The 144179-nt window shown below is 44.0% G+C and overlaps 1 protein-coding gene across 6 annotated transcripts; it reads left to right on the forward strand.

The window, feature by feature from the left end:
• The first annotated feature begins 7962 nt into the window (after positions 1-7962).
• NFATC1 (nuclear factor of activated T cells 1) lies at positions 7963-119157 on the forward strand. Of its 6 annotated transcripts, XM_064666238.1 has the most exons (11): positions 7968-8428; positions 17304-18402; positions 27549-27708; positions 52558-52760; positions 55896-56068; positions 58041-58181; positions 72538-72593; positions 73838-73970; positions 87333-87712; positions 87824-88019; positions 117218-119157. In XM_064666238.1, the coding sequence occupies exons 1-11, from the start codon at positions 8296-8298 to the stop codon at positions 117265-117267; spliced, it is 2724 nt and encodes a 907-aa protein (XP_064522308.1). In that variant the 5' UTR covers positions 7968-8295; the 3' UTR covers positions 117268-119157. The 6 variants fall into 6 exon arrangements, with proteins under 6 accessions (XP_064522329.1, XP_064522319.1, XP_064522336.1 ...); XM_064666259.1 differs by lacking the exon at positions 87824-88019 and having other exon boundaries at positions 7963-8428; XM_064666249.1 differs by lacking the exon at positions 117218-119157 and having other exon boundaries at positions 7963-8428; positions 87789-87958.
• The last annotated feature ends 25022 nt before the right edge of the window (positions 119158-144179 follow it).

Here is a 144179-nt window from a genome sequence, read left to right on the forward strand (position 1 = left end):
TTCTGTGAGAAACAAGCATTAGCTGGGGTCCCTGGACATCCAGAGCAGGCAAAATAGCACAAAGTTGGGCTCAGAGTTAGGATCAAATTCAGCCCACTACAAGGTGCTCCCAACTCCGCAGCTGGTGTAGCTCAGCTGTGACCTTGGTACCACTGAACACTGGCCATTGCTGCTGAAGTAGTGCCCTGCAGGCACCTAGAGACATCTGCATCACCATCTCCATCATAACCCTTCATCTCCAATAGCAAGCAGTTTCCTATAAATTCATTTTTTAGGTTGAAAAGCTCAAAGTTTCATCCCTGTCCAAGGCCACTGTCTTTGGAAAGGCTGAGCAGCTCAATGTTTGGTGAAAGTAATAGCAAAAGAGAGCATATTGCTTTAAGCCATTGGGCTGTAGTTCATAATTACCTACTTTACATCAAATGTATAGGATGCTCCTCAATCAGGCATAGCCACAAGTGAGGGAATAAAACCTTGGCACCTCATTTCATCACCTGGAAAATATTTCCTTTCTCCCTCAATACCTCTCATCCCCTGGGTCATCCTGTCATGCTGCAAGAACATGCTGCAGGGACTGGTGTTTGTAAGCGTCTGGCACAAGGGGCCATAGTCAAAATTGCTGCTAGAGTAGTCCAAATCCTATTCATAAAGTTTATGAAGGTGAGCCCAGAAAACTTAAAGCAATGATTTTGTATTTGCTGGAGTTTAACAAGGTCACTGACTCTGCATCAGAAAATGAGATCAGTAAAATGTATACAAGTATTGGAGTATCAATATTGGAAGGATAAACTTGGGTTAGAGAAGAGAGAAGTGCAATAAATAGCACCATGCACAAGAAGAGAGCTTACAGGCCAGATGTCCTGGGGCTCAGCGCCGGGACTTGTTCTGTTTAAGAGTTTTGTACAAATGAGCCTGAGGTTGGTGCGATATCCCAGGTGTCCAGATGCAGATGACATCATGATAGGAGGGGAAGCTGATAAATTTCAGGAACGCACCAGACTACAGGAGGATTTGGAGACGCTGGGGGAACAGGGTAATACAAAGGAATTCAGTATTACACAATGGAAGGTTATTCATTTAGGGAGAACCAATAGCATATTTAAATGCAAGTTTAATAGACTAGAGCAGGAGGAAACTAATGAAGGCAAAGACTCAGCTGGTGCTGGGGAGCAATAGGGATAGCAGCAGTCTGACATGTAAATAATAGCACAGCTGAGATATTGGAAAAGAGGGCTCATGCTGCAGCCAGAGAGCCCAGGACTTCATACTGGGTTGCTCATTTCATGTAGCAATGAAGGTGCTCTTGGCACTGAACTTGAAACAGGCCAGTCCCCAGCTACAGAGAAGAGGAAGGCTACAAAGGGTACTTACTTCACTGCTTGCCCTGTTCTGTGCATTGGGGTGCGGAGCTTTGGGTCTAAAAGGAGATGCTTCCATATGCACGGAAATGAAGGCAGCTAAGGACATGTTTGGGCTCCTCAGGGTGCTGGGCCGTGACCACAGCTCAACAACGCATGCTGCCTTTGCTGTAAATCAGCTCAGTCTAGGTCTCCTCTGGCTAGGGGTGGGGAAATGTTCTTGGGGACCAACTACCAGCAGAGGGTAGAGAATGAGATGGAGTTACAGGGGCCTGTTGCTAAAAGCAGACTTTCCAGGGGATGAAGAGCTTATTGGCAAGAGAAAAGGGGGCCCCTTTTGCAGTGGAAGAGCATGCACAACCTTTCCTGACTCCTGACCATCCCAGGCTCAGCCACTGGCCCCTGGACTACTGGGTGAAGCAGCACTGCTGCACATGCAGCCAGCCCAGGCCTTGCATACATCCTTCTGGGTCACCACTTCCACAAAGCCTATTGCAGCAACCCCACTCCTTCAGATGAAACATAGACATCTGGAAAAAACTGCTTTGCACTGCCTGAAAATGAAGGTGTGATCCTGCACCTTGGAGGATGGATGAGGTGGAAGCTGCCATCCCCACAGTGTGCAGGAACCGATACCTACCACAAGTCTCTGCCACAGACATCATAAATCTGATGTTTCCCTTCCCCAGAAGAAGGGTCTGCTCTGCTGCCAACTTGAGTCCCTGTGTACCCAACCAGCCTTTCTTTTATTAAGTGCTTTTGAATGAGTAAAAAAACTTGTTACCACCCTCTGTACCAGCACCTGGAGAATTCTGAAACTTCAGATATTTCCAGAGCTAAAACACATTGTCTGGCACAAAACCTTGTCACTGTTTCTTTGCAAGTCTGTCAATACTGTACAAGTACAAATAGAGTGGTAGGCATGCTCTTATTTTTTAACCACCCACTGTATTGCACATTCCATTGGCATTGTCCAGGGAAAAATGCAGAGTATCAGTGTTTTCATTGTTGATGGTTGTTTTGCCATGTGAAGGGAGTTCCTGAATTGCCGTGGTGGGACCCTAGGGTCACGCAACAGAGACGGAATTCATCCCACTGCTGGTACCCACCTCAACCTGACCAGCTGCGGAGGGGAGATGCTGCACAGCGACCCCTGACAGCAGCGAGGGTTCCACCCTGTACCTGCCCACAGTTTGGGTTTGCACAAGAGACAAACGCAAAAGAAAACAAAATGGCACTGACGCAGCGAGTATCGTTATGAAATTATTTCTCTGAACTAATGTCTCAGTTCAATTCAGTTGCAGCTTTCTGTATATGGGTCTGGTGTGGCTGTCTGACGTCTTGATTTTAAAAAGTCAATGTCTAAACAAATGACTGTAGCTCCAAAAAGGTTTAAGGTCCTTTGCCTGCAGTCGCTGGCTGCATTCCTAAACTGTCGTTTAAAAAGAGTCCACTAAATCAAAAGCCAGGTAAATCAACAGAGCACTCAACGTCGTAATGATACCAGTTACAAAGTAAATTACAACATTATTCAAGCACACAAAACTCCTCTGGCATTTGTCCTGCTAAGTGCAATGCACCTTAAAAGTGATGAAATGATTTCTGGCAGCCTGTGAAAGAGGCTGTCTGGGGGATGAGCCCAGCCTCTGCTTTTGCACCAGCTTCTAACTCTGGGGGGGCTTCAGACAGCAGCTGGCCACCACTCAGGTGTGCTCCCTGCCTTGCTTGAAAGGTTCATGGATGTGTTTTCGAAATGGTGCCTTACCAGCCATAAACACTGACCATGTGTTGTCTCAGTTTCCAGCAAATCTTGTTACAATTTTCAAAGCAAGGGATTAGAAAGACTTTAATTAAGGACTTGGTTAGGGAGGCTTGAGACTTATAAATCTTTTGTTACAATGAATGAAATTCTGAACAGATGCTGGTGCTTTTGAAGCTGCCAAGACCCAAAAGATGGGTGTGCAAACCCTAAGAAGATGGCCACTATTACAAATGTTAGATATAAAAGGCTGTAAGGATATAAGGGCAAGAAGCCCAAAACAGAACAAAATTTCCATGCAGAGCAATGGGTGGCTTTTTCTGATCCACATCTTGGATTGTGGGATTCTGTGCATTTACTGTAAGAAAATGTTTGACACTGGTAAACATTGCAGAGAGAGGTTCCCACCACTCTGTTTTCAAAACACTTTTGTGTAGACAAAGCTGCAAGTTTTCATTTTACAGAACACGGTGCAAAGAAACAATTTGCCCCAAGTCTTACAAGCAGCTCAGGGTGCAGGTCAGGCACAGCCTGTTGTGCTGTGCTACTAACCTATATCCTCTGCTGAGGCGAGAACAAAGGCATTTGGGTTGAATTAAAGCTTCCCTGAGAAATACTGTAGCTACTGTGTACGCAGATCCATGCAAACTGTCCGTCCCAGACTGCCAAGCCCCAACAAAAAGGAGAGAAAAGGGAAATGCGGAAGGGAATACACACACGCACACAACTTCACATAATATGAAACTAATCTTGTGAACATGAATCAGACTCTTCAGTTATTAAAACATCCTGTATAAATATTCTGCAGTATTTTTTTTAACATATAACATTAAATGCAAGAGCTGAGGATGGGGGGGAAATTTATTGCTTGCAAAGATGAGCAGAAGGGGTAAATAGTACCCATCCAAGCCTGCATCATTTGGCTCCTTGCTGCAGCAAAGGAGCAGTGTGTGAGGTTCAGAGGAAGCGTGTGTCATACGGCCAAGCTGCACAGGGAATGCCAGCATGGGCTCTGGGGTCCACAGACAGCTCCAGCTCTGGAGGGGTACAGCCCAGCAATCACTGGCAGTGGGAACGACTGCGATGGTGAGGCAGTATTACTCACACACCCTATATCTGGGTGGGAAGAAGGAGGGGAGGCTCCTTTCCTACTCCTACCCTCCTTCCTTCTACAATATACAGATTTTTTAATTCTCGTGATTTCTCCAGTACAAACTGATTGCTGTCAGGGCAGGGGAAGATAGGTGGGAACCCAAAAACGCTATATGCCCTAAAGCAGAAGCTCTGTGGCCTGCTATGTTCCCCTTCTTACCAAACTCTCTCCCCAGTCCAGCTGCTTCCCCACCACTCTGCACTGCCTTCCACAAATATCACCTCGACATGCAGCCACACAGACAAGTTTCTCAGCCTGACCTGGGCCACACAAGCCACTGCACACTCAGTCTCAGCAAAGGAGGAAACGTAGAGTTGGGCAGCAGAGCAGGGCAGCTGAACTCTCCCTGGCAATTAACCTAATTACTGGCTAAGTGCAGAAAATGCTTTTTTTTTGAAGCACAGCATCTTCTGTGGAGGGGAAGGGAAGCACCACCTCATGCTTCCTTCTTGCTATGGGACACATGGATGGAGAAGGGCTGCCCAGGGAGCCCACACAACTCTCTCCTGGCGGAGATGGGCTGTGAGAAAAGACAGGCCAGCAGAATCATTCTCATGATAAACTGGAGAAGGCTGACTGCCTTCATGGCAGTGATGGGGGGCAAGACACGGCCTGGCACAGCACTGATGACAAGGGAGGGTTTCTTGCTGAGGTGCACATCTGCACAGTCCTGTGTATCCAGTGGAGCAGAGCCTGCTGAGGTCTCACCAGCTCTGCTGTGATTTACTCGCGAGGGATTAGGACCGGTCAGTGAGGAACTGGCCTGGGACAGGGGGAGTCCCGTGTCTGTTCTTGGTGCCTGAACTGCCATGCAGTGATTCCCACACAGGGAGAAGGGTGAGGGGGAGTGAGGCAGCAGCAGCAGCAGTCACATCTCCCTGTTGTCCACTGCCAACCTCTCCCACATGCGAGCTGTAGTGGGCAGTGCCGTCATGCTGCGGCCCAGGGGGCTGCTTGGGATGAGGCTGAACGTGGAGATCTCTTTCATCTTCCCGGGGAGGCGAAGAAGACTAGCCCTGCCTCGAAAGGCAAGGGGAATGCAGATACTGGTCCCTGCTAACCCAGCGCTTGAGTTCACTGTAAAGCGGCTCCTAATACTCCCACGACTTTTATCTATCTATCTATCTATCTATTTATTTATGTATTTATTTATTCCTCTGTTTTTTCTTCTGTTTAAAGAACATGTCGTAAAGTCCAAATTAATGAAGGGCAGCAATGGCCGTAGCAGTTACGGGTAGGGTTTGGGCAGGAGAAGTAGGTAAGGGAAGCAAACAGGGCAGGGGCCAGCCGGTGTGCAAGTCTCGGCGGCAGCACAGGAGAAGGGACCTGGCATCGAGGACGTGGCTTTTAGAAACGGCGGGGGCGCGTTTGCTACAATGAAACAACAGCCGTCTAAAAATAAGGTTGTTTTCTGTACTAAGCTCCTTTTAACTTCGTTAGTCATCACCCGCTCCCAAAATAAGCTCCGTGTAACAGTCTCTCCTAGTAGCGGCTGTAAACAAACTCGGAAAGGCGGGCGGGAGGCGTAGGGCAGAGGGAAGTGGAGCGGCAGGCGGAGGCGGGGCGGCCCCGGGAGGCGGCGAGGGCGGCGGGGCCGCGGCCGGGACCGGGAGCGGGGCGGCGGGGCCGGGGCAGGGGCCGGGGGGCGGCAGCGGGCCCCGCGTTGCGCCGGCACCGCCGGCTGCCCGCGCCGGCTGGCGGGACCTTGGAGCGGAGCCACGGTGGTCCGGGCAACGGCATTAAACAGGAGGAAACAGACGGGGGATTCCGTCATTTCGGCGGGGAGCGGGGCGGGGAGCGGGGGGAGGGCAGGAAAGGAGAGTCCCGCCGAGAGCAGCGCGGCTCCCGCCCCCGCCCCGGCCTCCAGAGAAGGTGCCGGGATCTCCTCTGCGTCCCACACCCACGCCGGGCAGCTCCGGTGGGCGCGGGGCCGGGGCACACGGGATCGGGGCACCAGGATAGGGACCCACGGACCGGGCTACAAGGGACCGGGGCACACAGGATCGGCCCACACGGACCCGGGCACACGGGATCGGGGCACACGGGGCCGGAGCACTCGGATGGGCACACACGCACCGGGGCACAGGGGACCGGGGCACACGGGATCGGGACACACGGGATCGGGACACACAGGATCGGGACACCCGGACCGGGGCACAGGGGACCGGGGCACACGGACCGGGGCACAGGGGACCGGGACACCCGGACCGGGGCACAGGGGACCGGGACACCCGGACCGGGGCACAGGGGATCGCGGCGTCCGGAACCCCCGAGCGCCGCCCTGGGGCCGCCCCGTCGGGCGGTGGCGCTGCGGCCGCTCCGCCCCCGGCGCCCCCTGGCGGCGCCCCGGGGGCCGCTCCGCTCCCCCGCTCCCTGAGCGCCACGTCGGGGCCGCCCGCCCCGGGGGCCCGAGGGGAGGTGGGAGGGTTGAGACGGTGCTGCTGCGGGGCTGAGGGCTGAGGGCTTTTCCCCTCTGTTCTCCCATTCAGTTTTCCTTGAAAGAAAAGCGTCGCCCTTTTGGGTTTGTGTTTCCCCCGCCCGACGGGACGGCGGGATTCGCGGGGGTGGCTGTGCTCCTCGCCGGGCGCCCTCTTAGGCGGGCATCGTCTTCCAACACGGTTTAGTGGAAAAGCTCGCCCCGAATAACCGGCCGCGGGCTCCTGTTCCCCGGGAGCTGACAGGATTTCGTTTGTATTGGGTTTATTTCCAACCACACATGGGTCACAGGCACTAGATTTATGATTTTTTTTTTCCTTCTTTTTCACACACCAGATATGCTCAGAAGCACCCCAACTCCCCTCGCGCCGCCGTCCAATTCCAACAGGAAAGTATGGTCCCCTTTTGCAAGTTGTGGAGGCAGAGGGAGGACGAACCGGGAACGGGGGGCGAGGGGAAAGGGGCTGGAAGCGGCAGCAGCGGGGGCGGCGAGGCCCCTCTCTCCGCTCCCGCCCAGGAGACTCCTGCCTGGGCCGGGGTGTCACGGCCGCATCGGGGGCCCAGACGGGGCATCCCGAAGATGGGAGGTGGGAGGAGGAGTCGCTGTGGGCTGGAAATCTCTCCTTCCCCCCGCTACGAAGTGATGAGACACAACTGTGTTGCTGAGATATTTACAGAATAATAACAAATAAAATAATAATAAATCTGAACCGACTGAAACCGAGTCCGCCGGGTCTGTTAGTAATTTAGCAGAATGGGATTTTCCTTTCTCTCGCCTGCCAATTGATGCTCTTTTCCAAATTTCCACAGCGGGGGAAGCCTGCGATTTTTTACATAATGATTTCAGCATGCGAGGCTGCCTCGCTTTTTTTTTTTTTTTTCCCTCTCCCTGCCTGCCTCCTTCGGTCTCTCGTCTCCCTTCTCTCCCCACCTTCACTTCGCGACCCCGGCGCGCCGCCCGTTCCCCCGCAGGAGGGCACCCGGCTCCCGCAGGCTGAGGGGACCCCGCGGGCGCCGGCGGCGGGGCCAGGGCTGGGCGGGCCGGGGGCTGGGCGGCCGCTGCGCCCCGCGGAGGGGCGGGCAGGCGGCCGGGGCCCGTCGATGCCCGCCGGTGCCCGCCTCCCGCTGGCCGCCCGCCGGCGGCGGGGCCGGAGCCCGGCTGACATCACGGGGCCGGGGCGGGGAGAGGGGCCGGGAGGGGAAGGGAGGTGGGGGGGTGTTTTCCAGCTTTAAAAAGGCGGCGCCGGGCGCGCAGCCCTGCGTCAGAGCGAGACTTCCACGCTCCGCACACTCACTGTCCCCGTCCCCCGCCCGCTGCTCCCGGCGGGAGGCAGCGTCCGCCGCCCCGTCCCGCCGCGCAGCGCGGGCAGTGCCTCCGAAGTCCCCACGCACACCCGCCCTCCCCTCCATGCCCCGGCCCCGGGGGGGCGGCGGCGGCGAGCTCCTGTGCCTCCGCGGGCGCGGCCACCACGCCGGGGGCGGCGCGACCCCGGTCGCCGGGTCGTGAAGGCGGGCGGGGGGCGCGGGACAAGGCGGGACAGGCGACAGGCCCAGGGCGCTGTGCCGGGCTCCGCCGCCCCGCCGGGTGGATGCCAAGTGCTGCCCCGCCGGCCGCCGCCGCGCCGCCGTCGCGGGACCCATCCAGCGGGAGACAGAGGCCGGCGGCGGCCCCGCAGGACGGCGCCCGCCCGCTCGGCAGCACCATGAAGGCGGCGGAGGAAGGTAACGGGCGGTGCTGCGGGGGGCGGAGGGCGGGCGGCGGTGTCCCCCGGTGTTTCCCCGCGGCGGCCCCTTGCCAATAGGTGTCTCCTTCGCCTCTCGCAAGGCGCCGCCGCTGCTCCCGGCCGCCTCCCGGCGGCCCTGGGCTCGGGCCCGCTCCCGCTGACGGCCCGGCGGGGCTGCGAGAGCGCCTGGGGTCCGGCCAGGGGGATACGCTGCGGGGCGGCTTGGGGATTCCCTCCCCAGCCCCAGGCTTCGTTTTAGAGGAGGTCATTGCAGCCATCCCATGCTCCTGGAGAAAGGAAGGAGTCTCCTCAAATTGCGGGTCCCGGGCAGTGCCAGGCGCCATAGCGGCGCTCCCGCACATCGAGACAGGCGGGAACGCCGTGTCCGGCTGCGGGGCTCAGCTGCCCCGCATGCCCCACGCCCCCGCCGGGGGGCGAGAGCCCTGCCGCCGCCGGCCTGGCTCCGGGGCAGCGCTTGCCTCGCTATCCCAGCTCTCTATCGCGTCTTCTTTCGCTGCCCCTGCAAAGACGAGTGCCCTGAAAAGACAGCGGCAAAGTTTCTAGAGGGGAAAAATGGTGGGCGCGGGGCTCAGGAAGGGCTCTACCCCTCGGAGCTGAACTTGGCCCTGCCAGGGGCAGCGTCTGGCTGGAGCCGGGACCGGCTTCAGCCTCTCCTCTGCCAGTCGGGACATTGTTCTCCCCCTGGAGCATCGTTACCCAGCACCGCTCTTGCCCACCGGCTAAAGTTTCGCACCTCGCTTTCCCTACGGCACCTTTCGGCCTCGCCGCGCCGCCTCCCCCGGCAGCGGGACCCCGCAGGCATCCCCGCCGGGCATCACCTCCGCGCCGCGGCAGGTGCGGGGCAGCTCCTGACTCCCCGTTGCAGGCCCGGTGGCTGCCCTCTGCCGTGCTCCCCCCCTGCCCCTCTCTCCTGGCTGCTCCAAAGTTTCTTCCCTATCCAGTGGTGCCGCCGCTTCTGCTGCTGGTGCAGCGAGCCCGCGCGTCCCGGGCAGAGAAAGTTGTGAGGATGTGGAGCGGGGGGGCCGTCCATGTCCGCTGTGTTTATTCCGCAACGTGTGACAACGTGACTCCATTCCCCAGGCTTGTCCGGAAAGCTGGAAGGGCGCTCAGGACTAATTTTATTTATTTGTGTATTTATTTATTTATTTATTTATTTATTAACACAGCAGTTTTCACCCCAAGGGTTCGTTTCAGTTGTGAGGATCCTGCCAGTGCGAAAGCTACAAGCGCGGCTGTGACTGTGGCTCCGCTTGTGAAGTATGGAGCACCTTTTGGGATGGAAGTTAATTACGCTGTATTTAGTAGCAGCGGCTGGCGTGCCTCTCGCACGCTCGGACATCCGCCTGCTGCACACACGGCTCTTCCAGTGCTCTGGGCTCCAAGGGCACTGCATACACCCACTTGTAAAAATTACACCCAGAGGCAGCTGACACAAAAAGCGTTCTGCAGCCTCTTGAAAAGGAAAAAAAAATCCCCCTTCCTTCATTTCTGTGGCATTTCTGATGCCTGTGTTGAAATGCATCAACCCTTGTCGATAGTTCTCTTCCCTGTTGATGTAGTTTGTAAGGGACTAAGAAAATGAGTCCAGCCAGAAAGCGTGACCCAATCCAGGAAACACGTAGGGGAGCCCTGCGTGTCAGGATTGCTGCCTGCAAATTAAGGTGCCACTTGATTGCCAAACTATGACAATCCAAGAAAATACTTTATTTCTTGCTAAGTCTGGGAAGAAACTTGCAAAGAGTCCTAGTGGGAGGACCCTGCCTTTTTTTTTTTTTTTTTTTTTTTTTTGAGTGGTAGCAAGGTATGGAGTCCTTTGACTCTAAGAATGCCAGTGGTTATACCAGGTTTAATGCTGCGTACAAGTTAAATTCTCCTTCAGGCTGGGGGGCTGCATCTGGAGCAGCCTGCCTGCTGCGTCCCTTGTCGAACTTGCATTGTGGAGTTGGAACAGCTCCCGTTCACTCCAGGGAGAGGCTAAGTGGGCAGCAGCTGAGCTGGTGGGTTGGTCCATGGGTCACTCAAGTGCCATTGGCAGCACGGGAATGGCCTCGCTGGGCTGCATCGCCTCCCCATCGCTCATTTCGCTCTCCCCAGTTTAATGGCAGTGGTTTAAACTGGACTATTAACTGGAGCACCGCTGTAATTCTGTCCCCACATGTGGTATCACTTCGGTTCTAGCTTTTCCATAGCACATCTCTCCTCTTTCTCCAAGGGAAGGGTGCCAATTGAAATATTTCATTGACAGGACTCATATTTATGGCACCGACAAATCAAGCCGTCTGTAAATAGTCTGGGACAATTCACCCACCTTAAAGGTGCCACTTGTGGGAGAGGCAAAGGATCAAGAGCAGCTTGGGAGCTTCTCCTCGCGTCCCTGCCGGGGTGCCCCAAGAGATGGACATCCGGCGCGGACAGGCGGCAGGGAGTGACACCAGGGAAACCGAGAGCCTGGGGGCCAGGATGAGGCGGCTCTCCTACCTTTAGTCCCTGGGCAGGGGATGAGAGGAGAGGCCCCTGTCTCCGGCTAGGGCGGGCCACCCCCGGCCTGCTCCGGCATCCCGAGGCGAGCACGGTCCTGGCAAGCTGGCAGATACAGGCGGAGGGGTTCCGCTGCAGCCAAGGCCTTTAGCACACTCGGGTGACTCAGCCGGGGGCTGCGAGCGATTGCGAGCACCGAGGGCAGCCCCACAGAGGCTGCCTCACCGCCGCCCCCGAGCAGACCCGTCCCCTCCGGGGCAAAGCTCAGCTGGGCTCCTGCGAGAACCCAGCCTGCAGCGCGGCTATCCCGGCGAGGAGGGGAAAAAGCATAATGGGCTCAGATGGAAAAAAATTGTGTTTTCCTGGCACTTTGTAACGGAGATTTCAGCCGTAAGCCTGGAAAATGGTATTCCCTGAGTTTAAAAGGGAATACTATTTCCATAACTGCTTTAAATAACTGTTCCTTTTGAAACCCGGCCCGAAGCTCCGGGAACTGAGGAGCGGAGCCGAGCCGAGCCGAGCTTATCGGGCGGGCCCTTCTTTGCCTGGCGGGGACCTTCAGACGGGCTGGTGTAACCTGACAGAATTGAACTTAGAAACAGAAAAAAAGTCTTAGTTTACTTTTCCCCTAGTTGATATCTCTCCCGTACGAGCGGGAAGGGCGGCAGGTCGGGGCAGCGCCGTGCCTGCCCCGCATCGTCACCTTTGCAGGCGCTCCCCCGGTGCGCGGCGGCTGCCCGGGGACCTTTCCCTCCCTCCCTGGCGCACAGAGGCTGCCGGCAGCGTTCCGAGTCCCGCTTTACTGCGCTTTTTATAGCAGCTGGCACTAGTGGGTGCTGCGACTAAGTGAAATAAATAATGAATAAATGAAAGCGGAGCCTCCTGGCTCGCAGATGCGGCGTGGTGGGCACCCACGGAAGAAACCTTAGCAGTCCTCGGTGAAGAGGGGACACGCCGGTGTTCCCTTGAGTGGGCTGAGCAACCCTCCCCACTGCCCCCTCGCCGAGCGCGGAAGGAGCCGCTCCTGCTCCGCGCTGTTACCGCCGGTCGGGAGCAGGTGAAGTCCCGTTGCCCGCCTACCCCGGGCTCCCCATCCTGGCCCTGGGGAGCCGGCGAGCCGCCGGCGGTCTGGAGTCCTGCCCCCCCCCCGGTGCCGGGTCCCTCGAGCCGGGGGGGGCTGCCCGCGGTGCACAAGCTGTGCTGCAGGGGCAGAGCCCCGGGGGAGGGGGTAGGAGGGGGGCCGGGCATCGCGGCTGTTTGCATCGACCCGGAAACATCAACAGCGGGCGGGAGGGCGGATCGGAGGCGGCGGCAGCGAGACAGGCCGCCCGTCGGGGCCGGGGTCACGTTACCGAGCTCAGCAGCGGCCGCCGTCCCACGCCGTGCCGGGGCTCCGCACAGCCCGGCCCGCCGGCAGCAGGTGTCCGAGCGCGACGGGGCGAGCCCGACGGGGCGGGTCGGGGCTGCGCCGTCGCCGCTGCCTGGGTGCCGGAGCGTGGCGGGGGTCGCGACGGGAGCCATGACGGGCGTGGAGACCGAACAGGAGTTCGACTTCGATTTCCTCTTCGAGTTCAAGCACAGTGATGAGGGAGGAGGTGGGTCGCGGCGGGGAGGCCGGGGTACCTCCGGGGGTGCTGGCGGCGGGATGCTGCGGGGAGCCCTCCCTGCGCTGACCGCTTCGGGAGGGGAAAGGCTACCCCCGACCGCGGGGAGCGGGGCGGGGAAGCCGGCAGTCCCGCCCGGACAGGTCGGCCCGGCCCCGGGCAGCGCGTGTCGCCTCCGCTGCGCCGGGAAGCGGCGAGCGGGGCCGCGGCGGCCGGGAGCGGGTCCTGCCCGGGCGGTCGGCGCTCTTCTCGCGGGGTCCTTGCTGCAGCCGGACGAGCCTGCAAGGGAAGACGACCCGAGTAGCCGAGTTTTCATAACTTCTTTGGTGTTGTTTGAGCTCTGCAGACTCCCGCGTTGGCCCCCGCCTGCAGGCAGCCCGGGACCGGCCAGGCTGAGGACGTGAGGTTCTGGGTCTTGCCCGTTACAGAGATGGGCCGGTTAAAAACGCACTTCAGCCCCCTTCCCCATACCCCTTGAGCCGGAGTTAGGCTCAGGGTTTAGCTTGAAGGTCATCTGCAAATAAAAATAACGGGCGCGAATGTGTCACGGGTCTCAACTGTTCCCAACTCTGGTGTCTCGGTCTTGCTGTCTGTTTTTATGACTTCTAACAATACTTGAGGTGGAAATGAGGTGAACAAGCCTGGAATTGGCAGAGAGGAAAAGTTGCCTCTTCCTGGTACGGGGCTGACTTGCAGTGGTGTTGGCGGTAGCGGGTCACTGTAAAATGCTCTCTTCGAAGTAGGTGACTTAGCCCTGCCTCAAAGGAGAGCTGTGTCTGTGCTTTATTTTTTGCCTATAAATTGAAGCAGGTTCCAAAATCCTTGCCTGCTTATTGCAATTTGCCAGGATGTGGGTAAAGACGTTTGTGCCTTCCCAGCGCTCCCCAATTGCCCAGCTCTCTGCTGCGTTATCAGTGTCCAAATCGTTGTTATGAGCTTCTAGTTTTTAGAAAAAGGCAGTTTTAAGAGTTTCACACCAAGCTTATCAGATGAGTGTCCTCGTAATTAGACACCTCAGTGTCTAAAGTGGAGGGGCAAATTGAGTTTCAAAGTCCTAGTGAGAAAAGTACCTAGCTCCATTAGGCAATTTTGAAAGCATGAGTTTAAACATAGACTTAGATGGGGCTTCATCTTTAGAAATGTAAAACAGCCCTCATCTTCTCTGAAGCCCCTTTGAGCTGCAGGTGTTCTGCATTCCTATTTAAGGTATGTAAATAAAAACCAGTGGTGTCCAGTGCCTTGCGGGATCAGCCCGTTAATGACAGAAAGGAATAAAACCTTTGTGCTGTGAAATTGGCTAGAGAAAAAAAAATTTTATACTGCTACAAAGTGAAACGTAATATGTGGGGGTATGCTCACAAATCCAGAGGTCCAATTTCTTGTCCTAGTTACACCTAGCGTAAGTGTGGATTTGTTGGAGCAGAACTGTTGCAAACCTCCACTGGTCTATTCTGTAATGGGATATTAAAATACACTATTAGAAGTGTATTGGTAGTTAGTGCACTGGTCCCGGCAGCCTCTATGGATCACGGTTGTAACAGTGACACCATGTTAAGCCTTTTGTCTCTACCAGGACTGTAAAAATACTCTACACAGTTATATTATGTGGTGCAGCATTTTATTTCTACCTGTCTAATTCACCCCAGTGAGGAAAATGTCAGCGTGTTATAAATGCTGAATAGGAATATGCATTTAATGAATTTTGTAAATACAGAAATTTTGGAGAAGAATGTCTTTTTTCAGAAGTTGTAGCTGGTAGGTTTTAGCTCACAAAGGGCTCAGTCCTGCTCCTAGTTCTGGGTTTGGGGGTTTTATATTTGGTGGACATACTTTTTACACGCTGCCTGTAATTTTAAGATACATAAATATGTTTGGAAAGCTTTGGATCTTGCATCTTTCAATTTTGAATATTATTGTGTGAGTTGTATGACATTATTTTTTCTGGCCCTTTAAAAGCTGGCTTTAACAAAACATGCATAATAGTTCTAAAAGTGGCTATTTCTTTGCCATGTGAATTAGGGAACTTGTTGCTTGTAGCACTTGAGCCTGTCTTTTAATTAATTTTTTTTAAACTGGATTACAGAGGCTCATTTGAACTTTTATATTGCCTGTTCAGCCTGGGCCACAGATCTCCACCAGACTGCAGTTTTTGAACTTCACACTAGTCATGCATTAGATTTTAAGTGAACTGTGGGTTCCACAATGATTTTCTTGCAGGTAGTAGTCATTCCTGTTATTTTGTTTGTTTACCTATATATTTTTAATACAAGATCCAAAGGCACAGATTCTGCAGTCAGCAGAGGCAAAGCCCACCTAGTGGGTGCAGAGCTGGGGCAGCCTCCTGAGCCCTCCTGGGCTGTCCGACTGCGTAGTGGGAACCAGCTGGAAGAGGTGCCATGCCACCAGTGCTATCCATCTACATGCCCAACCAGGAGACTGTGGAAGGGTATATGGAAGAAGAGCCTAACCAGTGTCCTGGCAGCAGTGTGGTGCCACAGACATCACCTTCCTTTGGAGGTGGAGGAGGCAGTGAAGAGGTTGAAGCTGCCTTGAAGGCACTACTCTCGATGCTTTCTCTGAGCTAATTTCTGAGACAGGGAAGATCTTACCACTATTGTACCACTTCAGAGGTTTTTTTCCATGAAGAATGAGAGGGAAGTTATGGCAGATGTGGTGACAGAGCGGTGTGGCAGGGCAGCAACAAAAGGGGACTGATTTTGGAAGGAGGAGATTCTGATCCCCCAGACAGATCTGCACCTCGCTGCATCGCTGCAGTTGGATTGTCTTGTCAAGTGTTACTTCTTTCTCTATATTTCCTGCCTGTGTGGTTGTTCGAATAGAGCACGAAGCTGCGGCATGTTTTGAATAATCCGGTTTTATTTGTGGCACACTGCAGTGTAATTTAATGACCCTTCCTTAGCAAATGGCCGATCTCTGAAGGCAGACTAGAGAGTGAGTTCAAAAGGTGTTGTTGCTCATTGTTCCTGACTGTTACCTGCCATGACATACATCAGCTGGAACATCGTGGAGTTGCTGTGAAGCTGCCACAGCACATTAATTTTTCCTAAGTACCGTTTGCCTTGGAGTTGTTGCCAGCAAGAAAGGTGAGTGCGGGATCGCAGGAGGATGACACCAGAGAGGGCTGAGCTGATAAACAAGAGAAAGAGAATAGCTGGCTATGCTGGTTACCAGCTTGGAGGCTCCTTTGCATTTGCAGCACTCCCGGGAGCAGGTTGCCTCAGGAATAGCAGCTGCAGTAATTAACACAGCTTTTCCTTATCTCCCTAGGGAAGGTAGGCAAGGATGACTTCTAAGGGAAATTGCCTCCTGGGAGGAAAAGGGACAGGTTCCCTATGTAGACTGGCTGTGGCCAGCGGAGGACATAGAATTTCCCTCTGTCCTGCAGGAAAGTGTTGCTGCTGCCATAATAAACCTCAGGGAAGACTGATGTACTTCTTGGGGCTGGAGCTGGTTGCATTTCCAGACTGCTTAGAAGAGCCTGCACAACAGCATTACCCAAGTCAGCAATCATTGTCCCTGACGGAAAGACTTTTCTGTCTTTTCCCAGTAAAGCAAAAGGTACTGGTATTAGGCCCCTGGCTCACATGTGCTGATGACACAGAGCCTCTGTGTATAAGAAAGAATGGGGAGGTTGATTCCTCATCCCACCACCGCTCAGAGCACCGAGTCATGTTATCCTTGGCTGAGGGCTGCCCATCTCCCCATGTGCAGCCCGCCAGCATCTCTGGGTAGCAGAGAGAGTCACATATGCATCCCTGAGGTGAGGGAAGCAGAACTGAAGGAGTCCCTTCAGCAGGCAGACAGTGAGGCTAGGCAGGGATGATCTCTTGTAGACCAGCTTTGAGAGGCTGGTCCCTGTAGCGCAACAGGGATGGAGGCACGCAAAAGGCAGGTTTTTTCACTGTGCTGAGTCAGGGACCCCATTGGCACAAGACAGTGGTGTGATCTGTCACTGTCCGGGTTTTCCACAGTGGCTGTGCAGCTCTGCTGTTGCTTTTACACACCCAGAGCTGTTAAATGGTTAGAGTGCTGGCCCAGAGAAAGTGCTGCTGGCAGCACTTGATGTGGCGTGCGCAATAACCAGCAATTTCAATGGAATTTCAGCTGTCGTTGAGTAGTGAGACATCCATATTTTTCCTTTACCTGGCCTCTGCCAGTTGGGCTGGAGGATAAGTGGTCCCAGAAACCACAGCAGGTCAATACATCCATCTTGTTCCAAAATCCTAGTTAACTGGAACCAGTCGGAAACTTGCTGTAATGGAAATTTTGGTTGTGTATGATTTTTTTTAACAGAACGCAGTTGATCGTGTTCTTTGCTTTAGTCTGCCTCCACTTTTGGGTTTTTGTCCTGTGTTTTTTCTGTATTCCAACTTTTCAGGGAGGGAGTTAGGCTCGCTTACATAAAAACAGATCTCTTGAGCAGTGCTGCAGTTTTTCAATGCTGAAGCGACATTATGTAAAGTTTTTTTGCTTTGAAGGTTCACGTAAGAAGCATGTCCTCAAGACAAACTCTGTGTACATCTGCCTCCTGAAATATCTTGTCCTGTGCTGTTCAGTTAGTGACATTTTCAGTGATGCTAGTCTGCAGCCTCTCCCACAGCGTGGCATGCCTGTGGGCTGGGTTGTTAAGGAGAACTGTGCTTTTGTGTGTTGTGCCATGTCCCTCCATTTCAGCTAGGTATGTTGCTAAGTGAGTATATTTGTGCAGCACCTCATGTCATTCTTTGTTGTTTGTTTGTTTTCTTCCAGAACACTATAATTATGCATCTTCAAATGTAAATACTGGCTTGCCTCTAAATGTGGCACATTCCTCATTGTCAACTCCATGTCATGGCCTGCAGACATCAAATCCCGTCATTTCAGTTGTCCCATCGACAAACCATCCTTCTGGATATGGAGGACACATTGACAGCGGGGCCTCTGAGTACTACTTGCCACCAAACATGAGACCTAATGGAGCTCCAGCGCTGGAGAGCCCTAGAATTGAAATCACCTCATACATGGGACTGCATCATAACAACAACCAGTTTTTCCATGATGAGGTTGAGGAGGCCATCCCAAACCCCAAGCGCTCACCTTCCACTGCCACTTTGAACTTACCGAACATTGAAGCATACAGAGACCCATCCTGCCTGAGTCCAGCGAGTAGCTTGTCTTCCAGAAGCTGCAACTCTGAAGCGTCTTCCTATGAGTCCAACTACTCATATCCATACACTTCACCTCAGACCTCTCCGTGGCAGTCCCCGTGTGTCTCTCCGAAGACCACCGACACAGAGGAGGGCTACCAGCGCAGCATGGTGGCCTGTACTTTGCTCAGTTCTCCAAGGCACTCTCCATCAACCTCTCCCAGAACAAGCATCACAGAGGAGAACTGGCTGGGGGCTCGCAACTCCAGGCCTCCGTCTCCCTGCAACAAGAGGAAGTACAGCCTCAACGGCCGGCAGACCTCCTACTCCCCACACCACTCCCCCACACCTTCTCCACAAAATTCACCCCGGGTGAGTGTCACAGACGAGACGTGGCTGGGGAACACCAACCAGTACACCAGCTCTGCCATCGTCGCTGCCATCAATGCCCTCACCACTGACAGCACCATAGATATGAACGATGGGATTCCCATCAAGTCGAGGAAGACCGCCATTGATCACACCCCATCCATGACTCTCAAAACTGAACCAGCTGGCGAGGATCATGGGACCGTATCGCCAACTGCCGATTTGTCACCAGAAGACTTCTCCAGCTTTCAGCACATCAGGAAAGGAAACTTCTGTGAGCAGTACCTGTCTGTGCCACAGCATCCCTACCAGTGGGCCAAACCAAAGTCTCTGTCTCCAACATCCTACATGAGGTAAGGAACCCTGACTTAGAGGACAAACCTGGTAATATCTTCATTGCATGCCTTTTTTTCCTCCTTCCCCTTCCTGTCTCTGCTTCCTGCCAAATCTGCCCATCCACTCACTCCGCTTAACCGTTATCTTGTGATGCTGCCTCTGTTGTTGGTTTGGTGTGACCACAAGTAAAGCCCTGAAGGGTAAAAGAAGTTGGCCATGCATAGCTTGTAACTGGTTATCAGCTTCTCAGGGGATGAGCCCCAGGCTAGTCAGTCCTGAAAGGGGGTATTTGGAAGCTTGTCAGGCAGCAGGACAATTTGGTGCCGTCAAACCTCTGGCTTTAGTTAATAAAGTTCACCATGTCTCAGTATGTTTATATTGCAGGACAAGGAGATGTTCTCATTATGGTGGCTGTTATAGACCCTTTTACATGTATGCTTTATACACAGTGAATACAAATAGAGTAAGAATGTGGTTCTTTTGTGAATTATTTCAGTTCATCTGAAATTATTGCAGTTGATCTGAAGGCTATCTATCAATTTTTTCCTGTCTATGTTGGACAGTGATTCTCTTTTTTCCCCTCTTCACTGCTATTTTTATATTTAAAGAAATAAACCTAATTTGTTCAGCTCGTAAGAGTCAATACACTAGTCACATTTATTTATCACAAGAAGACTCTGGGAAGGAAGCAGCACAGAATAGCCAGAATTTGAGTTACATCTCTTGCATTCTCTTTCCGTCTCAATTACAGGCTTTATTTTGGAGTCTTCTGAAGGCTGTATATGCAGAAGCATGTGGTGCTGGAAAATATTTAGGCTTTCCAAAGGTTTGCAGGCTGTTCCCAGTCCCTGGTGGTGATGGTCACCTTTCCTCTTCCTCCCCAAGCACACCTGGCTTCTTGCTTTTGACAGCGAAGCTGCCTTTCTCAAAATGAAAGCAGTAAGCACATAGCTGAAATGTTTTAATTAGCAATGCATTCCCTAGCTCTCAAACTTGTCAGTCTCACTTTTCACAAGCCAGCACCTCTCTGCCATGTGCCATCTCCCAAAACTGAGGTGGAACAGTCTGTGGCCTTTTGTGTTACAGTACATTCCTCTTCCTCTTCGTTCTCCTTCTTCCTCCTTTCTGCATTTCCCAAGGTCCTTTCAAGATCCTGTCTCACTTCAGTGCTGGAAATGCAGCAACTCCTTTGGGTCTGGTTGAGCCACCCAGAGTTAGGCACTCACTGCTTTTCAGAGCAGAGATGGAGACTTTTAACACCAGGCAAATTCTTCAGAGCCTTCTCATCTACTTAAAAAAAGCCTTTTATTTTCTCCCACTGCCATGCCAAGTAGCCCACGTTCATCAGAGAGGCCGGCCGTTGGCTGCTGCATTGGGAGCAGCTTTTTGCCGATGACTTCAAGGGCAGGAGTAGGACAGTTTTCCCAAACAGGCTTTTATCTTTCCGTTCCAGTGAGCGGCCGTAGGCCGTCAGGAGGTACCCGGTGTGCCTGTGCGCTAACACAAACAAGAAAGGTGAAGTGTACAAAACGAAGCCCCACTATGTTGTGTATTTAACGTTTTTTTTCCACTGTTTTGGTCTTGTATAAAATATGTTTCCTGGTTCGCAATATGTTTCCATGTGATCTCATTAACTTGTGCTCTAGGGCAGTTGGAAGTTACTGTTGAAATGTGATTTTAAGTTATTTTACCAATCAGATACACTGGCTGTGCTTCCTTCCACCAAAAATACCTCTCATTTTATGTATGTGAAAGTGCTGGGCAACTGAGCACGGACGTCAACAGGATCACAGCCTACGCAACAGAAACTGTTATTTTAAATCTTTCCAAAAAATTGGTTAAGAATTTGTCACAACAGAGCTGGATTTTTTTCCTGTTATGTTACACATCTGTTCTATTTCAAACACGAGGGCTGAAGGGGTGGATTCCAGCAAACAACTTGGGCTCCAAAATCTACCCGGTCATAATGATTTTGAGATAACCAGATTTGATTACCTCCTCTGTCTCTTCCTGAATATACAGTACAGTTTTCATCAAAAGCCAGCATGCCTTGGAAAATCACTGATGCCTTTCCCTCCCTCTCGTGCATTCCCATCTCTTTGGGGGCAGAAGGGAGCAGGCTCAGGCAGACCATCGGCCCAGGTGCTGTCTCCTTTCCCAGGGTATTATGGTGGGCACCAGTTTAAAAGGGAAACTGCTTTTTGGTATTGTTTCTAAAATTGATGATGTTTTTAATTTGTCATAGTCGAAGTTCACTCTGTTTTAGGCTTTTCGGGTCCTGGAGCAGGGCAATAGTAAGAGTATATAATGAGAGTATAAGTATAATAATGTGTGCCTTAACAGAAATAGAGTCTTTATTTGTTTCGTGCTTTCTTTAGTTGCTTACAAGGACTGTGAGCTTGGATGCTCAGCCCAGTCCCCAGGCTGTGGGCTCTTTGGTTCAGATCTGGGCTCACACATCCCCCTCAAAAACTATAAACATACCTGCATGGGACTTGGCACACATGTTCACAGGAGCACAAGACAGGATGGGAGGGTAGAGCCTGACCCTGCAGCCAAGGCAAAAACTGCACAGGTAAACCCAGGGCTGCTGGGGATTTGCCCACGGTCCATTGGTTGCAGCCCAGGGCCTCACACCAAATCATGGGATGTAGAAAATACTTAGAGACCAAGCAGAGATTTCAGAAAAGGCTTTGCAACAAACCCTGAGGTAGTGATGAGAATTATACCTTTTCTAGACTAAAATGAGTTACCTGAATATACCAATCTGCCTCAAAAAATCCTGGAGGTAAATCATGATGCAGAGAGTCAAGAGATGGTCTTTTTGAAATTTTTTTGTAGCTTTTATCTCCAAGGCCTTTCTCTGTTTCAGTGTTTATACATTGTGCTGTCTCACTCAAATGCAAGAAGTTTCCGTCTCTTAGAGTTAACGTAGCAAATAGATTTAAAAGAAGCACTCTACTAGGCAGTTATTGTATGAGCAGGTGATGCTCTGTGTTTCTCCAGCCCTTGCTGTCTCAGTGATGTTCCTTCTGCACCATTTTTCCATCACTCCTGAGTGCTGTGTAATACAGAATCTCTCACGGGCAAAAATTTCAAACCCAAAATGGAGTATAGGACTGGACTTCTGCCCGCGGCTATGGCTGCACTGTTAGTGACTATTTCCAAACTAAAATCCTATTTGTTTATTCTTTGCCCACTCATTATCAGGTCCTAAATCACCCTATATCACAACAGAGAGTATAGGCACTCACCAAAGTGCCATGTTTCTGAGTATCTTACACATTTCACATGACCTCTTCATCACCTGTTGTATTTGACTAAACACAACCTGAAATTTTCTGGAGGCAGTTTCTTACTCGTTGAAAAGTAATGCACTGTAGTTATTTCAAGTGTCGTCAGATTAATCCAAGAAGTGTGTTGGTCTTTAACACTTCAGTTTGCACTAAATGTTGTGTTTTTCAGGGGGAAGGGGAACAGAAATGGTTGGGTTTGTTGGTTGGGCGTATGGCACATATGAGGTCTACCACACCAAAAGGAGCTTCCAGGAATAGACAGGTGGCTTATAAAAGCTCTCTACTGTATTTTCTTGAGCAGTTTATTTTTTTTAACCGTCGAAAGCTGCATTTTCTTTAGCTGCAGTCTCTTTTTCAACCTCAAAAATATACATGTATGTTCTTGTCCTCACAGACGCATGGTCGTGTAATTTTACATATGGAGACGGAAGTTTGCACCTAGAGAATGTATGGCTGGATACCTGTCTGCGAGTTGCAAAAGCACATTTAACTTCATCTGCATCAATGGGCTTGTTCATTTGTTTGTGTATTTTTTGCATTCCACTTTTGGGACTGTGACAGTATTAAACTGAAGCAAGCAAAAATTGAGACCCAAACCATATGGTTTCCTTACAAACCATGATTTTAAAATGTTGCAGACCTTTTAGTTCTTTCTTTTGGTTTGTGGACCTTTCAGATGCTTTTGATTTTGCCTTTTTATTTATTTTTTTTTAATAGATGTTTTGTTCCAGATCATGAGATAGAGGACAACTTTACTTGGGAGAAGTTAAGTTTCACAAGAAGCTGGGAGTTTCTGAAGGTGGAAAAAAGCAATCTTAAGATGAGATAGTCACCGGTGTAGCAGCACCGGATTTGCTGACCTGTGCATTTATCACGAACTTGCGTGTTTATGGCAAGTGAGAGGAAGTTCCTCAGACAAAGCAAAGGCAGGGCTGTCTGGGCAAGACTCAGTGAAGTGGAGACTTGTGTGGTGGTGACCATCTCCTGGGACTCGTTAGTGTTAATTGAGGGGCCGGGGCTGGGAGTGGACAGGGAAGAGCCTGAAATGCCTCTAACGTTTTTCTCTTTCCTGCTATATTCCTGCTGGACGGGGATATTTGGATGCTTCAACAAGTTTGGTTTGCCACCATGTAGCAGCGGCTTTCAGTTACGTTTTGTTGCTGTACCATAAGGCTGAAGACTACTTGGAAGCCTGTCTCAGTAAACTGATATATTTTTGTTTGTTTGTTTGATTGATTTAATCCTCCCCACGGTTTCTCCTGACTGTTTTTCAGTTCATTCAAACTCCCATGTGAGCATCTTATGAATGGCCCTCCTTCACCAACTCATTTTAGCACCTTGTGATTCTAAATTCAGAATGAGCAGACATGCGATGCCAGCCACTTGTTACCTCCATTCCCACAGCGATAGTTTCTTGTTCTTTCTCTAGGACAACAAATGCAAAACTTCCCATGCAAATCAATCTGAATGTGAATTTTTAGGACAGTAGTGTGAAGTATTGTTTGGGAGTATGACAACAACGACTCATGTTTTCAGACTTCAGCCTGAGGAATTCCAGTGCGATGCATGCACTTCACGGAGGAGCTACTTGGTTCACATGTCAGCAAAATACAACCGAGTATCTATTTTAACAGCTCGCAGCCAGATTGCTCAATTGTCAGACAGGAAATGCAAAAAAGGAGAGAGCAAAATCTACTCACGTTAATTCATAGGTGAAATATAAAGCAGGTGTATTATTCTGACCATCATTCTGTCCATCAAGTTGATGGACACATACCCATCATTGTTGTTTTCTTACTCTTTCAAAATCACACACAGGGATCTTTCACAGGCACGCACTTTGATGTGAGACCCAGGTAATGAATAATAAATGGTAACCATATTTGCATTTGGTGCACAGTTGGAACAGATTCAAGCTAGTAGCCTGGCAAAACTTTCAGCAGCCCTATGGTTTCTCTAGTTTGTGTTTTTGTTTCTAAAGGAAAACTCTTTCTCAGAAAAAATAAGTTTAGCATAGGATACCCAGTCTCAGCCACACTCCTTCTAAGTCACTTACTTTAGTTTGAATGCTGAAAGAGACTTACCATCCTCCTTTCCCAGGCTTATGCCACTGTCAGACAGCTGTCTGGGGTAGATGGCTTCGTGCTGTGGTACTTGGGCGAGGAGCAGGATTAGTCCCAGTGCGAGGTTGGCGGTTGTTCTGATACCTTCTCTGCACAGCAGCTTAGTTTGGGACAAAAATGTTTACAAATCTCTATTTCAAGCAACCTTGGGCATCTAGTGGCTTAGAAAGCATAATGGTAATTTAATTCCCAAATGCATAGCAGTCATGTGAAAATGGAGCTTAAACCCCTCTTCAAAGTTTAGCGTAAGTTTTTGGCTTTGTTTCCCCCCCCTCTATATTCAGTGTGCTGCTTAGTATATTTTTTTTTCTTTTTTTTTTTTTTTTTTTTTTTTTGGTAACTTGATAAATCTTTCTGCTAAAGGCAGAAGTCAGCCAGACTGGATAATCTGTTTTTGATTTAATCATATTGTGTATCTGGTGTATGCAAAATAAATCACTATTCATCTGGTTTTTAATCTGATTTATGTAGCACAGAGTTATACTGAGCCAGTTTTCTACAGCCTAGCACCAGGTTTTGTGACCCACCTTGAAGCAACTATACCTCATTACAGCATTTAGGAGGACTAGAGTGAAATTTATTAGGGCATAGAAAGGAATGGGACATATTTTCAGCTGGTAGAAAATGCGACCTGAGGGAAGTACACTGATGTATATTTGATAGGAAGGCTGTGTGAAGACCTTTTATTTCTCTTCGTGACTCCTGTGGAGGAACTCTTCTCTCCCCCATGTGATGCCAGCTAGATGAGGTAGTTTGGGCCTTTTCAAATTGATAATGCTTATTTGCAGCAACCAGATTTGATTTTACCACTGCACCATTTGCTTGGTGGCTTTTTCCTTTAACCACATTTAGCTGCAGGAAATTAAGTGCATGATGAAGATAACCTAACATAGGAAATAGCTCTGACAGCCCTAGTCTGTGACACTGGTAAATGCATCACTCTGCTTCCTTTATCAGGAAAACTCCCATTAATTGTCAATTTATAATCAGACAGGTAGCATATTGGAATTTTGATGGTAGGTTTCAGGCTAACAATAAACTGTATTTTTATTTTCAGGCTTTACTTGAAAACATGAATTTTACAACTTAGTTATACTGACATTTTCAGGTGCTGATTTGAAAGGGGTTTTTTTGTGCATTTTTTCTTTTGTTCTTTTTTTTTTTTTAAGAGCTGTATTTAATTATGAAACTAATGCTTGCTTCCATGTATCTTAAAAGAAACCCAACGCTCTTCACTGGAGATCTACATGCTGCCGGTCAAAGTTGTCCTTTTTAATTAAGTGCTAAAAGTTTCTAGTCTGATAGATGTCGTGTCCTCAGAAGAAAGAAGATCCATCAAGTGAGAATTTACTTAAAACCAGAAAAATCTGTTTAAAAATGTGTGCTGATCATCACCAGGAGAGACACAGCTGTTTTGCTCTGCTCTTTGTCATTTATCATTAGTCAAATATGGTTTATCGAGAATTTTTTTTGAGATTTTTTCAGACTGAAGTATGTGTACCTAAAGTACTGGGCAAAGAGTAGTGGCTACATACCATGGCCAATCGACTGTAAGTTTTTGCTATTTGCTCTTTGTATGAGTATCTAGTAGCAGAAGAGCTTCCTGTCACCCTCAGGGTGGGTCTTGGCCATTTTGGGGGAAAGGTTTGCACGGGAACTAAGAAGGTGTAACATCCTGCCTGTAGCCGAGACTGGGGTTTCCATGTGTGGAGGGGTGGTAGCCAAATTCAGGGTTTGTCCCTGGCAGGATCTTGCCACTGTGAGAGAGTGACCAGCTGGCTTCTGCTGTATCCAGATGTTCATGGCAGGTGGAGGCCTGCACAGAGGCAATGTCTTTCTTTTGGATGAGCTCCCATTTAGGCAGAGCTGGGAGCTATGTGGTTGCTTTCTTCTCTCCTCCTCTGTTGTTAGGCTGCATGTCCTGAGGGCTGGAGAGCAGAAGAGGTGGGAATTTGGAGCCTGCAGCTTGTCAGCAAACAGTCCTGGGGTTGCAGGGGGTGCCCAGGGAGAGCAAGATGGTTGTGGTCCTCTCCCAGGGCTGGGACTTGGCAGCTCCAGCTGACCCCTGTAATGTGTGTAGTGTGTGTTCATAGGCCTGCAAGTCACATAGCTCAGATTTATAAGCGATGAAGAAAGATAACATAGAGAAACTTAGCACCACCTGAAGTCTCATAAGTGCATAGGCACATGTGCACTAGTGGGTGCAGGTTAAATATGCTGGTGATACAGGGCTGGATAAGTACCCCAAAAAACCTAAAAGGCAAAGCAGAAAAAATTCTGATGCTAGTGGTCAAAGTCCCTGTCCTGCCGTGGGAGACAACAGGGGTGCACTGGAGAACGTGAGAGCTGTAATGCCTGAGAAGTCATAAGTGCACTGAAGTGTGGATCACTGGGATGGTAACATGGAGTATTCAGTCTCTAGCTGAACATGTGCTTGTAGTATACACATCCAGTGTGGAAGCTCTTGTGCATCCTTTCCCTCTCAGGGAGCTTGTTTCAGCTGTGATTCACGCAGCTCATACTGTCCTTGCACCCCAGCAGTGAGGCGAGAGACCAGTAAATCCCCAGTGTCCAGCCTTCTCCCAGGCTGGGGACAGCTAATAAGCCCTTCAGCTTCCTCACCTGTGTGCTGTGGTGGGACAAGTCCTCTGTGGCAGGGAGCCTACAGAGGGTTGAGGACCATGATTTTCTTCTTACTGGTCACCTTCTCTGTGCTGATGGGAGAAATAGTAAAGTTTAATGTAAGGGGGCAGGGTAGTATGTTGCACTTGTGCCATTTAACTGCTCATAAAGACTTTTGAAGGACACCCAGTGAAGAGAATTCAACAAAGAAAAGAACATAGAGTTGACATGAAATTAGTGATTTAATTGTGAAGCTTTCTGCTTCTATTTTAACATTGATAAGTTTGTCTCAGGCCTGCTGTTTCTACGGTGCTTTTTTGTTTCTTTTCTTTCAACCCAAAGCATCAACTTGGCATTTCTTACAGGTCTCCTGGCTGTTTTCAAGTGTGGTTTTATACTGGAAGAGGATTTCTAAGAATGACACTTTCCCACCATCACATGCTCTTGGGCCTGCTTGCTTTTGTGATGGTAATGAGTCCTTAGTATTTTAGTTAATTGCAGAGTCAATACAGAGCCAGAAGAGTGAGCTGCATTTTCTTCAGACTTGAACATCACCATCAGGATTCATAAGCAAGTTCTGACTTCAGAGCTTACTCCCCTGCAGTGCATTAACCCCAAAGAGATCAGCTTTGCTTTGAGGCTCTAGGATGTGTTTTGTGTTGGGAAGGAAGCAGGGAAATGATTTTTTCTTCTTTCTGCCCTGTGTAAACTGAACAGATTTGTTGAAATCCATTAGATTTGTTAAATGACAGGCTGGTTTGGCATTCACTTTCACAGCAGAAAGCCTCTTCATCTGTGTTTTTCTGCCTACCTTTCTTCTTTTGGTTCAAGAGTCAATATAATAAGATATTTGTAAGCTGTGTCTTAAAATTTTTCCATTTTGGTTACAAATCAGATACCATCTGGACCGTCACATATGCTTGACCCATAAATCTTCATAAAATAATTATTACCTTCTAAATTACTTATGTCATGGCATTATCCTTATTGATGAAATTTTAAATGTAATATGGTGAAGGATGAACTGCAAAACACGGTCTCTAAAGTAATAGTGCTGGATGCTTGTGGTTTGTGCTAGTGCCCTTGATGTTAATTTTTAATCCATTTTCCTTTCCATTTTAGCCCATCCCTCCCTGCCCTTGATTGGCAGCTGCCATCTCACTCAGGACCTTATGAACTACGTATTGAAGTGCAGCCGAAATCCCACCACCGAGCCCATTACGAGACGGAAGGGAGTCGAGGGGCTGTGAAGGCATCTGCAGGGGGCCACCCTATTGTGCAGGTATCAAATTGTGTAATGAGCAGCACAGGTTGTCTATCTCAGTGCTCTGTGGTGAACACCCTTTCTTCTCTAAAACCAAAAAGCGATGGGAGATTTTTCCTGTCCTCAAAGTGTGCCTTAGAGCGTATTTTAAACTGGGTGGACCAAGCCTTTGGTAAAAACAAGGCAAGAGCATCCATTTGCTCTTAGCAATGTGAATGCAGAGCAAGAGGATTGCTACTCTGTCTGTGTAGGACTCAGTGAGTGTTCAGCTGGCAAGCAGTGACCACGAACCTATCTATGCAGTCAGATTCCAGACACACAGTTTATACTGAGATCAGCTGGGGATGTGCCTCGGTACATTTAGTCCTTAACTTGCAGTTGGATCTAATCAGAACTGTGAACACATGTTGGAGTGCAGAGCTGTAGCAGTGATGTAGAAGTATGTCACTGGTTTGGATGTTGCAGTGAGTTCTGAGCAAAGGGAGGCACTTAAAGTTTGTTCTTTTCAGTTCCTAAACCCCTTCCAGCTGCTCTGGAAAGCATCTGAGGTCTGAATCTGGTCTTATGAATTGTATCAAGCTCTTCGGTTACTGTGTATAAAGCATTTAATTTAATAACACTCTAAACTGACCTTTAATTCATTTATATGACTAGTCTCATTCATTTTTAAAGGACTTTGCTCAGGAGTGGGAAAAACAAGATTTAGTTGTTTAAAACAAAAAAAGAAAAAGTAGTGGGAGAGTGTGGGACAGAATGCCTGTCCGTCTTCAGCTGCTGCTTTCTCACCCAGCAGTTAAACTTCCAGTGTTGTCTGTCAGGGTTGTGACCCTCTGTGCAGCGGAGCCCAGTTTTTGTCACTGCCCAGACATCACAGGATCCATGGGTGCCAGGGCACTGCTGCCGTGCTCACACTGCTTGGGTCTGTGCCACAAACCTTCTTGTAGGAGCAGTGGCTTGTTGAAAGCCCGGACGGCTCGAGATGATGTACGGACTACACGTGCAGGGCTCGTGCGTGTTTGCTTATTTGGTGTAAAAGCTTGTTAGGAAACACATCATTAGAAGGAAGGATGGGAGGCTGAGATGACACTGGTCAGAGAATGCTGCTGCAGAATGTGTGTGCTGCTGTAGCAGCTGGAAAAGGAAAGTGAGGAGAGTTGTCAGCAGCAAACACAGTTCACTCTTTAGCTCTGCCAGAACTCGTCAGTGACATAGGATTATGGAAGTCGTCTGCTGGAAGTTGAAAGGTTTTAGCAGAACATTTGTCAACGATATTAAAGAGGGGCTTGTGGCAGACGTGCGTGATGACAATTAATGCCTACTATTAATGTTTGTGGCTTCATGCAAGGAAATGCAAATGGGGAGGCAATCAATTTGCAATGGCCAGCCTGGCGTTTAAAGTTTCTGATGTGCTTTTTGGAAAGACTGAATGTGATGCCAGCATTTAATTGGACTAAATGTGTCCAGACATTTCCCCTCTCATTCCCTGTCCCCGTCTGTCAGGAGTGAGCATACTGCTTCCAAGCACAAACAAGTACTTGTCAGAAAAGAGGAGAGGAAACTATGGAAGGGCATGAAGGGAGAGGGGAGGAAGCAGGCAGTCCTAGCCCTGTCAATTTGCTCTACTGGTTTAATAAGGATTAATGTATTTTTCAGTCTTTTTATTATGACTTGGACATCCTTTTCTCCAGAAAGAACAGAAACATAAAGGGGGCCAGAAAAAGCTGCTCCATGCTGATGTTACCGTCATGGCCAGTTATCTGAGGAAATACATAAAAGCTTCTGACTTAGACCAAAGATGGATTGATGTATTAAAAGTACTTCCAAAAAGAGAGGAAGTACTTATAAATAATTTTTAGAAGAGAAATAGTAAGTACTTATAAATAAAGAAGTACCCAAAAAACAAAAGTGTGTATAAATAAATGTAGGAGGAGGAAATCTAGGGACTAACTTCTGATAAATTAGTGACTGACAAAACCTGTAAAATGCATCTCTGAATCAACATATTTCCAGATGTAGTGGCTGTTTGGATTGGGTTTGATTCATCCCCCTGTGTTATACAGAAAGGAGCCTAAGTTTTTGAAGTTCAAACCCAGAGGTAAGCTCAAACAGAATCTGAGTGTCTTCAGGTGAGAGATTTTGCATCAGGCTTTCCCCTCTAATATTTCTGGTGTTTTCCATTGTGTTAACTCAAGGAAACCTCTCATAAAACTGCTCTGGCCTCTTGCACTACCCTTTTGTGTTATATTTTTTTTGCCATGTGGACAGTCTTTCTTATGTTGGTACTTTGGGGAAACTGGCTTTAATTCTGCTGTGTGTGTTATAAAGCTCTTTCCCTTTATCTTCGACAAGAAGAGAATGTGGAAGAGGTCTTTCTCTTTTCTCTCTTTTTCTCTTCAAACTCTCTCTTGCTGGCGTCTTGCTTCCCAAACCAGGAGATGTTCTCACACTAATACCTCCACAGATCTGTAGGGCATGCTAAGGCAGAGGAGAAGTAAATCCAAAAAGAATCCGCTGTTTATGGTATGGTTCCCAAGGGAAACTGCCAGGAGGTTGCTCTCTCTGCAGCCAGAACGTGTTTATCTATTTTTCTCCAGGCACCATTAGCTTCCTTGCTGCTGCTCCATCTCTTCTCTTCTTGTGGGAGATGGAATGTCTAAGAATCAAAGTTTTCTGAGGGAAATGTACTGGATGAGGAGAGTGGTGGTGTAGGAGGGCAGGAGTCTCTTGTGGATGTGGGTGTGACATGAGGCTCAGGGTTGGAGACCAATTTTTTCCTTTGCTCTACTGGCTCCTCCAGGCTGGTGACTTTTCTGTGGAGCTGGAGAGGGCCACATATAAAGCTGAAGACCTGGCACTGTGTGGAATGCCACCGGTGTATGAGATTGCCTTTCTCTCCCAAACCTGAGCATGGCAAGCTGGCGGGTGCTGGTGGCTGCCTGTGGCAGCAGAGTCTTGTCCTAACACAGTGCTGGAAGGCCCCACTTGCTCCTTATCATCTCTGCATTGTCTTCATAGGACTTGCTCAGTGGAAGCTCTTGCGAGCCATCTCCCAGGTATATTTCGTGCCAGCAGGATTTCTTGTGGATTTCCTTCTGTGGAATGGCTGCACCCTCCCTTCTGCACTTAGGAATGATATGGTTTGCAGAGCTTCAAGTTGCCTGTGAAGGCTCATGAGCCCCGTAATGCAATATTCCTCTCTCACATTTCACCTTTGCCTGTTTGGGTGTTTGGCTGCCATGGCAGCTCCAAGCTATCGCTGTTCCCGATTGCTAAACGTTTGGAGAGTGGGATGAACCGGCGCACCTAGTGAGCTAAAAATGCCTCAGAAGATTGGCAAGCGAGTGGTGCTGGGGAGCGGTGCTGGTGAGCTCACGGCTGGCACTGACTTTCTCATCCCTTGGCTCAGGGAAGTATTTTGCGAGTTGCCGTTGCCTTTGGTGATTTCAGACAAGAGTACTCCCATCTCTGAGTCAAAACAGGGATGGTGCCCTAGCTGGCATCAGGCATTGTGAAGCTGCAGGCTGTGTCAGGTGAGGCTTAAACCAGGGACCACTTTGGGGAGTGAAATCCTGCCAGTATGCATCCTGTTGGCATCTCTCCCTTCACAAGAGTTCATGGGTAGTGGGAGGATTCTTTTGAATGAAGCAAGATGAAGTGAATAGGGGCCTTAGGAAACCCACAGCATTAGATGGCTACAGCCATATTTTAAGCAAGGTGAGCTTAATTCAAGGGGGTTACATCCAGAACATCTTAAAAATGTCCTCTGTTTGGACCTATCTCCCATTCTTCATTTTGAGAGTGGTGGTAAGGAGTTACACAAGATGGGGATTGCATTCCAGGCAGTGATGGCTCTGTTTCAGCTGCAGGTAAGTAATACAGCAGATAAATTTTGGGCTCCCTGGGGAGGGATGGCACCAGATTATAAATATATGGTCTGTAGATATTCTAATTAATAACTCATCTTTGGAGTAAGTCAAGCACTTTGACTGCTTGAGATGGAATTTTTACAAGCAGGGTGCGGTGTATCTGTGAGATAAAATCCAAATACTCAGGAATGTTTAATTAAAGGGTATGATGTACTCCCATAGGAGATTGTACTCAATGGTGAAAGAAAATATTCAAATGCACAGAGCAGCCTAGTAAGCACTTTCAAAGGCCATGGTTATTATTAAGTTTTTTGACACAAAATATGCCAGGAATTCTCCTCAAGATTGCTCTTGTCATAGATAAATTGGTTAGAAGAAGGGAAGAAAAGGAGTTGCAGGGGTTGTCCTTTTTTATCTAGGTAACCAATACTATCCAGAATTTGTTTTCCTCTTTGAAAATTAAGTTAACATTGAAGATAGAGTGGATGCTGCCTTGCCTTTCACTGTATCACTTTGCAGTGAGGTGGTAGAGGTTGTGTATGGCTCCTGTGCTCCAATACGAAATTTGATCTGAGCCTGTTAACAGCTGAATAGTCTGAACTCCCTTGTTGTACAGGCAAAACACAACAATTTGTCTGCTGATTTACATAGTGAAAATGTTGTCTGTGCCAGGAGATTTGTTTGCAAGAGTCATCTGTGTCATTTCTTGACAAGATCTCAAGTAGGCACTTTGGGCCTGATTTTCAAAGGCCTTGAGGCATATGTTGGGATTTTTAAATCCCCTTATGACTAACAAGTGTCAGACTCCTCTCTAAAGCAATTGTTGCCTCGGTATTTTTTGTACATCTCCACATCACCATAATTAGGCACTAGCATGCCCCTGAGCTGTTTGTGCACCTCAGTAACACATGGAGCACGTTATTGTTTGCTTCTCATGGATCAGTTGGTTTTTTTGCTGTTGGATAGCAAGCTCAAGGTCCTGGTCCAGGTGCTGGCCACTGCAGATATCCGTCAGTCCTTTCATTTTCAGACCCATGAACAATGAATACCTTTTGCAAACCCCTCAGGGAATAGAAAGCCTCATTCATCAAAGCACTGTAACTTCAGAGGGCATCACAGTCTGATACAGAACTTCTCATGCACCCAGTTTCACTAATACTTAACAGCATGAGGTAAGAGGGTTGTGCAATAACCAGAGGACAAGATGAGAAGAAGAGAGAAATTGAAGAGCTAAAGACTGGAAAGAGGTGTTCACCATTGATGACAGGAAGAAGATGAAGGTATAAGGAAGCCCAGAGGAAGGCTTTTCCAGACAGATATGGGCAAGTCCTTTGCAGCAATGCTGTGATGCTGCAGAGTAAGAGTGACCCCATGGTTACGTTTTTAGTGTATTGTAAGGGACTTCTCATATACGTGCATTGTGTGCATACATGCTTTTCTTGGTAGGGGTCTCCCAGTGCTGCAAGTTTGTTTTAAGCAACAGAGCTGCCACCATTGCTGGGTGAGTCAAGGGGAAGGAAAAAACAGTCCCTCGTGGGTCCAGCTCATGGCCATCTGACACCTAACCAAGAAGAGTGGATGTGGAAAAAAATCATGTTAGCTGCTTTCCCCTTCCCTCTCCGAGTCTATCAGAGCAGAGTAGGGGGCATGTTCTTGTTAGTAAGCAGTGATTCAACTTGTCATGCCACAGTGGACTTCCTCTCTGTGCTGTTCTTAACTTCTTTTTAGAAGGCAGCATCACCCTTTTGTTCAGATGAAAATATAATCCTTTCTTATGGTGGGCTTATAAAGACATTGGCAAGCACCTGTTAGCCAGGTCGCAAGTAATAGCACAAAGCCATGCAATCAGACAACAAACCAGACAGGGAGCCTACACCTTATAGCCTTGTTTTAGACAGCCGGTACTTCTTAAAAATAAATCTAACCTGAATGGCTTTCTCACTTCTTGCATCTGTATAGTTAAAGCTAAACCTCAAACTAGCAGACACATAATCAAAACTGAAAAGTACAATGATTTGGCAGATGTTTTAAGGCTGCTATTGCTTCTATAAATCCAGAAAATGGAAGAACGCACATTGAAAGCTTTTCATCACTTTTTTTTTTTTTTTTGTTAGGAGAGCATATTTTGGGAAGAGGGGAGTTTCTCTTTTTGGTGTTTTGTGTGAAGTTGGTCCCACAGAGTAGCTCCACAAGCACAACTGTATCATTAGCTTATGGCCTCGCCAAGGAGGGGTAAGTCCAGAAGGGAGCCATCCTGGAAAGTGTGCTGCTGTCAGGCAGAAAAGATTTCATGACCCTGAAAATGCAACTTCAACTCTGATTTATGAGCCATCCTGGGAACAGGCTTCTTCTGTTTGGTGCAACAGCCCTTTCCAAATGAAAAACGAAGTTTCCATCAGCTCTGCTCTCTGCTGTTAAAAATGATACCTCGCCCACGCTCAGTATGATGGACATTGCAGTACATATCCCGGCTGTTAGGAGGCTGAGATATTCAGTCTGGCTTTCCAGCCTGAAGGCTTTAGCCCCAGGATTGCCTTCAGTTTGGACTCACTGGCCACAGGCAAAGCAGGAGTCGGTGATGGCCTTGAGGGAGGAGGAGATGGAAAGCATTCCTCCACTGGTGCTGTCTCCATTCTGTTGTGAAAGGGTATGATATAACAGCTCTTGACTTTCCTCTTCCTTGGCCTCTCCAGGTTTACTTTCTTCCTTGTTCTTTGAGACAAGGGAGTCAGTGGCATTGCTCTCGCTGTGTGGGGTATCTTCTAGCTGTCCTCTGTTGGCAGTTGATTAGGCAAAGACCTTCTAGGTTAGGGAGGAAGCAGAGAAGTCGTCTTTATCTCCAGCACTGCTCACAGAGCCATCAGGTTGTTTTTGGTTACCAGCAGCATACGCACCCTGAGTGTCTAGAAACAACGTGATGGAAGTCTGTGCAAGGTCAAAAAAGAACAGTCTTTAGTAGTCTTCTCTGATTCCTTGTTTACTTTTTCTAAGGTCTCATGATGCCTCCTTTTACTTGGTGAACTGCTTGCATTGTGGACAGTTTATTCTGCAGAGTTTTTCTTTGTCTAAAAGGGCAATTCATCATTATTTTGGAAGTATACCTCCAAAATGTGTATTGCTGCTCTCCAGGGAGGAATCAGGACTCATCCTTGACTGTTTGAGTGCAATGCTTTTTTTTGCCCCTTCCATCCTTTTTGCCCTGGGCTTAATATTGCATTACTCCTGCTAAAAGTTGTAGATGTGGTGTCTCTTGCTCTGTTTCTGAATTTTCTTTCTAGAAGTTTCCATTCCCCTTTCCCACAAGTGATCAGGTAGGTCCCAATCAAGATAAGAATTCCCCTTGCCTTGTTTTTTCTACGTACCTGAATAGAGTTTGTGTCTATAGGCCTGATCAGTATCTGTCATTGGGTGGTGTTCAATGAAGATGGAAACAAAAAGATTAATATACTCAGCAGCTGAAATAGGTGATTTCTTTGCAGTGGTGTACTAGGAAAATACCTGCACAAGCCACAGCAGCCTGGCAAAAGACATTCGTGATACTGCTAGGGAGTCTGCTATGAATGTGCTTCCGGAGCTAAATATTCCCAGTTCCTTTCCTCTGTCAACATCTGTAGAGCTCAGGAGCCTGTAGTATGATCTGTTGTCTCATATATTTCTTTTTAGAAAAAGTATTAGAAAGAAACAGTTCAGCTTAAGTGGTACAAGAAGAGAAAAAAACATCAGCCAGTGACATTTTTGAGGGTTTGGGCACATTTGAAAGCTTAAAATGTGGTCATCGTGTAAAACCCAAAAACTGGCAATTGCATAATTTGTGCTCTAATACATCTTTGTCTTTTGGAAACATTTTTCCGATGTCTGAGCTATTCATGTTAAAAAATGCATAGTGATGGTGACGATGGTGGTGGGGGTGGTGTTGATGGGGATTCCCAGTAAATTCATGGTAGAAGCACCCGTACACTGAAAATGCATGCATCAGGGGGAACACCTAGAATTTATGAGAGTCACAGGATCAGAAGGCAGAGAAGAAGCTGCAGATGCTTCTGGTTGGCCAAAAGAGGATACCAGTAGTGCTAGAAATGGGTACCCACTTTTCTAAGGAAAAATACAACATGGGTTGATCTTTTGCTTGCCTCAAATTACCAGACCTCAGTTAAAAAACCCCAAACAAACCAACAACAAAAAAACCAAACAAAACGCAAACAAACAAACCAGACCGAAACAAACAAAAAGACCACTAACCCAAAAACCCAGCCTCAAACCAAATTACATTCAAAGAAGTATTGGGGCACTCCTGCAGTCAGACAGCTTAGCCTGCTTAATTCAAGCACATGCTTAGGGGTTTGCTGACTCTTGGTTTAGCTGTTTTTAAGAAAATAAGAGTGTGGGTGGGTAAGATGTTGACGACTGGGTTTAAAATGGGAGCTTCAGGTGATATGCGGGGCTGTGGTGTGGGCGTGAACCACAGTTGTCACTTGACTTAGTTTTAGTTGCAGTTGAGAAGACCTACACCAAAGTTACCAACCAGCAAATCTTCTCCAGACTTGTCAGATTATTGCACATGTGCCCAAAAGCTGAAATGAAACACAGTTAAAATTAAAATGCAGCTTTACTAAAAACCAGATGCTTCATTATAATCTGGGCTAACCTACCTGCCAAATACTGCTAACCTGCATGAGGCAGGTGATTAATTTTTTACAAGTCTGCTTTAGCAACTAGACATCTGTCCTCTATTTCTAAAAGTAATATCTCAGGGCAAAGGGTTTTTTTTTCTTGGTACTCTGAATTACATAAAACACATATCATGAAAATTATATTGCCTGCATTCTGTATGAAGACATACTGGGGGCCAGTTCAAATTTCAGATCCCTTTCACACCAGCCTAACTCCATTGGAATTTCTGGTTTTATATTTTCTAATTTTTATATTCAAGACGAGTAAAAAATTACATCTGTAACATACCTTGTGATCTGGAATGTCAGTATGTGTGGTTATAATATAGATTTTCCATTTTAATTAGTCATTATTTCAGCTAACAGGCTGAATCAGTGGAAAATAAGATGTCAAATTACTCAGTTGCTCTCTTGAAGTATGTTGCAGCTTTCATTATGAGCAGAGTTTATAATTTCTTTCCTTGTGAAGAATAGCTCAAGATCTTCTTTGATACGTGCCGTGAAAGGGAGATGATCCATTACAGCATCTGCTATGTACATAAGTAAAATTTGTTGCAGACTGTTAGTGCAGTGAAATCACATAAACTTTCTCCTCCCTCCACATGTTCAAGAAATAATTTAGCAGGAGTTGCCTATTTTCACTGAAACAGTTTAAACATGCTAGTGATCAATTTACTTGCACGTGGTAAAAATAATATAGGTTACAGACAGATTTGTAATACAGTTTTTGAACACCTGTTTTTAATGTTTCAGTACCCAATAAAGTGGAGGAACTCCTGCTTTTGGTTTGCATGCAGACGTTATGTACATTGGGATTTAAAAGTCTGCTGCGTAGGTTTCAAATGCAGTCCTGTTCAAAGCAGTAAACACTTGCAGGCACAGCGTGGGTACGTTTTGGGGAGTTGGAGACACTGGAGTCCTCCTCAATGAGTTATGCTCTTTGGGGCACTGATAACATGGTGTTAGAACCAAATGTGAATCCTGGAGAAAACCAATAGTCCTCACCAGAAAGAGAACTGCTCCCTTGCCACTTGCAATCCTACTCATGTAAAAATATTGCTGGTCCCATTCTGTGTAATGTAAGGGAGAAAAAAGGTAAGAGATTGAGCAAAGCGATCTTCAGAGAAACAGAGCACTGAATCATAAAGTGGGATTAAATGTTGAATATGCGCTTAAGTTTTCTACCAAGTAAGAAGAATATGTTGATTAACTGGCAATTAATTGTGCAGTGTATTGTCACTCAGGTTACTTGGCTACAAAATCTGGATTAAAACACTTTCACTGCCTTGCACGGGTGTTACAAGAGATTGGGTGTCAGGTGTGAGCATGTGGGGCTGCCAGCTGCCTGAAAATAGCGTGATAAAGGGGAGCAAGTTGCAGTAGCTGCATTCTGTTCTTGCAGACCTCTGTGCTGCTTTTCAGGAGATCTACTAAGTTTTCCCTTTTAAAAATCTGATATATTGGGTATGTGTTGCAGGTTCCCCATATGTTGCCGCTTCCTTCTGATGGTTTTCAGTTGAATGCTACTAACTGGGCTCTCCTTTTCCTCTGCCTCTGTCTTTGGTCCCTTTGATTTTGGGATCCCTTAGGATGAATGCATATTCTTTTGTTCTGCCACCCTTGTGCCTGTCCCCATCTAATGGCTGTGAAGTCTCTGTCTCTGACACTTTTACTGGATGTCTTGATTTTACTGGATGTCTTGATACCAGGTCAGGCATGATGATACTGGAGCCAAGCTTTCCATCCTTGTCCAAGATCTTCCCTTACTTTCCTCTGTCTTTGGGCAAACTGTACCTTTCTTCATGTCATTTAGGTCTATAATTTAGACTGTTCACTGAAGTCTTCTATAGTTAGCCGATTCCTGTCCCTGTGCCCGCATCAAAACAGCAGTATCAGCATATCGTGCATGTTCTGCACAGGACATGGATGCCCATACTTGCTGTACTTAATAAGACTCACGTTTCTGTTCCCTCAGCTCTCTACCCGTGAAAGGACAGTGGCTAGTTTTCAGGAAGCCTGCAGCATATCGTGACTGCACAAATAAATAGCTAGAAGGGAGCAGGTTGGGAGAGAGATCACGTTTCGTTTCTGGAGAGCTGCTCAGAGCTGAGCTGTGCATGAATCCTGAGTGCAGCTCAGGCACAGAGAGTTAGTCCCAAGTTTTCATCCCCGTCTTAGCGTCTTCACCTGAGGCAGCTGCTTCGTTTAGCACTGCAAGGAGAGAGAGACCTGAGCCTGAGATGGTTGCGGCGTGTCAGGATTAAGAAGCTCGAGCAGGGCTTGCACAATGTTGCCTGTGCTTGCCGGCGGCCAGGACTACCAGCGCCTTGGCTCTCCTGCGTGTGTACGCGGGGATATAACGCTTCGCTTCTGTGTGAGGGGCAGAGAAGGGATGCAGGTGCCTATTTTGGATGAGCTGGACTGTTGCCAAAGTGAGCTCCCATGCACAGGGTGGCATGCTGGATGCGGCCATGGGGCGAAGGGATGGACACTGTGTGGGTGCTGCCGGCAGCGTGCCTGGGGCAGCACACAGCTTTGGGGCCAGTGAGGGGCTGAGCTCCTGCTGCCACCCCCCTTCCCTGCATATCCTGGCCTGACGTGTTGTTGTTATGATTGCTATGGAAATAATTTCAATATGTTTTGTACTTCTTAGATGCTGTGTCTATCATTGTTTGGCTGGAAAGCTGCTTGACTGGTTTTGGAGGGTGGCTGTAAATGCACAAACACGAGCTGATTTTTTTTGTGTGTGTGTTGGAAAGTAGGAGATTCATAGCATGGTTTTAATTAGAATTGCTCATTTAGTCTTTCACTGCAGTGTGTTTTTTAGTTGAAAGATAATTTAATTTTCTTTGTTTTGGAAGATTTTCGTGCTTGTCTGTGTGAAATGTCTGTATTTACTGTGCCTCGTTGTGCTTTGTGCATAGCTTTGATTATGAGGAGAGTCAAAAACAAAACTTCCCTGGGCTGTATTGTTTTCTACCTGCTTAGCTTTTAATACAGTCTTGCTGGTATATATGTACCAAGTGCCTGCATATCTAGGACAAAAACACCGGAGAAAATTGGCAAAGCATGCAGGGTTAGATTTAGCCATAAAATTCTCATTGACTTGAACAGGAGTAGCATGACTTAAAGTTGAGAAGTGCTGAGGAAGTGTGACTGGTACGGGTCAGCTTGCTTTTTGTCTTGGGAGAAGTCCACAGAAGATACTACCTGTTGAAAAAAAGGCAAATCCCCCCCAAAATCTTGCCACTTCTTTCAGAACTCTGTATTAAGATCTTGTAACAGCTCCTGTACTATGGGAGAGTATTTGATCTGGTTGAAACACAATGCAGCATGGAGCAGTCTGGCTAATATGTACAATATTATTTAGATAGTGCCTGTCATATCAGGATAAAAAAAAAGCTACATAAAATATATAAATTTCTCTCCATAGTTAAAGGAATTCATAAAATGGCTTGGAATGTGATATATATAAAAAAATATTATAGATTGTGTTTATTAATCAATCATCCTTAATAATCCTGCAATAATTTTGTAAATGGCTTTCAAATTAATTTCCAACCTCTTGTTTTGCAATGATGTTTTCATTTTGTGGGCCTTATGTATTGTAGCTCTTATTCTGCAACAATAGAATATTCTTCAATATAGACTTGACTATTACTACTGAATGTAGGTTATAGAGTATTATTGACCACAAAATGGCATACAGTTGTAGAATTTGACACAAACTCCACCCAGCTGCAAACATGAGCTTCCAGGGACAAACAAATTTAGACCACAACTTGCCAGCACATGTGCTAGTATCTAGGTGCACAAGCAGTCTCAAGCACATGTCCGGAATACATCAAAGCCTCATTTCCTAATCCCTCCAAGTTGTGAGGAAAACCTTAAAATGTGTGAACTGACATAGCCCCACTGTTGGCTGCAAGAGCCCTAGTTGAGGTGGAGGCAGCTTGGAGAGGTTTTGCAAAGAACAAGGCAGTGCAGTGGCGATGGCGCTGGGCTATGGCTCTGCTGTTTTGCTAGCATAAATTAAACCCCTGAAACTCTTAGCCCAGATAGATTTTACAGGGGAAGTCGCTCTAATCACAGGGCAGCATTAACCAAGAAGCCTAGCTGTAATAGCAGATGTTTGTAGGAAAATGGCCTGGTGAGAAAAGCATTCTTCTTCCTCCAGTTTTAGTAAAAATAGAGAAAAATATGATGAAATTTGGCCTTTAGTTCCTCCAGTTATTAGCAAATTCTCTTTTCCATTTTTGTAGTAAAAAGAGGTATGTAATACGTTTGAATTTAATATAAAAATGGTCATTAGGAGGAATAGGGCTCAGGGTTGTATTTTTATTATGATTTTAATGTGCAGTCCAATTTTGAAACAGTGGAAACAGCAAGACCACTGAAACTGCACGTGGTGCTTCTCCAGAATTTCCTGTGTGCTCCAGAACAGAGGTCAAGAGCACTGCTGGGGTTAGGGGCGCTGCTACAGCCTTTGCAGGGAAATGAGCTGCTCCTTTGTGCCTCCCTTCTTCTGAGGGAGGGAGGGGTGATTATTCCCATCAAAGGCACAGGGAGAGAGGCTGTGAAGGGAGCTGATGAAGTGTCTGTCTCCCAACTGTCTGTCTCCCCACGTTCTGCCCACCCAATGTTGAGGCCGACGCTAGGACCAGAGTACAGCAGATCCCCAATGTCAGGGTGGAGAAACCAAAGCACAGAATTTAAGCTGTGGTGGAGCCGACTTTACCTTTCCTTCTGGGAGGGAAAAGAGCTGCAGAGTACCACCATTCAAGTCAATGATCTCTGTGTGACTGCCCAAACCAAAACTCCTCATGAAGTGCAGAGCATTGTGTCTGCAGTGGGCTCTGCCACTGCAGGGGGCTTCTCACAAGAGCTCTGTTCCGTGTCTCTTTGGGAGAAGCACAGTGTGCCTCTCTTGCAGCACTGCCCTGGGTTTGTGGGACACTCATGCTTTGAACTGCGGTCTGGGCAGGTGGCAGGGGCAAGTCTACATTTTAGGGTTTATTAGATGTCTGCACCTGATTTAATTGCCTTAGTTTCTCTCTGTAATCAGGAAGAGGCTTGTCAGTATAGAGTTTAGAGAGCTATTAATTTTATTCTGATGTGAACATCTGAAGCAGCCTGGGTAAGTCACACCTTCAGAGTGCCTGTCTCATTTTGCTGGCTGTGACGGCAGCCAAGGTGACTAGACCCTGTTGTTGTCCAGCCTGTACGTGTTAAAAGTTATGTGTCATGAATCACCTGGCTTTTCCATTTTTCTTTTGACTTAATATGTTTTGTACAATTATTTGCAACTGTGCTCAACAGGCTTTAAGATCTTACCAGTTTACAAAGACTGAGATGTACTTCTTAGACTGCATACCCAGGTAAGGATTGAATATGGTTGGGATGAGCAGCATCTTTAAAGAGCTTGGCACTGGAACTTGACCCGTACTAGAGCGTCATTTTTGAAGTCAGCAGGTTGATAGAGACGCTGTCTTGGTTTGGGTGTAAAAACACAGGTCCTGATCACCATCACCTCCTCATCATACCTCCCTTCAAAGGAGAAAGTGTTACCCTCAGCATCCGCCTCAATTCCCAGTTGTACACTGACATCCTGCTCCATTGACTGGAGCAAGGTGTCATCCATTTGCAGCAGCAGATAAGCTACTCTATAAAGCTTTTATTGGCAAGTTCTGCTGTTAATATTTGCAACATTTTATTTGGCTGTCTTATTGGCTTTAAACAGAGTTGTGGTATTAGCTTGTCAGTATTCTAGTCAGAAATTCTAGTGCAACAGCTGTTGTAAATAATGTTACTCAGTGTGACAATATTTAGAATGACTGACTGAAAATAGTCCCTATATGTTGAGAAAGTTTATCTAGAAGTCTTTCATGCTTATTTTATTTACTTGCTGTTGGAGATCACAGGCTTTTCAGTTCATTGTAGCCCTTGTGGCAGAGCAGTTCACGTTATGCTCGTTGGTCAGAGTCTGGTCTGTTCCATCCATTTGGGGTTTTTTTTGGTCAAAAAAATGACATCAACTAACAGCATCACCCTTGCTCTCAAACAACTCATGGTGTGGAATCTGCAGTCTCTCTGGATTTTTCATAGCTTAATCAGACTGTCCTGGAGGTCAAAACATTGAGCTATAAGATATACCTGACCTATTTTTATTGCTGCATTAAGATGCTTTCCATGGAAGGCATGTTCTCAGATAAAACTGCAGCATAATTGGAACTATGGGATCAGGTGGATCAAAGGTGGCTTGGGGAAGGAGAGTAGGACCAGAAGTGTGTAATGGCACCTGGCAAAGGCCACTGCCCCTTTCTGCTCTGAGACAGGAGTCACAAATAACATGTTTAGGAATCTTGTTCATGTCACAACAACATGCACAACATGAAACAACAGAAGCAGAACCTGACTTGAGGAACATACACATGCAGACAGCACTTCTCTGACTCCGAAGACCATTAATCTCCTGTATTCCCCAAGGAATGCGAGTGTAAATTGTGCAAGGATTGGAAACCGAGGGCTGGAATTGCTGCGTTTTCCTCATGAAGAAAGGGTTACCCAGCCACATGGCACTGTGGTTACTGGCTTTTGTTTTATAAGGAGGCTGAAGCACAAATCGATTAAATATAAAGCAGTCTGAAAATACGTAAGAAGTTGTTAGGAATTTGTTTTCTGGCTCAAACTGCCACATGCTCAAATCAAGTGATGTATCTCTCATAAAGCAAAAACTCTGGCAGAGCTGAAGATGGGAACCCAATCAGTCTATGCCCAGCTCACTGCTCCTTCATCCGCTAAGACACTTTCATAAAATGCCTTGAAATGGTTTTCTTCTTTTAATTCATTCCTACATAAAAGAAACCCAACCAAAAATGTACAGAAGTACTGTGAAATTTGGAAGCCATTGGTATTCATGTGACTTACAGAAGAAGTGAGGAGGTTTATTTCAAACCTCCAGACAATCTCCCTTCACACTCCCTCCTTTCCCCAAACACAGAAAGCAGTCAGGGCTTGACTCATGGACTGTCTGATTATAATAAGTCTCATTTGGGACATAGAGCTTTACAGCGTGCTAGTGCACTACGTGCTTTGTCTGCCTCCATCACTGAGTTTTCAATTCCTGCTCTGTGCTGTGGCCTTTGACTCCGATGGCTAATTAAATAGCAAAATGTCTCACATAAGATTTTTTTTGGTCTTTTTAAACAAGTTTTTGGCAAATCAGAGAAATTAAGAATTGGAAGTGTATTTATAGTAATTTTCATGGCAACAGAACAGTAAGTGCAATATTCATATTATGAATATGGCTCAGTATTTATAACTCTCCAAATATTTACAGAGATAAAGCCTTTAAACATAGCCCCAGCTTTCTGTCTTCAGTAGCAGTTTAAATAAATGTCATTTGGATAGGAGTTAAAATTTAGGGGAAAGGCAGCCATTTCTGGTCTCACTGCTGTCTCTGAACCCTGAAGGCTTTTTGCCTGGAACTATGTTGCCCCTGTCCCATGTGAGCCAGTATTCGTCTTGATGTGCACCTCAGAAGCATTGACCCTTAATCAGATAATCCCTGATGGGCACCCCGTTGTCCTCAGATTTGCAAAGGTGAGAATTCAAAGTCATGCAGCTACTGAAGCACTAGTGAGCCACCAAATTAAAACGTGGCATTGAGGGAGGGTGTGTCTCAGTCTTGGAGAAGTCACTGATGTTGGCAGTGGCACTCCACCATGGCTGGGATGGGCACCGGTGAAGGGCATCATGCCCATCCCACTTGCGCTGACGGCACCCAACACACGCCCGAGGATCCCAGGCCAGCCTGTGCTCACCCACAAACAGGAGCGTGCTGGGTGCGAGTGATGCGTCAGCGGCATGACGAAAGGCAGGTTCACAAGTACAAGCTTGCCAGGGGTATCTGCCTAAGCATATGTAATAAATTCCTTTTACAGTGCTCTCGTGCTTTTTTTTAACTCATACACGGCCATGGATATGACTGTCCAAACTGAAAGCTGTTACGGATGCTGAGGGCAAATGTCTGAGCGAAAACTTAGTGAAGTGAGGGGTTGGGTAGTTTCAGGGAGGGCACTATTCCCAGACTCAGAATTTTAATCCTTGGAGTGTGATGAGGCAACAAGGTTTAGGGGAAGGACATTTCTTCAGTCTTGTGGTAGAAGATATCATGAAAGCATTAATGATTTCCTGGTGTCCCAGTCAATAAGGTACTCAGGACCTACAAATTCATTCTATTAGTAACTCCTTTTCTTACAGGCATTCCTCTTGTGAGTCTAATAGTTTTAGAAGGAGTGTGACTTGGGCTGGTTACTAGGTATGCATATTTTTGAGGAGGAAAATCCTTCCCAGAAATAGGGAGCAGCGTCTTACGGCTGTTTAGACAAGGAGATTTCATGGCTGTGCTGAGAGCCAGCAGCCACGAAGGCTGTTTTTCCCTGGATAGAGACTGAAATTACTTGTGAGCCAGTGACTGAGTGTACAGTGTCTTTGTTACATTAAGATTAATAATTCCTTAGCGTATTTGCAGCTGGAAGTTTTATATAGATCTTTATTCATCATGATGTGAACAGCTGCTCTTTTGCTGCACTGTTAAGGTCCAAGTGGCAGCACTAGAAAGTGCCACATAAAACACACTCCTGCTGTTTCCATTCACTTTTCTCCCATCCAGCCCTCACCCTCGCCCCAGGCTTGGCCTTTTGCAGGAGCAAGCCATCTTATTTTTATTTGTGGACCAGCTCTGACTACATTTGGCTCTTAAAACAGGGTTTGAGTGAATCCAAGGAAAATCAGTTTTAGAAAGGAAAAATAAATCCTGAAAGTAGCATGAAAAACTGTAGGAATTCCTGTTACAGTTTTATTTGAAGTAAGGGAAGGACTAAGGAGTAGTACCCTGTTTAGTCACACAGAGCATAATTTATTCATTTTTTTGCCTAACAGTGTCAGATAAAGTTCAGCAAAATCTATCACAGCCAGAGAATCATCCCAGCTTCTAAGGAGGTGTTTTCTTTTCTGTTTGGTTGGTATTTGGGGGTTTGTTTTGTTTTACTGTTGTTTTTTTTTTTATTCTGAAGTCTGTCTGTTCTGCTGTTTTGAATAAGATGTTCCTCTTTTTTTGGCTTGTGCTCTCTCAGGAGCATCCAAGCTGCCCAAGTTTGGCACCTCCATTTTGAATACACACTGACCAGAAGTCTAGAACTGAGCTTTGCACCTCATCCTGGCAAAGGGAAGAGGTTCATGGTCACCCTGGTCAGCATGATTTGCCTCTCTCGGTCCTATGGTGCACAGCAACCTGCGTGCTTCTGGGCCAGAGATCTAAAAAGCACAAGGAGCACGTGGGTGGTATGGCACTGACTGAAACGTGTACTCCTGGAGTGTGTGAGGTTGAAGCTGGAGAGAAACAGCTGGAAAGAGACAGAGATGCTGCAACACTCCAAACCAAGACATGTGTTTCAGTGGTTCATCAGTCCTCTGTGGATGCTGCCTGTCTGGTTGAATTGCCACTGCCAGGTTTGCTTGCTCATTGCCCTGTGGGGGATGAACCAAACTGGAGGCTGCCAGCCCCTGCCTCGACTTTGCTCTGTAGCAGAGCGTAGAGCTGCCTGCTGGTGCCCTGCTGCTGCCCTGCGGCATGTGGAGCACCCCTAGATCTGCATGAGGACTGCAAAGCTTCTTTCTTAAGCAGAGGAGTTGAGGGGAGTTTGAGCTGATTCCATAAGCCATCTCCCGTGGCACCTGGTGTTCAGCCCTTGGGTTTTAGAGAGGAGATTGAGAGGAGACCCTCTGCAGCCCCCTGCCTCGAGACATCTGAGGTGTGTTTTTTCCTCAGACCTCCCCTAGCAGGGGAATTCAGGGCGAAAATATATTGAAATACGTGGAGGGAATTTTGCAATGAGGAGGGCAGTCTTTTCCTGACTTTTTTTCTCCAGAGGCATAGGTTGCTGGTGCCTTGAGCCTTCAGCAGCAGGTCCCTGGGCGTTTTCAGCCCAGGGGCATGGTGGCAGGGCAGTCCAGGGGCTGCCCAGGCAAAGGTCAGGCAGAATCTCTGCAGTGTACACAAGAATAGATGCCTGGGTCTCCTGACCTCACCCTCTTTGCCTGCGCTTCACATGACAGTCATTGCCTGCAAGATCAACTTTTCCCTCTTGCTGTTTAAACCCATGATCCAGTGGCTTACGTCTTTGAGTGCTTCTACGTGGGAGCTATAACTAAATTCTTTTTCTTGAAAATCAGATTGATGACCCAATTTTTATGCATTCTTGATGCTCACAGCTCAAATCAATACCCAAAATGTTTGTGCACTTTCTTTGTAGTTTAGACAGCTTGATCTTCGATTTGATTTTAAAAAATCAGGATACTGAGCACTCACTGATGGTCTTTTATTGGGGCTGTATATTAGATACACTTTTAAAACATGACCATTTGTTTCATTTTCTCATTAATCATGTGCAGTTACTGTAACAGGAAAAAAACCAAACCTGCTCTTTGAGAAAGTTAGCAATAAAGCTGTCTGTTGTGTAGCTCCCTAAGCTCTAGCTTAAAGAGACAAGCAGCAATTACATAAAAATTGTCACTATTTTATAGATTTTATTCTTTTCGAGCTTTTTTAGAAAGCATTGGAATTACATTCCAACACACTGATGGGAAAAAAAGGGAAAGAAGCCCTCTTTCCCCAGACTGGGTAGTTAGTCTCACTGATGATTCTCTCCAGACTGACTCAGGTATTCCTTGAACATGTTCTGGAAGTGCAAATGGAATAGACAGATGTGTAAGGCATTGCTGAGCATAAACACTGCAGTACCTGCTGCAAGCAGCATGGACATCAGTTACATGGTCAGGTAAGAAAATGTAGATATTGTTCTTAATATTTTTAGAGGCAAAAATGGTTGTATTTACTTGTTGTCTTTATTATATACCAAACATACAAAGAACAGGCACACACATTTCTGGAGGTATTGCTGATACAGAAGTTACCTATGGGTTTTTTGACACATCTTTATCATTAAGGATGCAGCCCCTAGTAGCCTCAAGAGTCTCAAGCACAAGCTGCTGATTAGTTTTGAGGGGGAATACCAAGTCCCTGGTCATGCCCTGGCTTTGTTATTAGCGGGAGCTCTGCCCTGGTGCGTTGGGGCAAGGCTAAGCCCTAAATTATTCCCTAATGATTATTTAACATATTTGCAGAGTCCGTATCTGGAGGAATGCACCACTTTAGCATTTTTGCAGGAAGTACGCTTAAAGGCTATTACATAGTGTAGTTCCATTTTTTCCTGACTGATGTCATGGGTGGTGCAGATGGTGTACCTGGCTGGTGTGTCCTGTGAGAACAGGACCATTCTTTTGGTGACGTCCAGGAGACTCTCTGGGCACAGAGGGCTCCTTGTTATGACAGGTAGCTTTCTGAGCATTTCAACAGATGCTTCGGCATGCCAAAAGCATAAAACACTTGGAAGGGAGCATGCAGAATATTTCAGCTGCGTTTCTTAAAATAAATGCTATGGCTTAAATAATAGAAATTTTTCTCACAGACTGTAGAATAACCACTGAAGCCAAAATAGCATTTGAGTTATTGGATGTGACATTTGCAAAAATTTCTCAAAATTTGGTAACTATAGCAAGGTTTGAGGAGGTTTTGCTTTTTTTTCCTAGTCCTTGTGTTGAGGTGAAACACCTCACCACCTCCTGCTCATCGTTTTTCAAGTCTGTTTAATTCCGATTGCCAGCTTTAATAGATATGCACCAGACACGTTTGGAATCCAGGCAGGCTGGGTGTGCTCATGTCTGTGATAAACGTGAGGTTGTCATTGCTGTAGGACTGAATCGGGTAGTACCTTGTAGTCAGCTGATGGCTGTGAGGGGTGACAGCCCCTTTTCCTTCACACTTTGCTGACCACTAGAGGAAGATGCCTGGTGTTCAGTGCTGCGGCACTTGAACACACAGAAACATCCAGCCCCAGTGCATGGTGCGTAATGCATCTCCTCAGGGAAAGGCTGGGGTTTGCTTTGGCACCCTGTGCCGAGATGAGCAGCAATCTACTGGTGAGAATCAAGACGTGTTGGTGGGAGATGGCGTTGGGAAAGCGATGACAGAGAGGTGTAGGAATCCCAGGGAAAGCTTGATGCGGTGGCACAGTCACCCAGCCTTTCCCTTGCTCTTGTGTAAGATGATGTAAGGTGACGGTAAGCTTAACTGCAATCAGTCCTGTTCTGGTGTTAATTACCAGTGACTGCATCGCTTCTGATAGAATTAGAGGAGTATATAATATGCCTACAATTAAGTCTGATTTTGATCTTAGCAGCTTCAGACAATAAAAATGCAAATATCATTTAAGACCAGTTGAAATATTTTTAAGAGTATTGCTCAAAAAGGAAAAGAACAGAGTAATCAGTGGTTTGTCAGAACAAAACAATATGACCTGCTTTAGTTTCAAAACCAAACAAACTGACCACAGAGCTCTTATCTGCATACTTAAGTTTTTCCTGCATCTTTCCTTTGTACCGAATCAGGTGACTGCTGTATCACAGCCTTTATTTCGGAAGGGAAACTCATTCAAAAACATTGTACTCCTGATCCTATTTTGCAAGTAATTCCTTTTACACCTCCATAGCAGGGGAAAGTACAGATCTTTCCCACTTGGATCTATGTATTGCCAAGCAAAGCATCCTTGGTAGGAAAGACACATCCTTTATTATGAATGCCATAGCCAAGAGCACCTTTGTCACCCATACTCAGCCACTGAGTTATTAAGAGCTTTGGACTGTGTTACACAGAGAAAAAGATAAAAATAGGGTGTCTGACGCACGCATCCCATGTTGCGCGCCAGGAAACTGAATCGCTATACCACCAAGTACAGTATCCCGGAGCATGTGTGGAAAATATGCATGGACGTGAACATGCGAGATCTTTCCTCACCTAGAAAAATGCTCAGTCACCCTTTTCCCTCGTCCCATTTTACACTGATCTTGTTTGATATTCCCTCTATGTGCTAGCGAATCTAACAGCCTGGAGTACTGCAGCTCTGCCTCTACTGGCACCACTCCTCTTGACATTTTGTTGAATGATGTGACAATAATATTGCTCTTCGATGTCTTGAGGGAACTGTACAATATTCTTGATGTGCCCAGCTGAGAGAGTAAGCAAGATCTTGCCTATTCTCCAGACACCTTCAGCATTCTGAAAATTCCCAAAGTGCAACGTTGTCTGACACAAAAATCGTGTGCTGGGTGCGTAATCTAAAATAAGTCATTCACAGTATGTGCTCCTTTAAGTGTTAATCCTTGCATTGCTTTCTTTTATTGCTTTTGTTGGCATACACAATTATGTGACATAATATAAAAGTAAATAATATGATGCAATGGGTAAAGCTCAAATGGAAATACAAATTTGAGATCAGATACCTCCTGCCACAGAAGACGACATAAAACTTGTGACATGAGTGTGAGTTTTGCCTGTTTTGAAGGCAGCAAAATCAAGCATATAGTCATTACATTAGTCTTTCTGAATGTTTCTGGCACTTTCCAGGTCAGAGAGTAAGTAACTATGGGTAATGGATCCAAAGCGAAGCACAGAATGACTCTAGGACAGGGCCTTTGAAAAAAGTAAACATAAATTCAGTTTGAAGATCACAAACCTTAAGAAACAGTGCAAAACATGCATCTGAGATCTTATTATTTATTCTCCAGCATGTGAACACTTCTCGGGGGAGGGCAGGTGTGCAAAGCTGAGGACTGTGGGTGTTTGATTGCCTCCTGGTAGGAAACCTGTGGGAAAAGCACAAGCTGAGACTCAGCAGTAGGTTACAAGATATGGCAGCAGCTGAGTTCAGATTTCAAGATAAAGCCTGAAATAGCAGAACCCAATGCAAGACCAAGGTTTTTGGTCCCCTTTGCCTGCATTCAGTAAAACATATGGGTACCTTGGTGTGCAACTTTGCTTTTGCTGAACTAAGGTTTGAGTTACTCGCTAGTCTATTTTTACGTTTTAAGTGGCCTTGTAATTCAATATGTGTTTGTTTTAATTTTACACTCCCCATAAAAAGCACCCTCCATGACGAGTTGGAGAAGTGACCGCTAGTAATGCACAGAAGTTTATTTGGGTGGCGTGTCACACTATCTTACTTTTCCCCCTGAAAAATTGCATGCTGCTCTTGACCAAAAATACCCCACGATACCTTGAGTCTGTTCTGTTACCTCGGCTTTGCTGCCAAGGCTCTGGAGATGCTGAGGCAGGGTAAGATCAGCCCAGGAAAAATCCAGGTCACTCTGCCAGCCCAACTCATGCACACTGATGGAATTACTAAACAGGCAGGGCTACCATGCGAGGGGGCAGGGTGGTGATGTGTAGGACGGTGGCTTCCCCATGGCCACTGGCTGTACCAGGAGCACACCTGTGATCACCTACCGGCAGCTCAGGCTGTGTGTCTGTCTCTGGGGTATAAAGTCAGAAAGTCCTCTTTTTTGCAGTGCAGTGCTAATGTTGGTGTCCAGGGTTGTAGGAAGCGGGTGTTCCAAGTGGGGCTGGACTGAGGCTTGCAGCCCATGGCACCCTGCTGAAGGCAATGTACAGGCATGTCTCTGCTTTTCTCTCTTCGTCACTTTGCTGATACTGCAGATTTTCAAACTGCCACTGGTGTGTTTTCAATGTGACAATACTGGTATGGAACCCCCTCATATATCATATCATATCACATCACAACTCCCTGTCTCTGAGCTGCCTTCATGTCGTGTCTCAGGAATGCAGAGCTGATAAAATACTGTAGTGCTGGAAATGAGCCTTGTTCTCCTCCTGACCCTACATCCTTCCACATCCATGTGCTTTAGGTAAGGGTATAAAAATTACCACACAAATTGAAATGCTTCCTCTTGGCTCTTCTGACCAAAGTGAGCATTGAAAAATCCGCAGTATGCCCAATTAGTGATGGAAGATGTGTCTAAGCACAGCGTCCTTCCTTGCTCATGTGTCGGTCATCGTGGTACCTGAAAAATTGCCACTGTGCATTCCTGTTGCTGTTCAGCATGTTTGATAGTGGAGGGGAGGCTTTGTGCCTGTGTTAGCACCCACCAGAATTTTGCAGTGCTCAAGGAGTAAAAGTGGCTCAGGATCTTTGTTTTTAATAGCACTCCTGATGTCGAATGGTAAAATACACTGGAGAGATAGCCAGAAATTACTTTTTAAGATTTAAGTAGAGTGAAAGCCGGCAAAATACAATACAGAAGTTACCTATGGGATTTGACATGAGTTTCACTGTTTGATTTTAGATTTATTTATTTAGCTTTGAACTTGCATGCACCGTAAAACAAAAGTGTTGCTCCTCACCAAATTATGATAAATTTTGATCTATCAGATTCAGTGATGGTGCAGTGTTGGTGAATAACTCATGCCCAAACCCACCTGAACCATTCAGTGGGGAAACTAAACCTACAACAAAGTGAGCAGGTTTGCTGTGGGATGGGGCATCTCCTGGGACAGCCCACCTTGCCCATGCTTCTCTTTCCTAAAGTTGCTGTGTCCTCTCTTCTCTTGGGACAAGGCTTCACAGGTATCAACTGCAAGATAACTATTTTGTGAGATTCATTTCCCAGTGTGAGGTGGCAGCTTTAAGCAGGACTGTCTGGGGACTCCACAGCAGTGGGAACCCAGAGTAGCTTCTGCAGGAGATGGTGGAGATTAGGTCAGGCTCTGCTCCTGTTCCCTCCCCAGCCTGTGGCAGAAATAACTCGTTGTCATCAGAGGAGTCACTGTAATATGGTCAGGCCCAATAGCTTCAATGAGATTTCTGTGTGATTATAACAAGAATTTGACACACATGGTGAGCTACTGGTTGTGTATACGTGATCTGTCTCTATGCTGTCCCGGGAGGTATTTACCAGCATAAAAATCCGTTAATGAGGGGACGAGTCACAAGCAGCAGCCTGCTGTTGCATGAGGGATGACCCGGGAAGCATGGGGATGGATGAGCTGTGTTCTTTCCACTTGCAAACTCCATCAGTTTTGCCTCCCTCAGTACTGGGAGGGAACATCATTGTGGTTTTTTGTCGAATACTGCAGCAGAATTTATGCAAAGTTTTCTGTGGATGTAGCAGGAGTGCTCAAAAGCGCAGCCCATCTAAAGTGCCTCAGGTCCTTTAGGATAATGAGACATTTTCTACGTGCACCTTTTTATTGTACTAATATTACATTGCAGGAAAAATGGAAGGGGGGAACTTAACACATCGCACCTGTCACAAGTCCTCTCCTTGAATTAGGCTCTCTCGCTTATAAAAATTTAATTGATTCCTAGCAGTTTATGTGCATCGTGCTCAGTGGGCGTTTTCTGTTCTCTTGCCAGCTACATGGTTACTTAGAAAGCGAGCCGCTCACGCTACAGCTGTTCATTGGGACTGCAGACGACCGCCTGCTGCGACCCCATGCTTTCTACCAGGTTCACCGAATCACTGGGAAGACCGTTTCCACCACCAGCCACGAAACAATACTTTCCAACACCAAAGTCCTGGAAATTCCACTTCTTCCAGAGAACAACATGAGAGCAATGTAAGAGTCAGGCAATATATCTGACATCTAGCAGTTTCCTCTTGGTCTTGGTCACCTCACTTACTTTCTTTTGGTTTTGTTTCTTTTTTTTTTTTGTACACGATTTTCCTTTTCCTATCTTTTTTTTTTCCTAAATCTCTCTCTGTAATAGAAGGTTTTCACAACTTTGCTGGGACAAATTGCCGCTAAACGGCTTAACAGCAAAATGAACTTCACAAATATTTATGACAACTGATTGCTTTCATTCTAGAGTTTCAGCCAATGTACTTATTTGCCATTTAAAATAAGTATCTCAGTTACCAAGCTGTAAATATCTCCTACCTCAGCTCCTGCATTTAGTTTCTAAATATGACACCTCTTGCTCCTATACGCACTAGCACAAGGAACAGAGCCTATTAAAATTTATCTTTGGATGTCAAAGGAAACTCTTAGAGAGCATTTCCAAGTACCCTCTTGGTTTTTTTGAGACAAATAAAACCACTCATTTCTCACATAATAAAACTCAGCATTTTTATAGCATTTGTTTAGAAGTAAGTCTTCTAGAACTAAGAAAAGTTACCTCTGAGAACCTTTACTCAAAGGTGATGCAATTTACCGATGGGAGTCATTAAACTGGGATAAGTTTAGTCCTATGCAAAAAAGCAGGTGTGGATTTCTGAGTTAGTAGGAGTGATAATTAAATGCTGTGTAAGTCCATTACACATGGGTAAATGTCATTATAGGATTGTATATAAAGGTTGAAATATCCCTCTGTGTGTGTGACATACATGAGACACTCCATATTATTTAATCCTGTCCTCTTTACCCCCTCCTTCAAATCATCCTAGCCCTTGTCTGAGTTATCTCACCCCTCCTTCATATGATCCTAACCCTTATCTGAGGTGTCTGCCTTGGGAGGAATTTCTGTGTGCTTGCATGCAAGTACAACTCTCAATGTGTGTGTAAGTATAAATGTATTCATATTTATGTATAGATGTATGCAGCTTTGTGTACATCTATAGGGAGATAGAAAGACAAGTAGAAGGTAGACAAAAAGCAGTCCTGAGCCCCACCAAACCAAATGCCACAGGAAAATCACAATTTCACTCCTTGTTATTCGTAGAGTTTTCTATGCCTTAATGAAGTGGAAAATGGTATCAGACACCTGAAGTCCTTCTGCACATAGTGGTTTTTAGAAGCTGGTTTGCAGTGTCATGTACAACATGCCTCAGAGTGCCTCACGTAAATAGAACAGCCAGAATATGTTTAGCTGCATTGCCAGCTGGGCTTAGAGTGATCACTCAAAACCCAAGGACCTCTCTCAGTGCATTGTGTTAAAAGTCATGACAAGCCTGCAAAATTATTGGCCCCATTTGCTGTCGTCGTAAGATGACCCAGCTACATTGATGTTAATGAAATTTCACCAATTTGTACCCAAACAACATTTATTTGGCCCTTTACTTATCCAGTTTGAATCACATTTTTGGCCATCTAGGAACATTATTACCATTTCAATCATCTTTCACTCTAAAATAAAGGTAATTACACAGTTCAGGAGCCAAGCTGAATATTTTTGTGGCATGCATGCCAGATTGTAGTAGAGCTCTCTCAAGAACCATGAACAATGCTTTGGTGTATGTAAGCCTTACACATCAGTAGTCTAAAACCTCATGTAGTACTAACAATGAATTGAAATTTGGAGCCAAGGACTTTTCTCACACATAGTTTGTGTGTTCAGGCCTTGATTTAGGGAAACACCAAAGCTCATCTGCACATTTAAGTTTTTGCACGCTTAGCTGTTCCTATTTACTTCAGATTTTCATATCCATGATTTAAAAGCCTGAATTTAAATGCTTTTTCTCCTCTGAGCTTTATTGGCTCTGAATTGAATCTCATTAAGTACTGTATTTATTTTACAAGTGTTGCTATAGGAGAGACAATATTGAGAAATGCACTGTTTCTTCCATAGCTTAAGGATCTTTGCATAGAATTTTGACATGGGTACAAATATTTCATAATTCTTATGGCTTCACCTGCTAATATGCATTGTTGAGGAGCTTTAACACTTTCATTAGTTTCTTTGATCATATCAGCAAGGGCATTTTTTTAATTCTGAAATCCATACTTCAGAAAAAATGCAGATCAAAACCATGCTACCATAGTGCTTGTTTGCAGTTTGCTTCAGAACAGAGCTTCAAAGGTCTGGAGGGGGAATTAAACTCTTTGAATGCAAAATAAAATTAAACTATGCATATTCAGTGTAATAAAGTGCATGCCAGAGACCAGTACCTAGAAGAAATTGCCATGTAGACTTTGTAGTCATGGCCAAGGCAGAGGTATTTTTGCAGTGGGTTTTTGAGTGTGTATGTTTGTATGTCTTTTGTTCTGGGAACTTCTTCTGTTGAAATTTTCTTTGACAAAAATCCTTACTTGTAAGCTCATCCAGGAGGAAACCAAAGTTAAAAAAAAAAAATGAGAGAGAGGTCAGAAATAGTAATAGTTGTATCTGATGAAAAGCACGTTTTTCCCTAATGTGGAGGGAGGACTCTGAGTTTAGTGTTTTTCATGCAGAGCTTCAGCTCAGTGCTCAGCTTGGGAGTATTTCCAACTCGTTCAAATACAAACACATTGACAGTAGAATTGACCTCAGGGACAGCTGTGCTCATTAATAAGCATTTTCAGGACTTTGCCCTAGATTAAAAATCATGTCAGATTTTTCTCCAAATTAATTGTAACAAGTGCAATTGTAGGTAACCCTGCGTTCTACATTAGTAACACTGTCTGCACCATCATCTCATTCTATTGACTTTTCTAGTCTTGCTATTTCTTTGGGTTTTCGGTAGTCCTTAAGCACCATCCTGACAGGATGTGTTGAGGAAGAAGGGTCTGTTTGATTTTTTTCCTCTGAGAACTGAGGTAACATCCTAAATTTGTGTGCTAAATTGCACCTACTACCTGTTACTGCAGATAGCCCCAACTTAGCTGCTTGTGAATGCAACTACTAGGCTAAACAAAATGCTATGTTCAGCCTGGTCACTGGGCTGTGTCTGACTCCGTTTTTTAAGAAGAGCATACAGGAGAGAGGGAAGATGTTGCACACTCATGCCTTCCTGAAGTCTGCTTGAAATTCATTTAAATTGCTCTGTTTTTGGATAGCATTGACTGTGCTGGGATATTAAAGCTCCGAAACTCTGACATCGAGCTGCGCAAGGGAGAGACGGACATCGGTCGGAAGAACACACGTGTGCGGCTGGTCTTCAGGGTTCATATCCCACAGGCCAATGGCAGGACCCTCTCTTTGCAAGTAGCCTCCAACCCCATTGAGTGCTGTAAGTAGCAACAAACATCCTCCTTTTGCTGGGTATTATCATAAAATCATTTAATCAATAAGATTGAAAAAGACCTCTAAGATCATCAAGTCTGACTGTTAACCCGGTACTGCCACATCCACCACTAAACCGTGCCACATCTACATGCATTTTGAACAGTTTTGAACACTTCCACCCCATAGGCAGTCTTTATCCACCAACATGCTCTACATTGGTTTTGCATTACCTGTCTAGTCAGTGAACTTTAAACTGCTTTCCAAAAGTACGTGGTTTACACTGAGAACAGAATACCCTTGTCTTGCATTGATTGCTGTAGAAAAACACACACTTGAAGCAAAAGTAGAGAGCAGTTAAACCAATAGTAGACCTGGGAGTGACAGGGTCTTTTATTTTGGTGACTCCTTATCCTAAAGGTAACTGCTATAGAAGTTCTGGAAAACATCTCTCCTGCCCTTTTCACTGTCTGTCTCCCCATCATACAGCAAAAACCAGCAAACAAAACCCCAACCCCTTTGATGGGGAGCTACCAGTACACTAGAGCTGACACACTGGCAAAAGCTGCCTGCGGCTTCAGAAAACCTCCAGAAACCAGGTTTCTGCACTGGGGTCTCTTTGATTGAACAGACTGCATTTTATCAGATACACTGAGACACCCTCCAAAGACACCTATGGATGTGTCTGCAGGAGCCATGGGGTACCTGCATCAGCCTCATCAGCCACCCCCACTCAAAACAAAACCTGTTTGTTTTGTGTAGCTTTAACATTTCAGGATAAGTGGTGGAAGCTGAATTTTTGTCTAACTCCCAATGCTAATTTGGTCAGCAGGATGGACCAAAACAATTTTTTAAGGTTCTGTTGAATTCCACAAAGGGGATCTTTCTGACAGAGTAGGGGGTAAACTTAACATCTGGCAGGTATGTGTGGGGTGAGCTCTGGCAGAGGGGATGGAGAAGACCTAATCATCCCTAACTCCATTCATGCTGGAGGGCAAAGCAAAAAATGTGAGGAGTCATGGTTTCATCCTGCTGCTGTTGAAGTTTAGAGAGCTTTTCAGTTGCTATATAGCAGGATAAGGCACAATTTAAATTAATCCTGAACTGGTCTGTGCAAAGGTGCCAAGCTCAAGGAGCCACTGAACGTGAAGCCGGTTGGATTTGTGTCAGGGAACTGTAGCTTTGAGTGTTGTGTAATGAGCAAAAGCATGGCACATGGCTGCTGAAAAAAGGGGAAAACAGGAGAAAAAATAAGTGATAGTGTTATTTCCAGTGCAGAATGTGGAATAAACTGGTGCCAAAAACTTCATACATTTCTTAGTGCATGTAACTCAGGGAGAAACCATATAATCTGGATAAAGTATCGCATCATCCCTTGAAGCAGCGCTTTCTTCATGTCCCACTGGAGGGGGCATAAAATGTGCCACAAGAATACCAGATTCTGTTTGCATGGAACCTTGTGTGCTTTGGCACTCAGGTTCTTTTGGAAATATGTTCACTAAAGTGCTGGATCACAAGGGCTATGGCTGCTGCTGCTGCAAGAGAGTTTGCGGAATTGACAATACAATGTATAGTGACGGGAAACGATATAGTGACTGAAACAAATTTTGAACATCCATGGTTACCTTGTCATGTGTGCCTTGTAAACACACAGCATAAAAGAAAATTGTTTAAAATAAATGAATTTCAATAAAAATGTACTTTTTAATATAGTATAGATCAAATTGAGTTTTAAAACATTTGTTCTTTATGAGTCTTTTGAATCTGTACTGCTGTTTAACCCTATTGTTTACAGTCAGGGCACTTGAAAACAAAACACGTTTCCTGCAAACCTTCTGACCTTTCTTTGTTTCTGTATCAAACTCAGCTTATCTTATGAGGGCAAGCATTAAGTTACTTACTAGTGCAGTATTTACTTTTTTGTGTATGTTTGTGGTTACCTTTTTTTTTTTTTTTTAATCTTCTATATAACTCTCCAGCTCAGAGATCTGCCCAAGAACTGCCTCTGGTGGAGAAGCAAAGTACTGACAGCTTTCCTGTTATTGGAGGGAAAAAAATGGTACTTACTGGTCATAACTTTCTGCAAGACTCTAAAGTCATCTTTGTGGAGAAAGCGCCAGGTATGTCTTCAATCTAGACTCTGGTCTGTCTTTTGCCCCTTTTTAAAGTCTATGTCAAATGATGAAAGCATAAATATGGTAATAGCATTTTTTTCTGTACATAATATGTTCTCCACGTCACTGGGCAAAGCTGTGGAAGTAATCCCAGCCGTACCTAATGCTGAGGTTTTACACTGTGGCAAGTGTAGTTACAGGTAGACAATAGCAGCATTGAAAGTCAACCTTTGCCATTTGTTTTTGTAGCAAACCATGACTGTAGCAGGAAGGGCCTGTGAAAGGCATTGGAAGCCTTGGGTGCCAAATCCCCATAAAGCCTGCAATACTGTGCATCTTCTTAAACATTTCTGTAACTTGTGGAAGAGAGAGTGATGCTGCTGCTGGTGTGGGTGCACATGTGTCTCCTCCTGTGGTGGTGGAGACTGGTGGCACTTAGAGGGTGCTGGCTGAGGAGGACTTGGAGCCCACACATGTTCATTTGAAGGACATGTTTCTAGTCTGTCCTAGGACTGGGGGAAGGATACAAGTGCCCACCTGCTCCTGCAGGGGACTGGGGGAAGGATACAAGTGCCCACCTGCTCCTGCAGTGCATTCATAGTGGGGACTGATTTTCCTGGAGAAGGATCCCAGGCCAAGCTGAAGCAGGGCAAAGGGCATGGAGTAGGAGCTGGGGCTGGAGCAGGAGCGGGAGTAGGATGTGTCTGCAGGAGCCATGGGGTACCTGCAGGAGCAGTGGATCACAGCGTAAAAATGCATAGTGTGTGTTTATGTCCCCTGTGGGAATAGGTGGTGGGAGCAGAGCTGTGAGTCAAAGTCAGGCTCTGAAACAAGACTGTTAAGGATAGTTTTGAGTCTTGTTTTGGAAAGGGTTTCCCTAGCGCTGGCACAAGCTACGGATTCCTCAGCTGCCGACTGAAACACCCCCCCCCCCCCCCCCCCCCCCCCGAACTTTAAACAGTCCTGGGCACTCCTTAGGCCGACAGCACTGGCTTTGACAATGTTCTTGTTTAACCCTTGATGTCCACAAGGTTCCCACGCTTTTCTCTTGCCCACAGCCCCTACCAGCAGCACAGGCAGTCAGGCCATGGGGCAGGATGGCAGGACAAGCAGGGGAGGGTCTAGAGGGCAAGACTTCAGGTCTTTGGGCTCAGCAAGCTCAGGAGAAGAGCAGAAGACTTCCCTGAAGTTTCCCAGTGGAGTCCTGGGTTGGTGAGGTTTAAGTCACCCAAAGTGCACATATGGGATAGAGGTAATGCCTTGACTCCTCGGGGAGAGATAGTGGCACTATTCCTGTGACCCCCAAGCACTGCACACACTTGGGCTGTGACTGCAACATCAGCAGAATGTCCTTTTTGTTTCTTAAGAAAGTTGAAAAAGAAAGGAAAAAAGGTGGTATTGCAATTTAAAAAACCTGAATTTTGCTCTCTCCGTGGATCAGTGGGGGGGAGAAAATTGCTGTCTACTTTTTTAAACTTCCTTTGCTGCACAGAACTGGGTTAGTGTGACATGTCAGGAGTGGAGTCCTCGATCTGTCTCATTACAGGAAGGAAACCACATTAGAGGGTGCCTTCCTTCGTACTTATTTCGTCTCCTCTTCCTTTTTTGAGTTAGAAAATTTTGAAGTATCACGTCCCAAAGGATTGTGATGGTGATGCTTTTTGACCACCAGCAGGTACCACAGTGGAGATTTGAATACTGTCTCCCTTTGCATTAAGTACCCTAAAAGCAAGATATTCAGTGCGTAGCTTTAAGTTACAGAATTTAAGGTCCTTCCTGGATTTAGTAGTCTCACGGTAGGTTTGTTGCAGTTGCAGGGCAGTACGGCCTCACAGAGGTACAGTCCAGGGGCTGAGCCTTTAAAGTCGAGAGTCTGTAGCGTCTCCAGCAGCTGCAATCATGTTACTAGGAGTGACACACAAAAAGCAAAGTTGCTGACTGATCTGGGCTGAGCAATTTTTAAGACTTCTGTGGTGAATTGTGCGCTACGCTGCCTGACACAGCTCAATGCATTGAAAGCAAACAAGAGCAATGCATCATTGCTTTAGTGGCAGAGTGCTCCGTCTGGATTTTTGAACAGAGTCACTGTATTTAATGTCAAATGAACAAGCATTAGCAGCCTTCGCTTTTGTAAATCAGCACGAGGTGTTTCTTTGCCTTTCAGCTCTTGCACGTAAGTGAAAGTAGGTCAAGAGAAGGAACACCAACATAGTTTCTCTTTCTCTTAGAGAGCTGGTTATGAACTTTTGTGAGACATTCATTAGTTTTGCTGCTTTTACCACTTTTGTTTTTGAATTTGGAATGTTAATCACGTTCCTGGTTGGTAGCAGCCAAATGCAGCTATTACAAAGTAATAGATCACAGGAATCCTTGTGCTTATAAAGAGAACGTATCTTTTGTGTAAAATTTAAATATTATACTATATGAACTCATGTCTTCAGTCCTCACTCTGACAGAGTGCCCAAGCCAGGAGGCAGTCTCCAGAAGCTCATCTAATTCCTGCTAGTCTGCATACTTAATTGGTTAAGTCAAAGAGTTTGAGAACACTTTTGTTTGCCTTTCTCCCCCCCTCCCCCCACCCATCTGAATAATTGAATAATTTCTCTAAGTCTTCTGAGTGTTTTTCCAAGCATGAGTCCCAAGCTTTCAGTCTTCAGGGCTAGCCCTCAGCTGTTGTAGTCTCTGGAGGAATGGCATTATCCTGGCTTCCTTTCCTGGGGAGTCAGTCTCAGCAGTGACTCATACAAGAGGGAATCCCTGAAGAATGATCAAATCAATCCTTCTGCTGGGGAGGCAGTGGCTTGGTGCTTTCAGCTTAACCCATTACTGGCTGCTGTTCAGCCCAGAGGCACGTGAAACAGAGCAAAACAAACTTTGCAGGCCTGTGACTCTGTGTCTCACACAGGAAAAAGGGATGAAGGCACGGCACACTGAAAGGACCAAGGGAGAAGCACTGTGATGACCTCCTCTGGAAGGAGAAGCCCTCACGGTTGAGGTCCAGTGCTCAGGCAGAAGACCCCCCTTTGGATAAATAATGAGAGTGTTCAGAAGGGAACTAAATTTTGCTCAAACCTTTTACAGTACCATAAAAAAAGTTCTCAAGTGTTGAAGTGAGTCCTTATTTTACGGGATTCTGAGCAATGCTCTGTTGCTTGCACATTAGACCATATTTTCCAGTGATGAATGATGGTATAAAATGATCATCCAAGAAATCTAGTGGTAGTGAAAATGTGAATACTAAATGTACTTTGAGAGGTTTCACTCTTAAATGCAGAATTTCCTTAGACTGGGGAGCCCCACAATTACTTTGTCTCTTAAATATTACACTAATAATTGTTTTTCCTATATTCTTTCACTTTGTGTCTCTCTTTGTAGTCATGCTTTTCTCTTCCTGAGATTCAAAAGTGGTGTGTGTGTGTGTGTCATGGTTGTTGGATGCTATGTTTAGGATGTCCATCACCTATCTGTTTTTCACCAGAAGAATTAGTACTTTGTAAAATATAAAAAAGTCTGCAATTTCTTACTGGCAAAGGCCCTTGATGTCTATAGGCTGGGATTCACTGTGTAGGCAAGGTGTGCATTTTAGTTACAAAAGTAGATGAAATGAAGTTGGTGTTTGTTAGCTGTGGGAGAAAGTGTTTGTCTAGGAGAGGCAAAATGTTTCGTGTTAACACATGCATCTGCGTGGATTGTGATTTGGAATTACAATAAAAGACTGACTTAGTTCCTTATAATTTAAAAACTTTTTATTTGTCAGGCAACAAAAATCAGAAAATGCAGAGGTGTTTGGAGAGTGTGTTTTAATGACTATATCTGTCAGCTACCTTTTTTTGGTAAAAAATTCTACAAACACTCTGTATTTGTTTTCAAAGCTGTTTTTTTTTAAAAGTAATATGAATTACTGAGCACAAAACAGAAAAAAAGCCTAACAGAAGCAACCAGACTTCTGGCTCTTAGTATATCAGATTATGATCAGAGATCTATAAAACTGAGTGTGGTAGAAAAATCCTAGTTTTCTTCCCTCTGTTCACAAAATGTATCCTGTAACAGATGAGTGAAAGCTCAGTGATGAGAGACAAAGCCAATATCCCAAGAAACAAAGCACGAGAAAGTTATGGGTATGTCTTCTTAGCATGCTGTAGGATGTTTTGGGTTAGAAAGAATAGCCCAAGGTATTTTGGGATTTAGAAAGAGCCTCATACTGAGATCTGAAAGAGTTAATCTACCCTGCAAATTACTCCTTGCTCAAAAATTGCTTCTTGTTCCTGTAGCCAGAGTAGTTTTGACACTGGAAGTAGCTCAAGTATTTCTGGACTTCATGGATTTGACCAAGTCTAGACATACCTAAGAGATCAGGTTAAACTGACTGAATCTTCATTATTATCAAGTTGTGATCTATGGGAAGAAATAGTCATTTGATGTATTATTATTAATTATCATTCAATTGGGTTACCACTGGTTAAGTTAGAACTCCAAACTCATTTCTTTGCTTTTGTGCTTAGTGATGAGAGCTCAAGACAAGAGATTTAAGGAGCCAAAAGGCCGAAATGTAACATCCATCTTCTCTATGGGATTAGTTTCTTGAATAATACTGACTTTGAAATTCTTATTCTGGGCTGTAAATGTTGAGGGCCACTTTGTCCTGGTCAAAGGCCTGCGTCAAAGCTTCCCTATAACAAATGCCCCTCCCTGAGGATGCATCACTCTCTGATGGACATTTATAGAGTTCACAATTTGTAATGCTGTATCTCTGAGTAACTCCAGACTTACAGACTTTAGTGGTTTTGAACATGTTGTTATTTACTGCAACTTCAAATAGACAGTAATCCTAGCACCTACACACTCTGTAACCTAATTGCATAATATCCTCAGCTATTGTGCCCAAAGCCTTTGACACTCAAAGTTCCTGAAAGACAGAGAAACAGCACATAAGCAACATTTCCTCTAGGGATTTTTCTCTCTTTTAATAGTTTCAAGCAATTAAAGTGCTTTTCAGATTTAGTTATTGCTTCCAACTATTTCCTTTTGCTCCTGTTTTTATTTTGTTAAATGGATTTTTCTGTCAAAACTGTTCCTCTTCCCTGCTGGAACAGGTTTTGCTCTTAGAACATGAAGGTGCTGATGTGTAATGGTAATAGTTATATTAGAGCAAATGAAAGATAACTGGGTGCAATCAGCAATTATTTTTTTGTATATATGCCAAAGAAAATCATCTTTCTTTAAGTATTTCAGATGGGAAAACTTGCAATTTGCCTCTTGTTAAATGTGTGGTCAAGCTTGGTCAGCTGAATGTTTGCACAAAGGAAATGCAACATGGAAAAAGAAGGAAGCTGGATGAATTTAGGTGTCCACTCAAGCATTTCACAGTTTTTTGTTCCTCTCAAATTTTCCTTTCTCTAGAAGAGATTAAAGTCAATCAATTGCTGCTTAAAGATATACATCAATCTGATAAATTCAATTCTGTTTCCTGTATGTTGTGTGAGCAGAATTTACCTTGTTGTATGGCAGCTAACTTAAATGCAGTTTTTTAGCTTCAGGAGAACTTATAAAAAGTTGTGGAAAATGATATGTTGACGAAGCATTTGAGTGCCTTGTGGATGGAACAGATGCGTTGGGGAAGCATGTGGGCTTTTTTGTTTGACTTAGATACACTGTGGAGCTTAGGTTTTGGAGTCTGTTTTGACGTGATGCGATGTGATGTGATGTGATGGGGAGACGGGTGACCTGAGTCTTGGCAGAGCTCCATTTGGTAAAAGATCTTACATTCTCAGAGATCTTTCCATTGCTTTTTCCATTGCCAGTAGCAGTCACAGTTTTGGGGGCAACTGGCCAAGAAGGGGTCATGTTTCACACGGGTAATCATACTGTAGCTCACATAATAAATAAGCAAGTGGCAAAACTCTTTCCCCCTCTAGTCAGATGGACAGATACTACATAATTTTGTCATTATCTGTCAGTTTATCCAAGTTCAGGACAGGCATTGTAGTTGGCAGTGAGCGATTCAACGCTGACTCATGCGCATTGAGGTTAAAAATTCGGGAAACTAGATAAACTGGAAACTTCAAAGGCATACAAGTTGGGAGCATGGAGTTCACATGAAGGTCACTTGAACCTAGTTCCTAGAGATATATTGATAGCTGAAGGGGTTTCTGGCCACTGCCCAGAAATAGATATCCTTGGGCGAATAGTGTCATCAGATGATGGAGTCATTTGATGGTGGAACCCTTTCACGTGCACAAAAGAGTAGTGATTGCAGCTCGTAGGAAATGTCAGCACGTTTCAGTTTTTCCTGGCTGTTTAGTCTAGGGAATGGTGAAGACAGAGTGGGACAGCAGCCATACGCATGAGATGGTGTCAGCGGCAACAAGCCTCATCCAGACTGTTGCTCTCACAGTGGAGAGTGAGATCAGTCAATCACAGATACTTACTGTGGTCAACAGAGAAATAGGGAATAACCATGTGGTCTCAAAAGTCACTTGTCTGAGTAATCCTGTAAACTTTTTATTAATATAGAAAATGTGGCTGAATGCTGCAAGTTTATTCTTTCATGTCTTCCAAACGAAGTGGCTTCAAAGAGCTGTATCTGTGCAATCAAAGCTTTGTCTCTGAGCTTTTACAACTAGCACAAGATTTCAAATAGTTTTTACTGTTGCTGTTCCAGTAGGACCCTCTGTCCAAATACACAGCCCTTACAAGAAAGCTGAGAGTCTAATGAAGCGATCAGTGCATACAGTGGAGGAAAGAAGTATGGTGAGTTGACCTTGGCTGGATGCCAGGTGCCCACCAAGCTGCTCTCTCACTCCCCCTCCTCAACAGGACAGGGGAAGAAAATAAGATGAAAAAGCTCATGGGTGAAGATAAAGACAGGGTGATTGCTTATCAGTTACAGTCATAGGCAAAACAGGCTCCGCTTGGGGAAAATAGTTTGTTCCCAATTAAAAGTAGAATAGGATAGTGAAAAACAAAAGGTAAAACTGAAAACCAACTTTACTCAGGTGGACATCACAGGAAAAGCAGGGAGAGATGAGGGAAGAAGATCTATTAAGGAACTAAGATTACACCTTCAAGAACAATGTGGAAGAAAATATAATTACATTTAAGAGAGGAATAGAGAGATAAGTCATTTTCAAAGTATGCCTTGTTCCTGGGAAGCTGATGTCAAGATGGAAAATCAGAGGAGAGGAGGAGGAGGGACTTCTAAGATTGAGCCTGACGTTCTTGGATTAGAGAGACAAAAAAAGGGACATGAGGGGGACAATGAGATGGAAAAATATAAAAATGCTATTCAAAAGCCTGCTGTTTAGACTCTGCTAAAATGTCACAAGGAGTTGCCATAATGGGATATTTCTGGAAGATGACAAGTTGTGGTCATAAAAATAAAATGAAGACTCTCAAAAAGGGATCAAGAAGGTTGAAAGCATTTGGATCAAACTTACACCTTAAGATGAGAAAGAACTAGAAGTAGCTATAGTACAGGTGGCGGTGTTGGCATCCAGCACAGAAGTAGAGGAAAAGAATTATTCATGGAAGAAAAATTTGAAACATGATTTAAACTGGCTGTGAGGTTTGTTACTCCAATAGTCTGAGAAAATATGATACAGATTAGACCGAAGAAGATGGACCAGGAATATTTTACTCAGTTTCAGCTGCAGAGTCACAGGTTCAGCCTACTAGAGCTTCACAAAGGAAAGTAAAATTGTGAAGACAAGGAGATGACGTGAATGTAATCAAAACCAGAGTGAAGTACTGTCATGACTGCTGGTGGGTGGCTGTGCTGGGTGTGCTTCGTTTGACCTGCCTGCTCTGGAGAGATTTTTCAGGGATGTCAAGCTTCAGTTTTACTTGGAATTTGTGTGTCTTAGACCTGGAATTACTTAAAGTTGTTAAATAAAACCCTCGGACCAACGATAATTTGAATAGAGGGAGGTGCCAGAGAACACAAATTGCATAACCAGCTTCCATTCTGCTGAAAATAGTATCTGGCAAATCATTCCAATGGTTTTGGCTCAAAATGAACACCAATCAGTCAGTTGTCAGCACAGTCCCTCCTTTTAATTACCTGAACTAAAATTACAGTTCATTTGCAAACACTTGAACTCAGAGTAATTAAGTCTGTTAGACATACTGTGGTAAAAGCAGCTGAAAAGCCTCACCATTTAGGCAAATGTGAGTCCCTCAGCTTTTGGCTTGCCCAGATGAGCAACCAGAGAGGAAGCACATGTCTGGCACAGATGCCAAAGTACTGTAAGATGCAGTTTGTGCTGGATTTCTATCACCTGGTCGCTGCATGACTTTTTTATCGTTAATTTAAGGTAAAGAAGAGAGGAGAAGTAACTTGAGAGCATCCTGTTAATGACAGATACACCTAAGTCTACATAGTATTCAGCTCAGTACTGAAAAAATGTATGGCTGAAGGAAGGGACAAAATACTTATGCTGCAAAAATGCTTATGAGGAGACACAAACAAATGCAGCACCTTTGATGTGGAAATGAAAATAGGTCAGTTATGCCTGAATCCTGCTGCGCATGGATGGATGCATGCCAGAAGACATGCCAGGGATGGGGAGCGAAGCTGTAGGGGAAGTCTCTGCAGCAGGACAGTAGGCTGTGAGGAGGGCAGAAGAACAGCTGTGGGACTTCCTGGCAAGGGAGAGGAAAATAAAGTAAGCAAAAATCTGACTAGCCATGTGGTCTCATAGCAAAAGTAGTGAAAATAGCAAAGTAGGGAGATCAAGGTCGTTGGAGAGGCAAACAGGGATGAGGTGCTGGGCAGTAGGTAGGCAGGCCATGACACCAGCAGGAGCAGCAGCAGGAGGTAGAGCTGCTCTGAAGGTGGCTCTGGAACCAGGAGGCATATTACTGCTCACAGAGCCCTAAGAGATGTAAATCTCAGGAGAGCAAAGTACCATTGAGGAGATCAAGAGAATGGTCATTTACATTGGAGATGTAAGTGGCCACTTACATTGCAGATACTTACTCTCTGCTGCCTCTGTATTTCTGCATGTTTTCTTGCTCTCTTGGCCCATCTTCCCTGTACATCTCATGTCAGACTGCTTGGCTGGTGTTGGTTCACCCTTAGTCTGACCCTCGTAAATGACTTTAAGATGTACACCAGTGTGTCAGCACAGGCACAGAATCCCACCCACTTGGTAGGATTCCCTTCCCTGCATTGTGTTCAGCTGGGGAAGCATTGTTCACAGCAAGACACCTGCAAGACTGCCTGAGAAAAGGTTGCTGCCTCTGCAAAATCTGGCACTAGTACACCCTTGCCAGCAAATATATGCCAGCAGGTGAGACAGTGCCAGTGGGTCATATCCAGGACTGGCATGGGGAGTGCTGTCCTCCAAGCAATAGAACTGCCTCCTTGCCTCTCTCGTTGCCAGCCCAGGTGCAGATCTGGCTTGACTTGCTCTTCCCCTGCAATCCCCTCTGCACAGAAACAGATAGCTTTTGAGTCTGAATGATGAGACTTTGCTTAGTCTTCATCCTCTTTTCATGGAAACCCATCCATTCCTTCTGAATGTGTTCACAGATCAGTCATCTCAGTGTCATGAGGGTACTTACCAGGGAAAAGGGGTTAGGGTGCAAATTGAAAATTTGTAAATCCTTCAATCCTCGGGGATTTAAATATGCATTGTTAGGGCCAAATAGGAAAGTAGGTAGAGCACCTCAAAATGACGCTGCATTGCGTCTGTGCCCTGCCTGTGTTGGACATGTTAAAGTAATCTGGGATGTAACAGGAGTTATTGTTCAGGGTAATCTCACAACGCATTAATCAAGTAGTGTGTTCCTTTGGGAGAGTAAGGCTTGTTTCACCATTTTACTTGGAATATATGAATGTAAATACAGATTTACAGTGCAACCAGTACAGTCAAACTCTGTTGAATTGTAGGCTGGGAGAGTATAAAATGTACCCTGTGTACAGGCAGTGAAATCCTACATAATATCTATTCTTCTCATATCTCAAGTGAACACAGGTCTACTAAAGAGTATAGAGTGTTTTAACCTCCTGTAGTAAAGTACCTGCATACTCCCATTATGCCCATTTCATAGAGGTGAGGTTTTAAGTGGTTGCCAGATGTTATACCCTCCTGCATTTCCAGGCTTGGGGGGCTTTTTGCTCTTGTATATTCTTTCCCCTTTCTGCAGTCCATTGGTTTGGAATGAAAGTTACACTGGTGGCTTGATTGTTGAGAGCTTGCAAACTCCTGGTGCTATACTTGGAGTTCCCTGGGGTATGAAGGTAAATCCAGCCCTAGAAACCCAGGGGGATCTGTCCAGATGGGCAGAGATGAGGGGAAGATGCTACAAAAATCTCTTTGGAAAGCTCTTTGTGTTGCTCTTCCATGAAGAAAACCTGTATGTCATGGTCTGCTAGGATCTATATGTGAATAGCTGATGCTGCTAGATTTACACAACTACTTTTTAGTGCTGCTTCTGTGTTAAAACAGGCCTTTATGGTGCTTTTTTATGTGGAAATCTTGTAGCTGGGTGTGGTGGGGAAGCCGTTCGGTGACTCATACTGCAGGGAATTCCCTGATGAATTAGAGTATTTTTACTTCTGGACTTGTGCGCAGTTTCCTTCAATGCCGAGTGAGCGGCTGATAAGAGCAGACTACAAAGGCCCATTCACTGTTCAGCCACCCCATGTTAAAGCAGGGTGTTTATGCTTTACAGAGCTGAAAATCCACTCCACCTAACGTGGTGGGTTCATGGCATTTTCGTCATTAGCAATCCCAGGTGCTCCGAGTGTCTAAGCAACAAAAAAAAAAAAAAAAAAGCCAGAAGCGGATGGTGGTGGAGTGCACCCGGAGCTGGGATAGCTATAAATAACAGCGATCGGTCTAAATGTCAGGCTTCCTGACAAACCTGGTGTCTTCAGCTGGCAGCAGTGCTGATGGCCACCTGTTAGCACAGCGTCCAGCCTGGGCACAGGCAGAGAGCCTGTGTGGAATGGGGGATTTCTCCTTCCCCCAGCATTGCCACACTCCTGCACTGCCTCTTTGGGAGGAGGGGTTTGAGGGTCATTCATCTAGCCAGTGGCACAGTTCACACGTGAAGCCTTGGCTTTGTTGGGTCAATGGTTGTTGCTGCTGGCAGTGAGGGAGCAGGGCACTTCGCCGGGGACTCTGCAGGGTTTCTGCCCCGCGGTTCTGTGCACGGATGTTTTGGTTTTATTTCCATTTTGTAAGAGAAAACCTCACATAATAAAAGAAACCCAGTATAATACCTCAACACAACTCTTTAGCTATATAAAGAACTGTCTTTCTCTTCAAAATATTGCACTTATAAATCTTAAAAATGCCAAAACAAAGCCAGGCATTTGGTTTGGAGAAGACACTTCTTATTACTTGGTAAAAGTAAATAGTGAAATGAAAGGAAATGAAATAAGACCTTTGGAAAAGCCGTTTTCTCCCTTTTCCTCCATGCCTCCTCCTCTCCTTCCTCTCCTGACTCCATCTCTCCCCCTCCCTGTAGAACAACTGCCCATTTGGGTACGGTAATTCCAGAGAGTAAACTTTAACGGGAATGCCTGAAATGTGTCTGCTTCAGCTTTGTGTTATGTCTGTAATTTGAATTATTTGCATTTTGGAAAGGTATAAATTGCTCTGGTGTACTTGGGTTGGCTGGCAGCCAGGAGGGAGTTGCCTCGGGCCCAGACCAGGCGCGTTGCTGCAGATGTGGCAGACGTACAATGGAAACTTTTGTGGGCGAGCAGCCCTCGCTGCTCCAGCACACGCTGACAGGAGGCGGCATCCCGCCTGCTCGCCAGGCTCCCCAGTGGATGGGCGCTGGGGCAAAACCATTTTCTCTGGCATAGGCAGATTATCTTGATGATTAGGGCTCCCAAAAACCATTCTGAAGCCATTATTCTTTTTTTTTTCTTTTAATTTCAGCTGAAGTGTATAAACCTGCAAAACATGTTTACTGTAAAAGGTTGACGTAGTGGTCTAAGGTTTCCCTCCTGGAGCTGATCCCAGTCCGTGGGCGTTGAGATTTCCCTCTTGGTTCACCAGACGTAATATGAGGAATTGTTGGCTTTGGGTTTTTTTGGGTTTTTTTTTTGGTTTCTTGCTTCATAACAACTTTTCCTCCCAGTGTTTTTGTTAAATGAAATGTGACTATCTGCTATCTGTTAATTAGTTGTCTATTCCCTACTTCTTCCTCCTCTTCCCTTTCCCCTCAATTGCTGAGCAGCGATGGTCTGGACACTCTCAAGGGAATTTCTTGGAGCAAAGCCCGTATTGTTCTTATTAACTTCCATAAGACAAGCCATGGCTCTGGATTTTTATTTTCCTAATAGTTTAGATTACAGCATTTTTGTCATCATAAAAATTTAAAAAATGCATAAAGGCAGTGCTGCATGAAGTAATTGAAAGATGAATTGGAGATGGAATAATTTTGAATTTTACTGAAGTATTGGCAGGAAATAAAAAACAGAAACCTGAATCAGATCATTCGTCTTGCAAAGCAGAAATTAACCATAGTGAAAAAACCTGAACTTCTGGTAATCCATTTACAAAGGCAAATTGAACACATGTTAACTACTAGTCTGGACGTCTGTAGATTTAAAAAAAAAACAACCCAACAAACCCCTTACAAAGCAGAAGTTCCTAGACTTTGCAAAATGTGTGACAGTGTCGGAGTTGTGTTGCTTTTACAACTGATTGAATTAATTAGGGGCAGGGAGGGAGGGCTTCAGGGCCTCTGTGAGGAGAGGGCTGGCAATAGAGGAGGCTGCTCCCAGACAGGGGATGTGTCCTGGCTTGCTGAATTTCGGTCGGGTTTTTTCTACTGACAGCTTAGGGGAAGCATCTGTTGTATAAATTTGAAGTGATCACCAGTCCTCCCGAGAAGTCTACTTCAGTTTTGGCACTCTCCAAAGGACTCGTTAAGGAGACTGGAGCACAGTCTGGCTGCTCCTTCTTTCCCCACAGCCGAACGTGGCAGTACCAATTAAAGGGATTCCTTTTCTAGCGTCACAAGTTAAAATATAGGAAGAAACTGAGGGTAGGTCTGCTAATTGTTTTCCTACAGAAAGACCTGCCAAATCCACTGTGGTATTTGTGCTGCGGCCTTCACATTGCACTTCTTTCCATACGTTTAAAAAAAAGGGGGGGCTGGACATTAAAACAATTGCCAGAGCTAGTCCCTCAGCAGCATTCCTTTCACAGTAGGACAGCTGTACACAAAAATATTATTTACAGACATTTGTAATAAATCAGGCGGTTCTAAATGCGTCACCTCCATCCTGGCCATGAAAGTGAACAGAGAAGAAAAAGTACACTCACTCTTTTACCTTTCAAAGAGCTGTTTTCCTAAGGCAGACCCGTCTATATGATGAAGTTCAAAATAACTAATATTTGCATTTGCATGTCCCGATGCCACAACAAATGTGCAAAAGAGATGGCATAAAGTCTCAGTTTCCTGTTCATTTCAGTAGCTTCTGACAATGGTGGGACTCCTGTGTCTCTCCTGCCCAGCTTAGCCAGCAGTCTGCTTATGGCCTTTCATTTGTGTTTTCCTAGGCCTGCAGAATGGAAACCTTATGTTCTGTGTTATTTTTCTAATTTCTTCGCTGTTGAGGTTTGAAGACGCAAGGAAGTAAGAGCCCACCTTGTTATTGACAAGTTATTTCTGTATCAGTGATGTGCAGAAAAAATGACTAGACAAAACCAATTTCTTCCCCAGAAAAAGTTACAGCTGTGGCTTAAATCTATCTTTGCTTGAAAACAGAAATACAGTAAATTAGGAGGACCCAAGACATCACTAGAAGCAGCTCCAGAAGTGCTAAGCTAAGTGTAGCTAAGCTTAACCAACTTTAGAATGAACCAAAAAGCAGTGTTTCCCAGCCTATGGCCTTGCCTTTTGATCCAAGCAGCAGAATTATGACAAGCCAAACTAGGTGTATATTAAAATCAAATACTGCATGGCTGAGGAGTTTCTTAATACTACCTTATTTGTTGTCTTGTTTAATATTAATGTTGAATATGACGTACAGCATAGGTAGTAATCAAAAGGCCTCACAACGTAGCAGTATTGTTGCCTGAAGGGAGCTAAAGTGTACAACAGTTGCATATTTTACCATACTAGTGGCAGAACAAACTCACAGCCGCTTTCCCCATCGCAGCATCACGTGCTCTGGATTGTGGTTCTCCCCTTCAGAAAAGCTGAGCCAACTCCTGCCACAGGTTACCCAGATGGTCTCTTAGTTGGGCAACACTTGGGCAATGAGTTTTGAGAGCTGTTTTTCATATATGTAGTGCCCCTTCAAAGAGATTTTTTTGCAGAAGTCATTCCTTTCTTGTCTTGGGAGAGGAAAAAAGGACAGAAGTAGATATCTTTTTCTTTTGTCTTTTAGATGGTCACCATGTGTGGGAAATGGAAGCCAAAACTGACAAAGAAATGTGCAAGCCAGTAAGTCTGCCTTAAATATTTTAACATCAAGATGAAAAATATGTATTACCTTCTCCAGCACTGTTACTAAAGAGGGATTTCCAAGGCTTTGGCACTGAAACAGAACAAGTACTTAGGCCTCCCCTCCTGGAAATCTTTCTTTAACGTGAGCATGGGGTAAAAAACCTTCTCTGGAAGCTATCCCAAAAGTAGGAGAGACCATTTGGAAAATATTTTTTCATTGTCCAGGATGGGCCAGCCCTGTCTGCTCATCTTCTATCTTGCTGGGTCAGTTCTTTCCTCTGCTCCCAAAGCAATTTTTGATCGTTTTCCTTGGCTTTCCTCTAACTTCAGCAGAAGAAACCTGAGTACCCTCACAGGAGATCAACCCCACACTAGAGAAGTGTGGCTCTCTCAACCATGACTTAAGTGGGAAGTACGTCCACTAATCCGTGTCTCCAGCAATATGCAATACTTGCAAACCTGCAGGCAAACAATTAAAAAATCTCAGCTGAATTCAGGCCAAATGCTAAGATGAGCATTCAATTTTATTCTTTCAAAAAGTGCCAAGGGAGGTTTTGATGGTCATAATAGATTTCGCTGTACATTTGTGTAAGTTGATGCCCTAGCAGCTAAGTCTTTCCTTAGCCCCATACCTGGAGCATTTGGTTTCTGACAGTGGAAGATCATCTACAGGCTCTCCAGCCTTTCTTCCTGTATCACTAGATGTTCTTGCAAGATCTCCCATCTACAGAAACTAGCATGCTTAAAACTTCCTGAGTTGTTATATGTAAAAATACTGCACTGTGGAAAATGGCAATATTTGAATAATCCTGTCCTAATGGCTTTCAAAGGAAATTGTGTTAGCTTGAGATATACTGGGGATGACCTGCCAACTGAGCTGTTGTGCTTTCTCCTGCTGAGTTAGAGACCACAATTTGATTGTGGTCCCAGATTCTTGACAGAGGCAGGAGGCATAGAGCCTTGTCCATATGCAGTATCATATTTGCTGTCCAAAGTGAAAGCTAGAGATTTTGTAAAGATCTGAACCATGCTAAAATAATATCCCTACTTCTAGAGTCCTTGGAATGGACACAGGAGTTGGTGGGAGGCCATCTTTGTCCACAAAGCCTACCAGTTTCCCTGCAGAGGGTGTTCTTCCTTGTGAGCCCGAGCACCTCCTTTTCAGGGTTGATGTTTGAATACTGTTGTACAGCTTGACTGCCTTAGTCATGCCTTGACTTTCTGATGTGTTGCTTTTGCAGAATTCACTGGTGGTCGAGATACCACCTTTCCGCAATCAGAGAATTACCAGCCCTGTTCAGGTCAACTTCTATGTCTGCAACGGAAAAAGAAAGAGAAGCCAGTACCAGCTTTTCACCTATCTCCCTGCTAATGGTAACAGAACATGTTCCTTATCTCTGCTAGTAAAATCTGAGAGATAATGATGATTACTTAGAAAGATTTATGGTTCTGGTAATTTTTTAGTTACCTAAATAATTTGGATGTTATACCTGGTGTTCTAAAATGAGAGTGAGAATCAACGCATGAGAGGTACCTTTCTCTCTGCTCTCTGTACAACAGACCTCCTCTGCAGATTATTTCCATTTGTGTTGGTGGCAGAGACCTGTTGGAACAAGGGCTTATGCTTTTGGGAGCTGAAGAACCACAACATAAACACATGTGTAGTTACAAATTGTGAAGGCACTGAGCTCTCTGCTAAGTTGCTGTCAACCCTCAGTCTGAATTTCTGGCCCCAGAAGATACATTGCATTTGAATAACACTTCTGAATTTGCACCACAGCATTGTAAGCATTCTGGGTTCTGAGCTGGAAGTGATGTGTGGATTCTCCTTGCAGTCATCCTGCACCTCGCTGTCTCACAGGGGATGAAAGTTGAGATGGGCAACATGGATGGAGATCAAAGCGCTCCTCCATACAAAATGCTTTATGTATGGGAAATGTTCAGAAACACATGTGCCAGTATTTTTTTTTTAGCTTATATTGATAGCTGTGAAGTGACAATAAAGTCACTCATGATAGCTGAATTCCAAGCAGGCTTGTAATGAAGATTTTAATAGCAAGTAAATTTAGATTTATTTTTTTTTTTATTATTATTTGAAATGGCTCTTTTTCTGAGAACGCTCTTTTGGGGAAGGCAGGAATAAAAAGGTACTTGTTTTGTTGTTGTTTTGGAAGGAAGAGGAATTAGAAAAATTATTAGGTTATGCTTTTTTGTAGTCTTTCCAAGTGAAAATAGTCCTTCTGAGGGAAATTCCCACAAAGCAATACTCGAGTCATGTCACATGACTTGAAGAGACCTGCCAACTTGTTGCAGGTGAAATCCCTTAAAGTACACATTTGGAATTTCACCCAGTTAGCATGCATGCACTTCGGACTTTTATCAGGACTTTAATTTATAATAAAAGTACAGGAAACTTGACATGGGCAACTGACTGCTTACTGCATATGTGCTGTGTAGCTATGCTTCAGTGAGTCAGCCTACTTATGCAAACTTCATCCCCAGTGGGGATGTCTGTGTATATTTAAAGACTGTTCATCTCTTAAATTGGAAAGAAAAAGAGTTGTTATTCTCTTCCACAACACTTTTCAGCAACAAAAATCAGTTGTAGAGGCAATCAGGTATTGCCTTGTCACCCAAGTTCCCCTCATAAATATTTCAGATTCATGCCTCATGTTAACTGCTGTTTATTAAGCAGCATCTTCCCTCCAGCCTTTACACAGGCCATTTTTTACCATTGTATTCCAAACCTTGGGAGCAGCACTCACTGCTGCAGAGTTGGTTTATGCTACCCCCATTCTCTGTTTGAAACATTTGATGTTTCATTTGATGTGAAGAGACGGGAATATATAGCTAGTGACAGGCTAGCCTAACAGGGAAACAGCCTAGGCTTTATTCTGCAAAGACATCTTTAATTATGGTAATTGTTGAAATCACTGAGAATCTTGTTTAGTCTGCTGTACCAATTTAAATTCATGGGAAATCTTTTCATTTCAGTGTAGGGAAACCTGAAAGAAAAAATGTAACACCGGGGTAGGGTAAAGCAAAGGTATTTGTAGTAAATATGCCTTCCTCCCGTTCCTGTTTGGTTCTCCACTCACGTTCTCTTAATACACATGTATGTGTGCATATAGGTAATTGAGAAACAGGTTATGTTCTTTGCAACCTCTCTCATAACAGTGGTAAGAGTGAATGTGCTTCTGCAATCATCAGAATTAATAGTATAGTATGTTTTTATTATGCACGTGTTGTAATGCCTGTGTTAGAGCTTTAAGGTTTTGCCCTTACGTAGCTGGTGTTTTTTTCCACCTTGCCTTTCAAAGATACATACAATCACTTCAACTATGTATTTAGAAACCATATATAGTGACTGAATCAGTGATTTATGCTGCTGTATTTCTAGGAGTCATTTTAGGATGTTCTGCCTTAATTGCTTTCAGTCACAACATTCTCATAATGATTCAAGACATTGTAGAAAACTAAAGTTTAGCTCGTAAGGAAAAAAATACTTGAGTCAACAGTCACTGGGTGACCAGTGTAAAAAATGTAAATTATGTAAATGAGATAAGTGATTTTGGCCCAGTTAACAGTTTGTCTCTTGTTTAAACAAATCCCACAAACAGAGAAGGTGAAGAGTTTTGAGAAGCAAATGTCAGTGATCATCAAGTGTAAGATGTGGTTTCACACAGATCAGATGGTATACTGTAAGCTGCTTCTCCTTCCTTGCTTTAGGACTAATCAAAATGCTATTATTTCAGTGCCTACTGTAGTTTTGCAGGTATTGCAGCATGAGGGAGCTTTTAAAAGCTTCATAATGCGCATTAGATGTATTTTACAGCTCAACTGGACTGTACCAAAGCAAAATACCATATATGGACTAAAGCATAAATATCGTGTGAGCCCGCTGGCTGTGATCCTGGGGTGGGTGTGGGTACATGCAGACCAGTGGGAGAGCCATGGGCTTGCTGTGCAGCTCCCACGCCGACCGCAGAGCAGTAGGGGTTTTTTTCCTGTAGCTCCTATTTCTCCTCATTCCCTAGGGGAAAACAGCCAGTGGATCCAGGGACACGTGGCCTCACTCATCCCACCTCCTATGGATGGTCCTATAGCGTCTCCATGGAGTACTGCTCTGTGACATGCAGTCAGCACAAGCTGCCATCTCCAGCAGAGTGTTATGGTTTCGTCTCCATAAGACTTCTCCCGTGCTGCGGAGATGGGGCAGGATTGTACCTTTCCTCTGTTAGCTCAAGTGTTTTGCAGAGCAGGGACTTACTTTGTGAAGATGAGTTCCTGCTTCAGAAACAAAAAAACGCTGCAAAAATGAAAATCTTACTGCTCTGTAAATGAAAAGTTTAAATAACAAAACAAAACAGAAAGTAGACACTTCACAAATGGAGCCAAGGTCTTGAAAATGAGCTTGCTTAAGTCTTTGGCTTGGGATAGACTGTAAACCTAAGTACTCATAATCCACTTTTAATTGAAATTTTGATTTATTGTTCTGCTAAATCTGAGCAATCCCTGAATCCTGTCTTAGCCTATATTGTGCAGAAATGACTGTAATGTCATTTTTTAGTATTACTTTAATGTTACGCATCACTGAGCAACTGCATATCAGTTTTGTCCTGGAGCCTGCAGGCTGTAGGCTCTTGAGAATCCTCTCCAGACATGCCTGGTGCAGAAATATAAGTAGTTTCCATACCATTCTGGCACAGGTGAATTCCCGCAGCTCATATGGTAAGTACTGATACGTTTTGCATTGCCACATCCCATCAGAATTTGGGGAGGAAGGCTCCGGACCAGATGCTGCAGTCAGGAGTCTGAGCAGAGCACAGTGAGCAGACCCTTGGATATTCACCTTTTAAAGTGCCTCCATTGCTGCAGCTTTGTGCAGATGGGCTCTGCGGCTCCATTATGTGCAGCAGAACATTTTGGAAAACCATTGGTGAACCCTGCCTTTGTGAACCCTACCCTGTAGAAAAATGGTTGGTTTTAATTTCTGTTTATGACTGCATATCATTTTGCTTCCATGAATTTATTGTATCATTGGCCCATATATGCATTTGAAATAGGAGGAACAGTCTTCTGAAATCACTAGATGTAAGCAGTAGCATTTGAGGGATAAAGTAACCTGGAGAGCCTGAAGAAGTACACAAGCAACCAGACGTATGCTGTGGTTCCAAAACCTGTGTTTTCATCTGCTTAAGAAAGCTGAAGGCGTTCTCCTGCTCAGAAGACTTTAAACAACTCACTGAATGATAAGGGTTAGATGTCTGTTTGTTCAGATTTCTTTTAAGTAGGTACATCAAAATAGAGGAAATGTGTTGAAGAACTTATTTTTTGCAGATTGAAGTGAGTGCTCTCTGTGTTTTCTAATATCTAATGAATGTTGATATCAAGAATGGTGAATACCAGAAAGTTTTCTTGGAAAATAGACTAACCAAAGACAGGCAAGTTTGCCTAGAAAATATTTAATAAGATTGAAAAATGAAAGTTGATGTGTTTCTTTTACTGGAATGAAAAAGTACACTTTTGCAAACAGTTGATGATAAAGTATTTCTGGTTTCTGTTTCTGTCAGGCTTCTTAATTGTCAAAGCATTATTAAAAAATCATTTCATTGCTTCTAGTATTTATTAAAATGGTGTTAATATTATGGGCAACTTTTGAGATGTGTTTCACTACCCATAGGGCCAGATTTTCAACTGCATAGCCTCCAGCAGAACCAGCTTTTCTGCAGTTCTTTTGCCTCCCTGCAGTCATCTGCACAAAGTCTTCAAGGTGTTGAGCTCCTCTGAAAACCTGGCCAAAGTGATTTGGTGGGGATGCAGGTCCTTGAAAGCTGCATGTAGGCAGTTGTGCTGAGAGCCTGTCTGTGGTGACTAGATGTGCCTTAGTGTTGAGGTTTACAGCACTGTGGTATGAAATTGAAGGTCTTAGAATTGTGGAATAGAATCATAGAATATCTCAAGTTGGAAGGGACCCATAAGGATCATAAAAGTCCAACTACCTGCTCCTTGCAGGACCACCTATTGGTGTACATCAGAAGTGCCCACTGCACATTGTTGTCAGCATCCTCCTGACTTCTGCCTCTGCTCTAAAATTATCCCCTTTCTGCGCTACAGATGGGTGCAATCAGCACTTTTCTGGTGACTGCACTGAGCAGCCATGCCTCTTTATCACCTCGGCTCTTGCACCAACACCTCACTCTCTGAATTAAAAGATGACATTGGCCGCCTTGGCAGAAAACAACAAAATGAGGATGCAAAGTGTTGTCACTCTAATGGGACACAGCACACAGCTTGTGCTGATTGTCTCCTGAGACCTCTCACCTCTTCAGTATTTGATGGATTTTCCTGCTTGAGGTTGGCAAAATTATCAGCCTAGTCCTTTCTGAAAAAAGATGATGATTTGGAGGCTGTTGGGGAAGCAGGGCCAAATTCGGAGTCTGCATTGTGAATGGATTCTAATCTGTGGTTTATGCAACATGATCATGCCAGAGCCATGGAGGGCAACACCTCGACAAGGGGACTGAGCACAGCTGAGTCAGGCCTGGAGCCTCTGGAAGTGTTTCCATCCAGCCCAGGGAACAGCCAGACTGCTGCAAAGCTGGTGCAGGGCAGCATAGGACAACAGAAGGGATGAGGAGAAATGTTGACCGCAGGGGACTTATTTTAGGTAAAAGTAAGAATCACAGTTACTCATTTTTACACTATACACTGTCACAGTTTATTTCATTTTGGCTGCTCAGTGGTTGGTTGTTACTTTTGACATCTAATAGAGTAACTAAAAGCAGGTAAGATTTTGTCAGTCCTGTTTCCATTTAGGACAGTCATAAAATTCATGATCACCAAGTGCATCAGCCCTTCTACTCCCATCCAGCAGCCACTCAAGGTCTGTGGCAGAGTAGAGCAGGCACTCACCAGCATTACACCCCTGCATGCTCTAGTGGATACCCAGCTGGTACCACACTTCATCCGGGCGACATCCATTTTCAGCAGTCAACCAGAGCCTAGCCAGCCACATCCAAACTGGAGATGCAGTCTGTCTTGATCTCTAAGGGCAGAACTCTGCCTCTCTGTGCAGTGCTCCATTGTCACCTGGAAAGCCAGCATTACCTGTGTGATGTCCCTGAGACAGGCAGGGGTGGACAAGCACTGTATAGAAGCCCCTGGCTGTGTCTGACCATCAGGGTCCACAGCAGCAGCAATGATCACTCATAACAGTTAACTTCCAGTGCATAAAGTTGTCTTTTGGCAGTACTTCTCTTTTCAAATATTTCCCTTCAGGTAACAAAACCCAGCCTGTAGTTTTGGTCACCAAACCCTTCTACATGAGCATCTCAAGGACTCCCTCCCTTATTTCCCAGTGATTTCACATGCATATGTTAGCAAGTGTGGGGCTTTGGGATCTTCCAATTAGCTTAAAAGGCAAAAGGTAAAACTTGTGTGAGGGAACGGAGTTTAGAATTACATGGGCTGGATTACAGGAGATGCTTATTTTTGTTCTCCTCAAGTGGCTGATCAAAATTAATCTAGCCCAGTAATTAATCCTAAAGGGGAAACAGTGGTGGAGGTTGCTGGAAGTGAAATGGATGGGCAAGGAAGACTGGGGAAGAAACTGCATTCTCCTCTGAAGACAAAGACCATGTTGGAGCTGAGATGTCCCAGGTCAGCCAAGTCCAAACACCTCTCCAGAGAGGATGGATCTGTGGATAGGACTGGTGCTGTAAGGATGCCCTCCTGACAACCTGTCCTTGCAGAGCATCTCATAGGACTGCCAGTGATGAGGACTGTCAGGCTGCCCCTGTCCTTGCAGGACCCCTTCCCACAGACCCTACTTTCCTATTCTTCTCCTCTTGAAGCAGGGGTAAAGTCAGCACTGGTGGTGTAATGTTGTGCAGCATAATTGAAAAACACCTCAACCCAGTGAATTTTAACGTATCTGACAGAGATGACATAGAAAGCCTTGGCCAGTGTAGCCTGGGTATTATGCACAGTTAAACTTCCAGCTCAAGGCAGTAGTGGAGCCAGGTGCTGCACTGCACTGTGGGAACAGCAGTAGAGCAGCCCAAGTGGGCATATCACAGGACTTGATTTTCATATTCAGCATCATAGGATTTAATAAAGTGTTGTGATGGAAAATTGCGCCTTTTAAGAATTTTCCCCTTTTTCTTTTGAAAGAAAGCCAATGTCCATCTTCTGTACTAGCACAACCCAAATGCCCTCCACCTACTTTCCACTCCTCCCAACCCGGTTTAGCAGTGCATGCACCAAGCTACCATATATAATCTTCTGTCTTATAAATATGTGTAGAATAACCTAATAGTTTAACAGCTGTTGAAAAGCATTTAGCAAATGAGTTAGCTAGAAAGCATTTCCAAATCAGATAACGGCACTGTCCGAGATTATATGCTGAGATGTATGCGCAAGGCTTCCATCTTCCTGGAGCTATTCTTGTATAAAACTGTACATATGCATCTGATCCCATAAAAATCTATCCACGCAAACCCAAAAAGGGCAGGCAGGCATATGTTAGAGTTAGCCCTCCCAATGAGCAGCAGCAGTAGCAGTGTACTAGCAAGACAGGGTGAATTCAGATACTTGTGCAGATAAAAGCTGCATTCACACATGTGCTGCCTACAGCTTCTTGATAGCATGAGGCTCCCTTTGTTTCTGAGTCACTGTGTTCTGGATTTATTAATTAACAGCTAAAGCTTGATAGTAGCTTAACCTTTAAAAATGTTTTGCTTTAATAGATGGAAGTGCACAGATAGCATCTGCACAGGTCCTTGTACTGACTGTCTCACAGTATCCCTGGGGCTGAATGCTTGTCCCTTGTCACTGAGATTGTCACTGCTGCAGATATGTTGGTGGGGCATTTCAGAAAGTTTTGTTCAGCCGCTGCTGCTTGGATGCTACCAAAGGGGGGATTATATTTTCTGAGGGCAGCCAGCCCCTTGCCTCTCCCTAACTGCTCCACAGTAAGAACAAGGGGAGAGGTCCTTGCTTCACTCAAGCGTGCTGGATCCAGCCAATGCTGCTGCAACAGCCAGGATTTTGTCTTTGCACAAATCCAGAGTGGCTGAGCTGTACCTGGAGATGTGTCCACATCCCTAACTATGTCTCTGGTCAACCAGCAGCAAAGGAGCAGCAGGAGCTGGGGAGACTTGTGCGGTGTCTTCTGAAGGTGTGCTGCCAGCATCAAAACTGACTGACAAAGGAGGATTTCAAAGGCATGAACAGCCTGTCAGAGTTCAGCTCAGTAATGAAGATTTAGACACCTAACTCCTGAACTCTCTTTGAAAGCCTCATCCCTAATTCTTACCAATTGCAAGACCTTTACTCTAGAAGTTGAAGAAATGTGTGTGTGCATATGATGAAAAAGGTAGTGTTTTGATTTTCATACTCTAACCAAAATCTATGTGCTGGTGCCAGGGAACTACATCATAGTCTACACCATGAAAGGTAGCTATTTTGTTGGATAGGTTCAATCAAACTTAAGGGTAAAATAAATATATTACAGGGCCATAAATATCTACATTGATGATACTACATGGAAAATGGGAATTTGTTAGTTAAATGTTAATCAGGATAAACATCTGTTTAATTTATATGATTTTATTTTCTCAGTTTGCATATTTTAATAACAGCCCTCCAAAAAAGTTTAAAAGCCCATCTGGATTGCTAAAGTGTAAAAGCAAACAGACTTGTTAGAATTGTCAAAAAATACATATAATTTACATTTGAGCACTTTCTGACTCCCTTTACTGAACGTGCATGATTTATTATTTTTCTTCTAGGTTTGATATATTAACTTTTTACCTGCTAGAAAGGCCTTTCATTTAATGTGGGCTTGCAGAACTGGCTGAAATATTTCTCCCAGATTCAGACACACACAGAAGGACCATTGTCTTCCACCAGTACCTCGGTATGATGTCATAACCCTGGTCTTTCTGAGTAAGAAGCTTTGATTTATAGCCAGGGCTGCTGCCAATGTGTGGTTCTCAGAACTTCATATTAAATTAGATGACATAATGACATGTGTTCAGAATCTAAGAAGGCATCATCGAACCATTGAACACCAATTAGCAGAAATTAATTTACTTATCAGACTAGCTTACAACAGTGAGCTCTGTCATATTTTAATATTCAAAATCAAGCACTATTTAAAATCGTCTGTCAGCTGACCTAATGCATTGTGAAGTAATAGGCATTTAAAAATTCACCATACAAACCAAACTTGCCTTCTTTTTTCCCTTTTTATGGCAAGAACCAGATCCATAGCAGAGTAGTGTCTCCTAAATGAATAACGTTACTTCTGAGCCTGACTGCATGTAAAAACAGTATCATCTTTTGTGTATACAACTTCACACATTCTGACTTCATTGCTGAAGTTTATTATGGGCAAATCTCAGCATATGGCAAATTCAGTCACAATTTTTCATTCTAGCCAGCTGAGAATCTGCAAGACTGGGTGCTTTCTCAGCACCATGGAGCAGTTTTGAGACACAATGTTTGTTGCTATTTGGTATAGCTCTGCTGGATTTAAGAAATAGCCTGGTTTCTGCTGAAAGTGCTTGCAGGTTCTGAACAGCTGTAGGGCTTTGCACTTAATGGCCAGTCCAGGCCTGCTGTGTGACTAGGAGTGTCTCTTTTAGCTGGTGGGGTTTTACTATGTCATTTAAGATTTGAAATATTTGAGCTAGAGGTTAGTCATCCTAATACTATTCTCTGTTAAATATTAATCCTGAGAAAATTAACGGTACTGTCTGTATCTCATTGTGTGAAATATCACTTGTGCAAGTGAGTGATGATGGAAATGGATGTGTATTATGGCAGCTAGCTTACCGTGCCTCCATGAGGATCTATAAAAGGGCTCGAAACCCCTTTTTTGAGCTTGGGTTTGTAAAGATTTGCAGTTAATCAAGCATGAGTCACTAGGTAAGTGGTAACACTAGTCCCCGGCTGGCCAGTGAACAGCCCTGTCTGCTGTGTTGCCTCGTGCAGAAGTTTGTCCAATGGGTTGCCCAGGGTTCTCCTGTACAGTTCTAAGATTTGGACTTGATCCTTGAGGGTCCTGTCCAACTCCAGATATCTATGATTTTCTGAAGGAACCAAATAGGTTCCTACCTAGGAGAAAATGGTGAAGGTGGACACTAAGGTTGGTATCCTCAGCTATTCTATGTCAGCTGCAGTTGCTCACCCCAGCTGAGCATCTCAGTCCCCCAGAAGTCAGTGAGACAGTGGGTAGGGTGTGTTACATACAAGTATTCTAAATTGTTTGAGTAACACCACAGACACCATGAGGGTGGGTGGGTAGCCACTGAGCACAGTTGCAGGCTGTTCATGCATTGGTTTTGGAAGGTGTGCCTTGAAATACCCACAGCTCTTGCTCTGGCTCTCTGCAGTCCTTTGAAAAGTAGAAGAAAATAGTTGCCCTTTCAAAGAAAGCATATAAGGTGGTTTACATCAACTTTTGACACTGTATTTTCAGAGTGTTCAGGATATCAGACCCACAGCTAGTTTGAGTTTGGAAATAGAAACACTAGCAAAGATTTTTTGGCCCTTGTTACTCCATTTGGTGAAGTTACATAGGCTGGGGAGAAGCAGGTAACAGGACAGAGTAGTGTAAATAAGCTGTTAACAGGTGTAATGTGGCAATTCGTGGTATATCTGTCCTCCACAAGTCAAGTGCTATTGTTAATTCATGTAAAATACTAAAGTTGAGGTCTGCCCAAAAAGAGAAGTGTTAATGTCTTACATTTCTTCTGACATGCTCAGCTTTGCAGTTCTGATTCCAGATCATCTGCATCATTATAATGGGTTCTTCATGGAAAAAAAATATATCCTATAGACCTTCCTTCTCCAAACAGGTACCCCATGAAGACATTTGCGATTTTTTAAGGGATAGTGAGTGGTTGCCATCCCACAGTTTGGTAAGATGCATACATTCACTCTGCCCAGGGTTAATGGCTGTGCAAATAGCAAAGCCCTGAAAAGTCAGATACAAATCCCTTCACCATTTCAGAATGAATACTTTTCCTGTCTTCCAGTGTGATACCTGTTCTAGTTATGAGATTAGCCTACAAACAATATATATGATAATGAGCAAGGAGTGACTTCTTTTACTGTGCTGAAAAAAACATATTAAAAAAGGTAGTGGAGACAATTCAGTTGAATGAGTTCAGGCACCTCTGAGCCTAAGTGCAGGTAAGTATCTGTCCATTTAAAGACAATTTGTTTCCCATTACATGAAATAACTGATGCTCAGGAGTATCGGTTCAGAGCAAAACACTGTAAACAGATGTCAGATAAAATGGAGGTACCACTTTAATCTCATATCTCTTCTTCTTCTTGCTTCCCTCTCTGGCTACCAACCTACTGTTAGCAAACAAGCTACTGTGACCTACCCTGACTGGCCCTGTAATTAACAACAGTCTCTATTTTCCCTCTGAACTCTGAATTATAGGCAGCCAGGAGTGTCCTTGGTTGCTGTCACCATCTCCAAGGGAGTTTTTGGAATGGAGTCCTGCCCACCCATCAGTCCTTTGCCTGGTGCAGAGCAGGACTTAATGGTTATCCTCTGTTGGTTGCAGCCCATGTATTTCAGTGTAGCAACACAAAAAAAGAGATTCACAATATTCATGGCCACTAATCAGACCTCCAAATGGACCCCATGGCATTGCTTTTATAAAGAAAATAATTCAGAGTTAAGTGACAAAAAAGTGCTTGGCAAATCAGGTAACAAAGGTGTGCTGTAGAAGAGCTACAATGAGAAACCAGCCTGAGATCAGGAACCTGCCTTCTGTAAAGTCTCCAGCCTGCCTGCCACCAGGGCTATAACCCTTCTCTGGGTTATAACAAGTCAGACAACTCCAGGGTTTATTGGAGTTGTATTAGCAGTGGTTGAGCTTGGAATTATTTAGCACAGGTGTTTCTATAACAGTGATATATTAGGAAAATTCAGTGTTCAACAACCATCATATTTCCAGCTGTGCTGTGGTTAGTGCTAGCACAGTGAACCTAATATAAAACATGTGAGAATATTTGCTAGCTCAGGAACTTGTTGAAGGTATTTTCTTACAATATCTGAGCTGCTGTGTTTATCTAGGTGTGTTTCTTTGGTCTTGCATTTTCGTAAAGGGTGTGATAGTGGTTTTATAAAGCTGTCACTGAACCTGGAATCTGCTTCTCTGCAACCAGTTGCGTTAGTAGCCCTGCTATCCAGTGTACAGCACACGAGGTGGTGAAAATAAGATTATGAGGAATCCAATGGCAGTCCGTTATCCCCAGCACATTTGTCTTGAGCAGCACCTGTGCATCTGTTACATATATAGACCTGTTTTTACTAGGGGTGCTAGAAATCCTGAAACAAGTGTTGCAAGCATCTACATGTAAAAGAACATAAAAGGAACAAAGTTAACAAGGGGCTAGGGAACTGTAAAACAAGGGTAGTGAAGTGCATTCACCGCCAGCAAAATTTGTGAGTGTTAAAAGAGGTTTTATATGTACACATGCACACGTGCATATTTAGGGGTTCAAAAAGACTCATACATGAACATAGTAAATGGCAGGACAATGTATAAGGGTTTTTGTAAAACACAAGCAAAATATTGTCAGAGGCACTCACACAACACATATGTCTCTGAGCTGAGTTGTGCAAAGATGTTTCATTAATAACTTTGTACCACAATGGGTTGGTTATTAGAATATTTTGAAAAATATCCTTTGGTGTCACTGGAATTTTTTAGAAAGAAGATAAATGCATCCATACTCAAGCATTGTATGCATTAGAGTTGCATCTGTCTAGAAAAAAATACATCTACAGACCAGGCTGGCTCTATTATTTATAATTTTCCTGATAGAGAAAGTGGGTGTCTTTTACCTCTGCACTGCATCTGTTGTAGCAGAAGCTTCAAAGGCACCTCCCCTTGATTGAGAGAGAAAGCCAGTGTTGAAAAGACACTGTGATTTGAGGAACGATCTTCTCTGATTTGAGAAAGCAGCTCTACACTTGTCATGACTGAGTTGATGCTCATTGACTGTCATTTCTGTCCAGATTCTCGTAGTTTTTAGAGAATTGACAGCTCAGTAGGGCATCTTTTGGAACAAGTAAGCAAATGTCTAGAACAGGAATCAGTTTTTCTTGGTAGACAGAGACTGACTAACATTTCTTAGGAGTTGGCATTGGCAGAAATTAAAAACTAAATAAACCGTATCTTATCTTTCACAAATATCCACATAATTGAAAACTTCTTGTACATAGCAGTTTGTCATGTATCATTGCAACTTTACTTTCATTGAACTCTGAAAGCCCCATCTCTACCTTATTATACTCCAGTTTACTGAGTGTGCAGACATTTATCAAATGAGCCATCAGTAGCTGTGGAACTGCAGTAGTATATCCAAGTTAAAATTCTTGCCTTGATTACTACAAATCCATGGAGCCCTTGGGTCCAAAGCTTCCACTGAAGCTCAGTTATTTGCAAATAGATTTTTATAGCACATTAGTGCTGGAGGAGAGTCCAAAGAAAATAGTCCTTTTCAATATTAGAACCAGCTGTGACTTTCTTGTGCTGATGACTCATTCATTTTTTTTATAGGGTGGGAGAACTAGGCAAAAGACACACAGAGTCTTATTCACGACGTTGTTTGTTTTGCAAAGGGTATCCTAGCCACAAGCCAACTTGATCATACCAATACGCAACTCATGTTTATTTAAAACCTTTTTTCTTTTAACAGTTCCAATTATAAAAACAGAACCCACAGATGACTATGAGCCTGCTCAAACCTGTGGACCAATGAACCAAGGCTTAAGCCCTCTCTCTAAACCATACTACAGCCAGCAGATCATGATGCCCCCTGATCCTGGTTCATGCCTCGTGGCTGGCTTTGCCTCCTGTCAGCAGAGAAACGCCGTGATGTCACCCTCTCCCAATGCAAGCCCCAAGCTGCACGACCTTTCGTCCTCTCCTTACAAGTGCATCCCCAACCCGGGCCACAGTCACCTCGGACTTCAACAGCCCGCTGGAGGTGTCCCCACCATACAGGAAGTGCCAAGGTCTATAGTTGTGCACCCAAGCTCCTCCGAGCAATCATCTCACATCATGCTGCAGCCGCAGGTGAGTCAACATCTGAGCAGTAGCTGTCCCCTTGGTTATCAACAAACACTCTATCCCAACAGTCCCTCTTCTCCAGTTCCATCTGTTACCCAAGAGCCAACCTATTTGCAGTCCTGCAGTCCAACTCACTCATCCATAATGGGTCAACAGCAGCAGCAACTGCCGAAGGTTCACAGAAATGAGTCTCCAACAACCCAACCACTGTCATTGCCAGAGTTGCATGAGGAAAGTAATCATAATTTGGCCCCTATTCCTGTAACGATCAAGCGAGAACCTGAGGAATTGGACCAGATGTACCTGGATGATGGTAAGTCTTCCGCAGCATAGGTTTGCATTCACCATGTTGCTCTTATCAGTGAGTTCCCTTAACCCTCTCCTTCTTTTGAATCCTGGTGGAAAAAAAGTTCAATTAACAGCCTGGTGGAATGGTGCGGACTTTCGCTTGGATTGTCTCTATACAGGAAAGGGCCCTCTCATTCCATTTGCAATAATGAAACCACATTATCTAAGCATTAAATGCTGTTAGTTAGCACAGAGCTAGCTGCATGACCGACAGCTATGTTGTAATAACCGTAACTGTATGTTCTTGGCTTATGCCCACATCAGTGACCTGTGGAGCCGCAGTGAAAACATATTTAACATCGTCCCATTCGTAATGCAGTGAAATGTCTGATGTGCAAATCTGTTCACTGGAACTAAATGATAAACTGCTCTACTTCAGTTGAGAAGGTTCAAATTGAAAATGGAGGCACATCTTTCAGCATAACTTTTCAGTCTGTTTGCATCTGGCATTAAGACTGGTTTTTTGCCATTCTTCTTGTGGCCTTGCTGATGATTTTTTTTTCTTTTGTAAGATTCTGTATGTATATATAGTCTCCATGCACCACCGAAAAGCTAAAATACTGTGATAAACTTGTCACACTCTAGTTTCCAAAGATTTATTAGTTGAATGTAGTAAAAGGGATAATATGGAATTTGATTATGTGACCTCACTGAACTGTGATTTAGCATTTGCTGCTAAGCATCCCAATAGTATTCTGGTCCTTCACCTTAATGCAGTATGTGAGTTCCCTTCCAATAGCCACATAACTTTATGTAACATACCATTCTGTTTGAAGAAGACATGCCTCTTAAGTGGCTGCATTGAAACTAATTGGTGCCAAGGAACATCTGAACATGATTGTCCTTGAGGGAGAATTTAAAGACAATTCATTGCACTGTTTTTTTTTAAAAAGGACATTTTGTCATTCTATTTTAAACAGCATGCTACTCACTGAATTAGGATTGCAACTTAATATTTTGGAGCCTGAATAGCAGCCCTTTGCTTTTCAACTCTAGAAAAATTATTTTTCTTAACAGAAGTTATTATTGGTTACATGATAGACAGGTCTAAGGAATTTTTCCTAATTGGGAATTTAGTTCACTAAAATTATGCACAACACATCTTTGTGACAAGGTTTTTTTCATATAGCAGACATTTTTACCACTTGTCTGTGCTGTAAGGAGTAAGATTTCAACAAACTAAGTGAGAAATGTATGCAAACCAAAACAAAAAGCCATGGCCAAATTTAGGTTTTGAGAGAAAACAGAAGTTGTGTATGGAAGGAGGAGAATTCAGATAAAATATAAACCAAGTTTATAGCTGTCTTTCTAGAAGAGCATGAGAAATGGGCAGTCTTCCTGCCTTACCTCTCAAAAATCCAGCAACCACTCCTCTGACAGAACCATGAAAGTTGCCTTTGGCTGGTCTCTCCAAGAGAGATGGGACTGCATCTCACAGATGAAGGGTGAATGAAGCTCCTTAGCCATGTCTACTTGAGGTTTCTCCTGGAGGAACAGAGGAACTGGCTACCGTATGTTCTGAGAGGTTTTAGTTTTTTTTCAGCAGCGCTCATTCTCTCTGACAAAGTATAAATAATTTAGCCTTTAAGCTCATCTCTCTTCTGTCCCCTCTTCTGGACACTCATGCGCACCAATCCTCTAACAGATGATCAGAAGTAATTGTAGAAGGCACCTTGTACATCTGCCCTGAAACTTGAGGTTGACTTTGGAGATTTCTTCAGCTAGCCAGATCCAGATATATACTTCCCTTTGGCATCCAGCAGGCTATCAAAATTGTTCTACGAGAACTATAGGCCAAGAAAGAATTCATAAATATAACAGTCCTGGTAACAGAATATAATAGGAAAAAACCCAACCTTTCGAACTTCCAAAAATTATATATCACCAATTTCCTCTAAAGGGGTTGATCAGAAATGGCTAAACTGATATTTAGGTTTGTCTTACGGTTCACACTGATGGAGTGTCACCCACGTAAGCTGCCCTTTCATATCTAAACCTTATCATACTACCTGAAAGGAAAGGTCATCCACTCCATGTTTTGTGTTGACAAAATGAAGCCCTTGTAGTAATCTGGAGTGGACTACTGTCATCTTTATATTTGTCTCAGTGTCTGGGCAGTTAAGAGAGAAAGTATGTGGCAGGGGGGCTAAAGGCAGGAAGCATGTCATGTTGGACTTGTTGTGGCCAAGCCGCCCTGTTCAAACCATTCAGAGCTCTGTCATGCCTCAGATGCACAGCACAGGAGTGCAAAACTGTGGCTCAGGCTGGAAGCCTACTTGGGTCTATGCTATATGAATTTCATGAAGGCAGCCTTTTCACCACCACTGCAGACATTGGTTTCACATTCCGTTTAATCTGATGTAACTGCAGGCTCCAGTGGAAAGGGTAGCCTCAATCCGTCTTGCTCTCAGTCACATGTTCTTGCTGCTTCCTTTGAGTCATATCAATTGATTATGGAGCAGCAGAGCAGGCTAATGAAAAATTAGCCTGCCCAAAATAGCAAAATTCACATAATTTTCTCTTGGGTCATCAGCTCATGGAACCACATGCCCTTTGTCCAAGCACTGGGTCCAGCCCTCGAGAGGGGCAGGAAGTCTGGCGCTGTGAGTTGAGGGGTGCCACAGGACTGCTCCCACTGGCAGCAGCCCACCCATAGGCCAGAGTAAGTGTGAATTGAAGCCACACGTCTGATGTGATCTTATCTCCCCAGCAACTATCTAATCAGCTCATCCTGTCTCAGTTAAAAATCCCCTTCTCATGCTCACCTCTCAGTTACGGAAGGGCTCCATGGCACAGTCTCAAAGGGCAGTTTGGCTACTGCAGTGACTGCCTGGAAACCACCAGTAATTGCTCCTGGTATCCCAGGAGGTGCTGCTCACTGAGATGGGCATGGAAAAGGCAATGCACATATGCAATGACTTTGTGCCTGGCACTGTTTCATTCAGACCTCTGGCTATAACTGTGGAATAAGGGACAATGGGTTTTGGCAAGTGGCTCGTGCCAAATGGGAGCAACTAGTCTTTCATGTGCCTGATTTTTTTTTTTTAAATAGGAACTTTTAAGTCATCACGATTGTTTATTACTGGTATCATATCCACCTCTAAGTGTTTTTCTTGTTGGAGGAGAGATATCTGTAGTACCTTATGGCTGTATTCTGAAAACCAAAATATCAAATCCACAAATACAGAATATCATATCCATGAGTAAAAAGGGTTCCTCTTTTATTTTTTTAAATAGAGTGCTTGTAGCTATTTATACATCCAGTTTTACCTAAAAGTATTTGAGAAGTGTGAGGTATAGACATCTAACATACTTGTGGGACTGCCAGACAAATAAAATACCCAGCTGGTTTTCCCAGATGATATTTCATAAAATTTTGGCTGCTTGTTTACCACTTTAAGGAGGTTTGATTTATGCATCTAATATATGCATAGCATTTTTGGACCAGGTATAAACAGAAATTTTTTTGGTTTCAGCTTATGGGTTCAAAGAAATATTCATTCCTTTTGTTTTGGAGTATGTCCAAATATAGACCATCTACACTGCAAAGTATAGATGGAAAAGAAGAGTCAATGAATTTATATAGATACATATCCTTTATATGACATTTTTCTGCTTTGGTAATGGTGGGCAGCTGAAGTGATATAAAGGGAGCCCACGAGGTGACTTCCATTTTGACAAATAAGTTTCGGTCTTGGCAATTTGTTTTAAATCGAAATCCACAGTAGCCACCTGGGCTACTCATTAAATGTGCTGTCCCTTTCAGTATGTGAATATATGATTCCACATACAGAACATATTTAAAACTCACACCATAAAGTGATACCTGATATATTATGGCTATACTCTTCATACTGAAAGGTATCTGGCTTGTATAGCAGCACCCGTTTCAAATAATTTTGAGTTCAACCTCCTAGCAAAGATTATGGCTGACTGCCTTTGCTGCTTTCACGGGAAAATCTGATTAAAAGTGGTTGAAATGGTGGCATTTATGCCTGTTTTGGTCCTCTGCAAGAGCCCATGGTCCTTTGCAGTGGGAGAGGAAGTGTCTCCTGTCCTCTGTGCCAGAAGCTCTTGCAGAAACCTGCAGGACACTGGGGCACCCTGGTAGATGATGCCAGGGGTGACAATGTCTCTGTGTATGTGTGCCACCCCTGCCTTAGATAGTGAAGGTTAAGTGGCATTTCTGTTTCAGAGCTAACCTGGAAGTAGTGTGGGATGCTAGGGTGGTGGAGCTCATGGAAAATCATTAGGCAGGCAGGCTTGAGGGACTTCTTCAGTACAAGTCCATGCTGTAATTGCTTTTAAGAGAAAACATTTTATTTGATGTATTGTTGTATCTGCTGTGCTGTAGAGCCCCTTTGGGGCATGAAGTGGATTAGCATTGCTTTTCTTAGTGGTAGAAGAAACCCCCAGCCAGAGGCAGTAGATTGGAAGTTCACACAGCTTTCCGGATGTTCAGGCATCTGGGAACTGGCCGGGCTTACAACAGGAGATGCTGAAGGTGACTTGAAATCACCTTCCTTATACCCATTTCCCTTTCCTGTACCTAGTGTAGCCTGAGTGGAACACGGAACTGAGCTCCAAATCTTTCCTTTCACCAGGATGGAGAGGTCAATTAAACATGCTAATGCCAAGAAGCATTTTTCAGTTTTTAACTGGCACTCCCAATAGCTATTGGATATTTTTCCTGCAGCAGAATAATACTCAGTTGTGAAATTATTTCCTGCTGTTAGACACATCAAAGAATGTAGTTCTTATTACAGATGAAAATGAAACTATTTTGAAAAAGCAAGGGGGAAGCATAGGGAAAAATGTGTGACATATTCTCAGCAGATTTCAAGGTGTATTGTAAATGTATAATCCCATTTGTTATATCAGTGCACAAAACTTCACAAAAGCAGTTTTTAAATTAAAGCAAAGGAGCATCCTGGAGAATTCTTTAAGGTGGGCTTGAGTACTGAAGCTGAAGAGCTCAGCTTCTTCAAGCTTTTCCTGGGTTGTAATATCAACTTTTGAGATGCAGTCCCAGCTTTGTTGAAATCACCATCACGCTCCCGTTGCTGGCCATGGGGCCAACGTTCCACATGCTGTTGAAAAAAATGTTCTCCAGAACGTCCCGAGTCCTGTGTAGGAGCCAGAAGAGAAATAACAATATCTGAATGACAGATCTCCTGTCTGAAGTTTTGTATATTAATTCAACCTCCTCTCTCCACATGAATGCTTTCATAAAGGTCTCTATCCTGATCTTGACTTGATTGGATCTATAAATCTTTGTGTAGTAAGATGAAAATACACAGGTCATAAACAAAGGTATCTGATGTTTGGATATGTGGCTAAGAAAAAGTATCAGAACCACATAATCATCTTTTTTAAAACAAGGAGGCTTTTGTTCCTGTGATTGTCTTTGCACAGCTGTGAGTTTTATAGCACCGTGCCAATGAATGCACTCATTGCGACTTTTATTTTACTCTGAAAAGGTAAATTGGGAGCACTAAGCCCCCAATAAGTATGTAAAAGTGGCAAAACCACAGGTAAAGTGTTACTGAAAGCTGCAGCCCTGCCAGCCATTTCATTTTAAACATGGCTCTTTTAAAAATAACTTTTGCAGTAAAAGCTGTAACTCCTGGATGTAATATGAGCTATTGCTAATGTCATTCCCATGAATTGCTTACAGCGTTGAACTGTTAGATGTCTGACAAGTCCATATATCTCCTATGCAGTATATATGAAAGTTTTTTGCCTCTAAACCATATGTTCTTTTTTTACTCCTCTATATTCTGGAAATGCACGTGGTTTGGTGATATAGTTTATTTGAACAGGAACCATAGCAGACAGAATTATTCTTTTGCTGAAATGTATCCTTTTTCATACATCTCAGCTTCATGATTAAAGCGATTGGCTCTTGAGGCACTAAGTTTAGTCTGCTTCTGCCACAATTATGCCTTTGAAAACTCCTGAGTTCACTCAGTGATTTCCAGTAGTCCAAATGTCATTAGAACAACACGCAGGTAGTCTGCAAAGCCCAGTAACACTGTCTACACTTTGGTCTGGCTTGGGCAAGCTTTTCCCTCCCTCCCTCTTGGCCAAGCCTCGCAGCTCTGGGAGAAAACAAATAGCTTTCCTCATGGAAAGTTTTGCTTAACCTGGCATAGTGCCTGAGCCTAGACCCTCCTCGTCTCTAATGATGATTGAAAGTGTACATGCTACTGTGATAAAACATGCTGAGTCGTTAACATTTGGGGCTTGGGTTGTAGGCGATGAGTACGGGAGGGCTGAAGTAATGCGTTCAAGTCAGACCTTCAGTGGACTTGCATGTCTGGGTTGGAGGGGTATCCTGTTACACGAAACCACACACCCGTGGGGATAGTGTTTTGCTGTTTCTAGTGGGTTTGATGAATTGGGTCTCCCAGGAGGCCCACCAGAAGAAAGCCCCCAGAAGCACAGATGACCAGACTAGGTGTTCCTCCTGGTTTTCTCCAGCCCCAGGTGTGCAGCAGCGCTTAGGGCAGACCTGCCTACCTCTTAGCTGCGATATGCTGTGAAATACAGTAGGGAACTTTGCTTTCTTTCAACATCAGCACTTAGATTTCCAGGGAGTCTCAGACTTTCAAGGAAGTGTCCGGTCCCTTTGGAGAAGTCCTCAGTGGCTCCAGCCCCATTCAGTGATGGCAGACACTGGCAGAGGGAGCAGGAAGCTGGCCAAGCAACGGGAAAGCTGCAGAAAGCAGTATTTTTAGTGCTGAAAAAACAGATTTGCTTTTTTGTGCATTTGCACACACACCTTCGTGTTAACATTTGGAGTCATTAAGTGCTCGGCTGAAGCTGTGTTGCTCCCCCTCTTTACAGCCAAGAGCTGCTTGGCACGGCAGCCCTGCTGGTGGCTGTGCAGTTCGCTGGGGAAGAAGTCTCTACTGACTCCCATGCCCGATTCATTCTTCTATTTCCATATTAATGGCTGTTGGCGTTGCTATTTCAAATGGTAAAGGTTTTGTTGGTTATTTTCTGTAAGTTTTCTCTGGTGGTTGGGAGAGAAGAAGTTGCTGTATCTGAGCCTTGGCAACATTTACATCTGCTTTTAAGCCTGGAGCAGTGCCAAGGAAAATACATGGCTTGCAGAAGCTTCGTGAGAAAGCTTTGTCCCGATGCAAAGTATTTTAGGAATATGTTGTTTGTTTGAATTGTTTCTGCTGAGCTGAGCAATGTTAGGTGGTCAGGTGTGGCCTTGTGCCTCCTGGTCGGCCTCCATGCTCCTGTGTCCTGAACCCGTTCTGGCAAAACGCTGCTGGGGAAGTTGTGGTAGCAGACTCCTCTTCTCGAGGGAGCACAATATCACACAGACCCCCACTGCGTCTCGGCAGAGCTGGGCTAGAGCAAGCTGCCAGCAAACACATACATGTCAGAGGAAGCACTCTCATGAGCAGACTCCCTGACTTCACAGATGGCACTCTTGGTGAGGCACTGGCAAGCTCCTGGATCCCCAAGCTGTGGAGAGCCTGTCTCTCTGCTCCCACTTAAGTCAATAACACCATTCCCTCTGGGTTCGTTGGGAATGGGACCAAGTGTGTGGCTGGTAGTTAAAGTGCACATAATAGCTGCATTCATGGAAACCTGGTCCCTGATAGGCAGAGAGGGAGTTTTCCCTAGCAGATTTCTGCACGGCACCACTGTTTCATCTGTGTCTGCTGGACATCTGGGGGCTTGGTCAGGGGCCTGATAGTGTCTTGACCATTGCTGCTGAGAGCAGGCTGCTTGATAACCTGGCTCCAGGTCTTTCCTCCTCTCTGAGGAGCTAATGCTGATTGCAACCAAAGGGGGCACAGGCTTTCCACAATAGGCTTATCTCCAGGCAGGGAGGAATCTTATGAAAAAAAGCAGACCCTCAAAATGTTCCCCTCCTCCTCTGTCACTGAGGAAGTCTGCAAAGTCTGGGCATTGAAAATACCTGGGAACAATTGGTGAGTAAGAAGTACAGTGGGAAAACTATGGTCCTATTCTTCACTGGCTAGGCTGGCTGGGTTAGTCAGCAAACTGGGGAGCTGGACCAGCCCTCTACCTACTTTACAGGCCTCACTTTGTCAGTAGGTCTTCTACATTTTGCACACTATGAAGCCTACTGCATGGCAAACATCAGAAAGCCAAGTGAGACGGTGCTGCAAGTGTGTCAAAACTCCCAAGCTGCATTGTTCCTGAACAAGTAAATTGCAATATGAGCACTTGAACAGTCTTGAAAAAGCAATGCTATAGGCTATCAAAGTCCATAATTAAGGGATTAAATTCTTTGGTCCTTACGTAGTTACAGCTCATGTTATCCTAGCATCATTGTGCACAAGAACATTCCTTACTTGCCTTTCCTCTGCACAACTAAAACATTATTTTTTTACTTAATTTTGACCCATCTGCAGCCATATGAGAGTGCAGAAGACAAGATTTGATGTTTTATATCTGTGCTTTAAAGATTGCTCTTGATGTTAGATTTCTGTGGGAGCTGGAGGTGAAGATTTGTTCCATTTCATAACTCTTGTGATATCGTTGGGATTGCAGAATAGGTATTGCTATAGATATTACAAATCCATTTTGATAGTCTGGGAACAGCAGTCAGTTCTTTTTCTAATGCTTCAGGGAAAATATGTTTCATTGCCACCTCATAAGCAAAATCTTCTGCAAATTACTTAAGAAAGTAGAAAAAATGCTATTTTGGGTCACAAGAGAATCCTCCAAAAATAAAAACCTGAAGAATATTTATTTTAACCTTTATTTCTATCCTGTATAAGCAAATCCATATGCATATATAGTGTGCATGAAATAAGCTATATATGAAATGAGCTGTAAGATTTAATATTCTAATTCTTTTGCATCCTTGTAGTTGTCACGGGCAAAAGTGATCTAAGTCTCTTCTACTTATGACTGACTTTTCTGAAAATCTACAGGTGCGTGCTGAGTAAAAGCTTTTAGAAACATGATGTCAGGTGGAGAAGCCCATCCTGTGGATGCTGTGTTGTGCACAGTTAGTTTCTGAACCGAAATGCCCATTGCAGCTCTGAAAACTGGTTCCATGCTGCTGCACATCTTTGAGCTGTGGTTGTCACTGGTGCTGGCATCCCAGCTTTTGCTATCCAGTTATTCATTTGGAAGACTGAAGCAACTGGTAAAGATAATCTCTTCGCTATTAGTTGGCTTCTTTTTTTTCCCTGTGATGACTCTGTGTTCCACCAAGCTCCACGCTGCACTTGTACTCAGCTATTGACTCGAGGGCTTTCAACTCAGAGCATCTGCATAAGGCATTAACAGCTTCTCCAGGCATCTTCTCCTTATAGTAATGTCTCTGGGTCAGTAGTACTGGGAGGTTCAAATGTTCTTCTCAGTCTAAAGTGACTGTGTGTGAAATTGTCATATTAAAAGAGGTTAGCAGAGAAACTGGTCTGGATTTTTTTCAGTTACACACTCTTGTTTGTTTTCTTTCTTCTGAGAAAATTCCCTGGCTCATTGACTATTAACCATGGCACCACACAATAGAGAGGTGTCCCGTGGGCCGCAGCAGTCAAAGGCTACAGTTTCATGATGTTGCTAGAATTGATGCAATGCAAATTGTGGTTTTGCAGAGAGTTATAATGGGTCCAAGTTCTGGCAAGTTGTACCTCAGCCAGGCAGTGCACAAGATCTCTCTGGAAGGGCCACCAGAGATGGAGATAGCTACTCTACTCCAAACCCTGAGCTCTACTTTGAAATAGTTCTCAGGGATTTTTTTCTTGTTTTTTTTCTTCCACGTAGAGAGTATGTTAGGATGAGGGAAGAACTCATTACAAAAGAAAAAGAAGCAAAACTGATCCTAGGGCAGAAAGTGCCATCAACAACAGAGAGAAGACTGCTTTTTGCATCAGCGGGCCAATATGGTGGCAATGGCTGCTTCAGAGGACTTTCCAGGAACTCCCTCACTGTTTCTGGTAACCCATGCTGGATCTTTACAGGTCAGACAAGCACACTGTAGTCTATTTAAACCACAGACTCACTGGATGAACTGTGTCAGATCACCACTTGATAGGAACCTGTGAACCTCCATTATTACCAGACAGACTGCTGATTTCTGCCCTGTTCAGCACATAGTCAGAGTTGTAGAGATAAAGGTGCCCATCACCTTTCGGTTTAGAGGGTTTAGACTTACCTTTCATGCTATTTCAATGGTAAACTAAAGTCTTAAAGAGGAGCCAGCAGTGCTGAAATCAAGGAAACGTTTGTCAGAAAGACATGCTAATGCAAAAGCATCTTCTTGCAGTATTTTAGTAGCTAATTTACAAGTCCAGAGATAGCTGAAGCCCTCAGCTGAGTTGGTCTGTGTTTGCTGGCAGAGGCAGATCTGTGTTGCAGGACTCCAGGACCCTCAGTCAAAACAGGGGTTCTGCATGGGGCTGCTCCCTGTAGAGGTTTCAGCACATGTGAAGGTTTGGGGCCCTTTGTGACAAGTACAGGCAAGTGCATGTGTGTATATACATATATTCTATTTAGGAAACTTACTAAAAAAAATAAAATAGAAGCTTTCTCATGAAGCTGTAGCCCAGTTAGCAAGCATTTTAAAGTTTCAGACTTCGAGTATGGCTGTGAAACTACCTGGTGGGGTAATTAGAGTGAGAGAAGGCTTGAGAAAAAGAGAAATGAGAGAAAGGTTAAATATAGCATCCCCATAAAAAAATTTAAAAAAGGGAAAAAATTATGAGCAAAGATGAATTCTGGAAGAAGAAAGGAAAGGATGAGTGTGAGTGTGAGAGGAGTTTGTCTAAAAGTAAAATGGTACAAATGATTAGTAATAGCCCAGGATTTGACTGCCATGGAAAAGTGTGTCTAAAGGATACCTCACTTTGCCCCAAAATAATTTAAGTATAGAGAAAAATTAGATGAGATTATGAAATGAGCAATGTGATCATTAAATTTACATAGATATGAAGAGAGAGTGTAGAGGAGCTCATCTGTCTGTATCGATCTGCAGTGAGGTGGCTGCATTGCCTGCAGATGGGAAGTTTTGGTGGCCCAGCTCCGTTGGGGCCTCAAATAACCCCATAACTTATTTCTGTGTTGTATTGACCAGTTTTCTAAGAGATGAAGAAAGGACTTCAGTGCTACCACCAGGTGGAGAAAGCTCCTGTAGGGAGCCCAAAAAACCCTCAGAAATATGGTGGAAATTAAGGGGATAGGAAGTGCTCTCTCTCTAAATAAATACAGTCTCATCACCTGAACTTCCTGAGAAATTTTCATATCAGTTTTAAGACTCACAGTGTAAGAGGGTATTCTGTAAAAATGAAAAAAATAAGAATGTATTATCCATTGACATTTCCCCAGTTGGAAACTACCCAGAAAAAGTAGTGCTAGAAGGAGTAGAAGTGATCAGACCTTGACAAGGCAGAGGAGGCTTTGTAAAAGCTCGCTTTCAAGGTTATACAATTGAAGAATAAAACAGGAAATCCCTTTACTTTGCAACTCTCGAAAGATGGCATTCATGTTACATTTAGGATGTGATCCAAATGCCATGAAAATTTTTCCCATCAACTTTGATGGATGTTCTAAAACAGGATGTGTTAAACCAGGGGAAATATTAACAGACTTGCAAGTAAATTAACAGAAGATTCACAACAGATTATGAATCACTGTATTAAAGAATCAATTAGAGTCAGCTATTTACATAAAGGCAGAGTAGTAGAAAAAAAATTTTGAACTAGGAGAAATTGGAACATCTGCTGAAGTTTCCAAAGCTATATTTAATATTATCTTAGGAAAAGCACCTGGACTGAATGGTGTCTCATCAAAAATTTTAAGTGTTTCCAGACCAAAATCACTTTTGAAAAAAAAATCCTTTGCTAAAGTGAAAAAGAAAACTCCTCCCTAATTCTTTCCCTTCCACTGAATTCTGTTACAGGGAATATCACCATCTTAAACCAGAGCACCTTCTGCTCCCATGAACTAGTTTGTCGGAACCAAGGCCTTGCATAACAGTACCATGAGCAAACTGTGGGGTAGACTTTATTATTATAAGGAATATTTTGGATTCAACACTCAGCACAGAGGAGAGTACAAAAAGTGAGCAGAGTTTGGTAGAGATGCCAGATTTCCTGCCAAGAAATCTACAAATGGATGGACCATTTCTTTGGTTGTTAGGTGAATATTCAGAAAAAATAATCTGGTTTTGAAATTTGAAGCAAACTTACTGTCTGTCTTTATTTTAGTGAGGAAGGTGGTCGGATAGAGGACTTTCTGTGTCTCATGTTAGGTGCTGTGACCCTAAAATGTTTGGTCAGCCAGCCAGAAATCAGCCAGATGTATGCCTAGTACTTCAGGGCTATATTTATGGTTTCTCTGATGATGAAATCTAGATTTCTGCAATGACCAACACAATTTCTTTACTGTTAGTCAAGACCTCATTTCAGGGAGGAGCTGGCAGATGCTTATGATGCCAGATGAGGCTGTATCATGCCTTCTGTCGTGCATGGTCCCCTGAGGGATATGGTCACCACCTCTTTGTGCCTATTTTTGAAAAAATGTCAGTGTTCAGAAAGTTGTCTGAAGAGAGATTTACATTTCGTATGAAAAACTTTCATCAAGGGGAAGCACCACTTAACGGGGAAACCCCCATAACTTGTGACACTAAAATGGCTGTAAGAATTCTTTGTTAAGTTGTCTAGGTGGGAATATTCCTCATAATATGGGAAAGACATCTAGATTTTACACTGCTACTGCACAACAAAAATCTTAGGGTGGAAGACCTTGAGGTTATTCTTGATAGAGACAACTACAGTAAGTCAATATAGATCCATCTAGATGTAGTGCAACTGCACTGATTTCTACCTGTTCAGACCCAAAACCAATTTATTTAAGATTGAATGTACTAGCTGCAGTGATGATCCTTCTAGCTACACCCTTCCTTGAGATTGTCCCATTTCTAAGTGCTAACAGGCGTTTCTGTGTATCTTTTCCTTTACAGACTTTTATTTCTATTATGTATCTGTATCTCACATGCCAATGGAAATCAGGAAAGGAAATTAATTTGTATGAATGGACTTCATAAATTTCCTGATTTACCAGTAATGAAATCCTGGTTTGCAGAATGAGAAATTATAGGGCTTTTCCAAAATATCTTAATCCCTGGCTATGATTAGTGGCATAAAATGAACCATTCTTTCCTACATGTCTGAAGTCCAAGTTGTGCTCCATGTGATATTCTTTCCAGTCTCATGTCAGTAAATAATTGCCATGCTGCACTTTAGTCTGTCTCTGACCTTCACTATGCTCGCCTTTCTTGTACAAAAGCTGGGAATTATGGCAGATTGATCTCCTTCTGAGATCTGATCTAGTCTAGTGTGAAAGGAAAGTTCATTAATCCTACTCCCAAATTCCTTTACCAGTTTACCATGAATGTACTACTCCATGAGCATATGTCAGCACAGCCATAACAGTGCTTAAAACGAGATTAGACAATACCTCATGATTTCTAACTACTTCTACTTTTGCAGGAATACAAATTCACTTTCTTTGTATTGTCAAGGGTGATTTTTTGGTGAAAAAATTGTTTTAATTAGTTTTGGTTTTATGAGTTTAGACTAGAATATTGTCTAGTCTATCTAAACTTGGTCAATTTGTGTAATCACCTGAACATGAACCAAAAATGGTTCATGTTTTAAGGAGCCTCTTTTGGGGATATGAAGAACCAAGTAGCTTAACATAATTTTATTTTAACAATTAAAAATTGGCACCTAAGCTGTGTACTGAAGCAAAGCAAGGATTTTTAGGCCTACAGAAACGGTTTAAAATCTAGCAAAGAAAAATCACGTGCTGCTACTAAACCCCTGTGTATGGTTTTCCACTATTCCCTAGAAAGGGGATGGAGCTCTAGGATCAAACTGCACTCACATGCATATGCACTCAAACCAACATACTGAAGTAAACACAGAAACATGCTTGTCCTCTTTGAGTGATCGAAATAAGAAATAAGTCTGCTGACATCAGAGAAGTCTTGCATGCTCCAAAATTCAGGCAAAATAAGAGAACAGATCTATTTGCCTTTTTTGCATGTCAACATTAAAACATTTTAAATGATCTTTTGGGAATAATGAGCAAAATAGGATGTTTACAATGCAGTGACTGATTTTTTTCTGCCAAGTCATCAGACCAGTACATTGTGCATTTGTAGACCACTTTTACATATCTGCCTGTGTTTCATAAGGACTTGATGCAAAGCCCATTGAAGCAAGTAGGAATTCTTCTGTTGCCTTCTGTGTTCTTCGGATGAAGCTCCAACTCACAATCATGATAACCTTCATCTCACAATCACTTAGTGCTCTTTAAAAAAGTCCTATGTTGAAAACAAATAATACATGAAAATCTCTAATATTGGGTGGAAATTTCAGGGCCCAAAAGTTGATGCAGGCACAATTTATAGTTCCCAAAGTAACTGTGGAAGATTCTATTACATTATTATGTTAAGGTTAATGGCACATACAATAATCTGAAATGCTGCCTGTACTGTGCAAGTAGTGTGACTGACTGGTGGCATTTAAAGAACCCTCACTTCGGTTGTTGGGGTGTGCTGATATTTAAAGCAGTATTTGTGTTAGTTTCAAGGAATCTCAAAGAGAACTCAATGTGTTCTTGCACATAAGTATATTTTGTGTGAATGCACCATGTCCATTTTGGAAGTCTTGAGTTGCTGTACGTGTGTGGTCTGTAATGAGACAATGACAACACTGCACCATACGTTCTCCACAGAAAACAAGGTAATTCAACAATTTTCCACTCTCTGTGATGTTTTTCTCAAAAGAGCAGGCCTTCTTTATGTGTGCAAAGATTTCTGTTGCAGCTCTCCATAGATAGCCATGACAAAGAGAAAGCATGAAAGCTTCTAGGTCAGAACGTTCATCGTTGCTTATCTGGCCCTCAGAGACATTAGCTAATCGAGGCACGATACTCCATACAATAGGACAAGTGCTGTAAAGCTACTTCTGTTATCCCAGCAAACATGGAGACTTATCATTCTCGTGGCCATTTTACAGGATTTGTTTTCTTCTGACAACATCCACAGCCTGTGGTGCTATCAACTCCAACAATGAATCTGATGCTGGCTCTATGTGTTATCGTCTCCCTAATAACTGTCTTTTTTTTTTTTAGTTTTTTTTTTCTTTCCCACCCCATTTGTGAGAATTTCTCCCCTGGAGCTCTTCTCTATCAGGCCCCTGCAGCTGCTGTTATTTTAGATATGGCAGGAAGTAGGTACCGGAAAACAGCAAGAGCTCACAGCACTCAGAAAAATCTAGAAATTCCTCTGATTTACTCCAGGCTCTGGCTCCAATCAAAGCTGGTTGAAAAAAAGAGAATGAAAAGGGAGAGAGAGGGTGTTGGCAGAGGGAAGAGCCCTGGGCTGTGTGTGTCAGGAAGGAGAGTTTCAGCCATCACCTCCTGCAGGGTACTGGGGAGTTGCTCGACATGGCCATGTGGACAGGGAGTGCTTGGCTGGGAGCAGTGTTCCATGCTGCTGGCAAGGCACAGCTGGGGCCAGCACCTTCCCTCAACAGCCGAGAAAACTTCTTTTTGTCTCCCAAGGGACATGCTTTTCTAAAAACCCATCCCTTTGTCACGTTCTCCCCTCTCATGTCTGGTGTACACCTAAAGCAGATCAGCTTCCCTGGTCGTCCGGCGGCTCCTGTAAATGCTTTTAGCAGCACTTAGCAAAGGATGCCAGCCAAAGACACTGGTGGAAAGTCACTGGAGCAGGAAACTTACATCACTACTACTATTATTATTAGTTTTTTTACTACGACTATTATTTTTATTATAATTTTACAGCTCAGATGGGATACTTCTTCATCTGCTCAGGAAAGACATTTTTAGTCCCTTTGAGTACTTTTAAAATCAGGCTGACTCTGGAGGTGACTTCTGAAAGAAAAGATAAAAATAAGAAATTATAAAAACACCTCCAAACCTTTCAGTTTGGCAAGCAGTTTAGAAAAAAACCACCACCATCCCCATACACAAAGATGTACACAGCAAAGATACTACCTTTAGAATTGGTTTTAGTAAAGAAATCTTCCGCTTTGACACAGCAGATGAGGAGAAAGATGTTCACCCACAGACATCTCACACTCTTAGCAATCTAGTTAACATCTGTAAATGTTTTAGGGAAAGAAATTACACTTTGAGACATTTCTTTTTTAATTACAGACTCCAGATGAGATTTGTTAGAGCAGGGAAATGTATCCCATAGCGACTGATGTCAATAGCAAGCAGTCCCTAAAGCCAGCCAGGATTGGGAAAGCCATGCTGTTTGCTGCTCTTGGCACTGCTCCCTGCTTTCACAATGTCAAACTTAGAACTGCCTTTATATGTACTTTTCATTTTTTTTTCCACAGTAGCTGTTGCCAGCAAGCTGTAAACTACCGTATATCACTCAGATTTAAGAACCTAAACTTTAAAACAAATTAAACTCTTGTTGACATTGTAGTAAAAATCAGAATCGAACTGAGCAGCTCAGTAAAACTGCACTTCAATTATTTTATGGATTTAAGATTGTTTTCTAGGATTCCCAGACTCCCAATACAGCAAAGTTATTTCCTCTTGGCAGATGTCTGGAAAAAAAAATTCATTGAATGGATGAAATTATGTAGCAGACACTGGGTTGAAGCCTAAAGAGAGGAAATGGTGTCTCCCCAGCACCTGTAAATATTTGCTCTGTGTCTTGACCAGGAGAGACTTTCATCCATACTTCAAAAAAAATTTTCAAGGTTTTTATTTTGTGAGTTTTAAAGAAAATAGAATTTTCATCTGTCAAAACCCAGCTCCTAGCTAGGTGTTTATGTGGGTTTGAACGAGAATGGCAAACACAGATCTGACCCACCCTTTAGAACCACGTCCAAATGCAGGTAAATGCATGCAGCGCACCAGTGTTCCCAGTTCCTGGCCTCTTCTTATCTTTCATTTCCCTACTCAGTGTTAATGTTGGGTATTCTTTTTATAATTCTGTCTTCTTTTTTTCCTATTCTGTAAAGTGGAAACAAAGGTTTCCATCTGATTAATTGCCAGGTTTCCATTCTTTTTAATGTTTCCTCTCAAAACAGTTTGGAATGAAAGTATTTCAGAAATTTGTGTAGACGGAAGCTACTGGAGATAATAATTTGTTTCATGGAACTATGTTTTACAGAAGGTGTGGTTACACAAGAAGGGCTGTTGTGTGGAGCAAACAACAATCAACTTGCACAGCCTTTCATCAAAACCTATGTTTTTTTCTTTTATCCTATCATTGGAATGTCTTTGATGTCCCTAAAGCCTCAGCCTGAAAAGCATTGGGTTTACAGGGTCTTCAGGAAGACTCTGACAGGATCTTCAGCAAGAGCTGACCCTTGCTGGGTTGCTCCTGTCACAAGGATGCTTCTGAAGATAGAGCAGGATATTGCACATCTGCATGCCCACAGCTAGGTCCTGGGGTCTGCATGTTCTGGCTGATCTCCCCGGGCAGCAGGGAGCTGCCTGCCCCTTCAAGCAGTGTGTAGTTGTGTGGATTTTCCAAAGCTCCTTGTGTTGGGTTCCATGCATTCACCTCCTGGTCTGAATTGGCTGACTTGAACTGGCTGAATCTCATATAAGCGGCCAGTTTTTCTTCATTGTAGCATTAATAAATTTTTTAAAGCTCTTCTTGAATTACTGTTAAAGTTCTTCCACTCATTTTGTTGCCCAGAGCACCTCTCAAAAGTCCAGGCCAACTCCTACTAGAGTTTGGATGTGCTGCAAGATTCACAGCCTGGGCCATGGAAGCACCCTGTCATTTCTCAGCTATTGAGAAGCAAGGGATTTGGAGTCCAGGTACTCAAAAGAGGCAGAAGAGAAGCCTGTTGCACATTGCAAGTGGTTGTTTGGGAAGTGTAATACAAACATTTTGAATAAAATTTCAGGTCCTTAAGTGTGTTTGAGAGATGAGTGTTGCATGCCTGCTCTCAAGTGCCTTTTTCCTTGTTCTCTAGTGCTGGCAGCAGGTTTACAGGCTTCATTCTTGAGGCGGAATAAATTTCCTCTCTAGTCAAGAGCACTGAGCTTCAGCAGGGTTCTTGTGTCAAGCACTGAGCTGCAAGGAGGAAGGTTTTGTCTTCCCTGAGAGCCTGGCTGTGATTCTTACTGAATTCTTGCAACTGTATCTGGTGTTTTACTGTTGACATTGTTCTGTCGGTCCAGCCTAAGCTTGAGCCGTTCTGCAGCTAGACACAGCATGTGGGAGAGTGGAAAAGAGGAAGAGACATTTTGCTGTGTTTGCAGCTCTGTCGCGCTGGGACCATGTACAAATAAGAGTATTCTTCCAGCTGCTATAATTTGAGATGCTTGCTATAGGCGATTTTAGCATCTGAGGACTACTGGAGTCCAGCAACTGTCTGGACACAGTGGCTTTCACATCACATCTCTGCACTGGTTACAGCACCTACTAACACCCACCTGGTGGTTTCCCCACCATGGCCCAGGTTGCATTGGTATGTCTCCAGTGTGGGTCCAGTAAATCAGCCTTTGGTTCAAACCTTCCCAGCCAAACTGAATGAGAGTTGTGTTATGAAAAGGTCTTTATCTAGTCAGTGTGGTGCAAAACCAATGCAAGAATGTCATTAACCACTGCCAGTGCCCTTGTCCAAGGAGCCGTGGCAGAGAGGACGTGCATTCCTCTTTGAACTGCAGTGTTCTTCCAAGCAACAGATGCTGCCATGGTTAAAATGAACTCCTGTGGCGTTACGTACAGCTCACATTATGGTGGTGACCAGGTTATCATGCCACAAGCAAATTTATTGCATGATTTTTTTTTTATTGCATCTGGTTTTTTGCAGGCTGTTTGCAGCTGCCAGTTCAGATTCCCAGAGCCAGCCCTTCATCTGTGCCCACTTCTGAAGATTAGCAGCTGTGTTCCATCACCTAAGGATTTCCTCCAGCTAGTGTGACCTTTCCCAGCCTAGTCCCCAGCAAGCTCATAGGTGGATTTCTTTTCCCTTATCAAACACATAAAAATTTTATTAGCTCCACCTAGCCTTTGTCTTCCATCCAGCAGCATGTGGCCACTCACTGAGTCATCTTATGGCCATCATTTTATCTGCCTGAGCAAAAACCCTGTGAATTAGAGGTTACCAAACAAGGCTCAGCCTTCACTACAGCCTAAGTGTGGATGTGGCCCAACAGTGGTCGCTTCCTGAAGCAGCTCATAGGCACATATTCTATACTATAGGCAGCAGTATCCTAGTGTTGTTCCTGCTTCAGTGCCCTCTTTGCTAGGTGATGTGAATAATAGCAGTGATTTTTTTGTTGTTTAGCACACACTTTGCTGATGAAAAGGTTTATAAAGGAAAGAGGTGTTGATGATGGTGATGATAATAGGGCAAGTAGGGTCCATTTACAAAAAAACCACCACTAAACCAAAACCAAACCCTTCTTGCTCAGATGAGATAGAACCTGTTTTAACCTTGTTTCCATGACACTTCCAGTGTTGAGACCATGTTACTCCTGCTAAAGTCCATCAGACTTTGAAGCTGGTTGAGTATAAGAAGAGTTGAGTCGCTTGGCTGTTCTCTGTCATGGAAAGAAAAGAGCACTCAGCAAATACTGCAGTGTGACCCAAGGTGCTTTTTTTCTTTCCCCTATTTGTTATTCTGTTGCTTTATTTGATATGCCCAGCTGCACACGAGCTGTTTTTTTATGAACAGCAGTGCAAGGTGGCTCATTTTGGAGGATTCCAGATGATCACTAGGGGCCACACTATTATTACATAAAGTCAATTAAAGAGCATACGTGCACATCCTATTGATTTGATTTAGAACTAACGAAAGCTTCAGTAATGTGCAATTACAAGAAACTTAATGACCCCTTTATATTGAATGCAACTTCTGTGGCACCTAATATACTTTGATGAATTGCTCATTATGTGCAATGTTGGAAAAGCTCCTAAAAAGATTAATAATTGTATAATCGATAAAGAAATTCAGTCTCATTTGGCTTTTTTTTAAACTCTGAAATCAGTATGCTATGGAGATTATGGACCCTCCCTTGCTCTGTTTTCTTCCCTCCTGTACCCCCAGAATATTTTTTTTTCTAAAGCTAATCTGTCACTTTTCCAGCATATGGAGAAAGCCCTTCCTGTGTTATGTGGAAAGGCCTGGCCTGATACAGATTGCTGTGTGAGATGCTAAAGGTTGGTGTCAGCTGCCCACAGAAATCACTGGTGCTTGGCTGGATGTGTACACATGGGATGCTCCTTTGGCAGGGTATGAAGTCCCCAAGTAGCAGCCTTCAGTGTCAGGCTCAGAGCTTTGCAACATGGTCCAGATTTACTCCCCTCTCCCATTCACTGCCTGTAACATGGGGAGCTGCCAGCCCTTGGGGTCATCCTATGGGCTTTAACCTTGTTCTTCTAACCATAGGATGCTTTGAGGCCCTCATGTCTCAAGTGTTGTCCATCCTGTAGCTGACTGCTGGTTGTGAGGTACAGCAAACCTTGAGGGATGGGATCAGGAATATGAGAGTAAAAAGGAAAAAGAGGAAGTTTCATTTTGGTTATATTCAGGATTTAATAAATGCTGCCAGAGACATCTGGAGGCTAAAATATAGGCAAATGCAGAATTGCTTTAAATTTATTTCAGTTTTGAATCCAGTCTCATCATGCTTCAGGGCATGATTCGTAAGTTCTGAATACTGGGGTCTGACAGCACTATTTCACTGTTGGTCATTAGACTGAAAAGTAGAACTCTTAACCAGCATCAATTTGCATTACTGTAGTGCTTATGGCAGAGGCAGATTTCTGGTGTCTCTGGTAAAGCGGTGCGTGGTCTTCCTTACTCCTTCCTGACTGGTGCCCACAAAGCTTCCAGCAGTGCCGACCTCAGGTTTTGGTTGCCTTAGGTAACATTTGTGTAGTTTGTCTGTCATGTGGGAATTTTGTGTAAAACATAAAATATGTCTGTTTTGTTTCCCTTACAGATGCTCTTAAGAATGTAAACACATCATTTTGGTTAAAATGTGTTTTATTTGTCCTTTGCCCAGCCTTATCCTCACACATATGTGTATGCGTGTGTCAAACGTGGCTTGCATCATACCAGGGCAGATCCTGCAGCCTCTGCACAGCCCAAATCCCCGTCGCTCCAGGCAAGGTTGGCCTCAGTGAGGGCTGCTTTAAATTCCTTTTGACTCTCTGATTCTTTGGTAAGAAGGGTAAATGAGGTTCAGTGCAGCCACTCTCAGATTGAGAGTAGAAACAAGCTAAAGTTTAGACCCCAGTGTGTTGGGAATCACTGTGGCTCCACTGATTTCCTGCATTAATTTTCAGCAGCCAGGGAATTCATCCCTAAGTCTTTGCAGAGCAAGAGACACAGGGCTTTTCCAGGGCTGCATATGGGAAGGATAAAAAAAATCCAAACCCTGGAGTTTTGGAGTGATAGGATGGGACTCATTTAGTCTGGGCACCTAGTCAAGAGCCCCAGTTAAATTGCTGCCGCACAGTGCTGTCATCGCACTTCAAGGAACCTTTCCCATTAGCCCTCCTCAGCACAGCCGCCGTGGGAGATTTTGGGTTAGTTGGGGTTATTGAGCTAAATAAGGCAGAGGGTAAAGCAGGTAGGAAAATGACTCCATGTTAATGGCTGTCATACACAACAATACCATCCATCGCACCAAGCCGACGTTCTTATGGGAGGATCATGTTTTATTAAAACCTGCTAGTTGTTGTCACTCACTTGCTCCACTGTCCTATTCTCTGTCTCCAAAAATAGCATGCCCTGTGGTGGTGGCTTATTATGATTAAACAGACAAAAATAAGTTTAAGGTTTAAACACATCCAGGATACCTGAGGTAATACAAGATCTGACTTCTTTATGCAACATGTGAAGTTACATTTTCCATTGCTTCATGAGACTTGTTTTGTTTGTTTTTTAACTCAGTAAGCTTTAATGCAATCTATAGTTTTGCATTACAGTCTGGCACCTCAGGAATTTGTATCACCATTTTCTGATGTTTTATCTTACTCATAGGACAATACTTACTAGCTTTGAAAAAGACAACTCTACTTTTTTCAGTGATTTGAGTCATAATTCTATGTTGTTTGTTGCAGTTTTCATATGTCAGAAAGGAATGATGCCTATTAATAGTGAGGAAGTAGATGCCCTGATAAAAACTGTAGAATTTTAATCATGGGATGGAGTTTATACCAGGAGCCTAATTTCTTTACTTGCTCTATATATGTCTATATTTAGTAATTTTTCTCTTAAAATAAAATCTGACCATGGAGATAAGAAAAACGGTTTTTTTCCTCCTGTTCTGCTTCCTCTGCATTCACTTGCAACTTTGCATTCCTCTTCAGTGAGGCTAATACGTGGCATTTCATCTGAAATGAAGCGCATACAAGAGCCTGATGGAGCAAGATATGGCATCATAGCTGGTGAAAAAGTCTCAGGGCAGTAATTATAGACAGCAAAGTGAACATCATGCTACAAAGCATTACTACAGGTAGCATGGATTCAGCATCAAACTCATATGCTCACTCCAGAGCTCTGTGTCCCTGTCTCTGTTCATATGTTGAATAGTGACAGCAGAAATTTAGAGCACTTGTGGGTACATCCACGCTGTGTAATGAGCTATGTAGCAAGATCCCTGACCTGGATATCACTGTAGTTGTACCCATGTAAGGCTTGACCTGAGGTAGTGAATTCTGCCAGAAGGCAGAAATGATGAGCCAGACCGAGGCGGTTTTGCTTTCAGGACTGCTACTCTTTCTGGAGGTTGCTCAAAGCTTCCACAAACCTTCTGGAGGTTGTGACACAGAAGGTGTGCAGTCTGACCAATGTCAAACATGGTCCAAACAGAGTATCCAAGCATGGCACTGCACTGCTTGAGCAGTTACACTTATCTGAAAGATGAAGCATTATTGCCCGGACACGGCCAAATCTGAGCATAGTTTACCACAGGTTTTCCACACATGTAGCTTGAAAGGTGCAGCTGGTATTACTTGTATTTTCCAAACCAAGTGAACCAGTCAGAGCAGGTTGCTTTTGTTCATTTTCGTCAAGAGAGCGTTACGGCATCTCAACCTCCATCTTCAGTTCTGCTCCATGGTAGAGGCAGTGGTCCCCAGCGGACACAGGCGGACATGAAGTTGGTTAGTCAACTGTGGATAGAAACTTGATGTGACCCTGAATGCCTTGATGTCTTGGGACATACCATGTGGCACTTCCTATTGGTAAGAAAACCAAAAACCATCCTGAAGGAACTGAGCTGAAACCATCACTATTTACAGGGGAACGGGGACGTGTGAATCACGTGGTGTCAGCTCAGTGCATAACCTCTCAGTGCCCTTTTGCTTCAACTCTGTCACACCCCTTACAGAGTGGAGACCCACAAAGCTCTCTTGCAGAAGAGAAGCGTGCAGTGGTAAAGGGGCGCAGCAGTAAATACAGCCCAGAGTTCTGCTGGTCAGCCTTTCTGGGCCCCTGTTGAAGTGGATTGAAGTCATTGGAAGGATGCTCTTTGACTTCCACAGCCTTTGGTATGTGATGTGTGAGGAGACAGCAGCTTAACCCAGCCAGAAACTGGAGACAATGTTACTGCTTACAAAGTGAACAGAGATGGGATGTTTTCAAATTGATATCATTCCCCCACAGAACTGTAGACTCAGTTCTTTACAGTTGTGGGTTTGACCATGGTTTTCATCCACATTCCATTTTTTCAGACTCTTGGTAACATTCATCTTTAGGAGTATGAAGTCTTCCAATCTCTCTTATTTGTATCCCCAAAAAGCTCCCCAGTTGGAGAAACCCCATGCATGTGCCCTCTCCCTACTCTCTGCACCACTGACCTTGTAATTTCTTTGATCTGAGAGGGATCAGTCTCTCAGCTGGAAGGCAGAACTTTGTCTTAGAAGAACAGGTATTTTATTAATAATAAATATAAATAATAAAGCCACATTGTTATCCATATTAGTAGTCGGATGCAAGAAAAGCCGAAATCTGCAGAAATTTAAAGTTTTGCCAGTTGATGGAATCCGTGTACAGCCACTAAATGTTAAAAATATTCCATTTCCTATGAAGTTCACATCTATATATGGAACCCACATTTGTTCAGATATATCTGGTTGTCCTGTTCCGTGCAGACACCCAAACTGTTGCATCGGTAAGACACTGATTTTGCTAATTAGTAAGGCAAAAGATTCCATTGCAAGGGCATTTCAAAGCAAAATTAAATACAAGGAGAAAAAAACTACTTATTAAACTAAAATGTGGTGTAACAGCTCACCACATCCTGCTACCGTGGCATCTGCTGTTTAGCAAAGGAAAGGTTCCTCTTTCAGAAGCCTTGACAGGTAGAGAGGTCACGTGTTACCTGCATTTCTCAGCATTATTATTTTTTGACTTTTCTGTCAGTGGAAAAGCTGAACATGACAATGGAAAATACCAGTCGAGAGAAGGCATTGTGGGGAACTGTAGGTGTTAGCTATGAAAGCGACAGTGGCCTCCCACCCCAAAGCCAGCAGAAAAACAGTGAAAAAAAAAAATCTGATGACAAAGGCACAGTAAATTTTAGTACTCAGCTGTTTGATCTGATAGGGATCAACCTATTGCTGTAAGGGAAGTGTTGTGCTACTCTAGGCACTGAAGATTAAACATCTTGTGTGCTATTCCAGATCTGCTGCTAAGCTGTATGTAGGGCCTACAACAAGCCAGGTAATTAGTTGGATCTCATCTGTCCTGTTTATAAAATGGGTCTTTTCAAGTACTCAGGTTACGTTATTTTAAAAATGAGTGTAGAGGCTTTGCAATCTTCCTTTGAAGAATGCTGTGCTTATTCAAAACCCAGCTACTCCTGGAATGGTACTACAGAGATGAATGGATGCATATCCAAGCAGCAGCAGAGTCAAAGAACAGCATTTGCTTTAGGAATGAAACTCAAACCCAGGCCAAAATACTGCTTGCATTGAATACTGCTGTTCTGTGGAGCACACACAATCTTCTTGTAATAGTAACAGGTTAAGAAGACAGAACTTGAGCATTCAAGACAGCAAATGGCTGAATCTCCTTAAGTATATAATAAATACTTTGTTAGAAAGGTGAAAACTAAGAGAAAAATGCCAGTTATTTTTATCTGCACAAACAGTATATCTTACTTCTCTGGGAAGTTTTCCAGTGGTCCTACAGGACCAAGTGGAGCCCTGAGGATACCAAGGGGAAGGAGTGGAATAGATGACAAAGGAGATAGTGAACAGGGAACAGTCAGCTCATTCACGTGACACATAAAATAAATTAACAAGAAACAAATTTAAAACAAAAAACCACCATACCTTTTCCACCATCCATTTTTTCCACCCATAAACTGTGGAAGCCATTGCTATAGGAAACCTTAAAGGCCAAAACAAGTTCAGAAGGTTATTAGAAAACTTCATGAAAGAAAGTTCATCAAAGTTCACTAGAAACAAGAATGCAGACCTCCTCTGGCTCACGAAGACCCCCAGCAGAGTAAAGGTGTACCAGAGAAAGCATCACTGGAGGTGTACTGGTTCCTAAGCTCTTTCCCAAAGAACTGACTAGTGGCCATTGTGGTAGTTTTGACACTAGTGTGGATGGGCATCACAAAGATGATGCATTAGCAGAACCATACTTCAGTAACAGAATGTTTGAGTTGCTGTTGGGAAGGACAATCTTGGGTCAACCTAAAACAAGAATATTAATGTCTTCCTAGGAAAAGAAAAGAAAAAAAAATCAGCTTGAGGTCAAACAAAACATTCCAAGACATTCCATTTGATGCAAAATAAAACATTTCCTAACATGCAAGAAAAATATTAATACGTTTTGAGTATTAAAAGAAGTAAATTTTCCAGAAATTAAAAATAAAAAATGTTGAGAGATCCTTCATGGGAGTGCTGGACCATGCAGTTGGAGGTGGCAGGGAGCATCCTTCTAGCTGAGCCCAGCAAGCATCACCCAGCCCACTTCATGTGCACTTGCCTCCTGTTTTTCCCCTGTTCCCACCCACCAGAGGGTTTTCCTTCCAGCCTCAGGTGCCTTGGTGGGCAGTGAGGGAAAGCCCGCTCTCAGCACACTTCCCCTTTCAGCTCTCGCGTTTAGTGCTCTCTGCAAGATCGGCTGCGCTGCCAGATCACGTATTGCCCCACCTGGGCCTTTTGCATGCACCCTTGTCCCTCTCTGCAGGTTTTTTCCACTGCATTATTGGGAATTTTTTGCATTTTTGACATTGCGATGGCTAAAAGGGAACAAGCAACAGTGAAATAAAGAGGTCCATGTCTGAGCCATGCTGTCCATGTACCACTGTGGATGAGAGAGACGTTGAATGTCCTCTTGGTGTTTTTGATTGTGAGATCCAGTGGCAATGGGTACACTTGGGTTGAGGTTCTGTTGTCTCCCAAGTCCGTGCAGACGTTGTCTAGTGACTGTTGCTGAACAGCTATCAAATGTTGTTACAGGAGGACACCAGACTTAATCATCAAGGTAGCAGAAATCCACCTCTGTTGAGAAAGTTATATATATGTGTGTGTGTGTGTATAAAAATATAGAAATATATTTTAAAATAAATAAATAAATATAATGAAATATAATAAATATTATATATAATATGTATATATTATATATATTCTATATATAATAAAAACAAGAAATAAAGTGGTGTAAGTCGATAACAAAATTACAAGTGACTTCAGCTGGAGACAGACTGATTTGGCTGCTGAGAGTTGGAGAGAGTGTGACTGAAGGAGTGTCATGGTCTCATGGCCTGAGCCAAGGCAGGTGGGCTCTCAGCTGAAAGGAAAAGTCACGTCATATGTAGGATAAGTCATGTGTCCTAGAGCACTTGAGTGACAGAGGATCAGCTGAGGGCACCTAGCGTGATTGGAAAGGGCAGCCTGTAAGTTTCTAAGATGATTTTGGAGATGAACCTGTGGCTCTTAGACTCTCATGTCATCAAGTTGCTTCCAAAATATCTTTACCAGATGCTCTAATAGGGGAAAGCATGGGCATGCTCTTGCTTTTGAAAGTTTTACTGAAAGAGTCAAGCACATGTTGTAGCATTAGTCTGAGATTCAAGATGCCTTAGTGCTAATCCCGACTGAGATGGGGAGGTCCTTCATGTTTCCACTTTCCTTTCCCCATCTGTGAGATACCGGTGTATGTTCACATTTTACAGAAGCACCATAAAGACTCATTATTTAATGTTTCTGAGCACTAACCAACTATACAAAGAATAGTTGTAGCCTTGCTAGTATCTTGATTTTATTTGCTGTAACAGAAACTTTGAGGGTAATTTAGCAAAACTGTGACACTGCCAGGCCCACATGAGGATTTTTTTTCATTGTCACATTCAACACCAAAGTTGCTATGTGGTTTTGCTGCATACCCAATATTGCTTTGAGAAGTTTATCACAGAAACTATCTTTACAAAAGCATCATGGAAGAATCATCCCACAGAACTCTGCTGTTTGCGTTGAAGGCAAAGACTCGGTCCCAAAAGCTGTATGAAGTCTTGACACAAGTGAATAGGATGGCACTTCTTGCTGTGTTTGGATGCATGCAGAGCAGTCTTTGCCACAGTGCAGGGTTTGCTGCTTGAATTTGTGTTTGCTCTTTGGTAATATTGAAGATTAACTCCTCGGCACTCTCAGGTGAAAGAACTGCTTTGTCTTCACAGCTCATTTCCATTTCTCTTAGTTTTCTTCTGTAAATAGGTAGTTATAGATGAAATTGATATTTCTTTTCCAAAGAATGGTGTGCATATCCATTGGTATATTTGGTTTTGGTGACTAGGACCTGTAACACAAATTGACTGATTCATGTGCTACAATTACTAATTACATAGGGGCAATAGGCCTGCACGTAAAAAAACCCAAACCAAAACGACAACAAGAACAACAAACAAAACAAAAAAAACAAGTCATAAAAACTGACCAAGTCATAAACCCCAACACCCAAAGAACCCAACTGACTGGTTCAGGAAGTTGGTTTTAGACAGGCTTTGGTCTTTTCCAGTAAACATATGAAGTTATCTGGATTGTTGTGAACAGCAGCCCACAAGGAAAGGAAAATGCGGGCTTTTCCATGGTGCTTCCATGACGTGGGCATGTGTTTCCCACTCCCAGCAATGTTAGGGAAACTCAGAAGCAGTGATGGCATTTTGTCTATCTCTGTGTAAATCAGGTGGTGGCAGTTGCTGTAGGGAGGTGGAGTGGAAATAAAAGGGATGTTGTGTAGTCCACTGTCGATGACCTTTGCCAGGTTCAGTCATTTCCTGTCCATCTGCCAAAAATCACATGGACATAGTTGGAGTGTGGGAAACTGTATTGCTTGATGATCTTCAGGGGAGGGGGGAAAGATTGAAAGAAGAACTTGTGAATAAGGAAAAAAACACTTTATCAGTGGAGATGCAGTCTGACTGGCTGATGCTGAGATAGCAGACCTTGTTTATTCTTTCCTCTGACTCCTGCCGAGAGTTTTGTTTATCCCTCTTGTCTGTTTGTGTGGATAGAAGTGAAGCGTGCATGTCCACGTGTGTTGGTCACCACGAAAGGAGGGTATATATTTAAACATGTAACCAGCTCCAGGGAATGGGCAAGCATGCAGCAGTTTCCTCTCTTCTTTTGGTTTTTTTTTCCTAAATCAACCCACGGTGGAAAAAATCAGCATGTGAAGTTGTATTCTATATAGGCATTGTAGCTGTACATAGCCAGGTTCGGTGATTGGCAGCCTTCTGCCACCAGTACCTACCATGGCTAACATACTTTCCAAATGGCTCTTTTTATGGAAGGAGTAGATAATTCTAAGATCTTCTGTTGTTCTCTTGGTTTTACATTTCTGAGCCAATTCTAGAGCAAATGAAATGTTTTATCTGTAAGTGATTTGAAATGTGAAGTATGTCTGATGCAATTAAGGATCCAGGATGCTGCTGTTCTTGTGATGGCTGGTTTTACATGGTATTTAGCATGTTAATAACCTTGGTTAATCCTGCTGGTTTTGCACTGTGATCAGCCTGTACAAGCTACCTCGTGATGTTACACACTGTTCAGAGCTGTACTGAAACTGTCAAGGAACGAATGCGAGTTCGGGGGGGCTGTGTACTGAAGAGACCTGCCTGCAGCAGTGGGATGTTAATTGATTCCTTTTCTCTTGTCTTCTCTCTTTGCAGTAAATGAAATTATAAGGAATGACCTTTCCAGTACCAATGTCCATTCATAGCTTTCAATATGGGCTTAGCATGAAATACAGACTTTTGACTTGGCTGGTGTGTCAGCTCGAGTAGAGAAATACCGAATAAAATGAAGACGTTGCCTGGTACCACTCTGACCTTCCACCTTACTGAATGTCTGGAACTGAAGATTTACCTCTTGCTTACAAAGAAGTAGCTCCTCAGCTTCAACTGATGAAACAGCTTTTTTAAAGAAAATCATCTCAAAAGAGAGAAGAAGGAGTACGCTCCAAGATGGCGCATTTCACGGGACAAAACTAGGAAACTCAGCAAAATCTGAGAGCTTCTTCCCAGTGCTGATCTTTTTGGCATGGCACCGCTGGAATACAGCCCTGGAAGTGCCTTATTTTACCAGGTTGTGGCATCAGGGCATTTTTAATAAGCTTTGAATTTGCTACCATTAAAAGTGTTGGTAGGTGCAGAAACTGTAGAGCTTGAATTCCTGAGAGTGATATTGGAAAAAAAAGTAGGACTCTGCAGCAGAGTAGGGAGAGCAATCCCAACTCCAGTAAGACACGTTTATGAATTCCAGAATTTCTTCAGCTTTTCCTCTGCTGTAATGTACAGCCTATTGCCTTATTCTCAGTGCATTTCAAAAGCCTCCTGATTCGTCATCATCTCAGCTTTTTTTTGCATATTGTCTTTCTTAAGTGCTAATGAATCATAGGGTTGTTAGTAGTAGCATGGTAAGATTTTGATTTTTATCCAGCTTCTGTCATAGCACAAGTGAGTTGAATAGCACAAAATAAAAAAGGTTGATGGACAAAAAATTGATATCTATCTTTTACATGATAGATGAATGTGTATGCATGTACATACATACTAGTATATATGCATATATTTATATATGACAAATAATATAGATGATTGCCTGATAAGGGCACTGAATTTAGCAATAATTTCAATTTCTGAGAATGCATTTCAAATCCACAACAGATATTTCAGCTACTTTTTTTGAGGGTTTGTTGCACCTAAAGCAGGTATGCATTTTCTTTCCTCACGCATTTAAGCAAGCACTTTAGATAGGCAAGGAGAATGCATACAAGATACATGTTATTTACCAAATGTTGAAATATGAATTATAGTAACTGTAAATACCATTATGGAAGAGTGTAAAATATTTGTTCAGTTATAATGTTATTATTCCGCAGAAGCCTTATAACTCTCTGCTACATGTATGAAAAAGGATATTACCAAAAAACCACCGAGGTTTAATATGCGGCACTGTATAGTGTGTTTTCAGATTAGCTAATATTTCTGGAGCTACAGGTAGGCATGTAGTGTAGCCTTTAACATTGTATTTTTTACAATCAACTGCTTATTATATAACTAGTAGCAACCTATTATTTCATATAACCAAAAAAAAAATAAAAACAAAACTAAAATAAAATAGCATGACTTTAAATTAAAAATGTTTAACGTTAATATTGTGCCTTAGGAATCTGTGCCCCCTCCTGGAAATACACCTGAACTACACCCCCGAGCTGCGGTGGCTCCTTAACCCTGATGCAATGAAGACTGAACAGGTTTCACAAAAAAGTGAAATCCTCCTAAGCGTTTTAAAACATTATTCTGTAAAATTATGTCTTACTTTCTTTAGGGGGAAAAAAATGAAAGCCATATTTGTCACATTTGCACATTACTGTGAAGACATGAGAATATAATATGGCTATATGTACATAATATGCTGTTATTGGTCCTTACGATAGTCTGTATTCCTCACTTGTTTAATCCCAGTTATTTACCCTGTATTTAGCATTGTAGATGTTGCATGAAACGTTTCTTATAGACTGCCATATGAAAAATTAAAAAGCTTGACAGATGTCAGCTTGACTTGTAGCTAGAAAATAGAACTAATAAAGCAACATGTTTTGCTGGAAGCTAGTCTTAGAGTGGTTCATTTTATGTTATCTTGGAAAATCTTCCTTTCTCATAAAAAATAAGCATTTTTAGATTATATACATATATCTGTCTCGCCATGTCTTCTCTATGAAGCTGATTGCATTCTGCTAATAGAATGGAAGCAAAGTCTCTTGTCAACAGACTCTTCTTCATTTCTCCACTGCATTTAAAGACATTGCTGCCAAGAAGAGAAAATTATATATGATATAATTCTCAGATTTAATTCTCTCAGTATTTCAGAAATGTCAATAAACTGTGCATGGAGGAATCTCTGGTTATGCCAAAGCATTTTTTTTATTCATATACATAAATACCTTGGGTGAGGCTTTAACCATACAGGACAATACACACACACAGAGGCACATCCTCCACGTGTTCATGTTTCAGCAGTAATTTCAGCAAACTTTTCAACTGTATGGTTTGGCTATGTTGCACCTTCTTCATTCTTATTTTCCTCTTTAAGCTATTTTTGGAAAGGAAAAAAGAAAAAGACAGACCCCAACCTGTTACTTTTAAGCCTGGATAATGGAAAATTATGCATCTCTTGTATATGTATTCATAAAATAAAAATGAAAGCAGAAATATTTCCTGTATGAGACTGCTATCTTGTTTCTGTACGTGTGTTATGGTTGTTGCTGTCAGTTTAAGAAAATGGTTTTCATCAACCCTTTTTGAAAACAAAGCAAAACCAAAAAGCCAGAACACTCTGAACTTGGAGCATAATCTTAATAGGTATGTTCAAAAATACCTTTGCCAGGGATGATTCTGACTATTAAAAAGAGCCCTCTGGATGAATTTTAAGTGGTGAAACAAACTGCCTTATTAATCATGCAACTAAGTACTTGCATCTGTATATATTGCTTGGACAGCAGTTTCTTTTGCTCTCCCTAGAACCATTTCTGAAATATATGGGTTACAAAGGGTAGGCTTTGGATCTCTGGTCTTCAGTGTGGTAGATAGAAGAGACATTTTTGTTAGTCTGGAGGCTTTGGTAGCCCTGCAAAGGGACGGCTGTCCATAGGCTGGCAGAAAGGGGATGGCTTGCCACTGGCCCACACGTGCGATTGATGGATCTGATCTGTATGATGTGTCCTGCTCCCTGAATCCCCTTGCTGCTCTGCCCCAAAGGAGAAGGGGGCAACAGGAGGATGTCAGCTTAGTCAAAGCTGGGCTGTACACAGGTTTGGGTTTCTAGTCACCTCATCAGGTGGTGCATCTGTATGTACCAACATCTGACACCTGATGGGCCAAATCATACAGAAAGGAGAAAACCTGATCTGATTTGATTTTTCAGAACAAAAGGCAAGTTGGAAAGTATATAAGCATGCCTACCACAGAGTTTACATGAGCATTTAAACACCTTTCAAAACTTCCTCGAGAAGGAGTCAAATACGTATTAAAGCCTTTGTTGAAAGAAGACCTTGCTCTGCATTGGGTTTGTCTTCCTGTGAGTATGAGGTGTCACTCCCTGCTCAGTCCATCACACCTGGCTTCCCTGGGGCTGCTACCCAACTCCTTGCCATTTAAGGAGAGGCAGATGCTCCAAGCCCATCCAAACCCAGATACAGTCCGCTCTTCAGAGGTCAATCAAAGGGCTCTTTCTCTGCTTCCCACTCTGGAGGGTGGAAATAGTGATATTTATGCCTTATGTGGACAGCATGAGCTGTGTTGTTGGTGAGGTTCCTGGAAAGAGGAAAATACTGAAAACTCAGTCACAAATTCACAGTGTCTCCTGGAGACCATGGCATTTTGTACCAAAGCAAAATGTCTGGTCACAGACTGAATTCATCCAAGCAAAATACTTCAGTCATTGTGCTATCTGGCTTCCTCTGAGCTTCCTTTCCTTCTCATTTCCATACATCCCTCCCTCAAAGCACAGCAGACCCAAGCACAGCTACGTTAACCCCAACTTGACCAGACTTCTTCAGGCAAAATAGGCTTCAGCAAACACCTCAGTGACTATTTTCATTCATAATCAAAGCAGAAGGTGAGTCTCACACATCCATCTGGTACTATTTGACTAAATAGCCTTGCTGGAGTCATGCCTTTGAGATTTTTCCTTTCCAGCTGAAAATGGCGCATTTCAAGGAGTTAAGTTTCTTGGACAGAATTGTACTGCCTTGAAGCTAAGCTTTCCTTCACCATGTATGTAATTTTATTGCATTCATCACTGTAAATCTATTGAATTTGTCTCAGTAAAAATAAAACAAAATCCCTCTCATCAAGATTATTACAGTGGAGTGTTAAGGTCAATGGCATAAGATCTTTTTGGTTTCTTCTGTAGCTGTTTTTTAAATAAATGGTCTAATTTCATGTAATAAGCATGATTGGATCGTTCATCAAACTAAATCGAGTCCTGACTTCTCCACCTTTGCATACACTTGCCACTATGAAGGTCAGGCTTTTGCCTGTTTTAGTTTGCCCATACAATTTCCTCTTTCTTAACAAGTTAATGTTTTTCTTCTTTGCACTTCTTTCCAAAGAAATAAAAATGTTTTGATTCTCTTCAGGTAGCCAAATAGTTTGTTCTGAGCAGATCAGTTACGGATTCTCATACTGTTGGCTTTAATTACAGGTTGTCCTTGATTCCAAAACTAGCTTTTTTTTGGCCAAAGAGACTGTCTTTTTGTACTGTGAAAACTTGTAGAGCTTTAACAATTCAGAAAGTTGTATTTCCAGGATTTAAAGTGACTGGTAGTATACATGGAACTTGCCATCATCTATGGGCACATTAGCTTTTGTCATTTAAACTGAAAATTGCTGACTGTAGTGTTTCCTCAGCTACTTTCAGGGACAGACAACCCACAAGCTACTCTTTGCAGATGTGGCAAATTCATTTTCAGTCATTTTAGGAAATCCCTTTTTTTTCAGCTTGGGGAAAGAGTTTCCAAAAATGCCGTCAGCATCAGTTTCCAGCACCTCTTCTGAATTAGTTTCACATTGACAGCTCCTGTCCCCATCCTGTTTCCAGCACTGCTGATAGAAAGCTTATGGGTCAAAAGTAACAGAGCAAACACTGACGGTGGGTACCTGTGGCAGAGCTCCCTAGCCCAGGGCTTGCTTTTAGCCTGATGGCCAGTTCACTGAATTCGCTGGTCCATAGTTGTTCCAGCAGGAGCAGCCACCCAGCCAGGCAGTTGTGCACCACACATAGCTGTTTTCCACATCTCCCTTGGCCATCACTCCCCCTGCCTGGCCGAGAGTGCCCTACATGTGCCACTGAGGACACCACGTGCCCACAATGCTGAAGGTATTTGTAAGCAAACCTTTGGCACCCGAAATGAGCATGGTTTTGCCTCTGCTGGCATCACTCTCTTGGCTTCCCCAGGGGGGTTTCAGCAAGCTCCAGGATCATCCCTTGTCCACCAGCGGACAGGCTGGTTGGGATAGGGGTGCAGGGGCTTGCTGAGAGGGTTTTTGGCACGCTGGGAGGTCCCAGGAGAACAGCCTCTGCATTTTCAGATGCTTTTTTAGGTCCCGCACTGGCAAAGTTTATAAACTCTATTCTGGGGTGCAAAATCTCCACGAACACACATGGTGGGGGGGTCCCAAAACTCAGTGTAATGGTGTTCCCGTCCAGTCGGGGGACATTCCAGTGACACCAGCTTCATGGTACTGGGGGAGAACAGAGACCTCTGGGCCTCACCAGAAAATATTTCAGTGTTTGGCAGGAATCTTTTAACTGCAAAGTTTGAGGTTTTTCTGGTCTGGTTTGTTTTGGTTTTTAATAGGAAAAATGACATTTCCTCCAACTTGAAATCTTTTGCTCGGCTTACTTTTTTTGGGTTTTTTTCTTTAATTTTTTGCTTAGAAAATACAAACCACATATTATTTTGGATCAGGTTGATCCAAACTGTACCTTCTTTCCCAAATCTCTGGGATGGGCTGCTTTCCCTGACAATGGCTCCCCCTCCACCCAAGCAGAGCCATACAGGCATCACATGCATACTGACTCTGCCCATTTTCTTGAATGGTTTCTTTGCAGAAAACTCCTCATGGATCTTTCCTGCCTTCCTGGTCCCCTTCCAGGGTTCCTGCCTGGGCTGAGCTGATCCAGCCCACTGCTCTCATCCTCTTGGCAATCTCTTCTTTTTATTACTTTTTTAAATGTAGGTTTCTTGTGTATTTTATCTTACAGAACAGATAGGCCCCTAGTCATATGATGACACTAAATTGAGCACACACCTTTTGGCATATTGAATGAGTTAACTCCTGTGTTTTCCACCCACCCCATGCATATAGAGCCACTCCTCTGGTGTTTAACCCCATCTGCCCTGCCGGCACACTCTGATGGCTCCAGCAGCAAATTTCTTGGGAAGGCACCAGAAGCCACGGGCCTTTCCCACCCAGCAACATCAGCCAGGCAGGAAAGGGAGACCCACCACAGCACAGCCCATGGAGCCCTGGCTGTACTGGGGGTGAGTGTGGGCTGGCCGGGCGTGGGCTGAGAACAGCCACAATTTAGCACACCTGTGGAAACAAACCCTGTGCCAGTGTCCCCCTGGGACATGCCCCAGGGAGACTGTGCTGGTCAGAGTGATTAAAGTGGGTTTGTGGTGGTTTCTCCACCCAGTAGCAGAGGTGGGAGATGGGAGAAGGGGCTCCTGGGCCAGGCAGCACAGCAGAGGTGATGCGTGGGAGGGAGCAAACTCTGCCTGACTTCCAGGATGAGACTGCAGAGGTGGGTGTATGAAAACTCATCTATTTTCTTTAACTTTCCAACTGAGCAGTGTCATCTGGGCAGAGAAGTCGTGGAGAGGGGGAACCCCACCACTGTTTTCCTGTCCCTCCTTGTCTTCAGGAGCAAAGTCATCCTTTCAGCAGGGAAGTGCCCCTGGGAGAAGGAGGCACTGGTTTTTTTCAGTGTGCTCTGGTGCAGCCACTCACATGACTTTCGCTGACCCCAGCCATGCAAATGACAACCTAAGCATCTAAATGAATGCGCAGACCAACGTAGGAGTTTCTGGTTAGGTTTTCCCTGCAGTGCATGTTGCCACTGATGCTTTAGAAAGTCAGTTTCAAAAGTGGTGAACAAGATGAGAAAACTCTCGCTTACAATTTAGAAAGTGAGTAGTTTCAGGGTTCAATCCATATAATACAAGGGTGACAACCAGAGGGATGAGACAGCAGTTGGGTGCTGCTCTCCTCACAGTATTACATGCCTGCTGAAGCACAGCAGTGAAGTACCTGGCTCATACCCAGGGACACCTTCATTGCAGGTGATCACTTGAACGTCCCTGTTATTTGGAGGAAATTCTTTGCTGTGAGGCACTGGAACAGCTTCCCCAGAGAAGTTGTGGATGCCACTTACCTGGAAGTGTTAAAGGCCAGGTTGGATGAGGTTCTGAGCAACCTGGTCTAGTGGGAGGTGTCCCTGCCCATGGCAGGGGGTTTGGGACTAGATGAGCTTTAAGGTCATCCCTTCCAACCCAAACCATTCTATGATTCAGTAGCTACACTCACCTTGCTTCAGTGTAAGCTGGCAGGCACCAGAGACCCCTTGCAATGCGGGATGCCAGGGCATCTCTAGCAGTCATACTGCTTTTACTAGACTAGCCCCTTGGTATTGCTGCCAGTGACCAACAGGGCCAGGACCACTGCATTAGCAGAATGTATCAGTGAAGCAGGTTGCCACATAGTAAAGGACATCATAAAGGCTTAGATCCAGCAAAAAATTTTCATTCTACCCAACCCCTTCTAAAATACATGTGTGTACCAAATGATAAGTAAAGAAATAAAACTTATTGCAAAAAATAATAATGGAAAATGATTGTTATATTTGTGGTTCCCATGCACATGGTCTGTATGAGCTTTATAGGTCTAAAGAGTTACTCAGTTTACTAATAATGTTAAATACCTTCTCATATAACACAGTGTGTCCCTAAAACAGTTTTGTGGCTGAAGTATGCACATTTCTGGTGACTCAAGTGCACAATCTGAGCTCTAAAGCTCTAAAGTGGTCAAGCACGGGGATGGCACATCACTCATCACTGCTACCTACTGGTCCAGTGGTTGACCTAAAACCCCACATTTCCTTTCCTCACAGCCGGCGTTGTGAAGTGTAGGATAACAAACACACCATACATGTGTCTGCTGACGCACTTCAGTCCCGATGCAGATTACAGCAGTTTTGCAGAGTATTGCTCCCACCAATCCGCTGTGCTGGGTGATGGAAAACACAGAAAGACCTTTTCTTTCTAGGCAGATCTTTATCATCTTGATGAGTCTGAACTGCTCAGGTCAAAAGGAAAGGCACTGAGACAGCCTAGCCCTGGGGCTTGTGGTTTACTTGGGGGTTTTAATGCTTTATCCGGACTCTTGTGGGTACCTCACTCGGGCCTCCCCAGTTTGAGGGCACTTCTCAGAAGAGCAGAGGGTACCCATGTTTGCCTCCCAGTGGAGGGGACCTCTTCTGCCACTGACTCCCTCAAACATGCTACAGAGTGCTGCTGAGCTATTGCAGAACCAGCATGGTCCCAGCAGCTTGCATGACATTTGCTCAAAATCCTTTGGGATCTTTTGACCAAGGGATCAAGCTTTTAGTCTTTTTGGGCCTTTCTTTAATGTGCTTAAAAGGGTTAACTGCACATAAAGCCTCTCATTTGCTAAACCCAGTGAGTCACGTAACACAGCACTGGACTGTACTACATGAAGGCTCTAAATATCTTTGTTTCCAGACTATACTGTATAAAAGCTCTAAATATCTTTGTTTCAAGCATTTTTTGTTCTTCACAGCCATGTTTCATAACCATGACGAGGAATGAGTTTAAGCCTCTGTGGTCACACGTGCAGTTAATCTGGATCGATACTCAGCTGGAAGATAAACCCAGTCAGTGCCTGGGGTTCCTCTCTCCTCCTGTCTTCTCCCACTGCAGCTGCCTGTAGCTTGGCAGGCAGACATACTTTGGCAAGGCACCACATCAACAGCCTCCCTAGTACACTGGCTATGCTGTCAGCACGTTGTGTGCTGTGCGTTCATCCCAGTGAGCTGCTGCAGATCCAGCCATCCCTGGGTGACCATGGAGAGCACCTGGAAACTTCTGGGGTTTCTAGGTGCTGTGGGCATTAATGGGATGGCAGGGATGGCAGGCACAGCATGATGCTGACCCTTGGAGGGCTTTTCTAGCTCCCTGTTGCTTTGTAGCTGACTGATCATGGTAGCTCAGTAAGGCCTGCTTAGAGGTCTTGCCCATTGGATGCTGTTCCTCAGTACTGACCTTCCACATGAAGATGGGAAAAGAGCAGTGTTTTTCAGCTCTGTTCTCTGAATATCCACTTGATTTTGTTCAACGAGTGTTCTACAACAACCGAAACCACACATCCCAGCAGTGTCTTATAATACAAGTTGCCACTGGAGAAAGTATCAGAACTAGATGGGAATTTTCCAGTTTTTGTTTTCTGCTATAAAATTTTGCATCATATAAAGACCTAGCCAAAAAAATATTGAACTTTGAAGAAGAAAAAACTATCTCCTTCTTCAGCTGGCTTTATTCTTCACATCTTTGATTATTTTCTTCTTTCTACAGACCAGTAATTTTGCCCAGTTAAAAGGAACTGGACTGATTTTGATCTTCTACAAGTATGATTGTAGTTACTCCTGAATTATGCCAGAATAAGTGAGATCAGAATTGAGCTCAAAATCCTGGTTCTCTGGAGCTTTATGATCAAAGCTATATTGTGCAACAAATAGAGAGGGGGTAAAGGGAACAGAAGACAACTGGCTTTATTGAGTCAAAAGAAGGGTCAGTGCAGCAGCTGCACTACACACACTGCCCTTTGGCTGCCTTGCAGAACGGAAAAGCTCATGCGCCTCAGCCCCATCCTGGCTCTTTAAAGAAGGTGAAGTTGCATCACTCTCATCCCAGCTGATTTCCAGGCTCCGGCTGGCCACATTCTTGGACCTGTAGATGCTGATTATCAGCAATGCAAGGCCCATTAGCCACCGTCCTGACTAGAACATTTGGCTGAACTTGTGGGTCTGAGTTCCTGCCTGCTCCCTCTGGCCTCCCAATCTGTTCCTCACCCTTCAGAAGGTCAGTGATTTAACTGCATGTCACAGGGAGTACAGCGGTGGCAATCCCACAGTTTCCTGGTTTTGGCTTCTGCTGGTTCAAATCCTAGAGAGGCAAATCTGGAAAGAGAAACATGCTGTCTTTGCACCAGGTCTTCTAGGTGATCTCATTTTGGATGGTGGAAAGCACTGAGGTATGTGTGCAAGTGAGGAAACCAGAAGCACCTGATGAAATGCTTTAACACAGGCTGCTAGGGAGGCAATAGAGGAGTGATCAGTGACTCACTCACCAGGCATTGAATCAGGGAGACCTTGCTGTACAAGCTGTTACTTGGCTCAAGAAGGCTCCCTGCTGCCCAGATGGACCAAACTGATGAGACCAGTTCCTGTACTTCTCTTATTGTTATGTCCCAGGCTGCAACCTGGAGGGGACTGAGCAGGGCGAAGAGGAAATCTTAGAGCTGGAGCAATGATCATGCTTGGGAAAATTTGAGCAATGCTGTTATTATAAAAGCTGCTGTCTCTAGTCTTCCAGTGTTTCAAGTACCTAGACCAGTATTGCAATTTCTAGACCAGATACTATCCAAAGCAGGTGTCCCCTAGCACAGATGGGTGCACTTCCTTGGGGGTGCATCTCCTAGCAGTAGCAGCTGCTGCCTTCTCCAGCCATCAAGATTGCTGCGATAGAGACCCAATCTCTGCTCAATCTGATCCCATGGCCTTTGCTAGTTTTATTTCTACTCTGCTAACATGTGCAACTTGTGTCTCATGCAGCTGGGATGCTTCACAACCTAGCCACAAAACATATTTACACAACCCTAAAGATTCCCAAAGTAGTCCGTGTTGGGGCTTTACTCACAGATAGAGTAATGATAAAAGAATGAAAAAAAAAGAAAGAAACATGCCCCAAAATAACTCGTTTTGTTTTGTTTATACTTGAGGTTGTTTTTGCTCCTTATTTTAGGAAGACATTTTTTGTTAAGTTTCATATGTATAACTTTTCAATTATGCTGCGTAAAAATAGAAGTCAGTGCTGACTATCAGTATTTATGCATGAAGCATTTTAGAAGGCCCGTAGGTAGGACACAATTATTCCTCTGTGTAGTTTCCATCATGTTTTCAGATGGCAAAAAGAAAGCCTCAGAAGGAGTGTTCTGTCCAGAGCTTTGGACAGGGAATGCAACCTGGTTCCCAGATTTAAAAGCAAAAATTGACAATGTTTTAAGTGGCTGTGTGATGAGGACAATGGAAAAAATAGTATTTTAGCCTTGGTTGTGTATAATGGCCAAGTTGGATAGGGCTTTGAGTAACCTGGTCTAGTGGAAGGTGTCTCTGCCCATGGCAGGGGGGTTGGAACAAGAGCATCTTACAGTCACTTCCTACCCAAACCAGTCTATGGTTCTGTGAATGTTTACTGACAAATTGCTCCATGTGAGGTTTCAATTTAACCCTCCTTTGTTCCCATGTGACTTTACAGACATTGCTGAAGCTCAGAGCAGTGCTTTGTTCCCAGTGGTCTGAAGCCCTCCTTGTTCTGCCAATGCAGTTGAGGGTAGTGGATTCAAGTTTGCCCTGATTGAAATCCCTGTGGCAGAGGGGCCATATCCAAAGCTGAAGTTTGCCCAGCTCAGCTTATGCTGCACAAGATATTAAGAGAGGCCTTGCTGTCTGCAGCTCGCACAGAGTGACAGCTTCCAATCAAGATGCTACACCACCACCACCAAAAAGAGATTACATTCACACTAGGAATTTTGCTTCACTTTTAATCACTAATTTGCTTTAATAGTTCTTTCTTGGCAAAATTTTCAGTATCCTGTTTTTGAACTTGGGAACCCATAATATCTGTCTGGTCCTGCTCTATAATAATAGGCACTCACACTTCAACGTTCACTTAAAGCCCTAAACAGAAGACCTGATTTGTCTCTACCTCTCTGAGGAGAGGTTTAATAATTAAAAAGAAAAAAAAAAAGAAAAAAAAGAAAGTAGCAAGGGAGGTTTTGGAAGGGCTGTATTACACTAACAGCCATAAAGCAGCCTCTGAAAGCAAGGCGGTGTCTGCCGCTGCCAAACAACCGCATTTCATTACTTTGCAACACATTTTAGGACTCAGGCAGCTTGTTTAAGTACGTTTATAGTGCCCCACTACCACGGGCAGACCTGCTGCAGCCTCACCTTGGGTGTCTGTCATTTCTGTATGGTGCTGAGGGGCAGCTCCCATCCAGGCCTGTGCATGGGGCTGCTGCTTATCCCAAAGGATGTCAGAGATAATGGGATGTTGGCTTTGCACGCCCGTGGAGCAGCACGGTCGGGATGCAGCAGACATCTGCCAGCCATTAATGCACAAATCTGTTGCTAAAGAGGGTATGTGAGAACAACTCCTGCAATTAAGAGCACAGAGGTGATTTTAAGTAGGTAAACTGCCAGAGCTGGTGAAGTGCCAGAATGGGATTTGGCCAGGACATCACAGCTAACACCTGCAGGGTTTCAAGAAACAACATGGGATCATTGACTTTGAGTGCTCAGAGCCTCCCACCTCCCTGTGTCGCCTCTCCCCTTGGCGGCACGGCACTGAAGGGCAACATCTGGTCTGCAGTTGACATCAGAAACATCAGTATTATGAACTGGTCCAGCGAAGACTCAGCCTGAAAACCACAACCTAATGAACCTCCAGCCCCACACTGTGCGAAGGCTCTCAGCCCAGTGCTGGCTGGTCCAGGGATGGTGGAGACTACTGGAAAACCTCCCCTGTACACTGCCAGGCGCAGCTATCAGGCCAGATTGGTTCCTGTAATGTGTGAGCTCCAACAAGAATGCAGAAAAAAAAAAGAGCTGACCACAGGCAGATTTCTTCCTAACTGTGTCACTGGTGAATGCCATAATTCCAAGCCGGAGGTGGGAGAATGGGTTTGTTTTTACAAGAAACCTGTCGACGGAGAAAAGAAAAATTTGAGGAGAATTTAGCGACTGGCTGAATTTGGCAAATAATTTCAGCTGGAGAAAATAGCTAAAATAATTCAAAACTGGAGCGGGGAGTGGGAGACGAGAAATTCTGAAAATCCATTATTTACACAGCTCTCCTCCAAAGAGCTTATATTGTACTGCCCGCTACCAGCTGGCCTGAGATTTAGGTTGCCTAATATTTTCCATTATAAAAGATTCTTTCAACATTTTTATTTTTTTAGAAGCTCTAACACCTCCATTGTTTGCAGTAGGCCCTTATAATTTGGCAGGGACAAAGTCCCTGAGTTAGAGAAGTGCCTTTTCTTTCATCCATGAAATTCCAGTCAGGTTTGGCTGGATTAAAAAAAAAAAAACCACACACACACACACACCAAAAACAAAACCAAAAAACTCCCAAAAACCTGTTAAAGATCACTGTTTCCCTTCTCTCTCTTATGTGCCTCAATGCGCTGGCAGGCTGCCAGCATAGCAAGTGAACGTGAATGTTCTCATTAAGTTGAGCCCAGGTTGTCACCAAAGCAGCCATCCAGACTCTGCTGGGAATGTCTGGGGGCTTCCAGGGCAGCTGCAGCAGCAGAAGAGTTGCAGGAGACCAAGCACCACCCTGAGGAGTTTTCCTGATAAGCAAAGGAGGCAGAGAAGGGAAGGAGCTTCTCCTGTCACTGATTTAAAAGACCTGGCAAGCCATTCTCCATGCCTTGGGGCTCCTGTCCCTACTTTTGAAGCTTGGAAGAGTAGAGCCAATTTCTCGCTCAGCCAGCTGTGAAACAGCAACACTAAGCCACGTTCCTCTTTCTCCAGGACCTTTCTCTTCTCCTTGGGAACAGCAGCAATCCTGCTCTCCCCTAAAATAGTTAACCCTGTGGTCATAATTGTATCAGTCTATCCTGTGATGCTGAACAGAGAATAGATTTGATCGTTGTTGGAAGGGGTTTTTTTGAGCACTGAAGAGAGGATAGTTGTCGTGGAAAAGCTTCTGGTCCACAGGTTGGAATGAGACCAGCCCAGAAGACTGTGCAGGAAGAGATGAGGATCCAGGAGCCAGACATAGTAGGGAGACAGCTTCCAAACAGTGGTCAGGAAACAGAAATGGGACCATGTGCACAAAAATGAGCCCAGAGAGCTAACGGGAGTGGAACAGGAAATGGGAAAATTTGGACATCATTGTGTGGGAGACTTGGTGAAGGCCTGGAAGAGCTTAAGTAGCCAATATAATCCATTCCTGGCAGAAGACACTGTGTTATGAAAGTCAACATTGAGTGGAATATAGTGAGATGAGCACTAAAGCAGAAAGGAACACAGAAAAATATAATTTAGTGGTCCCCCAATCTAGTTTTTGGCCTCCACAAGTGATGTTGGAAAGGATGGCATAAGCTCTGCAGCCAGCAAATTCTTGTGAAAATCCTAAATAGCAAGAAAGTGGTTTATGCTGCAGGGTATTGTTTTAGAAATCTTCCCAAATCTGTTAGTATTATCTGAAAATTGGATTGAAAGTCAAATATCACAGTACACCACACAGACTTTTGACTTCCCTGTGCAGGTCTCTTCATTCCCATAGATGTGTAGCTGTCAAGAGAATCTAGCTGACTTCACAAGGGAGGTGCTTATCCATGGAAAAGCTGTTAATGCCCGTCTAAGAAGTTTGGTGGTTGCCTGTCGACAAAAGGGAGTGAAAAATAGAAGGTTGCCTTAGTTCTGCCATCCTGCCCCTGCTCTGTTGGCCACATGCACAAGGTTCAGGCACGATCTGACCCTTCGCTCTGTACAAAGATGGGCAGACTGAAAAGCCACTAGCTAGACTCATCCCAAAGCTGAGCTTTGACAAGAGGTGTAACTTACTTCAGTGGGCATAGTGGACAAGGGCTATCCTGCTTTTGAAACCTGTGCTGCTCTGCACAGAGCATGGATGCATGAGTTGATGGGCTTATAGAACCCTACAGTTTTTTGCATCTACTGTGCCCAGTAGATGCAGTCGTAAATATATTGGTAAAACATGAAAGAAAGACTGAGTGGTAGCAGTGAGAATGCAAGAAGTGGTGCTTTGCTTTCACCTCTGCTTAACCATTTGCTTTACCCTGAAGATGGGTTTCTAAGTTAAATGAGAAATGGATGGCCAAAACTTGGCTTTGCTTTTGTGCCCCTTTAGAAATAAAACTCCACTCTCACATTTGAATTCAGAGACAAAAGTGTGCCACTCAAGAGAAAGTGGCAGTTCAAAGATGGGTCTTAGTACTGATTCCAATTTAAATAGAAAAGATTGTGTATTTTTCCCTTCAGCTGGATATTATATTAATTAGCACAATAACTTCTGGAGTGCTACTAATAAACTATATCTTCAATGACTTTGGCAGTAAAAGCCACCGAAGCAAGCATCAGCAATTCTTGAAGACAGAATATAGCTAGGAATACCTGAAGACACTTTCTTTTGATTGCAGGAGTGGGATAACTTGTCAGGAATAAGTAAATTGGAATCAAATATGTCTAGAATTCAGACTAGCTAAAGATGGAATAATCAAAACCATCAAAGCTTGGTGCGTAATGTTTTGAGGCAAATGGTCCAGCAAATATTGTTCTAATATCATCTTAACCACAAGGGCTGCTCAGATGTGTTTCTTGAAGACGTTTAAGTTAGCAAATAGTACTCATCATTAATCTTTTATAATGGCTTTTGGGAGCCACAGTTCATTTAAACATTTTACATTTTTATTACTTATGTATGCAGGGCAGCAATTAAAGCTGTCGTGGTCATATAATGAAGACTAATGAAAGCAAGACGAAGGCAGGTTTTCATTTTCTGTCAACCTGAATATCCATCTGCTTCTGCCATCTCCCTGCCCCCTCCCTCCCAACTTTTTTTTTTCTTTGCTTGAGACCCAGCTCCCCAGTCCTGAGGCATTTAACTGAACACCTTTACAACTGTCCAGGATGAACTATGAAGAATAAGTGGTCCTTTCTCTTTTGACATGGAAGAAGCATATCTCTTGATAATCAGACAAGTACTGTAAAAGGCTCAGTCTTTCTCAATGCAAGTTAATGTGAGTGATGCAATAACAACATCTTTTTGGTATGTTTTCTTGGCCAGTGTGAAGTAATAGTTTTGGAGGGGAGACAGGGATTAGTCACCCCACAATTAGTCATTCTGCAGTGTAGTTTGATACTTGAGAGATCTGTATTTCAGAAATGTGGTTCTGCAACCACAGGACCTATTTTCAAGGACTTTCTACTTTCCCCTTCTTTTAATTGGGAAGAGTTTGTAGAAAGAAAAAAACATTCACTCTGTACTTTTCATGTGTTTCTGCACTTATGTGTCTCTATTTCATCTTCATACAAACCTTGCTTTCCCTTTCTTGGGAGCTGGACCAAAACCTGAGTTTGGGAAGTGCCTCCACCCTAGCTTTTCTAAGGGAGAGCCCATCAGCCTGGTCAGGCATCCTAATGCTAATGCTTCAAAGGGCTCTCTGTGTGTGTGTGTGTGTGTTTGTGTGTGTGTTACATGTAGGGCCACTGCCCCCTCACATCTCCAGCAGCCTGGGAGCCTGAGAGGGGCCGGTACCCATAAGAGCGTGGGCAGGCTCACGATCACCGCTTGTGTTCCTGGAGGGAGCTCTCTGGAGACAGAGCTGTGACCTGGGGCACCAGGAGACACCTCCTTCCCAAAGGCTATTTACTGCTTTGGGAAGAATAAAGGATAAGACATAGCTTCTCTATAAGTCTTCTCTTTCGTAACAGTCAGAAACTTTGCTACAGAAAGTTTGTTCCCTTTAACTGGAATAATTCTTCTGAGTCAAAAAGGCAATGCAGATGTTTCAAAGTGTTAATCATAAGTATCAGGGGAGAGGGAGCTTAATGGCAGAGTTCCCAATGAGTAACAAGGTTTAGTCTCAAGTATTTCAGCTGGTAAGATGTCACATACTTCACTACTCTGTACATGGCAGCTCTGCAGCTGTCTTAACCATTTCATTCTTGGAATGAGTAGTTGCAGCCTAGCCAATGTGTCACAGGAAGTGTGCTGCGCAGCAGGGTCTGCACTAAGCACGTGTTCATGGCTGATCCAGGCACCTAGACCAGACCTACTCCTCTCCTAAGATGGCTTCTTTCATCAAATCTCCGTGCCGCAGCAGGAGCCTGAGTCTACTTTCAAACTGACCTTCCTCCCAGCTCTTTGGTGTTTTTCTGTTGCCAAACTCTTGTCTCCTGATTGTATTCCATGCATACCAAAGCCTGCTTGACGTTTGGCTCTGAGAACCTTTCATAATTCTTCTCGTGCTGGTATAAATAGAGTTAATTTCCTCTTGTTTCAGACATGTTGTTGTCATTATTAACTTACCAACGCAAACTGCAAACACAAAAATCAAATCTGGCAAAAGAAGTACAGAGCAACTCATGGGCCAGATTGATTTGACTTAAAACAGCATTGAAACAGATGAAATACTGTGTTTCATTTGGAAAAACAGCAGCTGTGTCTGTACAGTAACTACTGTGCTTCTCCAAAGGGTTTTTCCCACATGCAGGGCCAAATTCAACCAAATGTAGCTTGGGATTAGAAGGTAAAGCTCCCATGAAATTCCTGGATCAAACTGTTTGAAGATGGAAATACGGTTACTTGATTTGTAGTCAGACGAAACTGGTATTCATCTTACCAACTTTGGGCATTCAGTGTAACATCTCTGCTGATGACATTCAATAACTGAGTTGCAAAACTCCAGCCTGAAGGACAAGAGCTAAAGACAGAGCCGTGCTCCTCTCTACCCTTTCCTCTCTGGCTAGAAGCAGACGCCAAGATATAAACAGATGCCAAGGTCTGTACTCTGCAATCATCATAATTTGCAATGATTTAATATTAAAATGTCAGCACCGATGTGCAAGAAATTCTGTTTCTCCTCAGTCCCAGTGTGTGGTATCTATACTCAGCTGGCATCTTCCCACAGGCCTGGCATGGTATAGACCTCCCATACCAAATGAGCACAAACACGCTCCAGTTACAAACCAAACTGTTTTCTGGTGTACTAGAGAACCCTGTTGGGCACAAGTCATAATTTCACAGTTAATGTGGTTTAAAAGTAAAGCTGACCTGGAACAAACCTCTCTGAGCAGACCTAATAGAACTGGTGACTGCCTGTGTACCTCAGCAGGGAGTTGAGGTGAGTGGTGCTGTCCTGGAAGAAACGTCCCTCAGAGTAAGCACAATTCAGACCTGCTCTCAGTGACAGCTATACGAATTCTACCAGGGTCAGAGCAAGCACTTCAATGCCATTGTAATAGAAACAGCATCTGAAATGATTGTTATCTTAAAGGTATTTTTTAAATCTTGATGGTTTCGCTGACAATTGGAGAGCTAAAATAGCTTGCAGAATCCAAAGCTGAAGTTTGATTTCTTTTTGCTTTGCTGATGGGTTGCACAAGACCTCAGAGGAAAGGGGAGAAGTCAGTTTTCTGGTGACACTCATAGACCTTGTTTCCCTTTACTCAACAGGGTATGCATGGCACAACTGCCTTCTTGAAGTTGAACACTGCACTCCAGCTGTCTTAGAGTCAAAAAGGAGGCATATCCTTGAGGCAGCTCCGATTCTTTTACACAGGAATGATGCGGAGGAGAAAATCAAGGCAGATGTAATTAGTGAAAATCAGAACCTGCAGTGCAGCTTTTCTCTCCAGTTGCATTTGTGTAGGGCTCAGCACAAAGCAGCCTCCCCTGAGCCTTGGACTCCTTACAGCCTAACAGAAGGAGGATCACTACAAGCATCAGGTATTTCTGTTAGCGGGAAGCCTGGTAAATACTCTTTGTGTGCCAGCAACACCTCCTGTTGGCAGGCTTACTTGGCAGGCTCCAGGCACTGAAGTAAACACACTCTCTGTTTTGCGAGATTCACCAAAGTGGGGCTTATCCCTGTCCTGCCTCTCAAGAGAGTCTGAGGAGCCAGTTATGGCCCTTTAATGTGAGGGAATGAAGTGGCCAAAATAATGGAACTTCCTGAAAAAGAGTTGCCCCTTAGTTATGACAAGCAATATGGAAATAATTTCAGAGTGGGTTGTGTTTCACTGTATTTTTTTTTTCATAATTTCACTATATTTTAAGTCTGAGTTTTTCTTTTTTTCCCTTTTTTTTTAACAATCTGACTGTACATTAAAAGAACAAAGAGTCAGTAATGTGTAAAGAGGGAGAGTGGGGAGCAGAAGACAGGATACAAAAAGCCTGGGAGAAGCAGCCAGTCTGGGCTGAGCACTCAGAGAGACCACAGGATCATTCAGAGTGGAAGGGACTTCAGGAGGTCTCTAGCCCAACATCCTGATCCCACCAGGGTCAGCCCTGTGATGAAGCTTACCCCATCTTTTGGACTACCCTGAGGCCAGAGCAGAGAGGCAGGCTGCTTTATGGAGAATAACCCATGGAGTCCAAGGTCAACCCACCAGTCTGACATGGGCCCAGACTGGGCATGGGGATCTTTCCTTTTCTTAAGCGAAACCCAGCTGATGGTAAATATTAGCATCACACACACCCCATTACACATTCTACTTGTTACTCCACCCTACCTGTTCTAATGTGTGAATTAACAGGGGCACTTAAAACCCAGGTGACTTCCTTGAGATGGTCTATCCTAGTGTAAATACAGGGCCCATATCTGGCAGCTGCCAACAATTCATCCTGTGTTCATATTGTTATACCATTCTGCTGTGAGCACACCCCTGTACAGAGGGTTGAAGTCTTGGAAGTTATTCCAGGGGTGGTACATAGGCTGGGACAGGTGGTCCCACAGCATTACATCTCTCCTCCACCTGGCCCAGATCCACCCTGGCTCTCCTCTGCCTGACCTTCCCCTTTGCCAGCAGCCACCCAAAGCCAAAGGACCAGAGGAGTCACACCAGTGCTGATGCACCCAGAAATGGGTTATCGCTGAGATATGCTAAACTTTGCCTTAGAGTTTGTTTGGGAAGGGTGGGAAACAGCCACACAGAAAGGAGATAGAGGGAAAAAATCCTATAAAAATAAACTGCAGACAATATCTCATTGATATAGTGTCTGGGGCTGGCACTGTACTGCAGGCGATATGCAGAGGAGGGAGGAAATCCCTGGCGCTTGGAGTAGTCCATTATTTTCACTAGTATTGCCCATGCTTCCCTGCCTCCAGGCATTGCTGGAGTTGGTGGGGGCCACCAGGGCATTTTTGCTTCTGCTGCTTTGCCCACACTCTCATTACGGCAAGACCACGCTGCCACCCCTGCACCACTGCCATCTGCCAGGGTGCTGCTGAGGGAGGCTTGGGATCATGTTGGAAGCAAATCCCTGTGTCCAGCCCTTACCCAAAGGGCTGCCCCAAAGGGACCGTATACACAGCTGACTCCTGTCCCTGTTGAGTCACCCACTAGCTACTCCTTTCTTGTTGCTTTAACAAGATCAGGAGATCTGCCCTGCCCATGCAGGGCTACTGGGCAGCTGCTGAGTAGCCCAGTCCGTGCCAGCCGTGAGGGGCTTTGCTCACTCTCAGGCTGGAGTTGCTGCAGGCAAGAGAAGGGGCAAAGCACACAGGAGGAGAACAGCAGCCTTGTATATCTGTCATATAAAACTCAGTGCCCCTGGTCTGGCTTTTTATCAATTATTATCCTGCTGCTAAAATAAGAAAATAGATTTCATAAGTGTGTTTCTGTTCCACACACCAGACAGATAGTCTGGCTAAATGATTTACTGGTGAGAGTTAGTGCGTGTGTATGTGTAGATGTGCATATGGTTCAAATCCTGTAAAGCAGAGTCCTGCCTGTGTGTGTGTGTATTTAATGCTTTATATGGTACATCATTCCTTTTTCATGTGTGTCTGTCTGGTTTTCTTGGGCAGCGCCAGTTAAATTTCTTCTTTCTTTTTCTTTCTTTCTTTTTTTTTTTTTTTGCATTTCACATGAATTGTGTGGTGGAAGCCAAGAGTATCCGCCAACTTGGCTCTCCCAAAAATAAAAGCTGACACCCTTCTCCTAGAAACAGTTATCTCCTCAATGTAGTCATGGTCAGATATACCCACACCCATCCCTTTCTTGAAACTGAGGCCAAATTTAATAATGCAATTGGCCACTTTTACTTCTAACTAAAAATGTCAAAAATTGAAAATACTTTTTTTAAAATGCAGAGGCAGAGAGTAATCCCAGGACACACCACTTACTATTGTAAGTGTGCACAAAGGCACAGACTGCTCTCCTCCAGATGGCAGCTGGGAACAGTGCTGCAGAAACCAAGGACAAAGGTGAAAGCACTGATAGGTGAGTACCCCCACCTTCTCTTCAAGTTAAAATTTCTCTCTTCTCTCATCTGTGGTAAATGGGCTGATACAATTTACAACTTTTCTTGAATTCTTCATTTTGGCTTTTGAAGTTTGAGATTCCTTCTCTTCTCACACCACTAGTTTACTCAGAGAAAGTAAACAAACATTGATTTCACCCCAATGATAAGAGCCACAAAAAGAGTCTGAGGAGGGAAAGCTGTTCGGATGTGAAGCCAGTTTACACTCCTGCCTACCAGAATAGCAGGCAGAGGCTGGTATGAGTCATGCAAGACACGTTGTCTGCTCTTAAGTTATACTTGCCCCATGCAACTTATTTTCTAAGTCACTTGGCAGAAAAGTAGCTATTCAGTGTTGCTGTCATAGGTATTTCAGAAGCTGTGCTTTTAGTTAGAGATGGCAACAGCCCACGGAAATTTCTGGTTTAGATAGGAAAACATAGCTTAGAAAATGAATGGACAATCTGTTTTCCCAATTCACGCCCATTTCCACCTGTACAATACCTAGACAGCAAGTGAGGTTCTTTTAAAGTAACAGTAAGGCATGAATTCAAAGTGACTTTTACCATGGCTGTTGTAAAGAGCCATGACAAAATATATTCCTTCTCAGCTTGCAGAGACAAAATGTATTCCCTCTTGACTTTCTCTCAGTTTAGGTGCAGTAGCTCCCATAACATGAAGGAAGAGTCTTTGTGCTAAACAGCTGATTCTAATTTTTCACTCCATGAGTTAAAGTAATTGTAGCTGGTTGGGTATTTTAAAGTGTCCGTGGCTGAATAGTTGTCAGCTACAGGAATTGCTCTATGTGGTCAGAGGTGAGAGTGGTTTGAAATCAAGGATCAGATGGAAAACAACTGACATCATGATTGAAGAACGTTTTCTGTTTTTCACTGTCCAGGTGATTGACAGCAAGGTGAGACCGGTGGATACAGAAATCACTGAAAACAGAAATTTGTCAGTCTAAGTACCTGAGGAGGGTCTTGTGATCCTCCGTGGTGACTATCTAGTGGGGTTGTAGGTTCATTGCCTTTAGAGAAAAGGCATTTTTTTTCCCCAGTGAGCAGGGGAGAACAGAGAAATGGGTTACAGAATCAAAGAATCATCAAGGTTGGAGGAGACCTTCAAGATCATCTAGTCCAACTGTCAACACTACCATAATCAACCCTAAACCATATTTCCAAGTGCCACATCCAGGTGCCTCTTGAACACATTCAGAGATGGTGACAACCTCCCTCGGCAAATTATTCAAGCATTGAACCACTCTTTCAGTGAAATATCTTTTTCCTAATACCTAATCTGAACCTTCCCTGGCACAACTTAAGGTCATTTCCTCTCATCCTTTCACTTGAGACATGGCAGAAGAGACTGATTCCCACATCACTATACCCTCCTTTCAGGTAGTTGCAGAGAGTAATAAGGTCGCCCGAGTCTCTTTCTCTCCAGACTGAACAGCGCCAGTTTCCTCAAACACTCTTCATACCACATTTTTTCTAGACCTTTTACCAGTTATGTTGCCCTTCTTTGGACAAGCTCCAGCACTTCAATGCCCTTTTTGAAGCAAGTGGCCCAAAACTGAACACAGTACTCAAGGTGCAGCCTCATTTGTTACCCTACAAAGCAATATTTTCAACACTGTAAGTGTCATCAGAAGACATGTTTTAGCTCTTGTGCCTGTGCTCAGCTTTCTCAAAGATAACATTAGGTGTGTTGGATTGTTATTACTTACATGATTTTGCAAACACAGAAGAATTGTGTTATGAAATGGTGAAAGTCAAATACCAAGTTAGTCCTGGCATACTTAGAAATCCAGATAAATCAATCATGGAAGACCTGTATAATTCGTACAAGAAGGAGCTCTGATTCAAGGCAGATCCCTGCCAAACTGCTTCTTTTGAGGACCGGGTTGAACTAATCCACCAAAGTTGTAAATTATCAGATCCCATACATAGATTGTGAAAATCAAGAGAGATCCAAGCTGAGACGAATCCTGTAGTTTGACTGTAGATCAAGTATTCTTTTAGGCATGCATCTATGCTCTTAGCAGCTGGCTTAAAATGTCATTCTTTTTCCTTTTACAATAAAGCTGGACTTCTAACTGTGGGTTTGCATGACACTCAAATTAGATGTCCGGAGGAAATAATAGGAGTAGCAGTCTGAACATGTGACTCCTATGTATGACTGTAGAGCACAGCATCTTTCCTGTACCAGGTAGTAGCTGGTCCTCTCCCTTTTCTTTCAAACTCTATCCACTCTTTGTAGACATTAAGTATGTAGCATTTTTGAAAGGAGGTCTTTACTTCCTCAGATCGTTTTTGTTTTTAATGAAAGTGTAAATGGGTCTGTTCATCATGGCTGGAATGTACAACAGATACGGTTGGGGAGACTGTATGATTATTCAGAGTGTGCAGATCAGTAAGCAGAGTCAATAAAAACTCTGAGGTTTTCTGTGGCATTTTCATGTCCACTACTGCTTTCATTTGGAGCTATGACTGTCTATGTACCAATCCATGTGCATATTGACGAGGGTAGAAGAATGGGCATTACATTTGAGTGCTAGCCCAACATCTGGAAGCCTTCAAGTTGGTTTCTTGCTCTGGGGAATCTCTGGCAGGTTGATTACTCTCTCTGCATTTGTCTGTCCATCAGAGGGCAACTGCATGAAATATGCTTAAGTCTCTGATTCTGAAGGTCACCCAGGTTCTTCAACTTCTCAGCATAAAATGTTGAAGAGAGGACGGTAAGGCATCTGAATGTGACATCCCCATCTTTGATGGGAATAGCTAAGACAGATAACCTGGTTATGCCAGGAAGCCACAATAAAGTAGAAATCAGTGAAGTTATAAGCTTGAGTGTCATGGAAGGAATAGGCTTAGGCTAATACTGGAGTCATAGAAATAGACTTGTACAGAAATAGGTAAAAATTAGCTTCAGTATCTCTTAAGTGGAGACAGGTCTTTTGGCCCAGCCATCCTCCAGTGACTGGACCTGTCTTACACTATGGGCTAGTGGTAAAAGATCATGAGTTACAAGTTTGCCCTGAGCAGGAGAGTCCACGCAACCAGTATAATGAATCATCTTTCCTTTGAGATCTATATCACAGTCAGTGAGGTGGGTTCCCATTTTGTGAGTTACAGTGTTCCCCATTAAGTCCAGGAAGCCTTTATCTAAGCAATCAGGGAAGGCCACAATAATCAAAGTAGAGGTAATGCATAGGGAAACCCACAATACTTGGAACATAACTTGTTTAAAATCAGTTTGAATAGCCTGCTGATGATCTAACCCTTCATCTCTGTGCACTTAGGAGACTGCTGAGCTGCATGCTGGGACTAATGCAAGGAACCACAGTGGTGAGTGAGCTGGTGCAGTGGATAATTGCCATGAGCTGGAACTGAGCTCTACCCTAGTGTTGCCATAAGGACCTGCCTGCAAAAACGTGGGCGTTCAGCAGGTATGGGCTGCTGTGAGAGCCCGAGAGCTGATACAAAGAGTAGCTGATTGCAGTGCACAATAAGGGGTTTTATTAATCCTGCAAAGCTTAGGAGTTGTCTAGGATGGAGACCAATTGCTAGTGCCTCTCTCCTGGCATTTTATCTATTAATAACTATTTACTTACAGAGCAGTATAAAGCACTCCTGTAATGAAAACTGATCAGCATGAAAGGAGAGACTACTGTTGAGCTGTGATAGTATCTCTTTTAAGACAATCTAATTTACAAGTGATACAAGCTTTCTAGTGTGTGTACACCATATGACAAGCTGGTTTATGTCTGAGATTCCCACTGAATGTATTTTTTTAAATGGGCAGGTACTTACCAAAGATGTAGCCTTGTGTCGGCTTCTCATCATGTCTCCTTAAGTGGTTAGTGAACCTGAAATTTTAGATTCACTTACTAATCATGTAGTACATGGCTCTGGTGATCTGAATGAAGTATATGTATAAGAAACTGAAAAACATGTGTCGCTTCACCACTGAAATCCAGTGACTGGAAGAAAAACCACAAGTAAGTGATGAAGCCATGCTGAGACAGACACAGAGAAGGAAGCAGAAAGCTCTTCAAAAATGGCAGCACTTACACGCTTATTTCACAAGGTGTATATAGGAAAATATATGTGTGTGTTTAAGTGTGTATGTACCTTGGCAACAAATCTTTTTGTATAAGAAAGGTCTGACTTGGGAACTATCAATTCTTTTTTCTTCTGGAAAGTATACCAGGAAAAGGGGAGAAATGCAAATTTTAAAAATTGGCAGAAATAGTGCACACATCTAAGATTCTAAGGATGATTGTCCCCTACAGTGACTTACTTTGACATTCTGCATTGAGGTGATGTGGAGTGATTTGCAGAAAAAAAACCAAAACTCACAAAGAGTATTGAAGCAGATATGTTTATTTACAGCGCTGGGTGCATGGGGAATAATTTTGCCGAACATGCACACCTATTGCCTTTGTTCAGCTTCTTTTATGTGATACAGTGTTACATATGCATTAGTTGTGTTACATATACATTAGTTGTGTTACATATGCATTATCTGTGTCAGCAAATTCCTGAAAATTGGGAGGGGAATCATTAACATACACCACGCCTACAACTCCGCCTCAGAACGCCCTTGGCCGTCTTCATTTGGGGGGTCTTTTGGATGAAGTAAGAGCCTTCCTCAGCTCTGAACTATTCACCTTTGCAAAGAATGCTGAGCTGGCACTGGCCACTCACCACAAAACTGGTTTCATCTTGTCTCTTTCTCTTGGAGCTCCCCTTTATCAACCTTCAAGGTCTCCCTCAAAGCTCCTTTTCACAACTCCAAGGTTTTTGCTTCTGCTAGAATCCTTATTCTAAAGTTAACTGTATCCTGTCTGTAAATTAGCATAAGCCAGCAAGACCCTATTCTAATTCAACAGGATTCTATCTAAAAATTAGCTCTAGTAAGCAACTAAGGCTACAATCTTTTGTTACCACTTTGATCACCCCTTATCAGGAGTAAGAGGGATGATCTCCTCCCCTTTTTAGGACTATTTTGTACTCAGATAAATACAAAGCCAGTCTGCAGCTTTAATGCAAAGCTGATACAAGACAAAATACTAATTAAAAATAATCAGACTGATTTTACTTTTTTTTAGTAAATATACACCTTGGTTTTAGTAAATATACACTTTGGTTGCAATTTTTTATTTTTGCTGCACAGTTAAATCCAGCAAAGGCTGCATTCACAATCAGAATTACTTTCTAATGGAGAAGTGCCAGCAAAACCTCAGCTCTGGACAAGAGGAGAGCAGACTTCAGCCTACTCAGTGAATTAGTAAGTAAGGTCCCCTGCGAAAATGTTTTTACAGGTGCTGTGGTCCATCTGTGCGGGTCACTTCTTAAACTACCACCTCAGGGCACAGGAGCGGGCAATTCCCAAATGTCAGAAGTCAAGCAGGCAAAGCAGAAGGCCAGCTTGGCTGAGCAGGGATCTTCTCTTGGAAGTAAGGCAAAAAAAGGAAGGTGTATGCCCAGTGGAAGGAAGGTCAAGTGACACGGGAAGAATTCAGAGATGCTGCTTGCCACTGTAGGGAGAAAATTGGTGTGGCCAAAGCTCAACTGGAGTTGAAGCTGCCCAGAAATGTGGGGATAACAGAAGTTTTTTCATATATATGAATGGCATTAGGCAGTATAGAAATATCATTGGCCCGTTACAGGATGAGGATGATCACCTCACAAACAGGGATAGAGACAAGGCAGATGTGTTTAACGCTTTCTTTGCTTCTGTCTTCAACACAGATGATGGAC

The sequence above is a fragment of the Pseudopipra pipra genome, chromosome 1 (genome assembly GCF_036250125.1).
Source record: "Pseudopipra pipra isolate bDixPip1 chromosome 1, bDixPip1.hap1, whole genome shotgun sequence".
In the NCBI taxonomy this organism is placed as follows: domain Eukaryota; kingdom Metazoa; phylum Chordata; class Aves; order Passeriformes; family Pipridae; genus Pseudopipra; species Pseudopipra pipra.

Coding starts and splice junctions, on each gene's coding strand:
- NFATC1 (XM_064666223.1), top strand. CDS start 8,296: ATGCCAAGTGCTGCCCCGCCGGCCGCCGCCGCGCCGCCGTCGCGGGAC. Junction 8,429..17,303: donor CATGAAGGCGGCGGAGGAAG/GTAACGGGCGGT, acceptor GTTTTCTTCCAG/AACACTATAATTATGCATCT. Junction 88,020..117,217: donor CCAGATGTACCTGGATGATG/GTAAGTCTTCCG, acceptor CTCTCTTTGCAG/TAAATGAAATTATAAGGAAT.